Source organism: Falco punctatus (genome assembly GCF_963210335.1).
Source record: "Falco punctatus genome assembly, chromosome: 15".
NCBI classification, from domain to species: domain Eukaryota; kingdom Metazoa; phylum Chordata; class Aves; order Falconiformes; family Falconidae; genus Falco; species Falco punctatus.
Window position 1 is genome coordinate 4,434,250 of NC_137595.1, and position 144,179 is coordinate 4,578,428.

Sequence of the window (144,179 nt, forward strand, 5' to 3'; positions counted from 1 at the left end):
TATTGTCCAAGACAGAAGCTGTTCCTTTTTGCACTGCCTGTGGCAGGTTACACGCCCAGCCAGTCTCAGAGCATCTCCACTGCATGTACCATGGCACCTTCCACTGTATGCAGGGAAGCAGCCTTGCATCTCCTGTGCCAGAGACCTACTTTAACAGCCCACCAGCAAGAGCTGTCTATGCAGACTTCACTCACCAACAGCTCAGGAGAAGGTTGTGACAAGGGTATTACAGTATGTAAAACCATGGCCTTTCTTCCACTCAATCTCCTTGTTTAAAAAGCAAAACACCACTTCTTATTAAAGGTTAAGGATAACTGCTGAAAACAAAAGAGTAGAAAGAAAAGTTAAAATCATATTTGTGACCAGACTTCAGAACCTCAGTGAAAATCAGTGAATAATTGAGGTACACTCGTATCATTCGTATGTAAACTTTTATACCCCAAGGAGCAACAGAGATATTTTCTTGATCCTAACAAGTTGATTCACTGTAGCAGACTGCTTTCCACACTGCATTTGTGTAGTCTATCTACCTCAAGCACTGCAAAGAAGTTTGTTTTTTGTGTGTGATTTCTTTGTGTGTTTGTATCTTTTTGTGTTGTGGGTTTTTCTTTTTTCTTTTTAATAAAAAGTTTAGTTTTATAACGGTAGGAAGCAGCAGTTCTTACCTCCACAGCCTGGATGTTTCATAGTACTAATTCCTCCCCCTCTTGCAAGATCCCTGCACAAGCAGCAGAGCCTGGGAGCAGCGCTCCCCTGCCACACTGTTTCGGGAAGCACCTGGTAGCGCAGACTGATCAGCAGCTCCCGTCCGCCTTCTGTGAATTCCTTCACTCAGGGGCAGCTCACCAGCAGTCGAGTTACAGCTTATATCGAAATGGAATTGTAAATATACCCTGCTTGGACATATGACCTCCAAACGTATGTCCTCCATGCTTGTTTTTGAAAATCCTACTCCTACAATCTATTTAGCAAAAGATCTATTATTTATGATTTCACAAAGTGACATAATTCTCCAGTTCCTCTATGGTCTATTTAATTCACCTGCATGAATATATCCTATAGAACATGAATGAGCAGTGATTTACTGTACTTACTAGAAATTACCTAAAAAAGCCTAAAGACATTCATTTTGTTATTTTCTTTTCAATTTCTCTATTTCATCATTTCATCACCAATGTTCCTAAAGCAGCCATAAAAAAAAGCATAAAATAGACAAAGTAATAAACCAAATAGAAGTACATTACTAATGCCTGACCCTAATTATCAACAATTTCATCCGTTTATCAGCAAAAACTACCTTGATGCAAAAAGAAAAAAAAAAGTGCCTTAGAATACTCATACTGCTAAATAATTCTCCCAGGTAACAAGCGACAGGACAAGAGGAAACAGCCTCAAGTTACACCAGGAGAGGGTTAGATTGGGGATTAGGAAAAATCCCTTCATGGAAAGGGTCGTCAGGCACTGGGACAAGCTGCCCAGGGTGGTAGTGGAGTCACCATCCCTGAAGGTGTTTAAAAAGCACTTAGATGCAGTGCTTAGGGACATGGTTTAGTGACAGACTTTGCAGTGCTGGGCTGATGGTTGGACTTGATCTCAAAGCTTTTTTCCAACCTAAATGATTCTATGAATCTATGATTATACTCCCATAAAGTAAACCACAATATTCTTCTGCTATAAAGCCCTAACTTCTGAAGCTTTAAAAACAAAGTTTTAAAACACAAAAAAGTTGTGTTGGAAAATTCCGGCAAACTTCTTACAAGGAAAATACATCTTCCCCCCATCCCAGACATCAAATAGACAATTTTGCTACTTTAATAAAAGAAGTAAACCTATGCATTAAAGTTTTAAATTTTCAGTAATATGACCTTTTTGAATTCTGTCTCATTTTAACATGGTTTGTACCTTTCTGTAAAACAATACAATGTTTCTCTTCAGGTGAATTAAGTTTCTAAACTGTTAAAATTTTAATGGCTTCCTGTCTTCAGAGAAACAAAAGTTGCTGTGTTTAGGTTTTTTCTGATAATAAAAGAACTATACAGATGAAAGCAAAATATAAAACCATTTAAACTCAGTTTTCAAATTAAATTGAGAAACAATATCTTTTAACAGCTTCATGAAAGAAGGACATAGGTTGCACTTAAACATACATAGAAGTACAGCAGCTAATGCAGGATTTTAATATAGGGCAGAATAATGTGCAACTTTACTATTAAAAATAGTTTTAAACCAGAATTTATAAATCTATTTCAATATAAGTTGTACTTAATTGTAGAAGATTTATCCTGATATGGACCATACAAAGAAAACCTAAGGTTTTCATCTCAATTATCTTTCCATTACATATTTTGTTTTAAAAAGGAGTTTTGCTATAAGCAGATAAATCTTCATATGTACAACATCATGCAGAATATTAGAAACATAATTCACCTATACATTGGGAGTGGGTAGACATTGCTTATTTCTATATATTGATACAGAATATGCCTGCAAACAGAAGCACCCTTGTGAAGAAGGTAGATACATTAAAGCTGTAAAATCATGACCTTGCTGGTGATCACGCCTGTAAAATTCCCAAACTGGGCTATACAGAGGTGTTTAGTTCTACAGATCTTTGCCTCTCTCATGCAGGCAATAATTCCTGTATGTGTCTTGTCCTTGCTCCCTTCTTAAACTCATATAAAGCAAACCTTCTGAATCTCCATTTCTTGTGCACCTTAATGGAAAATAGTCTTCCTCACCATTGTCCATATATCAAAAAAAACAGATTCACATGTAAAGGAATTTTTAAACTGAGTGTGTATTTTTTTGATAGCTAATCTTGTTATTTTATATGATTTATCACATTAATAGAAATAGCCTATCACTTACCAATATTTGGGAGTAGTATATATTAATTCCTTCCTGTTTTCCCAGGGAAGGAAAGACACACAAAATTATTACTACTTTTAGATTGCTAGACAGCTATTCCTTGACACTGTGCTCCTGGAAGCAGAAAGATGTGCGTTTACTAGAAATCCAGACCTTTATGCTTGCCCTTGGACAGATAAATGAATGCCAGCAGTACACTTTGTACGTGATTAAATAATCCTTGTTATAGCAGCAGTCTCCCCATCTTAAGTTTAGCCTGAAATGTTAAACTTGAGCTGGTTTGTATGCCAGCATTGTGATTTTAAATTCTTTTTGAATCAAGCCTATAACTAACTATCAATCAAATACAGCATAAAAGGAGACTGCCCAAAAGTAGATGCTATGACAGCCCAGATGTATAATTACTAATGTATTTAGCAACACCCTGCAAATCTGTAATAAAGATCAATGGCTTACAGAATAATTTGGCATCTAAAGCACAGAACTCTGATTGTATTGTGTTTGTAAACATGTTTTAAGCTGTTGATAAGATAAGGTCTGTCAAGCAGAGGAAATTAAAGTCACTGTGGCAAAGATCCCCGAGATAGTTAGCATCAGAAGAGAAAATGATATGCCAACTTCTCAGAGCATTCCTGCCATTTGTGACATATGCAGCTGTACAAAACTGGCTTATGGGAGATCCCTGAACTAGTCAGGGTAGACGGTGCCATTCAAAACAAAAATCCCAGAGGTGAGGTTGCTGGTAGCAGCAAAATAATTCTAGATGTAGGAAAAATACATATTTCTAAAAGCAATAGTTATTACCTTGTCACAAGGCCACTGCAATAGTAAATTAGACATTTAGTTTACAGCTATGACCACAAGTCATTAAATTCAATTTACTAAGTAGCTTATTACATAGTACTGAAGACCTGTAGAAAACCTCATGTGAACCACATTTGAATGTACTAGTCAGTGTGGATTCTTCTGCTGCTATCTCCTCTTGATGGCAAGTTACCAATATTGGAAATATTTGGAAATCTTTCAGCAATGAGGAACATGTTCATCTGGGCCCCAAGTCACAGCTATAGAGAGCATTGTGACTGATCAATCCTAGGTAACAGCTACAGAAAGTTACCATCATTTACAGACAGCTTTTCCATGGAAAAATTTTCTAGAAAACCCAGAAGATGCTGGATATTTCTCCTAGCAAAATGAATATAGCAAAACAAAGTAGTAGCATTGCAAAGCTAACTTCAAATGGTCCAGTTTCCACCTAGTTTATGTTTCATTTGGTAAGTACAACAGAAATTGTTACTTTCCTAAGACTACCATTCCAATTCATGAGCAAATTTATGAATAGATATCTAGATAAACAGAAAATAAAGTTTACAGAACAACGTCATAACAAAGGGAAAATAGCGGAATGTTTGAAAGCTGAGAAAATCCTCATTCTTCTGAGGAATGCTAGTTATAAGTAAATTAATTATTTCCATGAATGGTTTACAGTGGGAATCACAGATACTATGCATTTCTCCTGCAAATCTATTGAATAAACTAACCACGTTTTCTCTGACCAGGTTATCATTAGATTTGTATATGCTGCAGGTTTGAACCATATGAACACACGAACAAAATAGTAACACTTTAATGGAAACAATGGTGCTCCTAGCTGAGTCACAGGGATTTAGAGAATAAAGAATTTTTTTGTGTGTGTGATAAGAGCATATTTAATTACACTACTTATGATATAGAAAATTCAAGGAGCAAATAGCCAGTCAGCATTGGAGCCTGGAAGAGACGTGTCTACATTCACAGTGTTATTAATTCTCCATGTTCAAAACTTTAATAACATTAATCAACAATTATAGTTTTCTTTGTCTCTGTCATAACATTTTTTTTTAAAAAGCTATTTTTAAAAATTAAGGAAACCAAACACATGCTCCTTTTAAGGATGGAATTTTGACACAATCCTGGGGTCATGCTGACAAAAAAACTCAAACATTCTTTACCCAGATGTTGTCAGAAAATATGATCCTTATTTAGCCAAAAAAAAGAAAAAAAAGAAAAAAATTCTGCAAGCCTTCAACAAATTATCGTTTCTCTCACAGCATTAAGCAAGGAAAGGAAATACAGTCAAATACGGCGTGCTTTCCTACGTTGTGGGAGAGTCCAGAGAGCCCTACAGATCAAGGTTATTTTGGTTGTAGAGATGATTCCCTGACAAAACCATATTTTGCTACCAGTGCAGGTCTGTCAGTAATACAAGCCTGGCAGCAAGACAAGTTAACCCTGCATTCCTGTACAGCAGTAGCTATAAGGTCCCCCAAGACGTCTTAGCAACTTCGATGAGGTTATTTCTTACAGTAGCAGGAGTAAGTAGACAAACAACAGCTGGTGCTGAGAACTCCAGACTTTTTGGGAAGCCATGATAAATTAAATGTAACGTTGCTTGCGCTAGTTCACCTGGCCTAGGGACAACCCAGCCACGGGGCAGAGTTGCTGAGACAGAATCTTTCTGTAAGGAGCGTGTAGGTTAGCTACAAGTCCTATCCATTTAATTATGTGTTTCTATAGCCTTCACCTCAATACTATTTGAACACCTATGAAGTCTGCCAGTGGTAGAACATGCCTCTGGTGGAACTGTCAGGATCAGAAAAGAATGCTAAATTAGCTAGGTTTTAAAACTGATAGGAGGAGAAAGGCACCTGAAGGTCTGTTGCTTTTCACTAATTCCTCTAGATCTTAAGAAACTCATTCTTTGGCATAATTCTCATTCTGTTTGACAGTAACTGGCCCAGCAGCTATTCCACCTTTTGAATTCATCAATCAGATTCCTTTGCTTCTCAATGGTTGCTAATCCTGTCTCATACTTCAGTTCCTGTACTGTCCACACCCCACCGAATTTTAAAGCTTACAGCTAGGTCGCAAACCATCAGGTTCAGTAGGAGGAGGCTTCATTCTTTGCATGTTAAAAGCTTTCAGCCAGCACGGGGAAGTGATCCTCTTTCAAATGTAAGGAAAGAAATAGGGCGAAAAAAACAGCTAAGAAAACAATTCTTAAGAGTGCAAAGTGAAATACCTGCTAACAACTGTCCAGCATAGACACATCAGATTCTGGGTTCTATGGCTAGAAGAGACAAATTTGCCACGTAACCACTGATCCACATTTTTAAACAATAGTATTTTAATAAAACATAACACTACTGTATTAGACTTCTACAACTCTTATCAGCTTTGATTAACAGCTGCTTCTGTTTTGCAGGCAGTTTTGTTTTGTTCTTGACAGGCCCTGAACATTTAACTTGCAAGAGACTACAAAATAGCCTATACATCTTGTAACAAGTTAGAGGCTACCAGAATACAAGCCTGGTAGATCAAATTCAACTCTAAACAACATGACTTCATACAAATGGATGTAGAAAATGAAAACTACATTTCTGTTCTCTTGTTGACACTTCCATGGTGCAGATAACTGGTCTGAATACTAGGGAGAGCAGACAAGGATAAATGTATGTTTCTACATCATAATCCAATGGCCATGAATGCTGGAAGGCAGGAGAGATATGGACCACAAGGAGTAGGCAGGCTCAGGTCCTCTCCCCTAAATAGCATCTCATTCTGCCACTGTTAAGAGCAGCACACTGATATACACAAACCATTAATCTCATCAAGTAGAGCAGTTCTTGCATTTTCCAATAAGTAATTGGTACAATTACTTATACCCCTGTCCTATCATGAAACAGTAAACATTGCACAAAAACAGTCACTAAAGCTAAACATTTTATTATGAAAAAGTTGCCTTAAAATGACAAATTACTTTGTACAGAACAATTTAAGAACTAGTGCAACTTGTCAATTCCTTAACTAGAAAAGCCTTTCAAAAGCATTTTCTACTTTTGCATCTTCAGTTTCATGATCCTTCCTAAATGACAGGGCTAAACATCAGGGTTCTGAGATTAGTTTGTATCTATAAATACTTTTCTATTTATCAATATTGTCATCTGTGATACCGAAGGTTAGATCTCCTGTGTTCAAATAAAAACAAATATGTTCACAGAGAATAAAGCCATTCATCAAAATACAAGCCAGTTTTTCTCACCAACAAGTAATTTATGTTCTTCTATTGAGTCGTCATAACATTCTGCAGCTCTTCGTCTCTGGTTATAGCCAAAGAAATAGACATGTCTGACAATGCAAAGCTTCTTTACAGTCTGTGCTGTAAGTTTTACCTCTCCCTTTGGTAACATGGAAGACTCCACTTTCCTTAAATGTTTTCCCTAAGCTCTTTATATTTGATTGTTTCTTTCCACTCTTTTAAATTCCCAGTCTGATCTTAATTGACAACACTGTTTATGGCAGCGGGAGAAGAGAGAAACATACAATTATATTAAGAAAGGAAAGAAGAACATAACGCAGAGAATTAACAGATATACTTTCTTGTTAATCCTGGCCAAATGGAGCTACCTTAGGAGAAGTAAACACAACTGTAGTACAGAATTACATCCATGATATCACTTCTAAAATATCAAATAAAGCAAATGACCTGGGATTCAGATTAACACATCTATGTAATATATCTGACTACTCTATTTAAGCATACAGATAATTTATCCCTTTTTAGCATGCTGAAAATGAAGATTTGAATAAATAGAGGAGTTTTACCATTAAAATTTTCTTTTTCTTTTTCTAGTATTAAACTGATTAGTCAATTGGCAATCAAGATTTTAGAATGTTTTAAGAAGATGCACTTGATTAGCACTTTCCAGAAATTCTGCTGTCATTTCCCCTAAAAAACCTTTCCTTTACACCATCAGTAATTTACTTCTGTTGTTGTTACTGATGATGTGTAGGAAATCGCATTACGACAATATGCCTTTATATTAGAAATCATCATATTCCAAAGAAGACTAAAGTAATACATCATCTTGAAAGAAATACTATCATCATTACAGGTTTTCATTGAATATGACCACAAAAGACACTAGTATTATCACCTCATAAGGCAAATTAAGAAATAAAGGGGGGCGGGGGGGGGGGGGGGGAGGGGGGAGAGATTCTGCAGCCACACCTACATCAGCAAATAGTGCAGTCTGATAGGAGTTCTGTAGAACAAAACAGTGTTGAGGACATTTTCCCCCCAGACAAATCCAAATGATATAGGCAAGTTTTGAACTTCAAAATTTGATTAATAAAATCTCTTTCATGGATCGAATGTCCTTTTGTAGTTGGAATGCATTAAGTAAATTCCTGGATCATATATTTTGTTTTAGTTACATCCAAAAAACCCACGTGCACTCAGACTGCTTTGCAACTTGAGTAGCCCAGTTAAGTGGGCAGAATCAGGAGAATCATTTCAAAAGGACACTCTCAATCCCACTGGCAAGCTAACTTAGATGGAGCTACTTAAAGTCCATGAGACCAGACTAGATTTAACAGAAAATACAGAAAAATTCAGCTGTCGTTTCCACAACACTGTCACTCCTGGGATCGAATCCTCCCACACAGCATCCCAAGGTACACGGGCTGCTGGATGTGAATATTCTCTAATAAGTGAACTTTATTTTTTGTAGTTGTTGCAAAAAAACAGCATCAGTTAGCATCTCAGTCAAAGTACTAGTAGCTTCAGTAGTACACAGTGAAAGGGAACTATTGATTTTCTGAACGAATGTGCTTTTTATTTAAGCACAGATTTGCACATTGCAAGTGTTATTTTAACGCTAACTGTGCTACAGATTTCTCACGAATTCTCTCTTTACATCTCAGCTTCCCTATACACCAGGGTGCTAGAAAAGATTATTCTGGTCAAGAGCTCTGAGGTCATGTAAGGCATTATTTTTATTGTAAATGATAAATGCTGAATCCATATTTTGAATCTTAGCACATGAAGACTAGGGGAAGAATATAAAAATGCAGAGGAGTATCTAGTAGCATGCCAAAAGTGCAGTTTCACAGGCAAACTACTGTCTTTCAGAGAACTGTCAGATAGACATATAATAAACCACAATTGTGTTCAAAGCTAATGCTAATATGGCTCAGTGGGAGACTAGTTATAAATGTCATATTTTAAAGCCCTTCTCTAAATTATCTTTCCTAGAGAATACTTCAAGGGAACTGGCATTACAATGAATTCCTTCGGCCTGATTTTCAGAGCTGTTAAGTGCACCTATGATTGCAAGTGCAATAGGAGATACAGACAGATATTCAGGCTTATCCTACCTAGATAGACAGGTTGTATAAATACTCTATTTAAAGTATTCCCACCCAAGTGGAAAGGAAGTAAGACAAATAAGTTTGAATTAGGGTGAAGATGGCTGGATGATAACTCAACTCATTATCTACCTGAAGAAAGCTAGTTCAAAATTACACCAAAAAATCTGCTTATTCTTAAGACATGTACACCTTTACATACAATCACTATAAACACATATTAGCAACAGATAATAAGAAAAACAAATAATGAGGTTTGGTTATAATGAAAGGACAAACTATACAATTTACATTGTATATATATAGAATTGCACATACTTTTGAAATGTTCTGATGTTTGGTGGAACATAAGTTCTCTAATGGAACTCAGAAAACTTGTCTACTGCTGTACTAGAACAAACAGGTACTTTAGAATAATGTACTTGGTTTTGGCATATCCATCCTCGTATTGTCCCGACAACACGCACACAAATTTAAAATCTTATTGGCATAAAAAAACCCCTTCACCTGTATCTCTGACTATAATATATTATTTTGTTTTCTTTTGCAGGTTACTCCTCCTTTCTCTCCCATTGGCTGTTTGGTAGCTGCAACAGAGGAAAGACTTACACACAGAAAAATACCTGGCATTTTGCATTGGCTAAGATGACAGTGCATAAAACTGAGATGGAAGAAGGGGGAGTTTCATAGCAGAGGAGCAGTAACTGAGAGCCCCCAGCCCCAAGTGCTCTGATTTTCCTTTAAGTAGAGCTTGATGAAACAGAAATCCTGCTCAGAGCTGTTCATCACAGCTGGAGTAAACAATTGAACATGAGCCTCCTAGATGTTTAGTCAACAGGGAGCTGTCTGCCTAACATGTGCTTTAGCTGAAAAACATGAGATCTCAGAGACCTAAATACACAACTATTCAGGATGTGGGACATCAGGACAATTCGACATTTGATGAAGACAGAGTCTGTAAAAAACATTATTTAAATGAAGACCTGTAAGTGTAAAGGCAATAATTATCATATTTGGGGGCGCAAATGTTTTCTAAATATGAAAGATACAGGTGTCCTGCCTGGTGCCTCCCTGGAATTTCTGCTAAAGAAAACCAGGAAGAGCTAAAGAACACTAAAGAAGCGGGAGACAGTGACAACTGGCCTCCTAATTAAAGAATAAGAATAAGCAAAAGGATAGACTGCAAAGCAAGTTATTCAAAGTAAGATATTCCCAGTTGTTCCTCAGTATAAATAAGACTGTTTTCTCCTCAAATGTCACAGCATATTAAGTGCCAGAAGAGAATTATTTCAGCATATGATGAACAAAACAACACAACCCCAAGGAACTAAGTCACTATGTAACAAAGCTGTCCATGAAGTGAATTGCAGTTCAAATTGCAATCCAGGACTCCTACAGCATGAATAGCACTGCAGAGGCAAAAAACCCATGACATTTAATACCTTTCTCTCTCTCTCTCTTTTTTTTTTTTTTTTTTTTTTTTTTTTTTTCCAATACACTCGAACTATTGGGAAATGAAGGTCACTAACTTTTTGAAGTTTCCCAAGAAACGTAAAAAACCAGGCATCTCCAAACCTTCTCCCATCCATGTTTGTGGTATAGTTTTCCTTCTAAGTACAGCCTCATAAGTATAGGCAAAAGGAAAGCCAACGCTGCTAGTACTGCCTGTCCTTGTCTCTCTCTTTTCAGAATACTATCATGAAATAAAACTTTTCCCATGTCTTACTCTGACAATTCTGCAGCCTAATCTCCATAGTCTTCCACCTTATTGGTGCTGTGCTTCAATACACAATGTCCACGTCAACAAGTGCCAGACCTCACTACTGAAAAGCTTTGCTGAACTGTACACATGCCAGGATTTCATAGGCTACAGCCTATCAACTTATCCACAAGTTTTGCAGAGAGGGATGGCATAAAGTTAATTCCTGAATGGCTTGAAAAGGTCTTTAATTTTATAATGTTCAATCTTAATACTATTGTCGCATGGAACCTTATGAAAACTATCAGTTACAATATTTAACTTCTCTGTAAGAAGAATTTGAAATTACTTTTTGGAGGCATTAAAAGGCCACAAAACTACTAAACATTTAACCATCATCCTGTCTATAAGCTTATTGACCTAGAAACAACAAATTAAAATTCACTTGACATGCTGTGCTTAGAGAACTGTTGCGTCATGTTATTAAAAAAAATATATTTCCAGAACGTTATTTTCAGACTTACTAATCTCTTCCTTGAACATGATTAATTATGAGATGGCTGAGCCCTCAAGTAGTAGTCCAAGCAACAAAGTATACTTTTGATGACAAATTATGAATAACTGTCCTCTCAGTAATGTACCAAAATAGACCACAAGCACAGTTGATTCTCTCACTGATCACTAATTCAGACCAAATTTAAGTATGAATGCTAATTAAAAATCTGTTGTTCTTCACTGCTTTATGACAAAAAAAACCCAGAGCCAATGGCTGCACTGAACTAATTTTACTGACAAATGCTTGGCATCACAGTCTGCTGAAACTTCAGATGTAGTGAAAACCTAACAGTATTTTGATCAATTCTGAAATATGCCCAAACACTTAATTTTGCAAAGCATCTGTTACACGCTGACTCTTCAAATGCTAAATATTTCAATGCATGTACTTCTGTTGAGAAAGTTCAACATATAATATTCAAAATCTTGCATGACATCCTGAGAAATATGGAAGACAGAAGCAAAATTTTTCTGCTAGATTATCTTTAAAGCTAAGCTTCTCTTGAAAAATAAAATGTTTAATTATAATTTGCTATAGTTTTACTTACTTGTGGTAAGAAAGCGGAAATATATTGGATATTCCAATATTTATATTGGAATTCCAAATATTTATAATTATTTATATACTAACAGGAAGTTATGAAGTTAATCGCATACTCATGTTGCTGTTTCAGATCTCCGCTGTCAACACCCAAGCCGAATTCTTAAGAAGCCTGTATTATGGTATGTGCACAGAAAAGTAACAGCTATGTTTTTGCCTGCAGGCCTATGTAAAGATGAAGGCGTTCATAGATCGCAACTGGCAAGCACAAAGGCTAGTGGAAGTGGACGTAATTCTCGTAGTTTAAGCAAGTACAAAGGCTAGTGGAAGTGGACGTGATTCTTGTAGTTTAAGCGTACTATTACAGCATGAGTTTGCACAGACACTGTAGCAAATTTCATTGGTACACAGAAGAATTCTTAACAGAAGGCTAAGCTTTTACTTATAAGTGAAGCTACAGCAACTTTTGAAGTTCTAAGGACAGCACCAATCCATGCCTTTCATATCACTTTAAACATGCTTTGTTGAAGATAACAGAAGAAAACCTCCTGAGACTATGTAGTCTTATGTGTGATTATTATTCAGCAGCATCAACTTGCCTAGATCCTAGAGTGCAATGTATTATAAATCAGTATTAGTATTCTGCTATCTGACACCTCCTGAAAACTGTGACTGGATCTTAGGGGACAGTCTTTGCTGTAAATGATTTATTCAGAGTTACACTGCTTGCTTTTCTGTTCTCAGAAAGAGCTAGAATGGCTAGACCCTTGTGGCATGTTGCTCAATTGGACTTAGGTTATTTCAGTCTCTTTGCTTTATACCTCTTACCTTTGTCAATACTCAAAATAGGTCCTTTAAAAAAGGAGATAAATGCTTAAATTAAGTTTAAAAAAGTATTTTCCTTACATATTAATACCTGTGTAAAACTACCTTTCTATATGCCAAAGTTCCACCCAACAAGAATACACGTTTTAAAGATAGTAAAGAAAAAGTTAACTAATTAGAATTAGTTTTTTAAAGAAAAGAATAACTAATTTTGTAATTGTTTTTCCATTCCTGGTTATACTGATTCTATCCCCTCGTATTGCTGTCTGTGATTAACTTAGCAGTAATAAATGTTTAGTTCTGAGCTTACTAATCTTATAAACAACGATACATCTCTGGACCAACCCTTATAACATTTCTTTTTGTATTTGTTGGCTTGACTTCTAGTTTTCTGTTGTTTTTTTTTTTGTTGTTGTGTTTTTGTTTTGTTTTTACTTAAGTTTGAGAGACACTGAGAACACATGATAGAAACAGTTAAGTGGAGAACTGAGGTCACCACTGAGCCTTTGACTCAATCTCACTGTCATGTCAGCATGGTTCTCAGCTTGGTGTTTGATCCTAACCTCCCTGGCAGTCACTCTACCTACAACATGGCTCAGTATCCCTGGAAGAAGCAGAGAAAATTCCCAAAAAGGAATCCTTTGGACTTAGTCCCCTATTTTCTGCTGCTTTTAGCCAACTATGGATTGGAGGGGTGAAGAAATTGTGGTCGCATTGCCAGGCATCAGTCTGCACTTGGGAAAGACAACTACCATCACCGCTGCCTACCAGCTGGAGGCAGAAGCACCACTCTTCCAACCCATTTCACTACAGGATTACTAACTCCTTCTGCTTTCTGCTGGACAGGTGGAAGAGAAGAGATGTTTAAATGCAAAGTTTAATACCTTTGTTTCCAAGTTAGTTTGCTTGTTGCTAGGAAAGAGCAGACAGTAAGGCACTCTCAGCTGACAGCTGAGTTAGGGAGTGCATTTGGTGCCTGCTCTTTAACAGGACTAATTGTGTCCCGGACTGAATAAGCAGGTCTGTACGCTTAAGTGAAATTCAGTTCAGTCTGGGGTCATGCCAGGACCTGAGCTGCATTTGCATTGTAGGACAGGGTCTTAGAGCTTGCCACCTATCAGCACTACTCCACCAATGGTTGCCACCAACATACTGAAGTTCCATGAGTTCAAGCCATATATGCAATAGAGATACAGTCGTTACATTTAATATCATTAAACTTCTGTCATGCTAGAAGAAAAATAAAAAATAACTGCCTCTACAACAGGCATTTTAAAAACCTAGCACAGCAGTCCATAAACATGTTTCATATTAGTAAAACAAATTCATTTTTTGCAGCCAAACGTGGCATTGCATATTGTTGCAAGATGGCCTTTACAAAGACAATAATAAATCACAAATACCCTTAATAGGATAATACTACCATGAATGTGAAAAGAAATAAGCATCTGTAACCCACAGATTAAAAGAGGCAGCATATTTAATATGAAACAATGTAATGTAATGCCAACATGAGCCGAGAAGATTACAAATTTCTTCAATTAGTCATACAGCCAAACCATGAATACAAATATTGAGTATCAGCACTCTGATATATAAAGCATATCAGGAAATAGGTCAAAATAAAGCGTATCAGGACTGCTCAAAGAAATGACAGTAATGTGAAGATAGTGTTGTTTGTTTTTTTTTTTTTTTTTAATGTACTATCAAGATGTTGAATTCTGGTTGTATTTACCAAATAACTTCACTATTTTTTTGCATTCCCTTTATTATTACACTGTATGTGATATGAAACTACTTCTTCCAAAACATCTAGAAGGCTACACCTCATTCCTCTTTTCATTTGTGGGTGGGGAAAGAATGGAATACATCTTATTTTCTTGGCAGAAAAGGACCCGGGGGTGCTGGCTGACAGCTGATTGAACATGAGCCAGCAGTGTGCCCAGGTGGCCAAGGAGGCCAACAGCATCCTGGCTTGTAACCAGGACTGTGGCCAGCAGGACAAGGGCAGCCATCGTCCCCCTGTGCTTGGCACTGGTGAGGCCACACCTTGAATACTGTGTTCAGTTTGGGGTCCCTCACTTCAAGAGGCATGTAGAGGTGCCAGAGCATGCCCAGAGACAGGCCATGGAGCTGCAGAAGGGGCTGGAGCACAAGTCTTATGAGGAGCAGCTGAGGGAACTGGGGTTCTTCAGTCCGGAAAAGAGGAGACCTGTGGGGGAACTTATCACTCTCTACAACTGCCTGACAGGGGCTGTGGGCAGGGGAGGTCAGTCTCTTCTCTGAGGTAACAAGTGACAGAACAAGAGGAAACGGCCTCAAGTTGCACCAGGGGAGGTTTAGATTGGAAAGTAGGAAAAATTCATTCACTGAAAAGGTGGTCAAGCATTGGAACCGGCTGTCCAGGGAGGTGGTGGAATCACCATCCCTGAAGGTATTTAAAAAGCACATGGGTGTGACACTTAGCGATATGGTTTAGTGGTGGACTTGGTAATGCTGGGTTCATGACTGGACTTGATGATCTCAAAGATCTTTTCCCACCTAAATGATTCTATGCTTCTATAAACCAGCTAGTATTGCAAGATAGAAATTACTTTGGGAGACTAATATTTTCCTTTAATTATTAAACTCTGATTGGCTTGCACTAAAATGATAGCACAACCTGGGCCTCATCTTGTATAAGAAAACACTCTTTTTACACATTATAATCCACATCAAGTCCTTGGTTTCTCCTGTGGCCATTATTGTACAATGGCCAAGCGAAGCAACTCCCAAGGGTAAATATGCTTTATTTAGCAAACAGATTGGTTGCATCCAGCTTTGTTGTCATCTGATTGACTTTCAATGGTGTGTCATGGCCATACACCTTACTTGTAGGGATCACAGATTTCCTGTACTTAATGATGCATACAGAAGTACAATGCGAATCAAAAATTCTCAATAATTCTTCACAAAATTGTCCACTTGCATAAACAAGGCCAAAAAACCCCACAAAGTCCACAGCATTAAAGTCTGAAGTACCATACCATGAAATCAAACTCAATGAGTTTCAGTCACTTAATGTATCAAAAACTACCCTTCCATTTGTCCTACTCTTGTATCTAGGAGCTCAGAACCAATATTTTAAATGCAAAGTGCATTCAAGTAAGTGATTCTAACAGTAAAGAATACCATTTGAAAATAAACTTCAGCCCATGATGACTAATCTTTCTTAAACTTCAAATCATCAACAATTTTGAAAAATATTCTGTCACCAGCAGCTTGAACTGCAGCTGGTACTTATACCGACAATTTATTAAAAACTTTTGCCTTTCAATCTTAATGATTTGAAGGTCCTTCTTGTACCAACAGAGCCAGCACCTGTCTGCTCACTCAGTACCAGTACTGGGACTCATGAAACAAAGGATTCTGTAATTTTTCACCCTCGTTCTTCTCAACAGTTGCTGTTAATGAAAATTATAATCAAGAAACCTATGTTAAGGTACAGTGGGGAGACAACAATAAAATTTCAATATTTAAGCTGTATAAAATATTTTTTGTTTAATTAGCAAAAAAACCCCAAACCAACAAAACCTCTATAGCGTAACATTCATGGTATCTGAAAAGATTCAGCAGTATCTTCTAAGTACAGAACTGGGGACTTCACATTTAAGGTTGTTAAATTTTATCCCAATGCTACTTACATATATTCTGTCTGTTGTATATGCTTCACAACTTCATATTTGACCCAACCAAAGATAATAAAGAAAACTTCACATATACAACAGGTCTTAAAAAACCACAATAACTTGCTTTCAGTCCAAGACACTGCCTTTTAATGCAAGTCATTGTTGTCTACCATATAGTTAATCCTAACCTATTAGTTTTGTCCTCTTCAGTTTAAAAATAATTTTCCACCCAAACCTGAGATGTATTTCTGAAGATCAAAGATATTAGATCTATTCCACTGTATTTGCTTAAAAATATACTTTCCTTATCAAAGAAAAATAACTTTCTATAAACCTGTCAATTTTCCTGTTTCTCATTTATACATTTGTATTATGTAATTCCATCTTCCAGTTCTTTGTACGCAAATTTGAAATAGGATTAGTTATTTCACAGATCAAATCTCTTTGGATTTGGGAGCTGTTTAGAATTTTGGGAGATAAGTTTTCCAAGTCTCCTAACTTCAGCATACGAGCAATGCTTCCAATTACAGGTATTAGTATCTGTTTCTGTCATACCAACTAGCCATTTAGTCTGTCTTAGTTCACCAAGTTCACTATCCTTACTTAAAATTGAAGTTTTTCCTGTTTAATCTTTTGATGTGTATGACTGTTTTCTCCGAGTATCTCTAATACAGCTTGATAATTAACATACATCAAATGCATTGCTGGCTATTAACAAAAATAGAGCTCCTTTCAAAATGCTGAAGGCAATAGCTGCAGACAGAAATTAAGTAGCTGTTTAAATGCTTGTGATATCTTTCATATTTCAAGAGTTACACCATAGTGGAGTTTTTAGTTGCCCTTTTCCAATCTTTTTTTCCCCTGATTCCTATTTATGCCTGATTATAGGAGATGTTTCACACTTACTGCTGATCAAAAGTCTTTGAAAGAAGCTTTTTAATCCAGCCTGGTTTTCTTCTAACTGGTTTGAAATATCATAACACATGACTTAGCAATGTCTGGGAAGAGAAACTACTTATAGATGTTATTCTTAATAACACTCTGAAGTGTTGCTTTTCACCTTTAATTCTTGTAGTTCTCCAGCTGTGAAACAAATCCCTTTTTCTAAAATATTATAGAGCCTCAGAACTATAAGTACAGAATAAAAGGCAGGTGCTACTCAATTCCCAGGCATCTTGCCCTAAAATGCTATAGTTACAAGATTCACACATAACATGATTCAGTATGTGTGTGTTCCAGGAAGAAAATGGAAGCGACTTGAGGTAGATCAGAATTACTGATTCTCTACAGGATTTTCTCTACTCTCTCCTTTGAGAAAAGGTTTATTTTAGTAAACACTGAAGCCCACTTGCAAGAATAAGAGCAGCTTTTTCCTTTAAATGAACTCATCTCCCAGCTAAACAGTAATACAAATTCATCCTGACTGCTATGAATTGCTTCTCAGCATTGATTCACTGGCTGCTGACCATTTTGTAAATTGGTCAGGTTAAATTCTGTAGACAAAGTTGTGAGGGAAAGTATTCTTAACTGAAGATTAATACTGACATCTATTTCTGCTATAATAAGAAAAACAGAGGAACATGCTTAGTTCGTTATAAATTATCTCTAGATTATTCAAATTTGTATCTTCCGATATTTCGTCGGAAAATTTTGTACAATGGACTCAGTGTTTCTGAAGAACAGTATTTGTTCTTTTATTGAAATGTTGCCATCAGAAAACATAGTTTGTTCCCATCCATAATTCACAGTTCCCTTCAGAAAAGGCAGAAGCTGACTGTTCAAATATATTGAAACTATCATAGCCTGCAGCACCTGCTGCAATGCATTATTGATATTCAGTAGTGGCACTGACACATTTCTATGAGGATATGCTTCCCTCTATATTGGAGAACTCTAAATGGGAAGACATTTCCTGTGGTCTTTCTTTTTCTGACACTTTCCCAAAATGGATACTAGGAAAGAATGACCTCTGGACTATTGTACATTGAGGTTAGAGTATCTTGAGGAAGCCTCTGCATTTTTTTTATTGTTATTATTCCATATTTTTTAAATTTATTTTTTCACAACACATCTTCTTTGCTCCACAAGGGAAGGGAGCCGGGTCAGCGGGAGTCAGCAAGGGTAGCAGAGCTGTGCCCTCAGCTGGTGCCCTCAGAGCCCCAGCAAAGCTCCTGTAATTCCACACTTATTAGGGACTTATGGGATAGTTTCTATAAACCCTATCCGGCCTCTGAAGTCTGGCCTAGCATCTCACATTTTTGATGTGCTTAGTCAATTAAGTGTTTTCTTTTGGGAGTAAAAGGAATTTTCCTTCTTGCTAAATTAGAAGGAGGCAGTTTTTTTCTCTCAAGATAAAGCTCAGTTCATTGCTGATTGAGAACTAGCCTGCTCAAAAAGCAGTTCAGGTTCCTGGCCACATATGAAGTGCTCTGTAGCAACTGGGGTTGGGTCTCATTAAGACTTTGTTCAAAGAATGCCTGCTGGCAACACTCAGTCCCTTAGATTACATCACTCGTGACATCAACATTACAACAGCAAAAGGCATAAGTAGAGCTGGAGAGGAATCAATCTATATTATGTAATTTATTGCTGCAATTTTTAGTTCCCAAGCGAGTTAATTTTAAAAAGCTGCTGGGTAATTATTGTGTGTGCATGGTTGTTTTTTTTTTTCTTTTCTTTTTGACTGGAACAATGTATCATTAAATAAGTGAGAGCTTGAAGACACCATGCTGAGGAGAATTGTCTAGCATCAGTAAGCAGAGAGAAATCTGATTCTGATAGCAGCCTCATCAGTTACTACATAATTTAAGTGGAAGTTGGATAAACCTAAAGGGTTTTAGAATCTCATCTAAACAGCACCATTACTCATTCTCAAAACATTTTATTGCAATTGAAGACCGCTTTTATGTTCTCAGATAAATTTAACAGGATCTCTGTAATTCTATTTTTATGTAAATATGTATGCCCCATATATAATAAAATGGTTCAATGCTAAGCATTTAAAGAGTATAGACTTCTACAGTTCTTTTTGTACAGAACATGAACCCTCAAATCCTAGACCAATGGACTACTTTTAATTTGAACCAGATCCTTTCCTCTCTTTCCTGCTTCATTATCAATCTGTAATTACCATTTGCAAAATTCATACTGAGAGTTTAAAAAGCACTTAAAAACATTTTAAGCAGCTGCTGTTTTAAAATTCTATACTGGGATGTAATGAAATTTCTAAAGTATGACCCTTGTCTTCCTAACCCTGTGCCCACATCTTCTGTACCCACTGTTTGTTCTCGCTAGGCTTCCTCTTCACTGAAACCCTAATGACTAATTTCATGCTTGAAGTGAAAAGCAAACTCCCTGGGTGAATGGCAGCAGCACATCAGCTATGAAAAGGTTACAGTACTCACTTCAAAACCCAAGGAAACAGCTATTGTGGGTGAAGCAATAAGTTATACATTATTGCCAAAACAAAGCTAGTGCCAGGTTAAGCACATGGTCATTTATTCAGAAAACCAGAATTTTAATAATTCAATTGGAAAATGTTCTGATTTAGCCTTGATTGTCACAGAATTCAAGACAGTAATACCAAAGCCAATTAAAATGCTTGTACATTCACAACCTAATGCAGTTAGGCATCTCATGACATCTGTTTGCATGCTTAGCACATAAAAAAGAAATGGTAAAGACAATTTCTTAAAAATATTTTAAATCCACCAAAAATGGACACAGAATAGGGAATGATTGTGAAGCACAAAACTCTAATAGATAAAAATATGCAGGGCTATAAAGTTTGAAAGCCCGATCAAGGTCACTCTCCAACACTGTTATCAGCTTTGTGAATGGAAAGAGGTACTTTTTTACTACTTGAGAAGGATGACAGCCTTGAGCTGAATTTAGTTTATAGCAGATGCATTCAGTCTTTCAAGAAATACATGCATCCACTTTTTTTTCACTTTGTGAAAAAATTCTGTTTTGAAGTCATCACTATTCTTGATTTATAGAGACTTGCAAGAGAAGAGAAATATAGTACAGTGATATATATTTTTTACTGTTGCACCTTTTGCAGAAAATAAGTGACAGGTGATATTTGTACGAGGCAGATCAGATGCAACTAGTCTAGTACTAAGTATTTTAATGCTGTTACTACTTACTCTGCCATGTCATAACCACAAAAAAACTTACAGTATGTTCATGGCTGGAAAATTTCCCCACAGCTGTGTGCAAAAATCTCATGTGTGGTCTGTATAAGAATCTTTCTGACCAAAAGATGGTCAGAAGCATTACCTCATGGAAACATATTTTGATACAACGCCCAAATTAAAAGCTACAATTAAAATGTGTATTACACAAAAAACCACCTAGGTAAGTACTGTTAAACATGAGGTCAGATTTTCTGCCCTCCACACCTCAAAAAAAAAAACACCCAAAACCAAACCTGAACCAAATGGAAGTACATTTGTAGATTATCCAAGATCTCAGGAAAATCCTAAGCAACAGCTGAAGTTAAGAACTGATAACATGTTTTTGAAGACTATGTCTTGTAGTGGAGGATTATGAAACTGACCTGCTACAAAGACCTCCATAGTAATTTGAGGTAGCTGAACCACAAATGCATCACTATCATAAAACAATTTTCAAAATGACAGTCTGTTCAGTTGTTGCATTTATAAGAAGGTTTCTTAGTCAGGAAACATGAAGTACTGGAACAAATACCAGCATGGCTAATGCCATCATCCGTAGGGTGGGTGTTCGTTTGTGCAACTACATCAGCCTGCTGAGATACAGTGGTTTGAGTAGAAGAGGCTTCATGGGCTGTAGTCTCTCCTCTCGCTGGTGCAATCTTCCTACCAATGGCTACATTCACAAATCTAGAAGCATGCACAAGCACCAGGAAAAACTCATGAAACCTCTCAAATTTAGGACTTTTTTTTTTTTTCTTTTACATAAAAAGTTCTGTTCCAACAAGGAGATCTTATGATTCAAGATGTTGCCAAGTTTTTGATCAAATGAGCCTGAACACTTGTCTTAAACCCATTCAAGATCTGCTAGTTTAAGGATAAAGAGATTCAGTTCTTATAACTGTTTCTTCCCTCATTCCCCTGAAGTCTCATTTGTTTACATGTGAGAGGTTACAACGAGTAAGAACTCAGCAATATCTGTGAAGACTTAACAGATTAACTAAAGAAATTTCTAGTTAGAAGTTTTCCAGTAAACATCAAAATTACTCATTTTAATTTATAGCTGTAAACGGTGTATTTTTTCAACACCTCGGCTTTAACATGCTAAAAGCCCATCACTTACAAAGCTTTACCTAGCAGCATAGTTTTATTCAATGATTTTGCCATAGATGACCGTATCCAAAACTAAAGCACAAAAATGTGAGTCTGTTTTCATAAGCAGGCAAAGTTAATGTTTAGTTTCACTTCAGGCATGAATTTGAAATCATGAGATTAAATACATAGTCCTTCCTGGTGATTCAAAATACTTTTCTTAAATGCTTTAGTTTGAAGTGCTAAACAGAGCTGTAACAAATTGGTTGTAATGGTTTCCAAAGGGAGGTTCATGGTTCAGCCATATACAAGAAGTTGCTGATTCCGAATTCAGAGGTTTTTTTTGGCCATGTAACTCAGGCATAGATTACAGGATGAAGGAAGGACATAGACACTCGGTCTAGTAACACTGGCTAGCACAGGGAATGATCCCTGCTGCTTTTCACCACCTCCTGGGAAGACTCAGATATAAATTCAAAGGAAAAAAAAAATTAAAGGAAGTTTAGTGTTGTTCTAAGCCCCTCAGCACTTGAGACACTCTCCTTGGAGCTATGATATTAAATACAAGTTTAGGATGAAACTAAATATAGGATGTCTTCTGAAATCAGGGCTATATCTACCCCTGAGCACTCATATATAGAATATACACTATGCACTATAAAGAAGTGGCAAGAAATGCATAACTCAACATGAAACTACCACTTACTCATCACTTATTACAACAAAAATTACTGCAGTCAATCCACAATTCGCTGAAGTACGTGTTTTTTCTCTTTAGATGTGGTGCATTAAAGCAAAGGTTCAGAAATGGTATGCCTGCTTGTGGACAGATCTCCTTCTCTGCTTCCATTACCAATATCTCTTACTTCCTTCTGCCTTGGCAAAGTTAGATTGATTGTGGGACTATTAACAGCATGCTAAAACACAAACCTGTTCATAGTTTTGGGCTGTGAGCTTTCTCATAATGAAGAAGGAATATGTTCATCTCTTGTGAGCAGTCTATATAAAATGTCACAACTATTATTCTAGTTCCTCAGATTTGAGAGAAATGAGTTATAGTTTTGAGTAAATGGAATTACAGGTGACTGTAGTGATTATAGGTTTATTACTATTTGACCTATCAGCTTTCTGGTTAGGATTCACCAGATCGTTAGACTAAGAAATCCAATTATATATCTTTCTGAGTACTCCCTTTTTACAGAAAAGCCTGATGTCTCAACCAGATGAAACTGAATACATGCAAAAAGGATTCTGCCTGGCAGAGTTCTGTTTCATTTTTCATTATGTAGCACAAAAATAATTTGCAATAAGCAGTTATTGTACAGTGTTATGTGACATTAAGATGTTGGTGGCATACAGTGAAAATCCAACAGTTACTAAGGGAAGTTCAGGGTAGAGATGTGTTGAAGGTAACATGATAAGTAAGCATTCTAAACAAAGGTGAAGAGAGTCGTATACCAGTTTCTGACATAATCAGGAAATCCTCAAATGGTCACTTAATCCATTTAGTTCCTGCCATCACAGTGATGCCAAGCAAACTTCTTAGTGCCGGCAATCTGGTCAATGACTACAAACCAGATGCTTAGAAGAAATCAGCAAAACAAAACATCTGTATAAAGCAGTCCTTGGAGAAACAGGTTAAGACAAAATCAATTTTATTTTGTAACATTTCTCCATTTATATTATCTAGATCCTTTCTTGTTCAGAAATATTTACAGGACCACCTTCAGATCTACTTATTATTATTATGTATGCATTTCCTGCTTAATTCCATAAAACTGCTCATTATTTTTCATTAATAAATAGAACTGGAAACAAAGCACATTTAAAGCAAAAAGTTCATTTGACTTATGAGAGTTGGCAATATAAAATAAAGCAGCCTGTATACGTTAATCATTTAGCACAGGGCATTATGACACATTTTAGGAAAATACGCTTAATATGGCGGTGATTTAGCTACTGTGAGCATACCTCAATCTACAGCAGAATAATTAGCAAAAAAGATTAGGTACTCATATTACCATTTCTCCCCTTCATGAGTCCACCTCCCTTCCCATTTTTTTAAAAAGAATAGTTAGAATTCTGTATGGGGTATATTTTTGATTTGGTACTCAGATGTACTTATAAAGTGTCTGATTTTATTAATCTGTTTTTGAGCTTTAAGTAATTACTTCAGCAGCCTATTCACTTTTAGTTTTTTACTCAAACACCAGCTTTTGTAAGACTCAGAATTCTAACTGGAAAAAGAAAAGTCACAATTTATAACTGATCTTCAATGGACAGAAAGAGAATATGGATATTTCTATCACAGGAGCAGAAGAGTATATTAATGTGCCTTTTGCAACAACAGTTTTGAATGAGTAAGCTTCATTCAACTGCCTACTCAAACTCCCCAGCCGTTTTTGCTGACTCCCTGTAACCCACTGTGTATAACATTTGGAATACCAGAATGGCAAATGCAGAATCTCGCAAGGATAAAAAAACCAACCACAATTTGAGAGATAAAGGTATTTTTCATCCAGATCCTCCCATGAAATAGAGGGAATCAGTACAGAAATACATGCATTTGAGGATTATGCAACAGAATTAAAGCAGCTGGAACTTTGTTTGAAAGGTAAGAGTTTAAAAGTAATGTTGACACACTCATATATAAAACCATTTATGAAATATGTTATTTCATCAACTGCTGAAGTACTATTAACAAGACTGAAGGTTAAAGTATGGTTGGAGAAGCATGCTTTCTTAAGCATAAAATAAGTACAACTTGTAAATCAAATTCTTACTCTCCACCTGTATGTCCTTTTACACTTACAGAAATACCAGACAGAAAAAGAATGTTCTGATACCTAAGAAAAAAAAAACCCAAACACAACACCCATATAGTCCACTACTAGTTTTGTCTGTTTATAAAAATAAAAAGAAAATAAAAGCAGACTGGGACTACGAAGCTGCCAGTTTTTCACTGCAGGATGCAGATTCCTGTTAATAACATCACTGATGTTAAAGAAATAAAAGGAGTGAGACTAGTTGCTTCTAAGAGTTACTAACCATATCCTGCCTTTCACCAGGGCTTAAAAAGCCAAAGTTGCATGAAAACTGAACTCCGAAATAGAAAGAACACAAAAACTCTGAAAGTAGAAATGGTACTCTGAATACCAAAAGAGCTTAGAGCAGCTAAAAGAATAGTAGTAACTTGTCCAATGCTGTCAGTGAAAAAAACTTAAAAGTAGTAATCGTTAACTCTTCCCTGAATGGTTGCAAAGGTAAATTAATATTTTCAGTTGTCCCTGTTACTGACCATCCTCTGGTCATCAGTAAGGAGCTCATCAACCTACTACCCAAATGAACACAGACTGAATATATTTCAGTCATTTTTATTACATATTTATACATATTACTATCATCTGTAGCATTATTTTTAACCTTTTTTGCAGGATTATTTTAAAATTCACAGGTTCAGTGGCCAGATTCCAGTGCTGTAAGTTCCAGATGACAAAGAATGAACTGTGAAAACTTTGAGAAGGAAAAGGGGTATACAAGGGCCTTTTTAACTGGCAGTGGATCCAAGAAAGAAAAAAAAAATATTAAAAAAATAGTATTCTAGCACTGAACTGAAATTCTGCAATGTCTGACATGATCAGGAGTTATTTTGGGGTTTGTCATTGATGGCTTTCTAAACTGTACCTATCATAGAAGTCATGTACACTTGGTTATCAGTGACTTAATAGAATACAGATTATTTAATCTGAAATTGATATAAAATCTGCTTTTGATTACAGTCCCTCCAGTCTCTCATTCCTCTAGTTTAAACTAATTGTTGTTTCCTCAGCTCTTTTTCGAAGTTGTTTAGCAGATGTATTGGCTATGGTGTGAGGACCTATACTACACTACAAAATGAAGCATGTATTTGGAAAAGTTTCTATGCAAGTTCAAAAAAACTAGAAAAAATGTATTTAATTTCTGTGATAAAGACATTTCTGTCAGAGCAATCTGCACATACAAACTGAGCACTGCCCTGCAGACCTCTACAGCCTCTGCTATCTCCATTCTCCAAAAGCAATGCTAACAACATGGAAGAGCAATATCTGTGTTTTGTTTCAGATTCCTGCTTCAACAGCAGTCTACATAGTCAACAGGCAGTCCCCAGGTTTCTATTTGTGTTTTTCTTAAAAATGAACAACCATTAATAATTCATTCATAAATCGTATTTGGATGTCGTCATGAATGATGTAACCTTCAGAAGCAAAACCAGTGAGTGACTTCCATTACATATTTGGTAAGCCCTCATTCTGTCTCGTTTTACACTTATCACAAGCTATCAAACCTAATTTCCTCCAGCTCCTCGTCAGAGCTCCGCTTCTGTCAGTGTCACACAACGCTCCCGAAGCTCACACAGCTGCCTTTCCTTCCCTGAGACAGCGCTCCCTCCGCCTTCTGGAGGGTGCAAGAAAAAGGGTGGGTTTGTGGGTTTGCATCAAACCAAGGAAGCTAATCCACCAGCTCATTTACAAACAGTTTGTTTAAAAAACAATCCCAAATTATTAAGTACTAAATAAATAAGTAAATACGCATACAGCAGAAATTTTTGCTCTTTCTGTCCTTGAACTACTTTCCTCAAACTTGGTAATCAGTAGCAGCTTTGTTCTGATTATAAGTTATTGAATGTGATCATTTTGCATATAAATACATCTCCACTTTTAAATTTAAATTTACTTTAAATGGTATATTCAGTGAAGCAGACTCAAACATTTGCCACCAGTACTGCTGATAAAAAATGTCTTTAAGAATAACAATCTCCAACATAGTTTTCTAGAAAGTGAAAATACTTTATAAAAAGTATATTTTTCCATGAAGCATATCAAGTCCCTTATAATATTCCAACTAATTCTAACCTCTCTTAAGCATGACCAAGATATACCACAAAAAAAATCCCAGCAGCACTATCATATTAAAGATGTCCAAGCATAGATATTAGTATTACAAACAAAAATACCCTCTACCTATAAAATACTATTTTCAGTCCTATAACATCCTTGTAAGGTGCACACGCAGAGATCTGTCTACAGAAGGGAAGCTCCCATACCAAAATGGGATATGCACAATTCATGTATGTTCTGCAAAGCACTATATCCACTGTTTTCAAAAACCAATTACCTCTGCCAGTCTTTACAGGTTAGATTTCTTTTGTTCCAACTTCCAGGATATAATTTGTTACTGTTTTATCTCTGCATTTACTTAAGCTTTGCACGGCAATAAGGTTTTTATTTACTTGAACCCAGTTATGCAAAATAAAAATAATTCAAGTGTGGCCATCACAGTATGCCTTCATTTTCACTTCACGGCCACTTCTCCTTCATGTTTTATCTTTCCTCAAATCTGCCTATTATCTGTATTCTTATGCTCTTCACTAACATCAAATCTACATTCTTTTGAAGTATTTTTATGATAAAAGGCATTTATAAGAATCTAAGAAAAAAGACCTATTTCAAGTAAAAGAAATCACTAAACCAGACTATTTTGTGCACTCCCCATTAACGCTACTTTTAATGAAGAGTGAGATTAGCTCTAGAAGTTGGATTAAATTAATTCTAAGTGTATTTAGTGATTTTTAAAAATCAAAATAACGAACCAGTTCCTACTACCGTTGATTTATAAAACTGCAAATAAAAAGCTTTCAAATTCACAGAATTAATTGAAAACAGACACCAGCTTCACAGGTGAATGAATATATCTTCAGAAAGGTTCTTAGGAATGGAATAAGAGTAGAGGCATAGCTCCCCAAGATTTACTGCTGTTCTTAAATTCACAGTTATAAAAGCTTTAGATGTAGTAGATTTAATCACTTTGGCTTGCTCTGATCCATGGACCTACTGGTAACCAAAGAAAGACAGTATACTCCCATATAATTGTAGCAACCCCAAGGTCATACTATACTTCAATCTACAGCAGCTCGTAAGTTTGTGAAGAGCCATCCCAATACTGGCAAGAAAGCGAGAACAATTATTTGGAACAATGAACCGAGAACAATGTGAGCACACATCCTCCAGCGATGTGCAGTAGGAAAACCCTTTAGGGCTACAAATAGGCTGTGATAGGAACTTTGTTCTGTCCCCAAGACTCTAGTTCTCCTTTTATTTGCATCTACATAAAAAAGGAGCAACTTTGATGACTACAAGAAAAGTGATGAGAGGGTAAGACTGTTTTAAATAAGGAGGGGAGCAATTGTGTGCTCAGTGTTGGGACAAAGTCAGTCCTGACCCTAAGGCTGCTCTGGGCAGGGCTGATCCCTCAAGACAGGGTAGAATAGCCACTGATTTAATAAATAAATAAATTAAAAAAAAGTGCAACAAGAAGGAAAAAAGTAGGAATCAATGAATTTAGCTGAGCATCTTTCTCTATGCTGCTGGTCGGAACAAAGGAGGCATTGTAAGAAACTTCATTCACAGAAGACCTCTTTATAACATATCACAGCAATGAAACTGCCCAAATATCTTGACGGTTACTGTTCTATAACAGATTTGACAGCATAGAGTAGACCTGCAACTTTACTTCCAATAAACCTACACCAATTCCCACTGGCTAAGAATCTAGCCCATTTTTATATGAGTTTCAATTAATCACTTCTATTACAGTGCAGATGCAACACAGGTATCTCTGCAGAATTTCAGACAAGACTCTGGGTATAGAGAATTAGTTATGTCTCATAATGACATTATTTCCAGATGTCTGAAAGAGAGCAGAAGAAAACTAACATTTGGTGAGGGACTAAAAATACCGGATACATTTAAATATGCAGCAAGAAATACATCAATTTCAGAAAAGAGAACATTTTCTAGGAAAGCTATGGTAATAAAATACACAAGATTTTCAAGAGAATATTTCTATAGCATCAGATTGTTCTACACATTCCCCCATTTGAGAGGTGAGTGTATAGTTTCCTCCTTCGCAAATTAGCTTATAGAATGATGTCACATATGGATTAAAATCCTGACAAAGAACCAGGAATTCCCTATTTATAAAACACACAGAGAAACTGGTACCAAATCATCATTTACAACTCACCAATGCTTTACTCATTAATCTGAACAGAGATAAATTATTAAAAATTGCTATCTACTTTCCAAAAGCACTCATTTAGCATGCCAGTGTTATGTTTCTCCCCACCGCTTGCAAGACAGTGATCTCACTATTGCAGTCCTGATTCTCACAGTTTCAGTTCTGAATCAGAAATGCACTAGTTTTGTTCTGCAGCTGCCACTCACAGAAGGCACATCTCATAAGGTCTTCAGTTATATCCTAGCCTTGCTTAATGTTACAGGCCCTGGGCTCCCAAACAAAGTTATTTTCATTTCAAAGAAACTGATACAACTGCCAATGAAGATGATTTTGACATAAATCCTGAAAGTTCTGTGATACATCCTTTTTTGTACACTGCCACTGGCATTTTATAATACAAAAGAAACATGCACCTATGTAAGATCACTTCCTGAAACATATGGAATAAAACTAGAATACAAAAGGTTTGGGACAGAAAAAAGACCTTACACTTCAATGAGATGAAATTACAGGCAAAACCAAGACAACTACCTCCTGATCCAAATAAACAAGTAACATAATAGAATCTTGTGCTTTTCCATTATTGCACTGCTAGGACCATGTTCAGGTAGTTGATCATCCTGCTTGCCTGAGACAACTGACATTCAAAATATGTTTTGAAACTGAATAGGAAAACAAAAAAAAACCCAAAAAAAACAGAGGAGTTTAATTAGAAGGTAACAAGTACAATTATCTTGGAATTCATTTGTGGATAGAGCCGAAGTACTGAAAGATAAGCTAAGGCAGGTTTTCCCACAGAATAGAATCCTATTAAATTAATAATTAAGGAGTCTCTGATTCTTCCATGCCTACATTGTGCTAATAAGAATTGGTTCCATGTACTAACTCCAAAGGGAGCCACATGCTGACAAGAGCTAAAAGTTTCATAAATACCAGTTGTAACACTTCCCAGTTGCAACACTTCCCAGTTGCATTGTTTGATCTGAAACTGCTTAGAAGTGCTGCAAAACTGTGATGGACACACACTTGGAAAGACTACGGATAAGAATAGACAGAACTTTTACACTGAGTAGCACTAACCAAGAGTCAAAGTAAACACCATATGCAGCTTCTATGTGGTGGATAGCTTTATTGCTAGTTACTTAAAATCTAAGCAAGCTTTGTCCTTTTATTAATCCTATTTCTAGATGATGCCCCAAGTTTCTTGCATATGGCTTTTGCTGGAGAGATCTTGAGGTTTGAAAAGTTCTTCTAGGTTCTCCAAATATGAGTTTTAAGCAAATAACCAGCTGACACATTTTAAGAGGTGACCTAATTTAAGATCCCTTGTGAACCATTAATTAATTCATCATGTTGATTTATTCCATCCATTGCCTGCTTTGTCTATTCCCATCACTTCCTAAGAAAATTAAAAATTCTTTTAATTATTAAAGACTAAAGATGACTTACGAAGTCTTTAATTTATTAAACTATTTTTCATGGATTACAAATGCATCATACACAAGTGACTTCTCTATATTAGTTCATACAGTAAGATAATTCATGCTCCCAGTGTTCCAGTATAATCTACTCAAAGACTGACTGAGCATCTCTTCTATTACTAATTCACACTACTGTTCATGAGATGTCAGCTGTGCCTTGTTCCTTTGACTACAATTGAGAAAAGCAAGCTTATTCAATGGACCTGTGATGTTTTAAACAAGGTTCAGCATGTTATAGAACAAAATGTATATTTCTGACTGTCCCCTAATAATGATATATTACTGACACTTCAAGGAAACAACTTTATAAGCAAGTTATATTTTTAGAACACAACTAATATCTGTTGCTTATGTTTCAAAATTCAACATGTTCAAAATTTCATTCATTTGGGCAGCAAGTACAGTTTGAAGGGTCTCTCAATGGAAATTTAAGTAGGTCTAGTATTTCTCTGAGGTGCTCAGGAAAAGCTCCCATAAGTGAAAAATTTAATTCTTATGTTAGCTGCTTCCCTAAAGGCAAGGGAAAAATAGAGAACCAGAGCTGAAATTACAGAAGTCTTTTCTTACAACCACCACTCTGTATTATAGATACTATTCCATCTGTATGACAGAGGGATGCTATGGATAACATAGTATTTACATTAAGTGGTAAAGAAGCATATTAATTATGTGAATTAATTGCAATTCTCATTTTATGCTTTCCTTTGAACTGTTCAATGTGCCTCAGCCCCTGCTCTCGCCTAATATCTAGCTCTTACTGCTGCTGAGAAATGTTTAATTTGGGAAATGACTGTATTCTAATGGCTCAAAATCAGAGAGGAAAACTGAAAGAAAATACTGTTTCCTGTTTTCAAGTCCCATTCTTTGTGTCACATATTTTTTCCTTGTGGCTTAACTTAATGATTTTGCAAAGATTATATTTAATAGGAATAGTTACAGAGCGTGGCAATGTAGAGCATGAGAGCAGAAACGAAAGAGATCTGATATACCCTGCATAATTCCATGAAGCTGAGGAGTTTCTCAAAACTTTTGCTTCACAGAGGCTGTAAAATACCTCAACATATATACTTTCATGAAGTGGAGAAATTTAAATTTAGAAACTTCTGTGTAGAAAGGACAGTGAGAAAAATTAAGTAATTAAATATATGCTACGATATTAATGTATATTAAAGCCGTTGGCAAATCCCCCCATTAAACAGCCTCAATATGCTAACAAGTTTGGCCTCTAAATGACCCAGGTTACATTCTCCCCTGTACTGCCCTGAGTGGCGGTATCCACAGTAAACTAATTCAGTTCACTATATTTTTCCAAATGTCTCTATGAAGCTAAGCAATGCAAAAAAACACATAGGCTGATTTTTTTCAATTTATTTCTGTACCCAGTTATGAGAGTTCAAATATCAAGATCCATGAGATTTAACCTTGATTTAGTATTTAGATATTGTACACAAAAATTTTTCATGAAATTAGTTTCTTGTTTGTCTAACATCATTTCTTGCCATATGGCATATGGAACAACAGCTGAGATAAATTTCAAAATGAGCAATAAATCATACCTTAAAAAAAGATAAATCAAAAAATGCGCAACACACAAAATGTTCAATAGTTTATAGAATGGTCAGCATTCACTACTCAATTTGGCTTTCCTCTGGGCTTCAAATTTGGGTTCAGATACTTTTTAATAACAAAAGCCATAGCAGACCAAAAATTGAGGAAAAAACAGAAAGCTGAGATTATAATGAAATTAGGCAGCTTCTAGCAAACTGGTTTGGGTTTTCAGAAGAAACTGTGCTATTAGGTACTGTTTATCAAAGAATTTATTTTAATACAAAACAAAGTTCACCTAAGTGAATTAAATCTGGTGAATCTACCAAAAATTTATTCCAAGTTCAAGTGTTCTCCCTAGGAACCTTTTTTTAAGCAAACCAGCCAAACCACAACATTGTTTTTTGTTCCTAGAGGTCTTGGGGCACTAAAGTGCTGAAAGTTTGTGAAACATTTGTGGACTTAAAATGTATAGTGAGTAGTGGATTTAGCTAAAGAGTGCTAGATACTATCTGCAGTTTTTGATGGTTTACAGTTCCTTAAGGATGAAGGAAAAAATAAAGTATTTTAAAGGAGTGAGCACAGCTCACTGAGCATGTAAATCCAATAAGATTTTGATTAGAACACTCCCTGGAAACGTTGGGGCGGGGATGGAGAGAGTGTGTGTGTTGTTCTGTTGGGGTGGTTGTGAATTTATTCCTTTGGTGGTTTGGTTTTTTGCATTTTCACCTCCGTTGCCTAAAATGACAAACACAAACTCTTCTTTTTTTATTTATATAATACCCTGACATCTCTATCATCTTTTATATATCTATTTCTGCTTTGAGACCACAGGGTCTAGCGTAGGCTTAAAAAATCCAGAATCAGCACTGCTGAAGCGGCAATATGCCACAGCCAAAAAAGTCCTTGCCCACTATTATGTGCAGTTGGAGCCAATGAGAAAGACATCAGAGACACAAAGGATACTGTCTTTCACGTTTCAGCTTTCCACACCAACATACAGCTTAAACATCAATGAAAGATGTAGCTTGTGCAGGTTTCTGAAAAGGAGATCCAAGCCTGCTGTTTGCCATTTAAAATTAGAGACAAGAAACATAAAAGGACACTTCACTTGCAGTTTCATTCTAGTATTTCTTTAAAACTGATAATTCAGTTCAGTTTTATACTTCACTACTTGCCAGGTGCTGGGTTGGAGGGAAAGCAAAGTCCTAAAGGTATCCAGTGCCATTTCCAGACTACATATTTGAGAACACTCATGTCTGATTTCTGAAGAAATATAAATGCAGAGTTTCTGTGCATTAATCTCTTTTTTACTCCATAAACAGACTCAAAAAATCCAACCTTTCAACAGCTTTCAACAAGTTTTAAGGTTGTGTGTGTATATTTGTGCACAATTTTTTTTCCCTACAATTAACATGAGATGAATCTCTCTGGTTTGAAAATAAATCTAGATTTCAAAATAACATTCATTTCTACATATAACCTCCATAATTTTAAAAACCAAAGTGTTGCTTAGTATCGATATGTTGAACTATTTTCCCACTTTCTGCAAAAACTAACAGTTGATAACAACAAATAAAGTATTTTCACAACATACAGAATCAGGCAGATTGCTTATCTACAGCTGACTTTGGTTTTGGTTTCAGATAGTTCTTGGCCATCTCCTGGATTTCTGGTAGTATTTTGCAAGGGACGTATGGTAGAATAAACACTTATGTGACCCAGAGCTGATCTAAGTTTCTAGATTATTGATTTGCCACCATGTTCACTTTAGAACAAATCTAATGATTTGCAATGCTACAGATGTGTTTTTTCATTATCGTACACTGATACTCATTTTAATAACTTCAAAATTATACCCTTGTTTCTGAGGGAAAAGCAATAATGCTCCCTAGCCTTATTCAGTTATTGTTTAAATTAGAGCTGAAGTAAATCTTTGTAGCATGTAAAAGTATCTCTGTATTTTTACTTTATTATGCATGTTAAAAATGAAAATATCATAGTCTCTTCCAAGATTTTATCTGGAACATCTTCAACATTCTGTTCTTTGGTGGAATTAGTCCTAAAGCTTTGCAATGACTAAGTTTGTTTTTCCCCTGCGTGCCATGTTGGCATGCTGCCGTCCTTTTCAGTGTGATTTTTTTCAGCTTTGCTTTTTCTAGCAAAATGGAGAGACGTGAATGTGAAAAAGCAAACAAACCATTCTTATCCAAAACTGTATTCTGAAGCATCCAAAAGATTTTAAAAAATCATATCCTAAACATAAATCAGTAACCACAGCAATATGTATTAGTAGAGCTTAGCTTCATTGGCTTCAACAATCATTCTTCAAGTAGTTGCAGGCTGCCACTTATCATCCTTGGTCTTTTCTGTGCCATACTGACAGAAGTCAACATCTCCACAGAGACCATGTGCCCATTAGTAAGACCTATATGGCCCTCCACAAGATCCACTCCAATTTCTCAACATTTCCCTTGAACAGTATTCTGAGGGCCTCACCAGCACTCATTTTTCTTTATCATTATTTTGCGTATATTTGCTTTGCCACTCATGATACAAGCTATACTAAACCCAAGCAAGTACAGGAGTTCTTCACAGACTATCTTCATGGACAATCTTCTAGCCATAAGTATTTGTAACAACTATAAGTACCCAATGACACAGAAAAGTGGCAACATTTCAGTCCCAGGAGTGAATATTTTCCAGTTCAGCCGAAGTCTGGCAGTAGGTGAGGGACAAAAAGATGTGTTTAGACAAAGTAACTTAATATGTACTTCTACAGCATAAACAAAAAGAATTAAAAGCCATTTCTTCTGTTTTGCACAGCACTATGTAGTATGACATTATCTGATTAACACAGAAAAGCTGCATCTGTAAATGTGAAAACCAGAAGACAATACAAATATAAAGCTATATTGAATGTACTTAAGCTCTTTGAATGTGTAGAGATCTCATGTTGAATTTTATTATGTCCAAGCTTCCAGGGAAACGCTTAGCCATAGGCTGAAAAAAGCCTGAGACAGATTATATTTGTGCATAAGATCCAATAACAATGTCTTTCATGCTTCCTCCTGTCACTTTCTAAACTGTAAAAGCAAACTAAATGCATACAGTATATTTTCATGAGATATTTGAAAATGCCATTTACTTCTAAACTATTTCTGCTTATTTTTTTATTTTTTTAAATCACAGGAAGTATGATTTTTCATACAACTATAAACATAGCTGTTGAGCTCTTAAATGTTATAACAAAGTGTATCTGGCAAGATACTGGAGCTCCATTGTTCTGTGTAAAACTTTAGGAACATGCTAACAGCTAAAGTATATTGAAATCAACTGTGCCTTCAAAGCACTTTTTTTTGCTTTACTACCACCTTTAAACTGCTTCCCTGATTTACTTAAGTTTTATTTATTTATTTAAGAAAGCACTAGAATGAGATAAATCAACAGACAAGTACAGCAGGTGATTACAAACAAAAGCTTTAGCTATTGCAGTTCATACACAAATATCTGTTATTCATTACATCTTTCTCAAAATTAAACTCTAGATGACTTTTTGTTGATAATCATCGCTGTAATTCCTCTCAGAATTCAGAGTCATGCTGACATGGAACCGCTCCCATGGTAAGGATCCTATCTGGGTGTGGACAATGGTGCTTTGAGGTGGGGAGAGTCCCCTTATTTTAGGGCTGTCCCCAGCACTGCTTTTATTTTGCAAAAGCAGCTCTTTCTTTTCAATAATTTCTATGCCTCCCCCAAACATGCTGTTAAGTTCATGCAAAGATTTGGGGACTGTTTCTATGATCACAGGAGGAAGTATCTAGTTCCTTCCTGGACGTGAAAATATTTGCTCAAATACTTTCCTGTTCAAATACTTTTCCTTTCACAGGGATAATTTTGAACAGTCTGGCAGCATGAAATATCCACTGTCACAGTTGGAAGCTGAATACGTCACCAACAATACATCGATTTTCACATCTTAATTTTTATTGAGATTCTGCATTTATTTGTAAACTCCTCAAAGTCTAGACCAATTGACTGTTGGAAAATAGGACTGATCTGAAAAGTTTCTTGAAATCTAGGCACATCAGTAGCTTTTTACAGGTTGAAATCATGTTAAGATCTTTGTAAAAGTTCCCATTGCACCTTTTCTTTTTCATCAAATCTTCAAAATCAGAGCAACGTTGTCATTTTGTTGGAAGTTGTTTGCTTTTTTTTTTAAAGCATTCTTAGCAGATAAATACATATATTCAATACTAATATTAATTTTTTTCATAGGTGAGTCATAATTTTGCAAAATTTATGCAAAATTTTTGAATGCCTAATGCCATCTACTTTTTGAGTAAAAAACCAACTCCAAGTGCAATAATGGAATAAAAATCTCAGCCTTTCACAGTGTCTGTGAGAAAGACTAATTCTTTGCAATTTGTTCAAAATACCTGATACTGCTGAAAAATTACTAATATGATTATGGAAAAAGCATTATTTGCAAGCTTAGAACTGAGCTTTTCACTGACTGAAAACTATTGACTTTTATTTATTCGAAAACCAACCTCCCACTAGCATCAATGAATGCACCCCAATTCTAGTATTTAGTTCCATGCCCACCTTACATAAATCAGTCCTGAATTTTTCAGTTTGCCCTTGGAAAGCAGCTGCTGCATCTCTCTAATTGTTTTAATTGCTTTCATCCGTACCTTTTTCTAACTACATAATAGATTCTTGACATGCAACAAATGGAACCACCCAGTGCCAAGATTTTATACAGTGGACAGGCTTGAAAAGACATATGACTTGTTATGGGGGATTACACTATGGATCAGCACAAAAAGGAAGGGGAGTAAATAGAGTTTTATTCATTAAAGTTATTCCACTATAAACATGTATTTGATGCCATTTTGCAAATAATTGCCATATCACAAGTACTGTGCAAAAAAAATAATTTAAATTTTAGCAGTGGCTACTAAATAATGAGATGTTAGAACATAAATACTCGAAAACAGAAGGATAAAGACGCTGTATTGCTATAGTCAAAATCATAACTGCTCTGAAAGTCAGCATTTAGGATGGACCAACACAGTGACAGCTGACAAACTATTGCGAGATGTTCAGAAGCTGAACAACATCTTTTAGAGAACCCAGGCAAAACTAAAAAGAGTCACCTCTAACTCCTGCCTTCTTACAGAGACCAGACAGGAAAGAAACCTTGTCAAAATCCATCAAGAATTCTTACTCATCCTTTAAGGCTGCAGCACATTTTATATGAATGTTTCCTTCAGGCAGCACCTACAAAATCTTAGACCTTGCTACTTCAGACCCTTTGGTCCCATGCAGCTTCAAACACTACATTAACCTTCCTGCGTGTTCAACAAGGAGCGCCTCTCCAGAAAGCAGACAAACAATACGTGGACAGCAGCAAAGTCATGCAACTAATTTATAAGATGGAAGTATGATTATGTAATTTGTCCTCAGGGTATTAAAAAGAGGAGCAAGATGCACAGAAACCTTCAGGGTTGGCTTTTGCTCCATACCTCTGCAAGTTACACACGTACCTTTTAAGATTGTGCTCATAAATTATGATTGACTGTAGCAGAAGTAAACATTTCTATGAAGAAATCAGTTATTTGGGTAATATTTTATTTCATTTTAAGAAGTAGTAACTAAGGAACTGTCTCTCAGTCACTACTGATTTTTAAGTATAGGGATATGCTTTTGGTAAACAAAAGGCAAGATGTTGGTAGGCACTCTGACTGGAAGACTGATGTGTGGGAAAAATAAATCTATATTATTCACATCGCAAAGCAGGGCTGGGGGATAGTGTGTACGGATGGGGGTTTTAAACTTGCTTTGCTTCCCGTGTATCCTTTCACAGCTAATTGCAATGGATACTGCTGCACATGACACACAGAACCGTAATCTGAGACTGCCAGCACACAGAACTCCAAAGAAACCAAGGAAGAACTGAAAAGGTTCTGCATCGCTAAGGTTTTTAGCCTTCTACCTCATTATGGGAGAATGTTGCTGACTCTTTGAAGAACTAGCTGCAATTTAACAAGTAATTTTACAGTATAATAATGTAACACTGGTGCTGTATCATAATGAAAAATCTCTATCCAACTTGCTGCTCCAAACAATTCAAAGATCTAAAGCAGCATTTCCTTTGTCTGGATGTCATTGGTGTCAAGGCCAAAACTCCTTTTACTCAGTGGGCTCTGAATGACTAAAATAAGAGATATTCCTTTTTATTTTCTGCTTTATCATTAGGAAGTTAAGCAAAGTGTTTCAGAAGATATTGCACAAACTTTTATAGGAATCCCACATAAATTTCAGTAGTTTCAGCTGTACATTCTGTACACAACTTCATTGGTAGAATAAGGTTGAATTGTTTGACGTGCCTTGTGATAAGAATATTCCTGTAAATAGCAGGAATATTTCTCTTCATCTCTCTTTAGGCTTATGAATTTGTGTACAAGCACAAGCTTCCGCCTGACTGCAGTTATGCTTTTGAAGAGCAGAAGAGAAGCTCAACTTACACCAATCAGAAGTAATTAGCAGAGCAACTGTGGGCCTCAACCTGAAGACTAAACCAGGTAATTTTAAAAATTAGGGTACATCTTGACTTTTGCTGAAATAATACTCACATGCATAAGCGCATGCAAGAGATTCCTCAGGTAGATTAGTATCACGCCAACTTGTCTTCATCAATATGAACTGGAATCTGTTGTAACAGAGAACCTTCCACTTCTCTTGATTTCTATTCAAACTAAAGTATCAGCACCTCTAAGAGCAATAATTTCCTTTTTCCCAGCAGATGTCATTAGATTTACAGTTTTTCAAGAATAAAAGCATATAACTTTATTTCATCTTTCAATATACTGTGACTGTAATGTAAAAGACAAGCAAGTTGAGACTACCTTGCAGAATCACTGTGAGCTGTATTCTTCTGTTAAGCAAATATTTATGAAATCTGAAGACTCAAAGTTTATGGTCAGCTCTGCAGAGCTGGTAACTTATACAAGTTCAGCTACACTGCAATGACAGAAATAATAAAATATAAAATATTTGTTCATCATAGAAATTTTAGATTTTAATATTTTTCCAGCACAGCAATTCATTTTGCTGATATAAAAAAAATAATCTTATTGGTCTGGCAAAAGTTAAATAAAATACAGGATTAAGTATTTAAAATAAGAGTTCCTAAGACCTTAATTTGTATTAATGCCTCCTTTAAGTTTTTGACAGAATTCCATTCATAATGAAATGTTCAGAGGTAATTATTTCTCTTTCTTCTGTGTGAATTATGAGAATTATTTATATACTCAATCTTAATATCATAGCTTCATTGCCTAATAGGAAAAATCCACAGGATATGAATCATTCTGAGAAAGAATTAAAATCTTTTCTTCTGTTTTAAATAAAAAAAGAAAGATGAGAAGATTTCTAATGACATAAAAATTCACACTGCTGCAGGCTCTGCTTGCAAATCAGAGCTCTTGCTACGTAACTCAAAGCTACTGGTTCGTACTTCTAGTCTCCTTGCCTGTAAAGCTATAAACTGCAATGCTATAATGATTAGTTAATGAAATAGTGGAGTGATAATGAGGCTATAAGAAATGTAAGTTAAATTATTAATTAAAAAAGGTAAAGAATAAGTAACAAAAGCAGCGAGTTACATGGCCCTTTTTGTAGAAGTATGGTCAAAAGACATAAACCTAGCAGCAGTTTAGCACCTAGCCTTCAGCCTGCGGTCATGTTGTAATGAAACTCCTGACATTACAAATACATTAATTTGACAGTTGTTCTCAGTCATAAAATAATGGGCCATGCACAAAGCTTATTACAAATTGCAGATAAGCTCTAAAAGCCATAAAAATTTCTACTGAAATTTATTGCCAATGAGTAGCTTGAGGATGTTGATACATGTTGATAACAGTCTGCTTTGTGACATTTTGAAAGTTTACTCCTAATTCATTTGCAGAATATGTAAAGATATTTTTCTATCATACCTTCAAGTCATTAAGTCATTGCAACATCCACCTGTATTTTTAATGATTTTTTTACCTATTTTGTAGATATTCTTCTATATGTATTATATATATGTTTATCTGCCCAAAGACAGGTTTCCTAACAATACAAAAGGTAGGTTCTCATGAACATTCAAGTTAATTATAACTGCAACAAGAATTTGTTGCCTGACAGCTTCACATGGAAGCAATTCTGTCTGCACTACCCTCAGTTTTATTTATTGTTTGGAGGCACCAAAGAAAGGCTGCATTTCATATGAGTGAATTCAGTAAAGACCAGATCCCATTCCCCAAGAAGTAAGAGATACTTTTAGTATTGCCCTTCTCAGCATAAGAGAACTCAATGCTAATCTCCTAGTACATGTATGCTTCAGCTGTGCTGAAGGTAGAGACTAAACCATCCTCCTGTTCTGTTGAACCAGAGCTTGTAGCTTTTTTTTTTTTTTTAATATTTAGATCATTAAAGGATTGTAACATTTTTAATTACTGCAGCTGAGACTCCACAGTGCTCCACTTTGCCCGATTCTACTGCTCAGGGTATTCTCACTTAAGTTTATTTTTCTGAATTTGGGAATACCTAAAATCTCTGGACACTGCACTTCTGTTATTCTCCAAGCCTTGTAAAATTTTAGGTACAAATCTTGTTTTAATGCCTCTGCAGAAAACATTGAAAAACTGGGCCTATTGACCACAGAAATCACCCACATAAACATCTGTGATTTTTTTTTTTTTTAAAACCATATCATTTTAAGTTCTGAACACACTTGACAAAGCACTATGGCTAGAAATGTGCCTTATTGTTTCTGATCTTTGAAACAAGTGGACTGAGCAAAAGTGTGTTTCTTTTAAAAAGCATTTAAAAATACAGAGTGCAAGATTCTATCTGTCACACATGAAAATGCTACATTTACAATGGGTCTCATTGTACTAATCCAGTCATTTGTTCATTATTTACAATTGCTTTAGGAAATATCACAAATCCACAGGATGTCCTTCAGGTTTAAGTTTTGCATTTGGATCTTTGTTTTAACAGATAAAAGACATAAACCTACATTTACCCAGACAAGCAACTGTACCTTTGTGAAATCCCAGAAATAAGTTACTCTAGTCATCATATTGTATAAATTATGAGCAATAATTTTGATTTCTAAGGGTTGTTTTTTTTTTTTAGGCATAGAGACAAAAATATTAGGTCTCAAAAATATTCACTGTGCTTCCATACTTCTTCATTTCAGAATCCTACAACACAGGCTTGAAATACATGTCATCTGTTTATTTGTATTCACAAACTTAATGCCCCCAAAGTGCATCTTTTGAGCAGCAAGTTCAGCAGTAGAGCTCTATAAGATGCAGACACTGGCTAAAGAGCAAATATATATTTAAAACAAATACCCCTGAGTTAATAATGGTATGAAATTAGAGACAATGAAAAAGAATGTATTTATAATTTTTTTTGTAACAGCTGTTTATTAAAATAGTGATTTCCTATCTGTTATTTACATGCCATGTAATACTGGCACATGAGAAAAACTGAAGAAGAGTTTGGTCCCATAAAGCTAGAAAGGCAAAATAGCTAGCCCCATTACTTGCATCCCAGCCTTTTCGGAAAATCAATTGTGTACAACAGGTCAAACTTGACCAAATCTATTTTTTACAATGTACCTTCTTGCAATAAGCATATTAACAACACTATAAAAAACTTCCTCTGGGATGAAGGACAGCTAAAAGCTGAATACTGACTAGTTTCAAAGGGAAGATATCCTTTCTGCACACAAGTCACTCAGCTCCATCAAATGTGCATTAATTAGGACCTTTTAGTACTTAGCTCTACTGGGACCTATCAAAAGCATTTGCTACTTACAATCCAAGAGAAAAATCCAGTAAAATGGAGCATAGGTATAAAGAAATGGAAATGAAAACAGAGCAGTCTGCCCCAAAAGAATTAGCCCTAGATTCAGAAAACCAAGTTGCAATTTAGGATAACACTGAGAAGAAAATCATTGCTTTGAACTCTAAATCTCCATTTCTAATAGCTATAACAGGTCTTAGGAATTGTAAATAGGCCAGAACAAAATAACTTAGAAAGTTAAATATAGGTAAGAATTAGGTATTTGTTTTACTTTTGATTTCAATGTTTCAATAGAAATCCTGACACTGAATATCGCCCGGCAATGCCTTTCCTTTGTGATAAAGGCAGCCTGGAATTGGGGACTAGGACAAACAGGTTAAACAACAAGAATAAACCCCCGTGATGTATTGTTCCAATAGAAAAAGCAGAACAAAAGAGAGCAAGAAATACAAATTGCTGTGATAGAGGTAAACATTTGTTGCAGTAAATTGCCAGAGTTTTGAAAGCAGCAATTTTAAGTGTATGGAAGGACATCATCATGTTCTTTCAGATACAGGTGTGGGAGAAAAAGGTCTTCTAGAGCAGAAAAATGCTTTATTTGAGAGGCAGAGGAGTCTTCCCCACACCTTAGCCACAACCTAATGCTGCTCTGGGGACATCGTTTACTCTTAATGTAATCGTACACTCACAGCTAGAGCCATTCCTGTTCCTTAATTAGTTGCTTTCTCATCTTCCAAGCACAGAAAAGGGAATCACTGAGAATCAAGTCAGAAAAAGTAATCACATGTGGAAGATGCAACTGAAAACAAAGAATTATTTCGAAGAAAACTTTGCCCACAGTTTGGAATTTCTTTTCAAAATATTACATCTTTTTAGGTTTTCTCCCCTTTCTATCAATAACCAATTCTACTTTATTTACACAAGAAAAAAAAAAAACAAAAAAACAAACCTCTGATACAAATACCACTGTAGATATTTGAATATTATGAGAAGATACCCTCCCAATCCCCAGTTTAGCAAAGCATTTAATCATTCCTTAGGTTTTACACCTAGCTATGCTAGTTTCTTCATTCAAACATTAGATGAACACTGAAATGATGCATTCTGTTAACCTTTTTTGTGTGCATTACAATGGATGATCAGGGACATATGCTGAGATCTGGATCTAGATCCCATTGCCCAGATACTATCCTCAGCCATTCTTAGCTCTGATATCTTAGGCTTTATAAGCTTTATGCTTTTTTCTCCAGAAGTAAAAAAAAAAAAGGAGACACCAGATCTCTGGATCCACTGAGCCTTCCATTCTCAGAGGGAAGTAACATCATCATTATTTCAAGCAATTGCGTACAGATTAAAGAACTTAATTTAATCCAAAGTGCCCTGTAAAATTTTTACTACTTCATTTTTAAGATACAAAATCTCCTACATATGCATAACTCCTACAAATAAGGATGAAGTACATTTAAGATTAATGTCATGGCAAGCTATACCATGGAAAGTTTCAAAGTAACAGCTTATTGTCAATTAAGTCACAGCCTTAGATAATTAGTTATATAATATTTCATCATACTTTTTTGTCCTAATAATTTTAAAGGGACCTCAGGATAATTGCAAACATTTTTATTAAGAGACAAGAATTTTGTCTTATTCCAGCACATGTTGTTCCATACGCAACAATTCTGCAACACTCCACATTTTATGTTAGAATAGACCTTCAGTTGTTTTGTGGAGAAGATATATCTAAAAAGTATTTCAAGCACAAAACTCATTAGTTTTCTATATCAACACCAGCTTTACTTCCAAGATAGAGTGTTTTGGGGGACATTTATGGCTCAATATTCTTCCTGCGTTCTTCATTGCTCACTTGCCCCATGGGAGCTAGCTGAAGGTGTCATCTTAAGAGATTGGCTTAGAGCTGCTGTTGGAGCTCATCAGCCAGGCGAGTTCCACCAAGGATGTGTTAACCAGTCACTATCAGAATCAGTTTCTTGTTTTGCAGCTGAGTTCCCAGTTCTGTCCCAAGAAGCTCAATTTGACTATCTGGATCTAGTAGTGAGTTTGTTTACCATTGATTTATAGCAGTGGCAAGGTTTTCCCTTTCATTTGATAACGAAGGTACTGACACCACCAAAAAGAGAAAAAGACTGAGAAAGAGAATTCTGACAGCCATAGTTTTACTCAAAACTTCACCCACTGTAGGAAATATTGATATCTCTCTTCACCTAGCTGTCGAACATTTGAATTTCACTAACTTAATAGTGAGACTCATTAAACCAAAGATAGCCTGAAGCAGATCACATATCTATGCCTCCCACTTCTTTGCACAATTATGTTTCTCATTCTCACTCCTCTTCTTACATTCATACAAATTACGGCAAATCAATGTTTTGTTTTAAACCAAGAGATACCCAAGATTAAGTAAATGCACACAGGAAATTTTTGCATCATATTTTACATAATTTCTTTTACGCTATTTTTTTTTTTAAATATGCAGTGAAGAGATACTTTACATAATATCAATAAAAATCTGTTTTAAGCTAGTAAGTTTAATAAAACTACTTGCTAATCTGAAATATCAAACTTATAATATTGCAGGTCTTTCAGAGCTCTTGGATCAGAGAAAACAGACTGTCAAACACTTTCTTAAAGATTTTTTTTTAAGACTTACAGAGCATACTTCCTTATTGTGTAGTTTCTGACACCTTGAAATTACTATCCTATTTCAAGTAACTACACAACACAGTTTTATCTTATTGGGGTGAATTTTTGAAGGTTCCTGCTGTCACAAGGAAAAAAAAAACCCAAACAAAACATTCTTTCCAAATAGGAACCTATGCAGTATCCTATATAATAGCCTACAATTTTTTCAATTTGAAGTTTGGAAGGATTAGAAGTAGTTGATTCTTTGCTCCAGCATGCTCTTGGGATGCTTCTGCACAGTTTGCCAAAGCCATATAAAATTGTCTGTGGCAATTTTATACTATTTACTACTGCTACTAAAGAGTAAGCTGATCCACCCTAAGTAATTTTATTTATGAGTACAGAATCAATTTAAAAGTGGAAGACCAGTGCTAATTCTTTGGTTATGGAATTGTCGTTTCAGAAACTTTTCAGTCTAAGGTCATTTGAAAACAAGTGTACCACAGACTACAAAACCCGCCCCAACCCATAACAGACAAAAGAAGACAGGACAAAACTGCCAATATTTGCAAACAGCCATAGACAGTACTGGCAGTCATACTGTCTTGCTGTTAGGCCTCATAAATTAAGCAGTGCTTTGCGTGGCAAGTAGCTGGATGGTAGTCCTCCAAGGAACACAGTTTTTATAGGCAGCAGTAATGGAGATTAAGTAGCTCTTCCCTTTTCACTGACTCACTACTGAATCAATGCCCCAGCACAGGTAACAAGGTAACTGGGGGACACTATACTGATCATCAACGGCTAGAACAGAAGAGATAGGATCTAAATATGTAAAATAATTAAACACACTTTGGTTTGGATTTTGCTTGGTTTTCTTTTTTCTTTACAATATAATCATTACAATCTAGAAGTAAAAAGTGCCACACAAACGTGGAATTTGGTAACTGCTTGTTAAACATCTGATTCCTTGTGCTGGTTCCAGTGGCCAGCTACCACCCTGCAAACCACTGTAGGATTTGGAGTACCCTGTAGTTCTTCCTCTCAAGACCACTTTATCATGTTCCCCATACACTCTACTGATTAAGAGTCCAAAACCGTCTGCTCATACACTCAACATATAGTTAGGAATTCTGTCTTAGTAATTGAAATAATTAGTTGGAAAACCTTGTCTACAATAGTTATCTCAGTTGACAAATGCTGAGCTCCTTGTTTCCTTCGTTTTCATTTTAGATTTACTTAAAAGACATGAAACGATGTTTCAATTACAGAAAGCTTTAAGTAGATTGTGGAAGATTCATTGGTCACACTGTAGCATTAGTTAAAAAATTACATTGCTTAGTGTAAAGTCCATCACAAGACAGAAGTGGATTGAAAATAAAAAAATCAAGGAAGTTTAGACCACCTTGTAGTGAAAATGTATAGCGAGATCCTTATCCTATCACTTAAGTGAGTAGCAAGTGCAGTGAAAACACAGGCCAAGCACTCACTCTTCTTTAGTTCAAACTATCAGTAGAGAAATATAGCCATTTTCAATGGCTCTGGCTCAATTTTGAGTCATAGCCACCCTTTTTTCACTTCACATTTATTATGAAATGTTGAGCTGACATATCTGCCTTTTCTCTTTTGAGAATCATGTATTATTCTGCTACAGTTTTTTTCACATTAACTCTGATTTTTAACCATATTATAAGCCTCTTGTTTCTATTTATACTGCTACAAAGACTGCAAAACCAGACGAATTATGTAACTTTGCTAATGAGAATTGGTTTTCCTTAGCAGTACATCACTTCGTTGCAAATAACCTTTAACTTTTAAAGTGGTATCAGTATATTTTGACTCAATCAGAGCTTAAAACAAGTCGAACAACAACAAAAAAGCAGTTCAAATTTAAAGAAAAATCATATCTGAACACAATATAGTCATCAACAAATTTGTAAAAATCTGTATTTTTGCCTGTGGTCTAGCAAAACTATAAAAAAAAATAGTGTAACTTCTGTTTGTTCTTCCTGGTCTAATGTGATATATAATTTTCCAAATTATTTTTGTTTTCAGTTGACAGCTGAAAAGACGAGAAGAACATTCCTGGGCAAGTACCAGTGCACTACCAGGTTCGGTGTATGTGTAGGGTGTGGTGGTGGGTGTTTGCTTTTTAAAATAAATTCAGAATCCACAAATTGCAGTGGTTCTGTGTACTTTGTAAAGCTATTTTACTTAAAGTGCAGAAATCTTAAAATACCTTTATCAGGTGAATTTAAAGGAAATACAAAGTCAGAAGAAGTAGTAAAATAGTGCTGCTACTTAAGAAGTGTAGCAGTGAACACCACTTTGTGAATGTTTAGTCTTATCTTTATTCTGTGCAGAATATACAAAAGGTCAAAATAAATTGCCTAGAGGCTTATCAGTAGCACAAATTATATGCCTCCTGTTGCCTAGGCATCACTGTGGTTTCTAACTTAGTCTACTTAAGAACTGAACACCATCCCTGACTTAAAAAAAAAAAAAACAACAAAAAAACCACACCCAAACAACGGGATTATTGTCCCAACAGTCAGAGGATAACACTGAATTACAGCTCTTCCTTCCACATTAACAGCTCTTTAACGGTGATCATGAGGACTTGTAAACTCTCCAAGGATGCAATCCAGTTCAATGCAAAAAGTTCACAGATGTTTTTCTGAGTTGTTTAGTGCTCTATACAAGATATATGTTACAACAGAACTGCTATATCTAACGTTATTAGATTAATAGAACAGAGACAGGCTATTTTTAAAGCACTGTTGCATTCATTATTTGGAATTAAATTTTTTTAGAGAGGATATTGACCAGAGGAAATTAGAATGGCTGGTTATAGACCTACCACACAATATTCTAACATCTCATCCTCATTGAAGAAAAGATGTAGTCATGTGGAATTAATGTACAGCATTAATAACAATGCGGATTTGTAAAAGGAAAGATGCAGTGGAAAGGATCTCCATTAATTTCCTTTTATAATGTCTTCAGTTTGGAAGTGTGGTATTTTTTTATTTCAGTGATAAATCTAGAAACACTTAAGCCATTACAAAGAATTGCATCCTTTTGATGAAATGCTGCAGAGCTATTCTGTTGCAGTCTAATGGGAAAAAGGCACAGTGAATAATAAGAAAACATACAAACATCTTAATTAGCTAGATTCTACTATAATTCTATTCTAAGTTTTGTAGCACTATTACAAACTATTTCATTTAACATAGGACTTCAAAATAGAGTCATCCAGTAAATATCTTTTACAATATTTTACCATGTAGAAGCCTAATCTTATTCCCGCTAAATTCTCAGTGATTACAGAAAGAAACACAGTATGCAAAGTCAGCTATAATTCCAAAATTATTCTTTTTACATTTTCTTCTGGAAGGCAATGAGTATCTGGGAATCTGCCACATATAACTAAAGTTAACTAGCATTCACCTCATTTCCCTACTTCATTTTGCCTCATCCCTCCTCAACAATCATCAATAAAAACAAAAAAAAACCCAAAAAACTATCGAAGATGCTAATGTTTTAAGCACTAAATTCTTGAGATTTTTGGACCTGTTCTTACAGGACCTATTGGTTGAGATGCTGACTGCTCCAATGCTACTTTTATGGACTTGTTTTCATACCTGGATTTTGCAAAAATCTCCAGTATACAGAAATGTCCATAATATTGAGCAGTTGGAAAGGGGGAAATAAATAGTTCCTGTTATGTAAAGGAATTATAAAGGACATGGAATATGTAAATATATATATAAATATATATATATAAAAGAAATAATAAACAGTAAGTTGTCCCCAACTTAAAGACAATGAGTGTGGCACTTTATCCATTTTCTATACTTTTTTCAATTACAGGCAAACAAATCAGCTTGGTATGAAAATTGTGAAATATTTTTTTTGTGAAGGATCTTCAGGATTCTTCTATATTTCTTTATAGCAAGACTTGATTTTTAATCCTTTGCTTTCTTTTATTATCACTACAGTAGTCCACATTTTATTATACTTCCTTAGAGCTATCCATATCATTTGAATTTGGTTTCAGTTTCCTTGATCAAATCCATAAAAAAGTTCCAGGGGACTTCAAATATGTACGTCTGATTTATTACTTGCTTGTTAAGCATCAAATATAAATTTTCCTGTCTTGGAAGTGTTCCCTATACTGAAGTTCAAGTTTCAGTTCTTTTTCCTTCTAGCAGGTCTAACACATCTAAGACACAGTATCCTACACAAGCATCTCTTAACTTGATTTTAATTCAAAGCTCAAAAGAATTTAGGGACATAAATAAGCTTTAAAGGTCTTATATAAACAATTGTGACATTCAAGCCTCTGAAGTGCCCCAAAGTTCTGAATAACTTCATTCTGAATAGATGACTTTGTTGAATAGCTTGCAGTGCTAAATCTCAAGGTGCCTAGAATTCCGCAGTGGAGCATACTCAGAAGTAACTTTAGTTTTTATAAGAACTAAACTCTCCCCTCCTTTTATTTTTTTTAAGCAAGTCTAGATGTAATTGCACTTTTTCATTTTGTCAGAATCCACACGTTCACAGATAAGCCTTACTGTGATTCATCTAGATAGAAATTTCTCATTCCCTGCCATCAGGGCCACCATTCATGTTCTCAAAGCCCACATATCACACGTGTAACAAAAAATACTCTTCAGAAAAATGCAATGTCCTTCAACGGATGACTGACAAGGTGGGGGTTGTTGGTGAGGCTTTTTTGTTGGTTTTTTTGGTTCCTTTTCTTTTTACTTAAAGCTTCAGTATTAACTGTCTTCCAGAGTAAAGCTACTTACCTATTTACTATGCTGAAGGGGAACTATGTTTTCCTCACTTTTAAGGACTGACCAACAAGGCAAAGCCTGTTTACATATATTGCATTGATTATGATTAGGACTGGATTCCTTTCTCCATGCTCTTACAACTCTGTTATGGGTACCAGATACTGAATGGTCAGGAATCATTGCACTGTCCCTTTTCAGCTCCAAAACTACATTAAACATTTGTTTTTAACTTTATCCTTCTATCACCTGTACACTTGCATCTCAGTTGCATTCCTTCAAGCCTTATTTTGTACTTCATTTGCCTCTATACTCTTTCTACACTGAATGCCCTCTGTCAAAACAAATCAGCTGGCAGAAATACTACCTGACATTTGTCTTTTTTTTTTTTTTAACCTTACTTCCTATATCATACAAGCAACAGAAAGAACAATCTCCACGTAAGACTGTATTTTACAGCTAAGTCACCTCGATAGTTTGTTGATAAATCTTTAACATAAGCTGACTGATCTGTTAAGGAAAAGGCTGAAGAGTAAAGTTACCAATGAGTCTGTCTCTCCTTTTTTGTCACCCTAAATTGTGCTAATCTACACATTATTTCAATTAAAATATGTGCAGGTATCTGAAATCTAATTTAAATGCACTGACAATTTTTTAATTCATGCTAAGCTAGAGAAAAAGACTTCTGCTCTTGGATCTGATGCTATCACCTGCGATTCCTAAGTGGACCAGAGACTGTTTCTAAACCCAAGATGTTCGATTTCACTTTTTGTGCATACATGTGCCCCTCAAGACTTCTTTGATCCCTTCGAAATACTAATTTTTAATTTTAATTTTGGAAATCAAGGCCCTGTCAGAATAAAGTTAAAGGAAAACAGTATTTCTTTTCAACTTCAGCACTTCAGTGCTTCAAGCTTTATGGGTTTGATTCCCCACAGCCTTTCACCATGTAGTCATTTCCATGGGTGCAGGCTGAACACAAAATACTGAAGTCCAACAGAGCACCCAGACCACTCAGGGTTATGAATGTTAATGTTAACCCCTTTCCTACAGTCATGCAGAACTCTGTCTCTAATTAAAGAAGAAATGGCGTATCTTAAGTCTTACTATTTATACTTTCAATATTAACACATTAAACATTACAATAATCATCTGGTTTTTACTTACTAGCAGATACTTCCCAAATAATATCGACCATTTCCTTCAATAGCCTAAGTTTAGAGAGATATTTTAATTTCAGAAATAAAAGCTACTATTTGTAGCCCGTGATCAAGCAAAAAGGGTGTATGCATGTGAGAGAAAAAACTAAATGTTCTTTTCATACCTGTCCCCTATACCAGCTACTAGGTTTGCTCTTCTGAAGCATACGCTGCAGAAATCCTTATTTGCTCAGGATCAAGTTGCAGAGGGGCTGATTTTAAATATTGATCTCAATTAACTAAGGAAATTAACTTTACCAACAGTCTGTGGTGGAGGCAGACAAGAAAGTGTAAGCGTACTTTTGTTATGTTGTTCTTTGACAGATTGAAGTAGTCCTATAATATGTAAATACTACTACATTTTAGACAAAATGAAGATTTGAAGGGTCATTTCTGTATAAGGAGAATTGAGAGCTAATAAATGGTTGTGCTAGACTTCTCTTCAGAAGAAAATGTCTTATTATGCTCTGAAGTATTGCGATTCTAAGTAGCACCGGTAATAGTGGGTTTCATATGTACACATGAAAAAAAAATACAGCATGAGGTAGACAAAGTCCCTTTCATTGGCATCCTGACTCACTTCAAAACCTCCAGTGAGAGGCTACGTATCCCTGAAAGCATTTAGTGAATTTTGAGACTATACTTCTGTTGTGGTTTAACCTCTTAGTTCTTTAAGAACTATTTGGATACCAAGTTGCCACTAAACCGTGTATCTAGTTTTTGGTTTAGCCAAACATTTCCGTTAAAGGACAGGTGATAACTGCTTCATTATTTCCTACAACACTATAAAAAAAAAAAAAAAAAAAAAAAAAAAAAGCACGCCCTGAACTTAAAACTAGAGGGGATTTTGGCAAAAGAGTTAATTAAATACTTTTCATGAGTTCAGTCACTGCTACAATGGACACAAAAACCCTAACAGTCTGACCAGAGCCTGTGACCATCATTCATATTGCAAACACATGCAGATACCAAGGTACTGGCAGCACTGGCTTGTTTGCATCTTTTCACTTTGTTTCTTTTCTTCTGAATTTTAAAATACAGAAAGGAATTCTAATATTCAACAAAATATTTTAGTATCTCACATTTCCTCCAGTTCTTGGATCAGCATTAAATTTAGCTACAGTTGAATTTGTACCAAAGCAATACTGAATAAAGAGTAGGTCTTCTGAAAAGGTGATTTACTCTTTGAGCAAACCAGACATGCACAGCCATAGCAAGCGGTCTGGCAACAGTACAAGGGAATTCTGACTGAAGAAAGATGCATGGGAAGTAAAATTGTTCTGTCCTTGTGTCACCCCTCATGAAGTGCTTGGAAGGCCACAATACCAGCTATACGATGTTTTTAAGATGTACTGTATTCTTGTTGTAATCTCCACCATAGAAACTATAATATTTAATGATGTTTGGCTTTAGTAATATATTAATTCTCACTAAATGTATCACATGCATCTATATAACTTTGCAGTTGCATTTTGGAGCCGTGGCCCAGCAGCAGGGAAGCTATCCATTTGCATACACAATCTGTGGCCCAGTACCTACTGCTGGCTAGCATATCAAAACTGCAGACCTAAATTACAGTGAAAAATTTCTTTTGGACTAAGACAAGGAAGGAGTCTGTAAGAAGAGTACTGCTGAGGGTGCCACTTACAGATTCATGCTGCATCAGTTGTGTGAATATTTAATAGATTCAGCACCTAGGGATTTGGTAAAGAATTCTGTTACTCGTGTATAGAGAAAATTACCCTTGCCGCTATTTGGTTAAAAACAGTTCATACAACTATTAGTTACATGTGCTACGGTGATAATTCAATCAAAGTTGAATTATTCACTTTATAGTACTGGTCAGTATAGAAAACATTCACATCTGTCAGAGGAGAGCTTTCAGTAAATCCTGTGATCTTTAAACGACCTCAAGCAAGAATGAAAAAAGATGGAAGAAATCAGAATTAACCTGCAACATCATGGCACTGATGAAGTCAGCTTTGATCTCTTACAACTGCAGGTCTGTCACCAAATTTTCAGCTATGAAGGCAATCATGTGTCAACATGTATTCTGACAGAAATACGTACAGAGCAGGGATGTCTGAAGGAACACATTTCTATAAAAACTTTAACAGCTTAATGCCTGAATGGCAATGAATTCTAGAAAAAAATATATCTAGAGAAGCAAAGCATATATTAAGAATGAGACACAGAAGACAAAACGCTACTTTAGATGGAAAGGGTAAAATTGTAAAACAGAAAAGCTAAGAAACAAAAAAAAAGCTGATAAGACGTACCTAAACAGAATTCACTACTAGAATAAAGACTGGATTAGAAAGAAGGAAGAGTAAGCACCTAGTATTGACAGTATCTATTTACATTATCTCAAAATATTAAAAAAACTGATTGAAAATAGTCCGTCGTCCCCCCCCCCCCCCCCCGATTAACACAAAAATAAAATCAGAAATGTATGCATTTCAGCAATTTCATTTTTGGCTACCAAATAACTCAGGGAAACAGCAAAAGGTCCAAAAGATAGTAGTAAAATTGACTTGTGGTCTGTTTTAATTGTGTGGTTTCTTTTAGGTAAACAGGATCACCTGCTGTTAAAAAGATTTTGGGTTGTTAGACTGGGGCATTTTTTGGCTAACCAGTGACAAAGTGAAATACGAGACACTATAGAAAACAATTTTCCTAGTTCTATTTATTTTCAATATGGAATACTGAATATGCTGGAAAACCCAAAACACAGTTCAAACTAGATTTCAACCTTTCTTTTCAATGACAATTTTTTCTTGTTGCTTTGTTTTGGGGGTGGGTGGGAGGGAAAGGAGCAATTTTAACATTTGTGGAGACATCAAATACTGTTTTGATACTTTTGTTAGGGTTGTTTTATCTTATAACATTATTATCCAGGCAGTGATGTACAGAAATCAATAACACAAAGTGGAGGTGTTAAACAGGAAATTGCTAGATCAAACAGAATATTTCATTACCTTTCCCAGATGCATGTTTTTGTTTTGTTTTTAATCTGCTCCACTAATGACCAAAAATATCAGAATCAGAGTCTGTGGCTTGAAACTTAACATACAATTATCAAAGAGTGCTTTCTTGAATATCATTATTTTTCTGTACTTTGTAGGATTTTGCAGCCTGTCACATCTGCTCATTAAAGTATTTCACTTAATTCACTCAAGGTGAATCAGAGAAATACTATTAAGGTAAAAAAAAAAACAACACCCAGAATTTTCTTTTTCTTTAAGAGGACTTTGACATCCTCCATCTATTTCTACAGTAGTCTTTCTGCCTTCAGAAGTCATGAGAAACTAGACTCAAAAACCTTTTAAAATTTATCTGTAAACATGCCCAATGATAGAAGTAAGTATCTATGATTTCTGTGCCCCAAAAATGAAAGTGCAAAGCACAGTAAAACATCACCTCTGGAAGCATAAGGTGGTAAGAAGGCAATGGAAGCCAAAACACCAGTGACAACAGTTTAAAATCACAACCCCATTTAAACCACAGCTATAGTTTTGTGAACTGATATATTTTCACATCTAGAAATACACTGTAATACACATACAATGAAGGAGAGATGCATTCAGAGACTTCGCCTATAGTCAGTTTTTGCCATGTTAAACACAAATACTAAAGAAAGAGCTGTCTCAGGCAAAATTTGTGGGTCAGAAAAAAAAAACAAAAAGGCACTGGGCCTTCTAGGATCTTTTTATTCTCTACTTAACTGGAAGTCAGTCTCAATGAAGCTTTCTCTCTTAGAAAGTACCAACTACAATACAGAAACTACAGTTACTTTCACATCACAGCAGTGTAGTACTCTTGGCTCCTGCATATTAACATTTCTTAGAAATTCTATTGCATGCTTTAACTTTTCAGGGAGTTTAAATGTCTAAGTTAGATTATATGAATAATGTAAGATTGCTAAATTGTCCTCTTCTCTATACTGACTGGAAAGGAAATTTAAATGAATTACACATCAGTGATTTATCTAGAGACCATGGTCTGAATATCCAACCATTTATCTGTTTAAGTTCTATGTTGGTTCATAAAGATATGAGAATGTCTGTCTTAGTTTGTTAGGCCACATAGAATTACATCCAAAGGGATCCCTGCCTTTACTTTTCACAACAAAAGCTGACTGAAAACTCAAAGTGGGTACGTATAACACTGACCTTATTGACTGCTGCAGTTCTCAAATATTTACTTAAAAAGCAGAATATCCACATATCCTCAAGTTAGTAGGAAACAAAGAAAACAACTGGGCATAAATTAAACATAGAGGTCATTATATACATTGTCTTTTTGAAAGTAAGTAAAAAGGAGAGCAATCCAGAACTACCTAGAGTCATCAGTACTCTAAGGGTGATAGAAAGTAAAGCAATGTCATTGGGATGCTTGCTATGCAGTTGGCATATGACTATGCTATTCATCATTGAGGCAGTTATGATGTCCAACAGCATGTTATTTCAAAGAAGCATCAGAGTGCCAGGTAGAGCGACAGAGCGGGAGCTGACAGATCTCTGCAACACAGGCCTGTAGTTCAAGATACCAGCAGATGCAGTTGTGATGTGTCATCAGATTCTCTTTTGCATTTACTTATTGTAGATCAAAGCATTGACACAGGGGATGAAAAATTGCTGGCTCTGTTCTATCACAAGGATTCTTTGATCAGAGGCTACATAAAAAAAAAAAAAAAAAAAAAAATCAATTTCTTTATTATGCCTCAGTGCACTTATTGGATCCAAAAATCTCTAGGTGCATGCTTTGTCAACTCCTGTAAGCAGTGTTGAATCCTTATTTGCACCTTGATTGGATTTTCTCTGGACATTGTCATGGACTCACTGACTATGAAAATGATTTTGTTGTCATAACCTAAATTTGCAAAGGTGGTAAATCTAGTGTCTGCAAAATTAAAATATAATATCACAAGATAAGAATTCCTCAACATGCTTGAGTAGATCTGTGTGAATTCAAGAGTTAATGTTCTTCTTACCTTCTACCCTCAAATAGTCAAAGCTAGAATTTTAGCAGAATATATTGCAAGGCAAATCTTCCAGTGCCCGACACAGCTGATACCTAAAACTGTGCTAGGCATTCTCCTAGAAATTCCAAGTTATTAGAAGTTTCTTTTATGTTAACAGATATGGCTTATAGTAACCAAGGAAGGTCAACAGGTGGAAATGCTGCCTGCCCTTTAAGAGACACTACATCCTGCCTTGTGCTTCCACCAAGCTGGTACAACATTAGTGGTAAAACACTGATAATGGCCAGCCACCTCTTACATGAATTCAGTGAAGATTGTGCAGCTGTCCAGATGTCTGTAAGTTTTCAAACAGAAACACACATCTTCATAATTCTCTCTCCTTCAACACATCAAAACTTGACTGGACATGACCCCAATGCAGTCTGTATTGGCTGTTTTATGAGCAGAGGACTGGACCAGACATCATCCAGAAGTCCCTTCCACCACTGGCCTGTGAGCCTATACCTCAGAGTTCCTGTTGATTCATCCTTGAATTTATACTGTTTATTGTTGTAGTATTTGTAATGAAACCAAAGAAAATTTAAATTTAAATCCAAAGAAAATTAAATAATTCTGTTCCAAAACCTACTTATTTGTAAATCAGCAAAAAATAGGATACAACATTTCAATTTTTCTTTTTAATTTGTATCACTATTAAAAGCTTCCCCCTCCCACTCCCCTAGTCATAGCATTGGGATGTAGTGAGAGATGTAATATTATTGGGGAAGTTTGATTTATTTTTTTTTTAACTTATTTGAGCAAAACACAATCTGTGATTCTTGATACGCTCCTTACATTGGTTTTATTTTCAGTAACAATGCCACCTGCTGTGCTAAATAAGAAGTGTTTGAACGGTGCCGCACATAGTCTCCTCGATATTAACATTTGAGCAAAGATGCTGAGCACAATTTTCCTCCACAATATGCAAGAATCTCAAACTAAGGCAATATCCTCCTAGTTTCTCTTTCAAATTCAAACTTATCACAACTTTTCTATTGTAGCTACAATTGATTGAGAGTGCTATACTGGTTTTAAAAGGCAAGATGTCTGCTAGGGCACCAAGAAGCAGCCATGGCCTGTAGGCAAGCTGGGGAATAAAAGCCTACAATCAACAGCACTCTGGACTCAAACAGCAAAATTTCAGCATTCATCTGCTGCAAAAGAGAACACTTACTACAAGCAAAGAGAATCATGACTGAAACAGTTACAGCAGCATAGGTCAGAAAAGCGGCTTCTGGCTAGCTATATTCACACTGCTACAAAAGGCTGCTGGCACGTGGGCACAAACTAAGTAGTTTAGCTTCCCTTTCAAGTGCTAAGCATATACATGAAGCTGTGTAAAGAAATTTTTATCAGTCCCCCACCCACCACCCACATAGATATCCAAAGGATCCATTCTCCCAGATTATCAGTTTAGTTCCTGCATAAGTACCAAGCTCACAAATTATTTTAAGATTAGAGATATGTACATGGGATCAAGGAAAGAGTTCAGAGAGACATATGAGAATTTTTGTATTTCATTTTTTAAATCATTGTACTAACATTATGTCCAAAGCCCAGTACAGAAGAAAGTAGAAAGTCAGCATTCTTCCTTAAACAACAGGCCACTCTTCCCCACCCCCCCACCCCCACCCCCCCTTAATTTTTCCTTCCCCTCAAACACACTGAATCACCTTGGTAGCATTGGTCCCTCATCCTTTTAATATTTTTCCCCACATCTCTGACTCAGGAGACTCATTTCATTAAATAGCTCTTAGATGTAGGTGGCTTAGTGCTTAACAAGTAAAGAAATTCATGATGGTAGTGTGATATGTATGAGTGATCAATAAAAGAACAAGCAAATCTTTATTAATAAACCCTAGTGTATCTCTGAAAGTACTGCAAAACAGGATCAAACTATATCATATTAATAATACCAGCACTATCCCACTGTGTCAGAAATTTAACTGAATTCAAAAGAGAAGTGACTTCAATGTCACTGATTCCATCAAGATTACAGCTTTAATATCCTAATTTTGAGTGACTTCAAACTTCCAATGCATTGTTATTGCATAGGAAAGATTAATATACATAAATGCCAGAATAGTTTTAAGTATATTATACTAATGTTAAAACTATTCAATATTTGAAACTGAGTACTAGCAGACACTTAAAGGGAAGTTTCTTCCTGCTTCTTACTCTCTTCCCATCTTAAGAAGAATTTCATCACCGTTACTGTGCTTTTGTGCCACGCTAACAAAATCTGAAGCCTTTTTGGCTTGAAGTGTATACAACACTACTTGTTCAAGTGAAATATTCACAACTTCCCTCCCTTTGGCTTCTATACTCCTAGTGCCCTCCAACTCTTCTTTATGGTCATGATCATGATGGTAGCGTCTAAGACACAAGAAAGACAGACATCCTACTGTATTCAACTCCACATCACAGAGAAACAATCCTTGACCTGGCAAGCTTGTAGTATAAAAGCAACAAACTAGATACAGGGTATAAAAAGCATGTCATACAGGCAGAGGTGACGAGTAAACGTAGCCAGTACATTATCATTTATAAAATACTGGTTTAGAACCCCGATTCTTTTTGAAGGACAGGGGAAAATAAAATTCAGGAATTTCATCAGTATCTATATCTCTGGTTCTAGAGCTCCTAAAAAAACAGAGAGAGATCCTAGAAAGCAGGGGGGAGTTCCTAGAATGAAAAAGAGGAATTCATGGAAAGCATTAGAGGAATATATTTAGGGGGAATACCTAAAAAGAGGTATGAAATTTCCGAATGCATGTTAAGATGTCCCTAAAAAGAAGAGAGAAAAGTTATAGGAAGGGCTTGGGGAATTTCTAGAAAGCATCAGGAAATAGCCTTAGAAACCATGTGGCATACATAGAACACAGTCAAGAAAACGTTTATAGAAAGTTCTTCAAAAATTCATACAATGCACGTGGAAAATCCTGTATGAGGCAACCCCAGAACATACCGAAGGAGGTTTCACAAAAACCTCAGACTTCCCAAAAAAGAAGGAAAAAGTCTTTTCCAAGATTTGTTTGTCACCGTGTTTCTATTCTCAGATCAAGAAGGCATGTTTTCAAGAGGCAAGAAACTTCTTTATCGCTTATAAGCATTTCTCCTATTGTCCTCATTACGTATTAGTCAATAAACAAATATCTTCTGCTGACTCGCTGGAAAGAGGAACATGACAAACCTTTTGGCTCCTGAAGACAGAGAATTCATAAGGCTTTTTCTACCAAACAGACTGTGTGATACTCCATGCAATCATTAATATTAATAAGTTAAAATTAAGAAATATTAAACTCAAGGAAATATTAAGCTTTTACATCACATATTGAAAAAAGCTCATTTCAAAGAAGAGACCAATGGAAACCGACATCTTCAGGTGAAAAGTGTCCCCTTTTCCTCACTACTGACTGCAGTCTAAATTCTAAAGTGACATACATTTACAATGTCAGCAGACGAAAGGCCAAATGCCCACTCCACTTGCAACAGGCAAATAAAGTCAATGAGATTGTCTGAATGTAAGTGCAACATTTAACAGAAATGATAGCATTACTAGGCCTTGGAATAATATGTTTAGAAAATGTAAGACGATTTGAGACTACACCCAAATATTTAATATAAATTTTAATCCAGATGGTAAACAGCACAGAAAATGATAAAAATAAACTTAAACTGATGCTAAGGGTACAGGCACCCTTAGATGAGTGCCAGCTGTTCAGTTATTGCAGTTTTATGCTTCTTGGAAACACTGTTGCCTGTGAAGCATGTGGACCACATGCTTTTTATTGCTGACTAGGTGCTGCAAAATTCTATGAAGATGTTTAATGTGTCATAATTTAAGAAAATACAGCCATAAATACTTAGAACACATGCATTTCAAGTCCAAGAGCAATGAAGTGACAAATACCATTACTGATTTCGTTCATTATGTTTTCTGTGCTTTTCTGTTGCTAGTTCCATGTATATTAAACCCAGCTGTGTATCAGACCTGTGTATGTTAGCAACACACAAGTTTAAACTTCCTAAATACCTAAGCAGTCTCCTATTGTCAGGGCTAGAAAAAGTATTAAATCATTTATGAGAAACAAAGCAGTTCTAACAGGGGAAACCATTAGGATGAATCACTGTTCATCCTAAAATAAGTAATAATTAAGTGTTTGTGAAACCCACCTGAGAAATACCCAAGTTCAAGTCCCTAACCTAAATTACAGAAATCAGAGACACATGAGATACTCAAGTGAAATGCATGAATAGTCACCACAAATAGCAATAAATTAAAGATACCTCTCTTCCTTTGTCCAACTACTGTTCAAAAATTATTTATCTTTGCCATTATAAGTGATTTTCAAAAGCAAACACTGTATTACTAGATTTAGCAAAAAAAGATGCAACTCAGTTTATGCAATATAAATTAGACTGGTAATGAAAGGATTCTTCTCTCAATTATTTATATGATACCGTTGTTGAGGCTTGCACAGAGCACCAGAAAAAGTCTCCTTTATTTTTATTGAACTGTGTCTGGGCTCCCCAGTTGAGGAGAGCCAGGGAGCTGCTGGGAGGGGCCAGCGCAGGGCTGGGAAGATGATGAGGGGCTGGAGCATCTCCCCGGTGAGGGAGGGCTGGGAGAGCTGGGCCTGTCCAGCCGGGAGAGGAGGCGGCTGAGGGGGGTCTGACCAACAGGTACCAGGGGCCTTCAGGGCAGGTGCCAGGGGGACGGGGCCAGGCTCCTGTCAGTGGTGCCCAGCGACAGGACAAGGGGCACCGGGCACAAGCTGCCACACGGGAAGTTCCTTCTGGACATGAGGAAGAGCTTTGTTCCGCTGAGGGTGGCAGAGCCCCGGCACAGGCTGCCCGGAGAGGCCATACAGTGGTGGCAATGCTGCGTGGTGCTCTGGGAGAGTCAGGGGCTGGTCTTTTTTTTTTTTTTTTTTTAGCAAGACTGGAAATATTCTAGTAAAATGGAAAACTAAATTAAGGAAAAGGTAGAACACAAAATAAAGCAAATCTGGCAAGAATCTAAACTGTTCTACTTGTAACACTTTCATCAACATTATGTATGCATATGACTTCACTTTGGTTTTAGATTAGAAATACTATCGTCATCACAAGAGCATGTACAGAAACAAACAACATTATTCTGTCCTGTAATGTATGTATTACACACTTTGAAACACAGAATATGAAGTATGCAGGAGATATACCAATATCTATTCTAACAGAGATAATGGAAAGGTGATGAACCTTAATATTTCAGTATATATAAAACAATGAAAATCTCTAAAGGTAGATCTTAGCCTTATGAAGTTGCTATCTTGTTTTTTTTTTTGACCATTTGGTTCGTAGGTAAACATTTCTGTTACAGAGGAAAAGATTTCTTATGTGCTGCACTGAGGAGTGGGAAAGGACAGGCAGCTTTCAGCAGCCTAATTCACTGCAGCACGCCATTGCTGGTATGGAGAGAGGTAAAACATCCTGTTCCTGTTCTTCAAGGGACATGTACCTAAAGTGATCATTTTTGTGTTACAAATGTTACAAAGTAGGAAATGTATTTGCATTAGAAAGGAGTTAATGGGTATGTATTTGCAAAATCATCACTAACAAGAAAAGTTAAAAGACTGTTGTAATAATGAGGTTTAGTAAACATTCCAAGTTGAAGTATTCCAGGATAACTTCAGTTAAATTCTGGCAACTCCAATGGGAATTGTATGTGCATGCACAGCTGGTTACAGTTTCCATATGTCTGGAAAATCTTACGAACAGAAACCACAGCTTCCCCTCACTACTTGGCTTTTCAAGCTTGTCATCACTTAAAATTATTATTTCTGAGACACTGGGGAAGTTTAGCTTTAGTATAGCATTGTAAGCAGATTCATAACATTAATTTAGATTCTGAAAAATTCTACAGTCCCTTTTAATTTCAAAATGGTTCTGCACAGGCTGGCCATACCTGTCATAACGCAGTGAGTTATAGAGCAGCACTGTGGTTCTTACACATAAAAATCTCAGTTAAGATTTTCTGCTGTGCATGAATTTGATTTTATGACCTAGAAAGTCTTTCTAGATACAAAATTCATATTACAAATAATATTTATTTTTAATACTATTTATATTACAACTCCCACCTATTGTATTCTGTTTTTTTCTTCTCCCCCACTTCCAACTCACCTATAAACTAAGATTTTTTCCCCACATAAAATTCTAAGATTCTCTCTCTGGGATGCCTGTTCCTGCCAGCCATCATTTTAATGATATATAATAGTAACCTGTCTTGAGAGAAGGGTCTCTAATGATATATAGCAGTATAATAGGTTCTCACAGCACACTGATGACATGTTGCAACTATACATCATCAGAGCAGCAGTCAGCAAGACGAGGAGTTCAGAGGATACACATGACCAGAGTAGAACCGTAAAGAAAAATGAAATAGAACCACAAAGCCAATTCTGGTGATTCTGTCTGTCACCAGCTGAAGGTATCCCCAGAGCCAGGGGTTTAAACATCACAAGAGTTCTGGTACAGGCCTAAGTTACAGACTTGGTGACAAGGTCCCAACAACCAAATTATTTCCTTGTAAACACCACCAATAATTTAATTATTTTCTGCTCTTATTATGGAAACAAATATGTGCATGTACTAGTCAATGGAAGTGCAAAAACTCTGATGACAGAGTGCTTGTTATGTGCAAGAATGTAAACAGAGAGCTATTAGTCATTCTATCTTAAAAGATAAACCAAAGCAAGCAGCAAAACAAACACATTGCAGATTGAAAACAAAAAATAGACTTCTTACATCCACACATGAGAAGCCATAGACTGCTGTAGAGGTCCAGGATATATTGCTTGTAGAAGGAATGAAATTAATTCTAGAGAATATGAAATAAAGGTTTTAACTGATTGTTCTAAGTTTCATTCTTAGTAAGCATATGAAAATTTCTGCACTACCATAGCAAAGATGTAAAATGATAAATATTTCTGGAAGAAGAAAGAATTGACAGGTAATGCTATTTATATATAAATGTGTATTTATATACATATAAACCTGTACATGTTATATATATGCATATGTAAATATGCAGAGAATGATAAAACGTGATGGACATTCTTTTATTTGAAGTGACACAGTCTTGCTATAAACCCCAATTTTTAACACCAGTTTGTTTTAATCAATAGGAAATATTCCTATTAATAGTATCTGACTTCAACCGTTATGCAACTCTACATTTCAAAACAGAAAGGCAAATGCCTTAATTATACATTCAAACACAGCTCATCATTTCACTGAAGTAAAAAACCGTTATTTAGACACTCTTGGAAAAGATTATAATTTGTTTTGCTTTTTGATTGAGATACTAGTTTTTAAATATTATACAATTCTGCACAGCAAAGGACACTGTGGTTACAACTTCATGTAGTGTGAGATTCCTTTTACCAAAGGAACATGTCAAATTATTTACCAGTTTAAGCCTGTCTACCTTAAACATTGACAACATGAACTTTGCAGCGAGTCAAATGTAAATGATTTGTGAATAATCACATACTGCTTCCAGACCGACATTCAATGTACAGAGCTAATTAAATCTTCAGGTTATGTTGTCCATCTTAACAATTTCTTCAGCCCTACAGTTCTTGGAGATTGTCCTTTTTACAATTAAAACACAAAACAGACTATTCAGCATTTTTTATATTTTTGTATGTATATATATCTGCACACACAGATATATAAGTTGTTTCCTTACAATAGCAAACATTTATTCAACTTAAGTTCACATTTTCTTTTCCCATGAAAAGTTATTTGAAGCTGTTCATTTTTAAGCATCTTAATATCTGATGAAAGTCCCTTGACAAATATTGCCGAAATGGTATCAACTACTCCAGGTTTGAGATTCCGCGAGTGCATACAACCAAAACCACACTGTTTGGAAATGTTTGTCAGTGAATTCACATGAGTAAGAGAACCCACATTTACAGATGATAATCCAGTACATTAGCGCAAAGGTTAGAGTCACAAACCTGAATCAAGGTTTTTTTCCCCTGCCCACCCCACATACAGGCAAGAGTCCTAAATACTCCAAAACAATGGGTCATTTACTATTTGCTTAAGCTGTTTAGGCATGTAAGTGTGTCATAGCTTAGCTATATTAATGTAACTTGCTAACATACTTGAAAAATCAAATTATGAACCCAATTAAATTATGGCTGAAACATTTTCCAAGTTGCTTTTACAGGTTTATATCTTCTCTCTGCTGTCTTCCGAATGACTAATACCCTTTGCTTTATTATTTCTGCATCATGACAGAACAGGAAATTAATTATGGAAAATGAGGTTGCAGCATGAAATTCTGCAGTGTAACCAGTTGCTTTGTCTTGTCCTCCTGTCTTTTGCTTGGCTAACATGAATGAGATGAAGGTGATGGCATTTTTTGGAAAGAATATTTTCCCTACAAATACATTTTGAACTCATTATTAAGCTTTTCTGGCATTATCACATTACTCACATTAATGTTTTAATCTAGCAATCCATATAAACATTAAAACAAAAATCTGACATATGATATAAAAATAGTTAATAACTATTTCCAACAAGAAGTAAAGAGCATTTTCTCCTTTTGGGGACCAGAAGCAGTGGAGGGAATCAACAAATCCACAAGACAGTTCAAATTGACCCAATTCTGTGATTGTCAGAGCAAGATATTTGCCAAGCCATTCTTACTACTAATGATAATGGTCCTTTAATGTAATTTTATGCCCTAGTTGCATAATGAAATTTGGTATTGCTATGACTCCACTTACATAGATCCGATTTCAGAAAAAATTCAAGGATTTAAGTGGTCTTTTTCAAAGAAAATCATCAATCATCATTCTCTCTGAAGCTAAAGACCTGCAAGTTACTTAGCCAGATATTTAGATACCTTTCTTCAGTAAAAAGTAATAATTTAGCTTTATCACATCAATACTTTCAACTATCTTCATAAGCTTGCACTAGATAAATCACTATGATGAAAATTTGAGATATCCCCTAAAATTCAAAGCTAATTATCAGTGAAGATCAACATCTAGCTACTGGAATATTTCATTTTTTACTCATTCCTTGAACACAATTGATTTTGGTACAGTAAAAGTACAGCATATTTTCTTTTATGTAGATTTTCTTCCTTCCAGTTATTTTTTCCTCTGCATCTTTTTATTATTGTTATATTTAATGGATAACTCTGCTCATAAACTGGTTTATTCTCACTTCTGTAATTTAAGACATATATACTTTACAGTAAATAAGCTAATCTGAGTACTTCTGTTCTTTAAAGATAAGGCTAACAAGTGAAAATGCACTATTTCAAACGTGGTCTTAATCATGTCATCTTGTAACTTTGGTATAGATTTGTTTCATCATTCAGATCTAGCTACTGAAGATAGCGGTATTTTAAAAATAAAATTTAAGGAGTACTGCTAGGACAGATTCCATGTAGGGTATCCATGACACACTGAACTCAGTTTCACTCTCCTGTGGTGTACATGACCAGAACTAATGTACAGTTATGCAATTTAAGATTTGCATAGCTGATTAATGCAATCCACATTGCATGTCACAGAAATATGGGTAACACATTCACTTTTAATCCTTTCATTGATCTGAAGATACAAAACTCTCTCCAAATTCAAAAGGTCTGTAAGATGTACCTAATTGACTTTTGCAGGTATTAAGTTGACAACTTTGTGAAATGCAGTTCATCAGACTGCTTCTTGACTATGAGAAGACATTCTTCTTTATGTCTTTATTTCATAGATGTGCATATGCTCACAAGAGGGTTCTAACACTTTTTGAAGGTTTCAGGTGGGTATTTATGCAGCAATGACTAAGGGTTATGTCTTCATACATCCAAGTTAACTTGTTTCTCCTCTAAGGTTATCACAGCCAGTTTAAATACACCTCCTCCCCCAGCTGCATTCCCAAATTATTGGCAGAAGGAGCAAGAAATTCTGATTCAACAGGGGTTTTTTGTGTTGTTTTTTTTTTTTTTTAATTCTTTCTTTATCTAAATAACATGATCTTTGACTTACACTAAAGGTGGGTGCAGACTATTTGATAACCAATTTATCGATATATTATTATACCATCACTGAGCAACAGCATTTTCCTTAAGTTTGCTCCATTCACAATCTAGATTCAGATGTCATCAGTACTTGAAAGAAAGTTATGTTATCAAACTAGATCTCTCAAAAAATTAATGTATTTGAAGTTAAAATAAATTCCACTGATTGACAAATTTTAATCTTTAATTCAATTGAAGTCCCCACCACCGTTGCTAACTTAACAAAAATATGAATATGTCTGTTTATGTGTAAATATTTTTCCTGTTCTCTCTCCTCCACATAGTGATACTTTATTCCTGTATAGCCATGTTTCTAATTTCTCAAACAGTTATCTGAAACATAATTTTTGAGGTCCAAAAGGAAGAATTCTGTGAAATGACCTCAAGTTTCTAAATATGTACAAGTAAATTTCTTTTCCAAAGTTATCTTAGGAGCCCTACTTGAATACCGATGTACATCATAATGTATTCTAATAAATGTAAATTGAAATGTAACAAATACAAGTTAAGCATAAGTCCAGAAACAAGTCTTTTTAATTCAGCAAGTTATGTTTTCACCGATTATTTTCTTTCCACATATACCCTTCATACCTTATATTTCTAACTCAACACACCATAATATAGCATCAGACTCCATAAGCAGGAAACTGAACTTGACACTGCCAGAAGACATACAGCTTTGCTACTCCTAATAATGGGAAAAATCAAAGTCTGCCTTTGAACCATAGTGAGAGAGAAATTATGTGCATAGAATCAAAATCTAATATCTCCATCCATCCATCTTGGACTGAACCTGCTGAGAAAACCCATTGTTCTGACAGTACCAAGCACTAAAACTAGTCTATTTGAATGCAAGTCAAATATCTTTAAAGCACTATTATAATTCTTTTTTCAAAGAAAGACGCATACATAAAGATTCCAGGAAAACATTCCTTTCAGAAAAAAAAAAAAAAAAAAAAAAAGAAAAAGAAAAAAGAAGCATCATTTGTAAAAGGTAATACTAAAATGAAACAAATAAATCCTCTTAAATCCTAAATAGAAATTTGACAGCCCGATGAAGATGCTGTTATGTCTACAGTACTTCATTTATACCTTGTATGGTACTACTTCTTAAGAAGTCCACTGTCAAAGACAATTCAAGCTCTTTGTATCCCAGAATAGGCTGACAGATAAATTAACACAGACGCATCTACCTTACCTGAACCAAGAGGCGGGGTACAGTAGCTTCAGCTTATAGTCACAGTTATTCTGCCACATGGCTTTTGAACAAGAACTGGCTTCCATCCAGCTGGCTTGCAGCAAAGACAACTGTCTGCACCGTTGTAGACAAACCCTAAGGATTAGAGGAAGAGGGGGAAAAAACAGGCTGTTAAGGCTATCCAGCAGTCTTTGATCTAAGATGCTGTGATTCTGACAAAAAAAAAAAAAAAAAAAAAAGTCCAAATTTCAGATAGAATACAACATGGAGAGATATAGTTTTTATAGAATTCCTTAAAATACTAAAGCAAGCTTAGAGGCCACCCTGTAAACACAGATCTGCTGATAATAAAAAATACTGCAACGTGTTCCATTAGAAAATTCAACTGAAAGTGGTACCTAATTAAACCAAAGAATCTGCAGAACTGAACTTCACAGAAGTATTTCAATGAACAGAAGAAATCAGTTAATTTAAAGAAGTGGAAGTATCAGAAGAGCCTTAGAGCCAATACAAAAGAAAAGAATAGAGAAAGTAGTAAGCAGCAGCAAAGCTGAAAAGGAAAAAGCAAACTCATAAAGGTAGGTATAAATAATGTGATTGTTGTGCAAAAGCAAGACCCTGATTTAAAACTAGAGGTTGAAGGAATCAAAGGTCCAAATAGATTTGTAAAGCTCTTTTAAAGGAGTTGTATGCACCATCTATTCATACTTTAGAAGATGCCAAAATTAGACTAGGACAGTTATAAAGCGGCTTCTTGTATAAGCCTTTTCTATTTTCCCAATAGAACTATTCACAGACTTCCTTGAGGAGATTTTTACATAAAGAGCAGAACGAGTGCTAATTTTATTCAGACACATTATGAACTAAGGAAAGGAAAAAAAGAAAAACTCAGAAAAACACTCAAACAATAAAGGAGGTCATAGCACTTTAAAGATGTGATTATAGGATGAACCTGGAATTTCAGCAGACCAAGCAGGATTAAAGGCTTTCTATATTGTTTTGAAAACAAGCACTACCCCTCGTACCACACTAACAGAACTCGTTAACTCTTTATGAATCACTCTGCATTCCAGAAACTTCATGGGAACTTTAAGCTCTTAAAAAATCTTGAAGAAACTTGCCAAAAAAAAGCCAGTATAAATTGGCCAAATGATCACAGAATAGAATTTAAGACTCATAGGATCATTTAGCTTGGAAAAGACCTTTAAGATCATCCAGTCCAACCGTTAACCCAGGACTGCCAAGTCTGCTGGCTCATATTTAGCCAGCTGCCAACCAGCACCCCCAGGTCCTGTCCTTTTCCACTGGGCAGCTTTCCAGCCACTCTGCCCCAAGCCTATAGCATTGCATGGGGTTGTTGTGCCCCAGGTGCAGGACCCGGCACTGAGCCTTGTTGAACCTCATACAATTGGCCTCAGCTGGACAGGTCCAGCCTGCCCAGCCCTCCCTGCAGAACCTTCCTACCCTCCAGCAGATCAACACTCCCTCCCCCAACATGGTGTCACCTGCAAACTCACTAAGGGTGTGCTCGATCCCCTCCTCTAGATCATTAATAAAGATGTTAAACAGGACTGGCCCCAGTACTGAGCCCTGTGGAGCACTACTTGTGACTGGCCACCAGCTGGATGTAACTAAATGATCTTTCAGATTAGTAAAAAAAAATATAGTTCTTCCACTTTTTCCTTGTTTTCAGGTCCCTGGCAGTTTCTGAAATCTACTTTTCCTGAAATTTTCAGCTCTGAAAGTAACTATTTATTTACTGTGCTTTCCAGAGGATTTGGCCATTGGTGAATTGAATTTTTCTAATTAACATATTGATTTTTTTCTGATTATTACCTGTTTTATGACTGCTGTGTAACAGTAATAAACCAACAGCAACACTGACAATGATTCTTTCCTATGGAGAAACTTCTTTGTACCATGTGGTAAGCATATTTCCCCCCATTGTTGAATTACTGACACAAAAAGAGAGTTTCAGTCAGGCAAAGCAATACAAGCAGAGCAGTACTTTAAGTTTTGTACATACGATATTGCAGCTTAGCTGATGTAGATTTAGCAATAGAAAATTAGCAAAGATTTTATGTATTTCTGGAACTGAGTAAGAAGAATAATCTTCTGTATCATACACACTACATCACAACTATCTTTGCTACTGGAGAAGCAGAGCTATTGCTTATCACTTCCTATGCACGTGAAATTATAAGCCCTATTTCTGATGAGAGACTGTTCCTTATCAGCCAAATATTATTCTTTTATTGATGAATAAAATATTTTGCCTTACAAAAGTAAAATCAAATCACATTTTATTAAACATATCTTATTTAAAAGTCATTTCAGAAACACAAAAAAACCAGATTTATTTTAAAACCAATTAAAAGAAAAGACATTTTGTTAAAATAATTTTTGTTTACAGAAGTTCTTCAAAAAGATGTGTAAACATTTAGATGGGGAATCAAGATGAACTGTATATATTTGAAAACAATTGCTCAGCTGACTGGTTTTCTGACTGTGAATCTGATTTTAGTTGACTTATTAACTACAGTTTGATAAAACCTGATGCAAGCTAACCTCACACCAAGAAGAGCCTTTACTCATGAAAGGCTCTATTTTATGGACCATTGCTGCACATCTTGCACCACAAACCAGGCAGAATCACAAAAATAAGTAAATGAAAAATCTCATTGTAATCTTGCTTGCCTAATTTGTTCCTCTACTAGTATGAAAGGAAAATGACCATTCTTATCTAACACCTATGTTATCTGCAATTTTAACTACAAACTAAATTCTGAGATGGTGCAGCTGTGCCCAAGAACATAGAAACAAACTGAAAACTTAAAAATCACATCATGAAAATATAGTTCCTGATTTCCCTAAAAGCTGATAGAGCTTTGTTATAAAGAACAAAGTTTATTTTCCTAAACAGAAAAATAGACATTTAACACCACACTTATTCCCATAATCTTTGGAATGCCTAAAGTGACAATTGAGCTGACTATTCACAGCACACCAGTGTTAAATTAAAAATATACTCTGCAGTTACAAAAAAAAAAAAAACAAAACCAAACCAAAAACAACAAAAAAGCAAACATTCATGGTCTACCAGGTTACCTTTGATTTATACCACTGTGTCCACATTCCAGCCCTAACAAATCACTTCCACCTACAAACAACACCAAGCATATTTTCCCACAGGAGACAAGACTAAATTTAGAGTTAAACACTCAACCTCTAAAGTTGACAGATAGTATTTACACAACACCTTGTTATCCTACAAGAAAAAGCATAGGGCTCTTTGCTCTTTTTTCTACTGTCTGTTTAAAGAAAACTAAAATATATAAAAATACCTGCTTTTTGCAAGCAAGGTTCCTGTTGCAGCTGTCCCTCCAGTTCAACCAGTATCAAGGTTAGCAGTTACTCCTTGCACAGGTATTGCCAATTAAGACAGAAAAAGGCAGAATTAGTGCCTGGTGCTATGGCTATAAGCCTTCCCCTCACTGGGGTGAAGCCAATCAGAGGCAGCTTTGGAAACAAAGCTGGATTCAAACTGATATATATGTGGTCATCATGAAAAATGTGGTAGCTACTTGCAAATGTATCTGAGAAGGACTTGTTTGGGTATAACTATTTTCTGATACTTAAAAACTATAAATTAACTTTCATTGTATTTATTCATTTTTCTAGTATCATAAAAAAATATTGCTAGCAAAATAAGGATAATATGTCCTCCATGTTTCCAGTGTTAAACACAGGGGCAAACTTTCTGCTGATCTGAATGGGTATTATTTGCAGAAAGCTGACATCCCAGAGCTGTACAGCCTCCCATCCACTGTGGATCTAGTGCTCTGCTGCCTAGGTTTTGTGGTCATGTTTAGCATGACAAAAGCACTTGCTTTTAAACTGAAACATAAACGTGCAGGTAATAATTTGACTCTGGGATGGAGAAAAGACAGTTTCAAGGTGGGAGGCTACTAAAACCTGTCTTATTCTATATAGTTGAAGATAAAAAAACAGCTAATGAACTATAACGATATGCTTATGATAGCATAGAGTTTCAAATGTCCTTTTCCAATGGAAGGAGGCATCAGGAACTTTAATCCCTGAATGTCATGTACAATTCCTGTTTAAGAAACATAAACCAGTTCTTATTACACCAAGAAAAAAAGATGTTGGAATAAAACCAGTTCTATCAGTACTGCCTTTTTGAGAGATTATCCACAGGGTAAAGGGTGTGAATATTTCTCTCTATATATGTGTATGTACAAAATAAAGTTGGTGAAGATAAAGAGTAAAGGAATAATGTAAATTTGGAATGGTGGTGAAGCCTGTAATGAATTCATTCATACATGTGCTGGGCCATCTTGTCTAGATTGTGCTTTTGCCAAGAAAGGTTGGACCATATGATCCTTAAGGTCCTTCCAACTGGTATTCTATGATTCTATATGTTTTGAACGTTATGACTGAAGTGCAGCCTTACAATATGTTATCCTTGATGTAGTTTTAGAGTACTTACTTGGTGTTTTTAAGGCACTCGGACCTGCTTCTCTCCTTTGACAGTTAACAGGAAAGAAGAAAGTGGGAAGTGATGAAACTCAGTATTAAGTCACAGTCAACATGATGGTTTGAGTTTACTAGCACAGTGCACTACTGGCATAAAAGTATGGCCCTTTCACAAGCACCTGTGTGATGTGAAAGGCATCTGTGAATACCCTGCTTTGTGTACAGAAGTCTGACTTCCCACCTGTTCTGTACTGTATGTGTTAAGTTTTATCGATGGTTCATTGTATAATGAATTAAAAAGTTCTTTGAGCAAAGAGGCCTACCACACACCGGAGCAGAAAGGTCCTGGGGTCCCATAGTATAATATAAACTTAAATCTTCCCAGCCAGCCCGATTTTCAAAACACACCTGAAGGCTTCATATCCTTCCAACTCACCTTCAGCCACAAAAGCCTTTTCTTGCCATGAATCTCTGGAGTAGCCCTTTTGCTTGTATTGATTTTTACGGAGCAATGGCACAAAAGGGACAATATTCAAGACTATCTAAAAGAACCAAACTTCTCCCCTCTGAGAAGTTATCCTTTTGCTAACAGGATAATTTTTTTCCCCACAGAAATAAAGACATTGTCAAAGACTTGGCCCAGAAAAACTGTGCACATGAAGATGGCCTCTGTGAGGAGAGGCCAGGGCTGCCCGGCGCCAGCCCCAGCCGGTTCCAAGCGGCCCCTCAGCACCAGGCCACAGGCGGGCCCATCAGCAAAGCTGGTGGCGTCTCTGTGAAAACTTTTCTGGGGAAGGGCAGAAGGCTGTGCGGCATGAGGAGCGAGGGAAGAAGCGCGAGCAATGGCCCTGGGAAGAGCGTGGCCAGGGAAGAAGGAGAGGGAGGAGATGTGCTCTCGCTGTACAGTGGGCACAGTGGCTCCAGCAGCTCTGGGACACCCGCAACGCTGGCAGGAGCCGCCTGCCTCTGCCCTCAGCCCCGCAGCCCGTGGAGACAGGAGAGCCTGAGGAACTCCAGCCCTCCTGGTGTGCCAGCAACTCTGTTATTCCAGGGGTGGGGGTTGCTTTTATTGTTTTTCTTTTTTTCTTTAAGACCAGCCAAAAAATTGACAAAATAGAATGAAAATGAAGGAATTTTGCAATTAGATGAAGTTAAAATTCAGAGCTTTACATATTTGCAGAGAAATATTACATAGTTTAGGTATGACTCACTCAAATTTCATGCACTTTATTTCTAAGGCACTATTCTTACTCTGGCTTAGAATTCAACCCGAATATTCCACAGGAAAATGTGGTCCTGGAGAACAGTATGATTACCTCAGTAATAGTCCTGCCATATTTCCATTTCCTGTGGTTCACAAACGGAGGATATGACAGCCTGAGAGATGGAAAAAAGAACGTTTTGCAACCTGAGAAAATCTTTGGTTTATACTCAAATTTTGATGGAAGGTTCAATTCATTTTCTTGGACATGGTTTGTTTGATAAGAATATCCCTTAGCCATAGAAAAAGACCAAGTCATAGAAGAAAATAGTTTCTTTCATCCTCCCTAGCTTATCTCTTGATCCTCTTCCCAGAGTATGGCAAGGTATGTTTGCTTTATGGCTGGGATACTCAATGAACTATAATGACATCAAATTCGTATAACAGCAAATGTCTGTCAGAAATTAGCTTACGTATATTCTTAATAGCTGAGCTAATGTTTTCTGTGAGATTATGGGAAAGTTGTTGAGCCAATTGAATCTGTCAGTCTGCTTCTAATCTTTCCTGACACTACACTTAGAAATGTAATGAGACAATACCCAATTTAACAAATGACAGCTCTGTTGCTTGCTCTCTCTTGTTGCAAAGAGAGTTGTATTTTTCTGAATCGCTTTTCCTTAAAATGTCATGTGTTTAAGTGGCTGTGACCAGCCATTTTTTCTCCACTAAGTGCTGGGGAAGGTACCAGAGTGCACTCAGTACACCACACACTGAATTTAAAAAGTTAACTAAATAGGGCTGTGGGGTAGAGAAACAAAAAAAATATCTCACTGCAGGGGGTTGGGGGGAGGGGGGAAGGTGGGGCAGGAATGTGTGTTTATCTTCATTAAAAACACCTTCATAACACTGGCTTAAGAGGAAAAAAAAAAAAGCCTCAGAGTGAACTGGAAGTCTCCAGTGTATTTTTCCCTGTGTTTTGGAGTGCTGGAGTTTATGACAGAGCAGTACAGACTGTTAGCGGTGCTTGTTTTAAAGCAGCTCTAGATTTTACTGGCTTACGGTAATGTCGCTGCAGACAGCTTGCTGCTCTGCTCTCTCAGCTGTCCCCTGGCCATACTAGAGTTCTAAGATCCACAATAAAAATATCTTTTTATTTTCATCTAAAAGGCTTTTATCCAACTACATTAAGCAGCCACTTATTTGATGAACACAGAAATAATAGAAACAGAATTTATGACTTCCCTGGCAAACTTTCCTGGTTTTTTTGTAGGTAGTTCATTAAATCTCAGGAAGCTGTTTGCTCCAGCATGAATTCATACTTGATTTCACGTACAGCTCCACAGGTAGCTTGACTTAATCAAGTGTTCACTTGAAAAGCATTCACTATTTCTCTTTTATGGGTGGTTTATTTTTTGCCCTTTTGTTTTGTTTTGGGTTGGGTTAGGTTTTTAGTATCAGATTTAACTAGAATTTCTGTTCCATTTTCTTCTGCAGAAGTTTGTGGCTAGCAAGGAGATAGTGAGACCCCACTAAACAAGAACTGTGGTGGGTTCAGCTTACTTCCATGCAGTAGGCACGCTCTGCCCTTGGCTGCCAGCACAACCTCCTGCTCCATAGCTCCTCTGCAAACCCCAGTGGCAGCACAGCACTACAGACCTAGGAGACAGAGGTTTGCGGAAAATATACCCAGAGTGAGTACAAGCCTTCTCTTTCCTCGGCTTTCACAATTCAGATATTTGCAATAAAAATTCTTTAAAACATTACAAGACCTGTGCTATAAAATGTTGATGTGTAACCTGTCAGAGCTTGTCCATTAGTGTTGACCCCCACCCCTTATTCTCCAGCAGTTATCCACAGCATTCATCAGGCCCTGCTCAGGGGAAAGTCCATCTGTTGTGTTCAGGGGTGGTCTGCTTCTCAGTTTCAGTACATCAGGTAAGAAAATCTTTACCAGAAACAAGATATAGTACTTGAGAGCAGAAATTGGAAAACTCATCCCTATGAGCACGTTATCTCTTTATTTAAACCTAATTGATGCATCAGAATCATGGAAGCATATTGTTACTAAAAATATTGTTTTCTCATATCTAAATAAAAGACATTTAAATATCAATAGACTGAGAAATAAAAAGATTCTGGTTTTTATGTGTGCAGGTCTTTCATGAGAGCTTGAATGAAATAATCCCAGGAAGGAATTAAAAACTGATGTAGTTGTACCAATTTATCAGTCTCATAAAAATGAGAAATAAGCATCTATACAATTTCTAACTGCTGGGAAATCTCTCATGCATACACACATATGTCAGAATATATTCTCTTCAAGATTTCAACTTATATGTTTCTCTGTTAATTATGTTAAAAGTTATGTAAATGACCATTAATATTTTTCAGCTATTTAAAATCTTCTGTCTAAATCTCAAATCTTTATGGACAATAGGAAACATGAAAAAAAAATAATCAAACAGATGTCTAATAAAAGCTATGCCTACAGATATACTGAATAGTTAAATGAAAATACAGATTTCTGCAAATACACTCGATTTCCATATACTAGTGCACAGGGGGACTGTTAAATGTATTAGATCTTCAGTCTGCAAAGCACTTAGCCGCATGTAAAACCATATACATACTAGTTTTCTAGTTTAAGTAGTTTCACTGAAATACCTCCCATGACAGCTGTGGTACAGCACAGAGATATCAAAACTACCATAAATGAATTCATTTGGTAACTGGAAACAAACCAGCAGTGACAGCACAGAGCTCAACACAGGTTAATTTTCTTTTCTGAGAGACTGCAGTCATTTAAAGATCACTCATATCCCTCTATGGAGTAATGGGTTCTGCAGAATGGAGGCACCAGCTGTCTTGAACTTCCAAGTAAGTGCAACTCAACTATACGTGTATCCAGTCTAGATTATTAGTGATAATTCACAGTGACTGCAAGAAGTTGAATGCTAAATTTTAACCAAAGGTGTCAGAGCTTCTGAACATACTCAGTGTTTACAGAACAATCTCTCTGAAGCACTGAGAAAAACAGTTTCAACTTTGGAAAGCAATGCAGTAATATTAGTAATACCAGGAAACACAGCGGGTAGTATATAATTTCTCAGAAATAAATGCTCCACAGTTAGAATAAAAAAGTGTTAGAAATAATTATTCCTGTCAGCAAAATAGGAAAAGAGATGACAAAATAAATGTTGGTGCGGGGAAGGAATCCCTCTTGCAGATAATGGAATTGCAAGCAGCTTCACAGCAATGTATGAAAGTTTCCTCTTTCACCTGAGCTTCAGTTGCAAGCTGGAGCAGATGCACAGACGAGTGCAGTACCGTTATCATCACGGTTACATACATGACAACTGGATAGGTTAATATTAGCACATAAGGTGGCCCAGAAAGACACAACTGAAGCCCTGCATCCAAAGGTTTACTGGGAGACAGCTATGTGGTTTTGAGCAGTATGGGCTGTCTTTGTTCTGACACTGATAAAATAAGGGAAGCAAGCCTCAAACTAGAGTGATTTGAATTTCATTCCAAAATATAACAAATTGATAGGTATTTCGTTTGACTTTGCATTTTAAATTGAAAGCAGCAATGATGTTCCTTACTCTTTCTTGTAAAATAGATTCCATAATTCTTAATATATTCCTTGGTCTGCAATAACACTGCGAGTCATTCACCTTTCAGCAGTTAATCATGATCCTTTCTCAGTGATTTCCTCAGAAAAATTCCCATTTCCAAAGACTGTGCCTACAAGGGAGCAGTGGGAAGGTCACCCCATGAGAACAGGGATCCAGGGGCCAAGAAGGCTGGCAGGATCATGGCCTTGCCAAGGCAACAAATCCACTGCCCCCAGTGAGCCGAGCCCAGCCCAGCCTGCAAGCCCTGGGCCCGAGTACAGCTCACGCACAAAGCAAGGGGACCACCAATGAGGGTCCTCAACTTTAGGAAACAAATGATGCAATTTAACCATAATTCTCTACAGGTCTGTCTCAATAGAGAAAGTCAACTGTGCACTCTGCACTGTAGATGACAGTTTTCTGTGAGTTGATTTTTTTTTGCTAAATACAAGCACTTATCTTCCTTAATTATTATTTTTGCATAGATAACTTTATTTGTGGCTTGTCTAGTAAACTCTAAGGAGCTGGACCATCTGGAGACCAAAGTTAAAATTGTATTCCAGAGTTAAAATGCTCCGGGAGTTTGCTCCAGATGGGTTGCATAAATTCAAAGTGCTGTAGGAAACACTGCCAGAAAACAGGTCACTCGACACACACAACCTTTGCAATAAATGTTTATATAAATTATAATTTTCAATATTGCATTTTAATTACATAAAAAGCTTTGTGTGAAACATAACAATGGGTTTAGTCTTCTGCTATCAGAAAGCCAAAAGGCAGAGAAAGGAGTTAGTGAGAAGAGGACCAGCTTGCTTTACTTTTCCTGTTGTATCCTTTCTGAAAGGGACCTGAATGAAGATATTTTTGACTTCTCATTTCTCTTTATTACGTATTGGTTTAAAATATTTGTGAATTTATATTTACAGAAACAGACTTGAGCAAGCTGAAGTAAATAATTAGAGCGGTAGCAAAGTATGTCTGGTGATTTCCTCTGTTGTTATGCTAAGTTATATAAAAGCCAAATGATGTACTGTTTCATAGTCTTAACTCAATTTCATCTTTTTTAAGACATGTTCTTTTACGGAACCAAGAGAAGTACTCTGAAAATAAACATAGCATACCATTATAGCATATGCATGGGAAGTGCAAAAAGTACCAGTCTGAAGACTACAGTGTTCCCAAGGACATGAAGAGTAAGGTTTTGTCCCCCATTTAGCCTCTGAGGAGTTGACCTAATAGTCAAATACAATGCTGAACATTTGCAGCTCCTGTGGGAAAGTGGTGCTAGTTTACTTTGATGAAGCTGGTAAAAGATGATCTCAGAAAGTGGCCCAGGAGGTGTCTTAAAAGATCCATAATTTAAAGCTTTTTGTATTAATAATTTCCACAGTAATAATTTGAATTAGGAAAAAAAAAAAAACAAAATAACTTGTCAAAATCAGGAAAAGCAGCTCTAACTCAATGTTTGTCATTGTCGGACACATTTTAGTTTCTTCACAAGGTTTCAATAGTTGTGGACATTTAATTAAAAAACTAAGAAAAAGGATTTATTGCCTTTATTTAGTCATTATATCTGCCAGTGGGGAGGTAGATGATCAATCTCTGTAGGTTGCTAGGTAACTTCTTATTTGTCTTCTAGCTGACATGAGAATTAAAGACATTGAATACTATATAGGCACAATGAGGAAATCGCATAATAAAAAGGATGCCTTATTAGGAGCTTAGGTTTGTGATGTTAACATGTAAAATATGTACAATGAAAGCTTCTCAGTTACCAATGTCCTCATTAAGGACCTAGATATGTAGTTGTCCTGATTTCAGCTGGGGTAGAGTTAATTTTCTTTTTGGTGGCTAGTGCAGTGCTGCATGTTGGGTTTGGTGTGGGAACAGTGTGGTTGGGGACTTTCTGGTTTCTCAGGTCTCGCCCGCAGGAGGGCTGGAAGTGTGCAGGGAATGGGGAAGGGACCCAGCCAGATCAGCTGGCCTGAACTAGCCAGAGAGATATTCCGTACCATGGGATTTCATGCTTGGTATATAAACCAGGAGGGGGTTGGCCGGGGCTGGGAATCATTGCTCGGGAACTGGCTGGGCATCAGTCAGTGAGTGGTGAGCAGCTGTACTGTGCATCACTAGTTTTCTTTTCTCCCATCCCGCTGGATTTCATTCCTGCCCCCTTCTCCCTCCTTTTCATTGTAACTGTTACTGTTATTATTGTTCTTTTGGTTTTATTTCATTTCAATTATTAAATTGTTTTTATCTCAACCCTCGAGTTTTACATTCCTTGCTGATTCTCCTTCCCACCCCCCGGGTGAGGGGGGAGTGAATGAGTGGCTGCGTGGCACTTAATTACCAACTGGGGTTAAACCATGACAGTAGCATGGATCTCTGGGGAAGGTTTGCTTTGATTATAATAATAATATTAGATCATGCAAGCAGAGCTTGGTATAGAAGGTAAATATCTATTTAAATAATAGAAAATAAAACTGGGAATGCCGTTCTGAAAATTAATGGGAATTCTAAAGTGCACCTGTCGAGAAACTGAGAATTCTGTTTTCTTCAGCCACTGATTTCCCCTTTGTGAATTCCCCTTTGTTCTTGTGGGGGACTTCAACCTACCGATGCCCACTGGAAATACAACACAGCAGAGACAAAACAGCCCAGGAGGCTCCTGGAGTGTGTGCAAGACCTTCCTGACACAGCTGGTCAGTGAGCCAGCCAGGGGAGATGCCCTGCTGGGCCTGCTGCTTACGAACAGGGAAGGGCTGGTGGGTGACCTGGTGGTCAGAGGCACAGTGATCATGAGGTGATAAGAGGTTTTGGTTCTATTCAGCAGAACTGCTACCTTGGGCTTCCTTCCAGAAGGCCAACTTTGGCCTGTTAAGGAGCCTGTTTAACAGAGTCCCTTGGGAGTTCTGAAGGGCCAAGGGGTCCAGGAAGCCTGGACATTCTTCAGGAAGGAGGTCTTAAAGGTGCAGGAGCAGGCCATCCCCATGTGCTGAAAGAATTTATGAAAGACATTTCATAAGTCAGACAAACATGCAGCAAGTAGTTCCAAGCTGGTATTAATGGGCTACTGTGAAGTCAGAAATCATAATCAACAACTTAATAAAACCTTAAAATCTGTGCTTGAAGACTGAGTCAATAGAAAAGTTTGGCCAGCTTTTTCTTCATAGCTTTCATAGAAAAGTGGAGATGCCTACAGTATCTGCAAAGCATAATTTCCATTATATTTTCAGGGGGAGTTATTTTCCTTTCCTTTTTTTTTTTTTTTAATTTTGTTTTTATTTGTATGACCTATTACAATAAATATTGTATAAAATAGACATTTTCTAAATGTCTGAAATGAAACTTTTCAGAGAGAACATAGATATTCCCGAGGAAATATCTACTTAATATCTAATACATTTAGCCTACTTCAATTTACAGCGGGCGTTTAAGCATATCTATGATAAAAACATTCAGAGAACCTGTTAGTTCAGTGCTCGTTCAATTTAAATTGAACTCGAAAGAAGTGCGAAGTACATACTCCTCAATTCTCGAGTCTACATTCTGACTGAAGTAGAAAAGTCACAGTTCCTCCACAGCCGTCTCTTGTTAAAGTTCCTAATTGTCAAAATAAAGTAAAAGTAGATGTAAAATGACTAATTATACACTCACTGTAATGTAACCATACAACTGACAATGTCTTCATTGGTGCTAGGTTGCTACACTGACAGCACCTGCTTCCAACAAGAAATTGTGCCATATGTCAAGGGAAGATAATGACTTACAGAACAGTTTGGTATAACTCTTCTTTCCTGCCTTCACAAGCTATAATCCACATGAAAGAGTCAGAGAAGTAAGACTCATCTGCAAGACTTCATTATAAATAACTCCTTTATAACATATGCTTTGCTGAAGCACACAAATCCCCTGACTTTCGTGAGCAGCTCAGTGAATGGGTGAGCTGTATATGACTTTCAGAAGCAATTTCTATGATTGCTAGCCTGTATCATAATCATACACCAGAACCACTGGGGCCTGAAACAATTTCCCATCTATTACCTCTGCATTGTAGCTATCCTGCATCACAGGGTGTCATAGTAATATACAGGATGCATGGGGTGAGGATGAGAATATGCTTAATCAACCTATTTTCATTTCCTGCACAAAACATTTAGTTTCAAATAATCAAGCCAGATCTAAAAGGCTGGTTTGCTAAAATCATCTAAGAAGGTAAATAATTTTTAAATCCACTCTTGTCTACTGCATGGCCCTTTTCTATCATACTTTCTCTGGTGAAGCTTTTTTTTTCCTTTTACCATTGGAGGAAACAACATCTTCTAGTTCTACTTGAACATATTTATGCTCTTAATAGGTGTTATTTTTATAGGATCATTTGTCTTGCAATTCTTTGTATGTAAGAAGAGCATTTTGTTTTCGTTGCATTTGCTTTTTCCCCTTAAAATTGATGGATTCATTAAAAAAATCTTTGGCATAATCCCAAAGAAAGATAATGCAAAATGATTAGTAAAACCAAACAGTAAATTATAAAAGCAGAAACAAATGATCCCCAAATATACCACTAAGGGCCATGAATGATTTTAAGATCAGTACTTGTCATCATTCTAAACAACATTTGTATTTATGCCAAAAACATACAGTCAGCTCAAAATATCTCTGAAAATCTCCTGGAAGTCAGTGTCCTTAAAGACAGTAAGACAGTAAATTTTTAATTTTCACTTTTAAGCTTATATTAAATTTGCATTAAAACAATAATAGTCTAATTTTATAATTTATCATCAAGATATTAGGACAATTTTCTCCTGTTGCATAACACCTTGTATTTATCACATACTTGGTTACACCCACTGGTGAAGAGTCAAGATATGTTTCTTCTGATATTCCGCGTTTCTCCTATTGCAAAATAGGTACTGGAGTTACCAGACAACAACGTCCATAAGTTATAAACATAAACATGTAATAGGAGCAACCTCCAGTGCTCTTAATTTTCTTTCTTTCTTTCCTACTTTCTTTTGTTCTTTTTCTTTGTTTCTCTTTCTGAATGTGTAATGTGGAGTATGTGTATGTTTGATCACTTTTGTTCTCCAGCTTCGTAACAGCATGGACACCGTATATGAGCATTTAAATATTCCATTTTAGTAGTTGGGTCTAAATCTGAATACATATCTACGGCTTGGACTCCTGCTGCTTAAAGCTATTTGCACTCAGATGAAATTGTGACCCTCAGAAATGGAAGTATTTATGTTGAAAGAGGACTGAATAAAATATTTATAGGGCTATTGTTATAAAATAGAAAAAATTATGATATAAATAAGATTACACTGTATAAATCAGCTAAAATCTACACAATCTGTGTTTCTTTAAAGAAATCCAACATTATTTTTTTCTGAAGCACACATTAAAAGAATTTCAATAACATCGTATTTTCAGACTTTATTGTTGAGGGATACAAGGCAAGTTTTTCCCTGGTTATATTATCTTTACAACAGCATTGTTTCAGACAAAGTAAAATTAGCTTATTTAAAGCCCCCACGAGGGACAGATGCATTTTGAACAGTATTTTGAATGTTTTTGATTACCTAGAGGAATGATATCCCAGTTTTTGAGATCCCAGTATGGCTTTATTTTCTGGACAACTCGGTTACTCTTTTGTGCACTGACCTTATCATGATACTGTTTTTCCCTTCTCTTCACTACACTGTTCTGTGACAAAGCTCTATATGAATATGATAGAAATCTAGTTCACATAAAATATCTGCAACTTAGTCAACTTCACAAGGTATAAAAATAACAATTTCTTTTCTGTTATACTCAGTTCTTATTTTTCTACAATATTATCCATGTGTTATGAATTACTCTATAGTGTACTTAAAAAAAAAACAACCAACAACAAAACCCAAACCAAATTAAAATCCATTATATCCACATCAACTATAGGATAATTTTTTTGTTTCCTAGGTCAGCTTGTGATTTTTCTTATAATGTATCAATTTAAATACAGATGGCCAAGGAGAAAGAATATTAATCCCCTTACATCATACACATCCACAGTGATGGTGAGATGATACAGACACTGTTAAGCGTGCCTCTCTTTTGGGCAGAAAGCTTTGGGTAGTTTCAGATAGATGATCTGTTCCTTTTCATAACTTTTTCATTTTAAAATGAGTGGAAGGATTTTGTAAGTCTGAAAGAATTATAGGTGATAATATGTCTGCAAGTAGATAGCTGCTAAGTTTAAAGACATCCAGGGCATGAATTGGTTAGAATTGAATATACTACTATTATTGTATCAGGGAAAGAAATTAGTCTAATGGGCTGCCTTAATTTAGATTACAAGGAAGTCAAATTGTTATGACACCTCTTCCTTATTTGCCTATTAGAATATTTGTACAGCATGTGATGATTTGGGAAAACACTAAATTAATACTGTTCAAAATAAGGAGGAATTAAAATATAGAATATGACTGAGGTATGTGCCAGAGCTACCATGCATCTGAAGCTGGTGCTGAATTCTTCCAGTCTATCAGTTATTGCTGGCAGCTGTATCTATAGTCTTCTAGGCCAACATTTTCTCTGGCAAAATTCCGTATTTTTTTCCCATTATACTTTCTGAAGTTGAAGTTACTTACAATTCACCGTACAGATTATTGCTACTATGGAGATAACTCAACATTCATTATGCTTAATTTCAGATCTTCATAAATCATACAAAATTACTCAGATTTTGGTGTGGGTTTTTTGTTTTGTTTTAACTTTTTCATATAATGGTTGTATGCCATATATGTGCCTGTAAAAATATGTATTATATATTTACATGTATGCATGGGAATAATTATATGGATTCAATAATATGTCAGAATGTGAGATGCATCTTTAGCATATTCACAATTACTGAGGTTTTTTATGTTTAATATGTAGAATTATTTTCTGTTTTTAAAGGAATGCTTTTTACAGGTAAACCTTTATAGCAATATTTTAATCGAGAAGCAATCTCCTTGGAATGGGAAGAAAATCCCAAGAATGCCTGTGGATCAACTCTCACTTGGCAGTTGAAAAAGTGGGACTGTCTATTCAGTGCTTTTGTTTGTTCTCTATTTTCTGCAGTGAACCTGGCAGACAAGTTATCCCCTGAAGTCCTGAAAGGGCAGTGAGATATATTAGATCCTATTCAATCTTCCCCCCCGCAAACTTCAGAAAGTCATATAGGAATATTAAAGGCATAATATCTAGCAGAATGTAACTAGCTGTACTTCACCAAGGACACAATTTGTCCATTCCACCCTTCTCCATGTCCATATCATAACCACAGCCTGACTGCATGCAGATGTTGTTCAAGAACGTACAGAAATCCTGCTCCTCTTTGCAGTGGAATTGAGAAACAAGTGGACAGGTTGGTCCCTAGTTCAGTAGTTGCACTAGCACGCCTTTCAGTACTGGTGACCAGAGCCATAATTGAAGCTTTACTCTGGGGCTAAGCACTAATTTAGCGAGCATCAGATACCTTCCTATGTTTAAGTATTGTTTTGCACTGGAAGGTGCTGGTTTGTTGTGAACCCAGGAAGAAAGGCACCCAGACTTTGTAATGCTATTTATTAGAGCTAACACTGTCAGAAGAGAATAACATAGATAATCTTATGCCTCTTTAGATGCTGGTAGCCCTGGGCAGCGTGGCATCAAAGAGCACTGACCCACATGCAGTGTGCCATGCAGACCTCGTCCACAGCAGAGACCCTCTCTTTTCAGTGTTTCAAGCTATTATAGGACTCTCTGACAAGGAAACAACTCTATTACTTCTACAGGCAAACATATACGATGTTCTTACGAAAACTTCTTGCTACAGGCAAGGCCACACGTGTGGTGTAAGGGCCAGCACTGAGCAGGCACCGCTGGCAGGTCCCCCGGTTGCAGCGCTGGCTGAGCTCGCCTGCACCCACGGGGTCTGTGCCACACAGCATGTGCCCAACGGCCGCTCTGGATGCACAGAGCAGGATGGGCCTGGTCTGGGTAGGTTAGCGCTTACCTGGATCACTAACTGCCCAATGCACACTAGTCTTCTAGCCAGGAGTACTGCAAGTATCCACATTTTCTGAACCACCTTACAATGCAGCTCTCTCTTGCTATATAGATACCATAAATGGTTTTCTTATGTATTATAGACTTCTCGCAGAAAAACAAGATTCTAGCAAATAGCACCTTGTATATGATTAGTATCCTGTTGCTGTGCATTTACTTAAAATGTAAGTGTGCTACCATTGCTCAGCCTGGACAGTGCGTTTCTCTGCAGGCATTTAATTAATTCCATTTCTCTTTCTGGCAGCATGCAGTGCAACCTCCCAAGGTCTTTGCCAGGACTTCTGAGTCTGCAGCCCTTGCTCACTCCTTGGGTGCAATTGATTGTGCACGGTATGATGAACAGAGTGGGCTGAATATGCTAAGAACAGAGAGGAGAGAGATACAGATTTCTCCAGAAATCCACAAGCTAGGTATATTTTTTTAGTGATCCCAGTCACAGCTGTAAGCAATACTTATTACAGGACTGTGGTATTCTACAGCTAAGAGGTCAACACTTGAAGAATTTCAAGACAGTCTCAATGAGATAGCCTTCTCCATAACTTTATCTTGGTGGTTTTACCACTAGAAGAGGGAACTTACCCTTCACAAAGACTTGACAAGTAAGATGCAGCAGGGCTGAATACAAGTGACAGTATTCGATCTATTGTGAAATCATTAGTATTTTCTGCAGGTCCCTCATATGTCAGGAGGAAGATGACAACTATCTCAAGGCACTGACAATCTAAATTAGACAGACAATGCAGCTGAAAAATTTGATGTCTTGGGTAAACCAAGGGAGGTCAAAACTCAGCACGGTGAGGATAAGTTATCTTACTTGGCTGGTAGACTTCATGGAAGAAATAAGTTTATGTATGGGCTGCCTCCTCTAATTCTGCATTCTTAGAGCTTATGAATGATTGTTTATCTGCTAACAGCCTGCGGAGATTTGGTAAAATAGCTACAGCATAAAACTGAAAAATAATTGAAATAAAGTACTACCTGGCACTATCCTTGTTTATTCTATGCATCTGATATTAACATTTTGATGTCTTATGCTCATAATACATAGTAAGAAATGAAAATGTCATAAAATCAATACCTTCTAACAGCAGAGGGAAATGTCACAAATTATCCCATTCTCATTATAGTTTTCAGACAGTAATTTCACAAGCCTCTGCGGGATTAGGAAAGCTGAGTATATTTTTGCTCTTCCCTCAGATGTCAGTTTTATTGTACACGATCTAGACAGTGAAGGTTCTCTGCTCAGGAAGAAGTTAGAAATCAATTGTTTTGCCAATGAGATTCTTTTGCAAGGCTGTTAGCTGCCTTTGTAAGTGTGAAACTACCAAATTCCGTGACCCTGCTTAAATTACTCTGAAATACAAAAATTACACTCTAACCCTTTACATGGTACAGGAGCATGCTGTATGCACACATAGAGCTGTGTTGCTAATGAATAAAATGTGTGTGCTTTAAAGAAATTATATGGATTACCTATATAGAGAGGATATCATCACTCTTTAATATTTTCCTAAAAGCTCTAGATTTTATTCTTTTTTTTTTTTTTTTTAAACTAGGGACTAGAGTCTGATTGACCTTGCCTAGATAAGAATAAGCCTGGAAGAACCAGCCTTCATAATCCCAATGACAACATTTGCAAATCTAGTACCACTGCTGTGGTAGCGGATGTTCCAGCTAGATTAGAATGAAGCTCAGATCTGTGGTGTCATCTGTGCACATATTTTATCAAATTGATTCACTTGATGTTTTACTACTGATCCTAATCCTCTGATCAATCATGCTGCATACATGTTATCTTGTATTCATACTGCTTTGGAGACCACCAGGCACAAAATACAATGAATTCCAGGGTCTGCTGTCACGGACAATGTGGAAGGCCAAGCCCACCTGCATCACTTGGCTTGACAACAAGGACTTACTTCTTGTAGTACATAATAAAACCAGATGCAGCCATTCATTTCACATGAGCCAGAACCCCAGGATATTTTATCTCACATTAAGAAATCTTAGAAAAGACATTCTGCGGGAGTCAAATAGATGCTATGGGACACTATGCACACCAATGATTCTTTCACCCAGCAAAGTGAATCATACCAATTAAAAAAACAAACAGAACAACAAAACCCACACAAACCCCCATCATCAATAATAATAAAAAAAACCACCAGGCTTCGGGGATAGCTCTAATCATGGCTATACATAAGGTATAAACTGTCATTGCAGTGGTTTGGAAAAGGGTAATACCTTTTGATTAAAACCCAAGAAATAAGAATGAGTGAAATGCAAGTCTTCCGTTGTGAAATGTCTCCAGTTTTGATACAGAGTGCAAAGCAGGTATTTTTGTCAAACACAAATATTATCCCAGACTTTCTCATCAAAATATAAGCTATTTTGAAATAGCTAGAGTGAAAAGAATACAATTCATACAAATATGAAAAGGCTGTGACTTTTAATGGCAACTCTTACCCAACAAAATTTTATCCAGGGAATTCTGTACTTATTAGATTGTAGGACTCTGGAAGTTTAGATGGTTGTATAATTAAAGTAATTTGAATGTGAACAAAGATTCTCTGTAAGGGAAAGGCTCAGTGGTTTATGACAGATAATTCACAGTTTATCAGAGACTTCTAAATAGCTCTGAAGCTCAATAAAGCATATTATTTCTTTGAAAAGCTCAGTTTCCAAATAAAAGATATATTAATAACAGATAAATTAGATTACATATTTTTTGAGAATAGTATTGAAGTACATTGGAAGCTGGAGCCAAAGTCAATACGAGGTCCTTACTGTACATTGTATTATCACTCTCCATTTGTTACAAGGATGGTGTCTAAATTGTTAGGACAGGAAGCATGCCTCGCACCCCAGGGCTAGCTCTGCATGTCAGGCATGCTCCTTCTGGGGATAAAACTCCAAGTGTACTATTCCTCTGCCCTATCAGCTGCCTACGGGGAAGAAGAAACACTATGTATAATAAATACAAATATAAAAAATAAAAGTGAATAATCAGAGTATACGTGGACATACCTCTGCTCAGAAGTTTAAGTCTAGAAAGGAGAACTAATAAAAATGTTTCACTGTATTTAATGTGCTCTTTTGTTAGCAAGAATATTGAAAAACGAAATTCTAAACTCAGCCCACCCACTCTGAGGCACTTTTAGATGAAAAAGGTAAACAGTCAATATCCTGGACTGAAGGGTTAAGGCCCTGAAACCAAAGAAGATGTCCTAAGTACCTTAGATACTTAGTTGAACAAAAAGGGCTCAAGCAAGGGGCGGGTGTAAAATAAGGGGACATCTGGATAATCTCATGGTAGACAGCTCAATCTTGAGAACGGATACACAGGGCCACAATAAGAAAGTTAAAAGAATGGCCTCCAAGAATATAGTCTACTCATCCCAGAACTGACTTTGTGCAGAAGTAAAGGTCCATCAGCAGATGCAGTGAAGAATACTACAAGTCTTCATCCTAAGACACTGACGACCACCAGGAAAGATGACCGTGCATGCGGACCAGACATTTGCATATGTTAACGAATTCCAGGAAATCTCACGCATATGTGAACAAGTTCTCAGAAATCTTATGAATATGTATAACTTCATGGTATATAGTGTCTAAAAGTTTGCCAGATACTTGGAGCACTTATGGTGGAGTTAGCCCCAGTGCTACCCCAGTGCTGCAATAAAGAATATATTTATTAATAACAGTCTGTCGTTATTGAGTTTTATTATATCGGACTCCTTACCCAGCCACACCTAGCCTTCCACTTCGGTTAGAACGGAAAGGGGTTTGGATGCTGCCAATCTTTGTATCAGGACCTTGCCTGTAAAAATAAAGACTAAACCCTCTTGGTGTGCTGAAAGAGCTGACACTCACCTTCCTGTTCCCTCCACAATAAGAAATAGATTCTTTTCATTAACAAATCTGAAAAATATATTCATCTATCATTTTGACATTATGTTTGTAGAATGCATGAATAAGAAACATTAACTAAGCATAGTTAACTGTAGTAGTAAGCAGAATGGCTCACAAGATAAAGTCAAGTGAAAATGACCGCTGTTATCAATAAATTCAGTATTTATGTTTTTCTGGTTTAAAAATAACATCTTATTTACAAAAAAAAGTAACTTACTAGCTAAGGAAAAAACCCCCACCAACATTGGTTTTATTTATTTTAGAGGAAACATTGTAGGAAAACCTTCTTTCCTTTCAAGTTTACATTTTTCTTTTTTTTTTTTTATTGGTTCCAGATCATACTTTTGTTTATATTTCCACATGAATTCTCTTAAGGCATGTGTGCTTGCAAGGATTTATGTACCACTATATACAAAAAAAAGGTCAGAAATTGCACTCTAATAGAGGAAACCGGTGTTTTTTCCTGTGGAAGACAATTTCATAAGTTACTGAAATCAGTCCAGGAGGGCACCCCCCTTTCGGTTCTGTCCAAGACTTTTTGTGGACATACCTCCTAGTATATATTTCACCTGTTGGAATTTTTATGAGTAATGGAAGGCCATTTTGAACAAAGGAGAAAAGGATACGAACAACTTTCTCATTATGGATATCTTACATGCAGGTGAGTGAAATCTAGGCCATAATACAATTTTGCCATTGGCTTTAATTTCACATGGTGTGCTTGCCCACCACTTCTGCTGCTTGAGAAGCCAGTCTTGTTGATGAGATTAGAAGGATACGGCACATAACAGACCTGGCCTGCTTCACAACGACATTTATGCAACATAAATTCCTTCTGAGTGTGGCAGAGCTACCTCAGGGCAACTGTGCTGCATCCTGCAAGACTGCTGGATTTTTTAAAAATTGTTCTTATTTTTTTTCCTTTAATCTCAGCTTTGGGTTGGTCGGCATTTTTTTTTTTCTCAAGCACTTGGCAGTACATCAACTCCAGTAATTGTACCATTTCTGTGACCTTTAGAATCTAAACTAAGTAAAGTTTGGATTTCCTGGTTTCCTTGTTTCTCTGTATTAGTTTCTTTCCCTTCTGATTGTATTAGGGCTATTAGAGTTTTCCTTTTACAATATAACCCCTGGATTTATCAAATTAAATGCTATTCGGAGGGTTTGGTATTTCAGTTCTGAATCTTGTTACGGATGTCCAGAAAGTTTTCCAGCTGAATGCTGAGTTATTAGTCCTTAGTAATCAGTTAAGTCTTAACGTTGTCAAGCAGTTAATGAACAAAAAGGTACAGCACCATACTTGAATAGATGCACACAGTAATAGTAAGGTAAATGTGATTTCCTCAAAGTAGAAAGACTTAATGGCTCAGTTACACCCCAAAAGTGACTTCAATATGACTTCTGCTTGCTTTTGAACACTACTTCTACACATTAAAAATATGTAATTAGCGTGTTTATTTTCAACATGACCGACACCTGTAGAACATGGACTGAGTGGCTGTGCAATTACATCAGTGCTGTGCATTGACCTTGAATTTTGAGAGGGCCAGCTGCCAGAAAAAGAAATCTTTAATTTCATTGACTCATTAAATTAAACTCATTTTTTAACAAAAATAATCATGGGTGAATCACCATATGTTCTTGATTTTTAGGAGACTGAGGAGATTTTTAAATAACCAGAGAGTTCAGAGACGTTCTTTTGAACTAGAATGTTTCCAACATTTCCATTTAAGTCACATTTACAATCCAGTTGAACATAAAATTGTGAAACAGCAGGGAAAACTGGGTAAAGATATGAATGATGCTAGAGGTTGCATACTGTCTAATAATTTTAGTAATTTAATTCTGAAGTAATTTAGAAGCCATTAGATGAAGAAAATATTGAAATGACTAAGGTGAATCCATATGAAAAACTTAGGAGGCTGCAGAAATAATTATGGTATTTGATTTTTTTTTTTTTTGTCTTTTACTTTTATGCTGACCAAGTTTCCATATTCTGTCCTGAATTAAATGTAATGTAGGTTTTAAAGTTGTTGAATATGATTCAGTGATTCAAGACGGGAAGGAGATAAGCAACAGAATCTGCTGCATGAGATAGTCTTGGTAGGAAGAAAATCCAGATGAACACCATCTGTTCTGTTGCAGTTGTTCTTACATTCATCACTAAACAAATCATGGCTACTAAGGTACGGAGGCACGGATCACATCATAAGAACATGCAGAAATGGGTGACCTTTGATCCAAACCAGGATGGTTCTCTCTGCCCAATCCCTTCTTTTTCTACTCTACATATCCTCCTACGAATCTTCTAGAAACACATAAATAGGCCCATCATATTTAAGGTTTAAACATGATTTATGAATTCCTATCAAACAAAGTAAATTTAAGTAATGGTGGTAAAACTCTGGCTACAGTTTAATGGGATTATAAACTTTTGCTGGAACTTAGATAGCTAAAGAGTTATATAAACAGACATTCATAAACTTCAGCATTGTCTTTTGCCTTTACTATCTACCTAAACTATCCTCTCTTTTGCATTAACTCATATCATAAGCAACTATATCGTACCAGCTCCTAGGATCACATCCATGTTAAGGACTGAGTGCCCCCTCAGTGAGTTTGCAGCTGACATGGAGTCGGGGCAGTGCTGAGCTGGGGGGCCGGCAGGCTCTGCGCGGGGGCTGGCCGGGCCCAGGCGGGTTGTGTGGAGCTCAGCCAGGCCCAGCACCCGCCCTGCCCTGGGCACAGCAGCCCCACGCAATGCTACGGGCTTGGGGAAAACTGGCTGGAAAGCTGCCTGGCATGAAAGGCCCTGGGGGTGTGCCCAGGTGGCCACGGGGGCCAGCAGCGCCCTGGCTCGTGTCTGAAGCAGCGTGGCCAGCAGGGCCAGGGCAGCGCCCGTCCCCCCGTGCCCGGCACTGGTGCGGCCGCCCCTGGAACGCTGGGCTCAGCTCTGGGCCCCTCACTCCCAGACAGACCCTGAGGGGCTGGAGCGTGTCCAGGGACGGGCACGGAGCTGGGGAAGGGGCTGCGGCACAAGGCTGGGGGGGGCGGCTGGGGGAGCTGGGGGGTTCAGCCTGGAGAAGAGGGGGCTCAGGGGGGGACCTTATTGCTTTATACGGCCACCTGAAAGGAGGTTGCAGTCAGGTGGAGTTCATCTCTTCTCTCAGGTATCAAGTGGCAGGACAAGAGGAAACTGACTCGAATTGTGCCAGGGGAGGGTTGGATTGGGGATTAGGAAAAATCATTTCCCTGAAAGGGTGCTCAAGCACTGGGACAGGCTGCCCAGGGCAGGGGTGGAATCACCATCCCTACATTTATTAAAAAAAACCCCAACACATAGATGCAGTGCCTAGCGACACTGTTTAGTGATGGACTTGGCAGTGCTGCGTTAACGGTTGGACTTGATGATCTTAAAGGTCTTTTCCAACCTAAATGATTCTATGATTCCAAGGCATTCAATCCTTTTGGGACTGTGAGAGGTCCCTATTATGAGTTCTATCTTTGAATCTTCCTTTTTTCAATCCAAAGATGACTTAATTAGTGATCTATGGTCAACAAAGTTTCCTGAAAGCCAGCCATAGTGCTCTTTTAAAAGGAATACCAATTAGGTAATTTCTTAGATGTTAAATTTTGTATTACTATTAATGTTTTAATGAAAACTAAATTCAGAACCTACATGCACCCCTAATCAGAATGATTTCCGATCATAATCTCCCTCTGAACTTTATTTTCTGGAACTGTTTCTGCTCTTATTCTAAGACAGTTCATTGTATACCTCATGAGAAAAAACAATGAGATCTATATGTCACTTCCCAAAGAAAAACCTCTTGAAGACCTTTTTGTAAGGCAGTGCCTTACTAACACAGACATCTGTGCTAATCAGTGCTGAACTTTAGAAGAACTGATTTGTTTTGTTTAATACAAATCCCTGTGGTTTGGGAAGACTCAGCTTTTACAGACTTAGTTTGCACACCCTTTGTTTCTTTGAAGAAATCTGTAAGAATGCCCATTGATCTCTTGCTTTTTGTTATGATCACTAGAAGTTTTCAGAGTGCATGGCAAGTCATATTGCTGACTGATTTCTGCATAAAACAAAACTGCAGTGAGCTTGACTGCGAAAAAGAGAATAGGTGATAAAGAGAATATTATGTTGCATTAGATAGTAAGAAGATATGTCAGCTTCAAAGATTAAACCAAGATCATTATGTGAGCTTCTTTTGTTAAATAAATTATGTTTAGAAGAACAGAAATGAGAAGCAGAATTTAAAAGTAGGTACTATAAAAATACAGTAATTTGTTAAAAAAAAAAAATATTATACCAATCTGTACATTATTTATTTCTTTAAAAACTCAAACTGGGTAAGCGTGATATTTTGGAAAAATAAATTGCGCCTTCTAGATTTAAGTGCTATGTGCAGATTAATGGTCTTAGCCACAGCTTCTTTCATCTACATTCATCCTTGGCCAGCAACATCTTTGCCTTTTTTCCCCTCAGAAGCTATATACTTCAGCTAAAGCAACTGTCTATACTGTTGTATGGATTATAATTTTTTTCCTTTAAAGGAAAAATTGCTTATGCAGTTTGCAAAATGGCATAGTTTGAAGCTGATTTATTGGTGCTTGCCTCTCCTTCACTGTGTTGGAATAATTCTGGCAGAGTGAGTAACTAAAGAAAGAAAAATAAAATTATTTAAATGTAGACCTGGAGAGGACAGGTGACAGCCACCATCACAGAGAACAACTGATGAGATACAATATCTGAAGCACGCAACAAACAAGTATTTCTGTAAATGAACTGGAAGCATTGGATGAGGTTCATGGAGTTGGAAAACATTTGTATTGCTCTATTTTACATTTTAGAAGACTTTTAAAAGCGTAGCCTTACTATTCAGCCTATTCCCATTCTGTCTTTTCATGAAAAGTGACTCTCTTACACCAATGGTAAGAATAGTTGCTATTATTCCCTAATTTTATTTTTGCTGTGGCAGCACTTAGAGGGAGAAAGAGAATATGCTGAATTCCAATTTTGCCTTTGCATCAACAGCATATACTAATTTTCACATATGAAGCAAGCCACAAGTAAGAGTGGAAGGAATGATAAGCAGGGATGCAAGCATATCAGATAGCAGTCATCACTTAAAAAAAAATAATAAAAGAAACACAAAAGAACACTACCACTCTCACACTGTGATTTATTCTTGTTAAAATTAGTGTAAGGAAGGCCTGCCTTGTGCAGCGACAGTCATCTGCAAATTTCAGATTTAAATCAAAGTTAGGGTCAGTGAGATAATAACTATAAATGCTTCTGGTTTAAGTGAGAATCTCACAGTAAAATACCAAGAAGCAGTCAGTAAGGACTATAGGTGTTCTGTTGAAACTTCACGTAGACACACTTTGAAACAGGAGAGAGCATATCCTTTGCTACATATGTTCAGTTAGTAAAATACTGCACTGGCTATTAAGAACTACACCTCACTATTATGTCTGTGTATAACCCACAACTGTTTTAATAATTGCATAGTGCAAGTCTGGTGCACTCTGTGCTACACCTTGGAGCAAGCAATGGCACTCATCTTCAGCTCCATGGCTGCCTGATTAATCGATTAACCAAAATTGATTATTGCTATAAATCTCTCATGTACATATACACATACATATATGTATAAAAATTACAATAAACCTGTACAACTCAGTTTAGATATGCTGGAGGATTTGCAGGGGTGGCTTTTGCTTTCGTTTGTTTGGTTTGGTTTGTCTGTCTGTCTTAAGGGCATACCTTGCACCTTTTGTTCTAACAAAGATAAAACAAATGCCTGGATGCTAAACAGGTTAAATGGTTGAGACAGCATGTCTCATGATGATCTAGTCTGTTTTCTGAAGGCAATATATCCAAATGTCTAATATACTCAAATTTGTTCTTTCAGTTTAATCCAAATCTGCTCTAATGGAGATGGCAACTGGGTCCTTATCACCTACCAGTTTTCCCACAGGCTAAGCTGTCTTCTTTTTTTCCTTTTATTGTGAAATGTCCCAGGTATCCATAGTATGTCCTTTTTCTGGCAATGACTGGCTAAGGACATGATTTTTGGGAAGCCTCTGAAGATGATGATTATTTTACTACATGTTTTGATACATTTCTTCCATTTGGAATTAAATCAAAACATTGCTTGCAGTCAAGGAACACTTATTAGGCATTCACTTTACAAAGTATACTATTACCACTTATTTGGTCTTCATGGTAGCTAGAAAGACAGAACAAACAGAAGTGAACTGTCTGTAAGGCCTATAGTACACAAAGTCACTACTTTAAGTTCATTTTGAACACTGTTGGTTTTCCTATTGATTAATTCTTAAACAAATCAGGACAATCCCATGACAGCAGCAAGCTTGGAACTGGTGTGGATGATAGATGAGAAGAAAAAAAAAGAAAAGCAGAATCCCTTTCTTACCCATCAAGACAAGCTCTGACTGTGCTGATAGCACTTGTCAGGACACAATGCTTCTTCACTCGCATTCATTAATGTGGACACAGACTGATGAGGTTTTTCTGTTCTAGAGCTAATACAGTCAGTGGCAGCTTTGGGATTCCTGTACTTAACACAGAACTAATAAATAACAGTTTTGACCGCTACGGAGACACTGAATTTTTTCTGAACTGGAACAAAGCAGCTGCCAGAAAACATGAGAGTAGCTCAAAACAGAAATAAGAGAAAAAAAATAATAATTCTGTGATTGTAGACAGAGAATCCTAAATGCTACTCAACATGTCAGAAAGAAAGGAAAAAAATCAGAAATAATAAGATTTATTCATTGCTGATGCAACTTATTAATTATAGTTCCAAGCTGATAGTGCTACCTGGGGAATTATTATTCTTTAGAACTGACATCAGGGAAAGGCAAACAAAAGATCTTGGGAATTTGTAGGAAAGTAGCTTGTTTTAAAAGAATATTCCCATCTTTCATCTCTTTTTATATTGTACCCAGTGACTTCAGATAAAAATATATTTATAAACAGTACAATAATATTCTTCAAAAGTCCAAGTTCAGATCAAAGACTGAACATACGGAAGGTCAGCATATCCACACAGTTCTTTTAACAAAGCTTATCAACCAGTAGCAAGCCTAAATGAACAAGTATGTATATAGTTTATGCACATTACTGTACATAGAAACATACAGGTAAAAAAGTAGAAATATTAATTAATAGATGAAAACAGCACCTGGACACTGACATTTTTTAATCTCCATTTAGGTTAAGAGAAAGCTTGTTGTATGCATCAATTTCTAAAAGTAAATATAAAATTGGGGTCTAAAATTCCAACAGTAATCGGGACTCTGGTGTACTAAAGGTACAGCTGTGTAAACTACAGCATGGGGAAAGGGAAGGTAGGAAGATAATTCACCTAACTGTACTGACAAAAACAACAGGTTGTTTTTTTTTTCTGCTGAGCCTTGTGTAAGCTAGAAGGATGACACTCTCCCCAATTAATTTTGTCCTTCCATTACTTTTCTTTCCCTGACAGAAGGTCCCAAGCTATCATTCCAGCTGATCGACTGCTTGATGTTCTGCATCAGAACTTGTAGCAGCCATTAGCATTATGGAGGCCCTCAAATAACTTTGCCCAATCAATGTAAAACATGACCAAATATTAATTACTGCATTTAGCCTGCCTAAAATGTACAAAGCTCTGAAAAAAACTCTGTATTTTAGTAGTATTATTGATGTGCTGTTTCAGAGTTTTTAAGGGCTAATGCAGCCCTTTTTTTTAAAAAAAGTTGAATTCTTGTACACAATACCACATAATTTTAAATGTCCCAGATTTATCTTCTTGGAAAATGGATTCACCCAAACTATAGACCCCAAAATATGCCCTCAATCACTCGAAAAATAATTTTAAAAGCACCTTAAAAAGGAGGCTATAACATACCAGATTTCATATGAGAACAAAAAAAAACTAAGCCCCAGAAGTACAACAAAAAATCAAAACAGAAGTACACAATCCTGTAGACAGATAAGGTTCAGTAGAGCAAAGCTTAATCTAAAGAAGTATATGTTTACCCTGACAGTCTCTTTCTTCCCTTGCTATTTTTCCTTCTTTCTTCTATTTTTCTATTATTTTAGAAACTATCTTCCCAGCCTTGTCAGAAAAATCACCCAAATTTCAAAGCTATATTTCTGTGCCAGTATATTGTTGTCCAGTTATATTTGGTACCTATGCATATGGCAGCTTGTGTCTCATCATTATTAAAAATGTAATAAAACTTGTAAATAAATTTTTAATTAGGAGAGTGGATCATTGCTAAAAATACGTATTACATTTCATTGTATTTGATAGTCAAATAGCTCTAAAATGCACTGAGGTTGGCAACTGGAAAAAGAGGGTCACCTTTTCTCACCTTTGTGCTAATTATCTTCTGTTTAACGCCATCTAATCTCTGGGAAGATTTTTAATTGTTGCCAGTTTTATTGGGAGACAGGTATGGGCAATTAGTAGTGTAATTTTAGTCTGACTGCTTTTCCGTATTTGCTAAATTTCCAGGGAAAACACACGCCAAAAAATGTGTTATTTAAAAACAAGCAAGTTTGTTACGTAGTGATATCCTGAGTAAGTGTCTCAAATGATTCAGGACTTGGTATGTGCTGGACATGGCTAAATCTAACTAAAGGTTAAGGAGACAGACTTAACGTAAACCACTGATAAAATGCAACAGACTATGGCAGAAGGTGTTTGGTTTTTTTTTTTTTTTTTCTGATGCAAGATATGTAAGGGTAAGTTGTGTGAATTTTTCTTTAATTGAGGAAATCTGTGGAAGGTGAAGCAGCTGGAGTGATTCTCTACGCTGGCATACTCCTAAACCACCCACTGCATCAAGACAGATTCACTCTGGCTTGCTACCCTTGAATGGTACATATAAAGACTGTAATATTGGAAAATCCACAATATGTAACAAAGGCAACAGAACTAAATTTGAAATATATATCTATGTGTGCCAGGGATTAACAAAGTTGAAACAGACTGATAGTTCGTAAAGACTCTTTCTGTTTGTGAAATATTCACAGAAATTATGACAATTTTAAAATAATACATCCTCATAGAAGATTATTCAACAAAAAAGGTATTAGGCTTATTCTGTTTTGTGGGCTTAACTGAGTAGATAACATAGGTTTTAAAAGAACCAAGCTGAATTCCTTGCTCCTCCCCAAACTCCCCATGTCTGTAAGCCATAGAGGAGCTTAAAGCTATTAAAGTGTGACTTAGTTTGCTTTTAGATATTTTAATTTTAGTCCTTAAAATCACGCTCAGCAGCATATTAGCTCTCTAGATACCTCAAGTTTATAAGTCATTTTCCTAGGAAACTACAGTTCTGCTCCCACAGATACCTAAAAATATCTCAGGCTGGTAAGCATGTAGCTTCTCGGTTTATGCCAAATCCTCTCAAGACAGAGGCAGCTTGCATTGCTGTCCCTAACCCAGCAAAGGGCCAAATGGCAGCACATGGACTACTGCTACATTTTTGGGGTCTGACTTTGCTGAAAACAGCAACTGTCTTCCAGTTGAGCTGGAGTTTGAACTGAATGTCAATTCTCACCTCTGCCTGGGAGAAGTCAAACTTGCATCTTTCAATAAAAAAATGAAAGTGTGAAAGGTTTGCTCATTATACCTGCTTTCACATACATGCTTTCCTCCCGAGCTGAAAAATACTTTTGCATCCAAAGAAAAGCAAGCAGAATACTGTTGCCACAAATAATGCGTGTAGCATTCACAGAGATGATAAAGGTAGCTGATGAGTGTTCTTATCTCAGGCTGAAGAGGGAAGAAGAAAGGGAATAGACTGTGCTAAGATGCCTTCTAAGATGCTCTGTTCCACACGTAACTTTGAAAATATTGAAAAAGCTCAAGTACAAATTCACAGTATCCTGCACACATTTAAAGAAAAGGATAAGGGGATAAATTTGGTGTGCAGGTAGAGATTAGAAACACACCCTTATGAGCAACGCATGAGACTAGTGAAATACAGAATTCCATTAACTGTGGTAGACTGTTAAGTCCTGCCCTTGAAAATTCATAGCACACTTGCATAAGGAGTCATTAGTTTATAAAAAAATCAGCCCATAGTCCAGCAGCAAAGAAAAAAATCTTAGAGTTTCTATGCTTCTCAAAAGTCAAAGAAAATAAAATAACTTTTCATAAACAATTCAGCAAGAACAGAATATTTTCCTGTTGCCTCAAGTTACCAACTGACCAAACCCACACTCTATGACTTTTTTTTCAAACAGCTCTCAGTTCTGGTGTTTGCCTTAAGAAAACAAGAGATAAGATGCATGTATATTTTTCAGAAGCTGAATCCTGTTACCATTTTTATAAGGTCACAAACTGAACACAGGAAATTGAAAAACTGTGGAGGAAAAGTATTGTTGCAAATGTGCCGATACCTATGTAGGTTTTGGGTGGTTTTTTTCATTTCTGAATTGATTTGACTTTCTCCTGATACTTTGTTCTTGAAAAATATAACCTTTTTCTTTAGACTTCTTACTGTTTAAATTGCTTGGTATTTTATAAACCATAGCTAGATTTGTTTCATCTGATGTTCAAATTCAAATGCAGAAAACAAAAGGCTCTGAGCCATCTGATAACACCTCTGATACAAAATATCTTCATTCCTAAAATTAGCTGACATTTAGGGTTATAATTTTCTCCAAAGTTCATTGAAAGCCAAGGATTAATTTGGTCTTTTTTTTTTTTTTTTTTTTTTAATACTTAACCTCATTGTTTTACTGCTTTTTTTATTTTCACTACTTCAAAAATTACTCTTTGCTGTGATAGGACTTCAGCTTTCTGCAAAATGGGTTTACTAGATATATTCTGCAAAACATTTTACATTTATCAAATCTACTCACTGATTATAAATGAGTCTCTTTCACTTATAATCAAGAACCACAAAAATCAAGATTTTCCCAAAATAGTAATGGCTGTTTGGATATTTTGTTAGTCATATTTCAGTCATATTTTTTCAACTAACAAAGCTAAACTCTTGTCCCTGCTGTATTTGCATGTGTATTAGTAACCAAAGACATAAGAACACACAGTTTGTAAAGCAAAACAAATTAGACAAATAAACATCAATAATTTAACATCTCTAACTTCCAATGGAGTGCTTACTTTTCCTTTTACTTCTATAAAGTAATGTCTCTATAGAATGGGATACAGTTTTTACATCTTGGGAACAGACCTAAAGAGTGATGATCTGATAACCTTTTCCAACACCTAAAGGAAACTGAGCACATCCTATATCCCTTTCCAACAATAAAAAAATTACTAAACCTAATTAAATGTCCATTTCTTGCCCCTCTCCATAGTTCTGTACAAGGAGTTTTAACAAAGAAAAAGGTTTTTTATTATTGATGATATCAAGTTTTGATCAATACTCATGTAAAATTTAGCATCTGATTTAAAACAGTTTGATACAGTGCAAAAAAGGTGAATAATACATGAAGTTCTTTCTCCATAAGTGCTGCTTCACACCACTTAGGATGTGAAAGGTGTTCATTTAAAACATAACCCACAACTATTGCAAAAAATATTTTAGCCTTAAGGAGTTCACGTAAAGTTAGAAACCAGCTAGCCCAGAAGCACAATTAAAAGAAATAATTAGAATCTCACACCATACTGCCTTCCGGAAGGAAAACTGTTTATGGTCTCCAATGATAAACCTTTGACAGGAGCGGTTTTAAATATATAGCATGGGAACGGGCAGTACTAAGCACACTAAACATCTCATCCTGCAGATTCTGAAATTATTAATGAGCTGCAGGACTCAGTCTTTTATTGAATTAATTAATTAAATTTGCCCGACTCCAGCGAAGGCAACCAATAGCTGGATGGACACAGTTTATCGCTTCGAGGTGATGTTTATTGGATTTGCTAATCCTTTAGGACGTTTACCTTACCCAGTCTCAGTCAACTAACCATTAGATGTTCATTTTTAGGTATCTGTAGGTCTTACGTAGTTACTGAAGAAGCACAGTCATCTCTAGAAGCTAGTTTTTCTCTCTGCATTAGATTTTTAAGGGTTCCTTTTGGAAAGCTTATCCTGTGGATGTTCTTTGTATGTCTGCATTAGATATGGAGAGGGAGACTAGAGAACTGTCTCAAACTGCAGTTCAGGTGGTTTGATTTGGTGAGGTACTACAGCCTCTGCAGAGTGTTGGAGAACTGCTGAGGAACAAACTGGATTTGTAGAGGCATTTTAGACACACACTTCTGTAACACTTGAATTTTAAAAATAAACTGCATTCCGTATAAATCCCACCATATTCATAATATTTTAATTGTATAACTCCAACCATTTGTCCCTCCACTTTTCGTAGTCCTTTATTAGTTATTTGAAACACATAGAAAGTAAAAAATTAAAATAATGAGACAATTAATAACGGACCTAGTCTTAAGTTAGACACTGCATTTGGGATAGCTGCTCAAGCAGTCACAGAGACTGTGTGTCAGAAAATATATCTTGTCAGAGGTTTTCAGGTTAGACAGAATAAGTCCATTTTATCCTTTCAATATAATGCTATTTCTTCCAATAATGATAGCTGTGGCAATTTTTACCTTCCATTCTGTTATTGAAGGAGGATTAAGATATTTCTAATGTCATAAAAGTACTCTTTGGGAAAGAGTGATGGTTATTAAAAAAGTGCTCTAAAATTAGATGATTCAAAGGTGTCAGGATTCATGCCTAACAGACAAGTTTAGCAGGTAATGACTGGGGGACCCAGAGCTACTACTGGTCTAGAAGTCTCTTCAAATGGAAGCAATTTTCTTTGAGACAGGAAAAAATAAAATCATGGAACAAAAATACCAATGAGTATTGACCTTGAGCTCACTGTCAGGTTTGGTTGATTGGATGAATATAGTCTAGTCAAGGTTTAACAATATCTTACAGTCCATCTTATTTATAATGGGGAAGACAGTGAAAAGGAGAGTGGTTACTTCACCGTTTTACCAAATGTTATTGTAATCAAAGACAGTTGTTTACTTTTTTTTTTATAGAAATGAAGTGGGTTATGTTGGAGGACTATTGATTACAATACTGCTTTACAAAGAGGCAGCTACCAGATTTCAAATAATATTGTATAGGAAGAAAATACTGAAGGCTCTCCTCCACAGGTATTCTGGGCCAAAGACAGAGTAAAAGCAACTTAGAGACATGTTAATTCAATTACTTTCCAGAGCACCAGTTCAATTCTAGAGCTTTGAAACACAGTATATGAGGTCTTACTCTTTTCTACATAACAAAATAAAGACATATGCCACCTTAGCAAGATAGAACAAGGGGAAGTTGGAAGTTGTAATTTGACAAACTGAGAAGCTGTTTGGTGAACAAGCGTGAACGTGCACCATTCTCTCTCCTAGAATAAATGCCATGCAAAAAGAAGAAAAAAAAAGTATTAGAATGAGTAACCAGTTTGTGATACATAAGGACAATTTTCCATAAATTCTTAGCTAGCCTTTGCTTTCAGAAAACAACCTTGTTTCATGTACCCATGGTTTCTACCTGTGCTTTATTCTTTCATTTTGTCCTGAATGAGTGCCAGTTAATACCAGGGATCAGAGAATCACTCCCTCTCCCATGCTCCTCTTCTTTCCCAGTTCACACTTCCTCAGACCTTTTCTGTATTTTATCATTGTTCTGCGCATTCAGGAGAGCTGCCAATCCACTTGCCAATGAACCTCGAAAATTTAAGTACATGCTCAAGCAAGGAGTTACACATCAGTGGTCTTTCAGATCTTCAAGATATTTCATCTCATTTCCTTGAAAGCATTTTGAGGTTGTTGGAATCTCTGCCCCTTTGCTACTCAAACACTGTTTTTTCTTCACTTTTCCTTTGATAATTGTTGGAATTACTCCTCATAATAGTTTTTAAAACATCAAATTTGTTTACCTGAAGACTGGTATAACACCACTGGAACATGTGGTTCTACATCACCACTGTCCTGTTACCACCAACAAAGAGAACTAGAGTCTGCAAGGTATTTATTGTGCTGGCACTTCTGATGCGTGAACTGGGAAGATTTTTTTTTTATTATTATTATCTTCTAGGAGGCTGAAATCCTTTCCTGTAGCATTTTATTCATTATAATGGGTTCCAGTTCTACAAGTTAGGTGCTTATTTGTGGTTTGTGTATGTTTTTTGGGGTTATTTTTTTGTTTGTTTTGTGTGTGTGTTGTTTGATTTATTTTAAACAGTTTTTTTTTTCTAATTCTCATCTACAGTTCTAGAATACAGGGTGTGGGGCATTTGCATTTGCAGTTCTGATTCACTCTTTGTGTGCAAGCGTGTGTATGTGTGTAAAGTGCTTCCTATTTCCATGTTTGCATTTCGTTCCTTACAGGTTTAGTGTGCTAAAATGAAAGCTGCTCAGTCTTCCTGAAATCGAATACCATTACTATCACCTAAAAACTAAGTTGCTTGGTTATTTCAAACACTAAATAAGTGGCATCTGTATAGCTGCAGTGAATGCTGAGGTAGCTCTGACAGGGCCACCATTCAGTTTTCATTAACATAAATAAATTCTTGAAGAAATATGAGAACTTTAATTGTCTTCTGGAACCTGGGAGGTGCATCTTGTAAAGATGAGAATGACAAGGCTTTGTCAACACATGCTGAAAACATGTTTTGAAGAAAGTACTGTAGCTAAGTGCAGAATGTAAAGCTATTGCCTTTTCCAAGGTTCAAAATCTAAATAAGGAAGATAGAGGCATTCTTTTCATGTCTCCTTCCTAAGCTGAAAGTCAATAGCAGGCAGACAGATGTGTGTGAAGAGCTTAGTTTGGCGTGCTAAATGAAGAATCCTATGGCCATTATCAGATGCTAGTTTGCTTTTCATAAGCTCAACTTGATTGTATTAACACATGAAGGGAGAGTGCCATGCTGTCTCAAGGACAGTGTTTGTGATACATGTTAAACTGCTTTTGTTCGAGCCTTGATCTCACAGCCTTGACCAAGGACTCACTACTGGACTCTTCAGTAATATTGATATTAGCTATTTTATCTGGAGCTTCTTTCTATCCTGCCTCAAAATAGCATCAGTGTCATTAAAAAGACAGCTGGTCATACACAAGTGGTTAATCACAGAAGAACTTCCAAAAATTCATAGAACTTTCTGCTTCATGAGTACAGAATAATAGAATATCAACAGTCACAGTATAAATATGTGCATAAAGATGTTTTAGCTTTTGTATACAGGATGTTTCACACATTATACTTCCACAAACTTTTTTGAATGATACAGTCTCTGACTAAAGCATTTTTCTAGCAACATTGCAGCATATTTGCATGCGGAAGTGTGTGTGTGTGTATGTTCCAGGAGGAAAATCTCTTAGCCTTTTTCCAATGCAGCTTTCTAATAAGATGTCTAATAACAGAGGGGCTATAGGATTTTGATGCAATAAATGGGAATTTTTACACAAAGCTTCTGGGTATGCACAGGCCTTACAGAGTCTGGCTCTGCTTCTTACCAAGAACCAGCCATTTCTTAGTTTTTTTTTAATTATCAGCTGCAGGATCTGACTGAAATATAGTCCAGTACAGCAAACTTGAAGTGACGTAACCTCCATCGCATCAACCGTCAGTATAAACTAATGCACAGCTTACCAAAGTGCTAGTCAGACAACCACTCATACACATTTGAAAACACAAGCAGCGCAAATACATTGAAAGACTGCAGAGCTCTGCAGGTGCACTTCACTTTGTCTAGGTTCAGAGACCAAAACGTTAGCTTCACTCCCCAAAGGAATACTGCGGTCTGCAGTACAGCACCGATTCACCTCAATTCACTAGAAAGAGCTCAGTCAGGTTTAATAAACACTTAGGTACCAAAGCACTAGGTTCAGTGTAAGTTTATGCAGCTGCAGCCTGAAATATTTATAGGTTAAATTCAAAATTTCCTCAATATTTATATATCTGCTATTTGAAAAGTTGTTTGTATTTACAAAGAGAACAACATTACCTGTGTTGAAGACATATTCAACACATAAAACAATAAATTTCCCAAGCTGCTGCTAGAAATATGACTGATAGAAGAAAAAGTACATTCTGGAAATCCGAAGAGGCAAAGTTTAATACAACTATTCAAGAAAAGAAAATGAGTGACTAGAACTATACTTTTACAGAGGTAATCTTTAAAAACTTTTCTTAGATCCAAATGAAATACTAGGATACCAAGACAAATAGTGGTATGTATGATTAGATCATGTATCATTTGTTTCTTTAAAAACACAGACATGTTTTTAAGTAGTAGACATGCCACATATACTGAAAACTATGAATTCCTGCTAACACTTTCTCACTTGTAAAATTTTAGATATTATACATTGAACTTTGCAATGCTAATTGGACTTTCAAAACAGCAAAGTTATGGCTCAGTAGGAATTTTTGCTCAGAAAAACAGGCGGCCAAGATTTCCCCTCTCTCATCCTTCCTTTGGCAAAAATTTGCTCTGTAAACACTTTCTGGTAGTGATGGAATCAACACAAGATTGGAATAATAACCAAAATATGATTATATAAACATATCTTAAAGAAAAAAAGAAAAAAATGTTCAAGACCTATTAGCAGTAACCCATCAATATCTTTTGTTTTACCTAGTAAACTGATCCAAACCAGCTAAACAGATGGATGGGAGAGTCTGAGGGCAATCAAGCACAGAATAATGTTGACAGTTTCACAACTTCAGAACCACCTGTGCCGATTACTGCAATCCACTGTGAATATTCACCGACTGCCAGGGACCACTCCATAGTCCTCAGGGGCTCTCATTTCCACTTGTGGTGTCCTAAGGCTTTTTTGTACACTAGTATGTTAATTATGGAAGAAAAAGTTATATGCAGTGGTGATAAGGAAGCAAACAAGGAGAAGAGGAGGACTTTCTGTTTTCATTTAGAAAACAGATTGAGAAAGGAAGGGATTTAGCCTCTGTTTTTTCTTTAGACTAAGCTGTTATGAAAGGTACTTGGGAAGACCTCACTGCAGAGGGGGAACCCAAAGAAACCCCTAAACCAACCAATCAAACAAAAATCTCCCCAAAACAGTGGTGTGAAACCTTGTTTGAAAAGGAAGATTATGTGGTTAAAACAAGCTTTTGAGGCCAACTTGGCCTTTTCTTCCTGCAAACAGAAAATAACAAACGTATCACAACTGTACACACAGATAGAGGAGACATTCAACCCCAGATACACTAATTGTGATGGAGCAAAATACTTAGAAAAAATGAAATCTGCAGTAGCATCCAAGCTTTTCTCTGGTTTACCATACTCGAAAGTTCTCCCATTTCTGAACAAAGTTCCTTCCCATGCAAAAAATACAGGTAGTGTTGACAACAGCTCTGTATTTTCACAGATATAAAGCCCTGCCTTGGCTTTCTCCACACTAGCTTCTCTCCTTAGTATTCATTTCATTTCCTCATGTGTTTTGTTAATCATAGCTCTCCATTACACATTGCTTCCTTTTATCCTTCCAGCCAGACTAAGTCAGCAGATGTCCTCAATATTTTGTTCTACCCAATTGTCCCTGCAATGTGATCATATGCAGTCTCACAAGGCATTGATCCCACATGTTTAATGCTAGCCAATAAATTAGGTCTGATCATTCCCTTTTACTCCTCCTCCACTCAAATCAATCTACATTACTCCAGAGCTCCTCTGTTTCTCTCACAAATAGAGTTTTGCCCAATTCTTTTTCTAGCTAAATTGGCATTTACTACTTGTTTCCTGTTTTTTAAAGAACCACATGAAATGTGAAATTGGATAATAAATAGTATTTGAGCTTATTCCAAAGAGGGAAGGAATACCTTGTATAAATAGTTATTTTCTGCAGTTATTTGATAAGTTTGATTCGAAGTATGTTGTCACAATGCAGTAATGAGAATTCCTGAAAATCAAACATTTTGCATAAAAAAAGACAGCTGTAAAAGCGGGCTTGATGATTTTGTCACATCTCCATGTATAGTGTACAATAAGCTGTACTCTTTACATTTAATACAGACTTTAAAGGCGTTCTAGAACGTCTGCTGAATTGTAGCTTCTTATTCAACACAGTAAATTCATTCATAAATCCCCTTTCACTAAGCAGTATTTATTAATCAGTACAAATTAACATGGCAGCATCATATGTTAAATCCTCTAAAAAAAGTGTTTTCAAAGCAATAGTTGATTTAGCAAGAGGGAGGGGCTTAACAAATTGGTCAGGACATCTACTGTGTAATCAGAATTCCAAGCAAAAGGAAGCAGGAAATAAAATTTAAAAGACGTGGTGAAAGAAAGCTTCCATAGAGGAAAGTGTAATAAGATGTGAACATCACCTACTTCAGCCTGACAAAGTATGTCTCATACAGGCATTTCCTTGGGGTTAGGGCTATGCCACATGTTCCCCCAGAAGTGCTTCTACAACTATTGCTCTTGTGAGTTAAACTTCTATTATGCCGTTACTGATGTAAGAGCCTGGAAAACAACTGGAGCTTTAATGCAATGTAAGAAATCCAAAGAGTGATAGTAAGTATAGACAACATGCCCTCTGAATGTTACCAGTACAAGAAACAGCTCCTCCATCAGGGTCTTTCAAGTTATTTACTTGCGTACAACAGTCTGCTGTCATCGATACCTTACCCCCACTCAGGTGGAGCTAGCCAGTCACCGACAGCTGGTGCAGATCATGCACTACTCACAGAATCAGCTATTATTGCATGAGAGAGGCCTGATTTGGATGTCTCAGAAACAGTAGCAAACGAAGAATAAGTAAATGCCTGTCAACTCAGCAGGAAGCTCAGTGCAACTCTCTGTAGAAGGTAAAAGAGTATTCAGTGCCTCAGCAATGAAATTTCCTTCACAGCAGGCCAGAGCAAACTTCCACGGGCAAATCAGCACATCAGCAAAAGGCCTTTCAAGGACTGCTTGTGCTGTGGGACCATTTATAATCTTTCCTTTCTCCACTCTTCTCTTGCAGGGAAGAGTTCTGGCTGGAGGACAAGTCGAATGAAAGCAAGAGGCTTCAGAGCGCTCTGTTCCCTCCAAAATCTGTTCTGCTCTGCATTTTCTTTGTTCTTTCATTCATCCTGCTCCCTTTCTCCCCTCAAGGGAGAAGCAACAAGTTGCAAGAACAGATGTTTCTAATTTCATTAGACACTTCATACTGATACACAGAGCTTTACTTCCTACTTAAGCAATGATAAGACTTGCTGTATCTCATAGGAGTAGCATGATTCTCAAGAGGGACTAGTACATATATATATACACTTAGCAGTCCAAAATTGAATTTGTCTATAGTAAGACATAAATAACATTTTTATGCACTTAGCAAAATCAGTGCCAAAGATTTCTTAGTAAGAATATGTAGCTAAGTAACACATTTAAGCATTCTCTTATAATAAAGTAAAATCTAAACTTAGTGTATGAAATGTACATGCAAAACCCTCATATGGTTTCAAAATATCTTTCTCCAAACAAATGACTAGAATTGTGGCATTTTTTAAAGAATGGATTTTCTAAAGTGTCAAGTATAAAATAAGTTCAATTAATAGAGCCTGTTCCCCCCCCCCCCCCCATTTATCTTTCTTCACTTGCTTCTTTATCCCTCTTGATCCCAATTAGTGAAATTTTCCAAAACTTAACCCAGAAAAAGACAAACCAAAACATACATCCTTACTAAGGGCACCCAGCTGGAAAATTTCTGGTTTAAAAGTCAAAACAAATCCAGAAATTAATTTTCTGTTTTCCTCCAGGACTTAGTCTGTCCTATGCTGTGACAGGATTGCACAAACACAGCATGACTCCTACCCTGCTTATTCAGCCCTGACAAAGAACAGTCACCCAGATTTCAGAAGTCCTTTTAAACAAACATGTCTTGATGAAATCACAGTCTTAAAAACTGAGGAAATGCTCATTTTCTTATAAATCAGGCTTTCCTCATCATGCTTTTGTTAATCGTAAATGGGAAAAAAACCTCATTAGCCAGATCACAATAAGTACCTGAAAAAGCAACAGCAAAAACTTTCTTGCCTGTATTGTAGCCGGAAGATGCATTCCCCGCTCATGCTCCTTCCATAGGGGTTGTTCAGATTTGGGCAGGTGTTTGTAGTTGGGTTGGAGGAACTCAGCTGATGTGAGTTTTGTAGTAGTCTTTTTTTTTTTTTTTTTTAGTCTAAACTTGTCTAGCTCTAAGAATGAATTCAGAGGATAAAATGTATTTTTTACTTCTTTGACAATATATCCAAATGAAATAGATGAATATCCTAAAAATAAAATAAATAAAACAATGTAACATCTTTGCCAACCACCTATGAATTGCTATAAATAGGTATCTCAGAAGCTGCATTGAGCTTTCTACTCTGACTAGGAAGATTTAGTTTTAGGGTTGGTATTGTCAAGCATCAAAAAGGGTAAAATCTCTTATGAAGGAAATAATCCAGATCCTTACTGACAAAGAACAAGCAGCACAGAGACAGAACACGGTATCAACTGTCCCAAAGCCAGTCTTATTCACTGTATATTTATTTATTTTATTTAATTCAATTCTAGCCAAAATTGCAGTTTTCAAATAATTTCTTTGAACAGACAAGTTAATAAAAAGCACTGTAAAAAAAAAAATAATATAACAAAGCCTTTTGAAAAATCACAACCCCCCCCTATAATTTTATCTTGTATTTACTACTTTTCATATGTCAGAGCAAAGCAATAGAGTATGTTCTGTGGAAAAAAAAATAGCATGAGTAAAATATCTTGAATATAAGAAAAGGCCATCCAGCCTAAAGAGGACTGGCCTTCACAATACATATGTTCCCCTAGGATGGTACCTAATTGCTGCCTGAATGACTGCAATGTTTGTTCCAACATCTTTATCCACTACGCCATTCAAACTGTGCATTATAGCCAGAGTGAACAAGGCATGTTTTATATGTTCTGAAATTGTCTTGCTTTAATATCAATTCATAGCCTCATCACTATATATTATATACTATGCTGCTTTTTGTGGCATAATTTACTTTCTTCTGTAAGAGCCCATACTTACCCAGCTTCTTTCTTACTTTATCATAACTAATTTGTAATCTAAGTCTAAAATGGTTATAACATTACACATACACATAAGGGAGATACATAAAATGACTTTCCCCTACCTGCTTCAGTCAGGAATTTCATGCCAATCTACTGCTAGCCAATATCCTTCCACAGACTGCATTTGTAGTAAAGTGAATCCTGTGTTTCCACAGCTGCAATAAATTAGTTTTGTCCAAACCATTTCCTATATCTTCAAACTGTCCCTAAACATCCCAAACAACTACATCCTTGGTTTTCCTTTAAAATGGAGAAATAAATAAATAAAGCTGAGTAACATTTTCAACTAAAAAAGTATTGCATTTTAATCTAAACAGGTGTTTTTTGAATTATAAAACTGTGAAGAAAAACTTAGCAATGTAATTAAATCCAAATTATCCAATTTCATGCCTATTAATACTATGAAGTTGAATTGTTTCTTAATCTACTTTGAAGGGTTGTTTTGATATTCAAATTACCACTACAGAAAAAATGTGGGTGTTTAGTAAGATATCAAGTGGACTTCTGCTGAGCTACCAGAATTCACAGTCTTCTAGTTATTGTGCATGTAGAGCCTTATAATGCACAGCATTTTGTAAAGAGCTTAGTTTTCTGAAAATATTTCTCAGCTGGTGAGATGAGATTTTTATGAAAAAAATAAACAAACGTTTAGAACATACATATAGGAAGAATTTGTAAAAATATAACCAGTTATTAAAGGCAAGATATATACACTTACTTGACAATGGAAAACCTCATACTATCTGTACAGCTTTTGGAAGTCAGACACATTTATAACAGCAACACTCATTGGAATAAGTTATAAATAGCGGTGGGTAAATAGTCAGACTGCAGAAGTCCTGAATGCCAGTTTGGTCACATTTTTAAATGTAAATTTTAGATTAAAAAAAATGGCTTGAAAGAAAGGTAAGTAGATAAAATTTCCTACCAGTGATTTAGTGAAGGTCAGGAAGAAGACTTTATGACCTTTGGTCATAATACATTAAACAGTCTGATATTAAATATAATGCAATCACACACTCCATCTGTGCAATCACAAGCATCTAAGATACTAAAGGGCAGCCTGAAGTAAGCAGGAGCTCAGACCCTCTTTTATTGTTAAATTATTAAATTGCTCACTTTCAAACATCTTGAAAAGTCTGTGTAATAAATTGCTTTATACTCACAGTGCAGAATAGTGGTAACTGATCTGGAGATAGCTTTCCATAAGTATCTCAATATAAGTACACATTTTCTCTATGCAGGAAATTCTAGATGTGTAACAAAACCCTGGCATACCAATTTTAATTGCTGAAAGCTGATTTTTTTTCTAAAGGAGAACCCATATTTTCAGTGATAAAATTGTCAAGCTACAAATAAAGATGCTGCAAGAGTAAGACTCAACATCTTGGTAAACAAAGCATCACATGTGACCAAAATTAACTTCTGAGTTCATTTAAGAAATGTAAGAAGATTTGCAGATTGAGATAAGCACAGTGTCCCTTATCTGAAGATGATGTCTAATACTTTTATTAAAGAATCTAGTCAGCTCAGCAGATCCTAAAAGGTAAGTCAAAATCTACATTCTCAACTGGCATATTTATTAGGAAAGCAAACATTTTTGCCTGAATAATTTGACTTTGTGTTCTTCATTTTTCAGATCCAGAAGGTTATTCAAATTCTATTTGTCCTAATAATCTCCACCTAGATAAGTAAAATATAAATATTTAATTTCTTCTGTCGTCACTTCAAAATGTTACCAAACTTGTTAGTACTGGAGAACCACAAGCCTGGAGCAGATGAGTAGGTAGGAAAAACAAAGATCTATTGCTTTTTAACAAAAGTTAAGTGTTAAGGGGTTAAAAAGAGGATAATGAAACCTAAAAAGAGAAGCACAGTGAGGAAAAAATCCAGTTGCACAGTTAAGTTTATAAAATACTCTGACAGTGATACTGCCACTTTTCATAGTTCATTCCTGAATTTATATGTTGTACATTTATACTTAACCTGGAATAATCATTTGCAATTCACTATGGATCCACTTCTGCCATTCATGCTCACACAAAGGGCACCTTTTGACCACCCTGAGATGTGTGATGGAGTGTAGAAGGCAGACGCATAATGTCATGCCATACCTTTGCTCCTTCCCAGCTCTGTGACCAGCATCTACAACAATTTTATGTATAGAGGAAAATCAGAGCACATAATCCTGATGCTGCTTCTAACAACAGTTTCTCTGACATGTAAACTTTCAGAGAACAACCTACCTACTTCTGATTTTTAAATCTGTATGGATTTGCTTCTGATTTACACCTATATTGAAATTAATCATAATCCATATTTAGAAACTATTTTGCTTGATAGCCAGAAAAAAACCACCCTGATAACAGCCACTCAATAGCACAAGTGCTGCCACAGGAGAAACCCATCAGGGATAGGAAAGGAAATAGAGAGCGACAGAAGGATGTACCACTGCTGTCAGGGTAGACTTCATATCTCCATAATTGTTACTCCATTCTACTGGCAAAGAAAGCCACCGTCATTGGTACAATTTATAGCATTTGGACTGTTTAAGTCCTCCTATGAGTTATAGAGACAGCTCGGAAACATTGCACATAAAACTAGACTAAGGTTTACCTCTGTATTCTCATTCTGATTCTTGACTACAACAAAAGGTATAAAACACTGTCTCTCCGATTCAAAGATGCTTAGTAGGTTCTGGAAATCACCCAGGTGCCATTGAATTAAATGGAAGCTAGGCACTTGCACACATTTCCACAGAGGCGTAAGAAAGCTCTATGAAATACGTTTTGAATGGAAACAAGATGCCCAAATGCCTTGTATAGCTCACTTGCAGGCATCTTTCATTTTTGTAGGTTCCCAACTACATCAAAGCAATCTGTCAAAATTTACTGGTTCATGAACAATACTCACACCTTAAATGACGTCTATTGTTTCAAATGTCATATCTCTGTAAAGTGGGCTGGGAGGGGGAGGACCTTCATGTAACCTTGACTGAATACAGTGTTTGTACATTATATGCAAACCCCAGCTGGAGAGGTGAGGGGGAAGGCTACTGAACGCGGAATCTTTCCAGTGAATCATGACAGAAGCACCTCTCCTGATTCATTCTGAGCGTGGTGTGCAGCATTCTCTGCATTTCATCTTTCTTACCTGTATGGGAAGGTTTAATGGTTTTACATGACCTATGTTTCAACAAAAAAGCAGCTTCTGAGAAATAAACAAGTGAAGATCTACAGCATATTGTCTTGTACAAGATAAATTTCATCGAGCTTAGCAGAATTACAGCACTGCAGAGACCAAGGGAATATATTCAAATGTACTGCAGGTTATGTTATAAAAGCTGGATTTAAAATCCTTCAGTGATGAAACTGTTCCTACTTAGTGAATAGCAGCTGCCCTAAATTAATCTATATTGATTACATTTCCTCTTGCTTCACAAAAAATAGCTTTTAATTTAGAACATCACTATAATGTCTTACTTGAAACAATTGTGAGATGAAAGCAACCGCATGATGTCATCAAATATTATCACCTCCCTAAATCACACTGAAATTAGTCTTCCAGAAATCAAAAGGTTATCTCTCCATCACTTCCTCCGGTGGCTCTTGCAATTCTCTGATCTATGTTTCCAAAGCAAAGTCTATTTTCAGTTTTGTCATCCCAGCGATACACAGCCCGCCTCATCCACTTTTTACTTTTTTCATTTTCAACACCGTCTTCTTCTTGGATTAGCTTTTTTTAAGGTTCAAAAGAACGCACAAGATGAGTTGTGCCCGTCATAAATAATGAAAAGAATTATCTAGGATACAATCATAAAGCACACTACAGGTAAATGATGGATGTTTCTGCACACCCTCTGAGCTGGGAATAGGTCTAACATGCTACAGACCCTGAGCAAAGGCTTCTGAATTTGAGCTAATACATTCAGACACTCACTGTGCAGGGACTGTCTGCATCTCTGGTCTAAACTGTTGCCTAAAACACGTGGGAGAATGATCCTCACAGTAGAAACAGTTTATTTTTAGAAGTTGTTTTAGTAACAACTTCAACAAAATGAGAAAGTGCATCAGAAGCAGGAATTATTTTGATTGTATGAGAATGAAAAGCTAACAGGTAGTTGCCTATATATTCAAGTGTAGCTTCTACTTTTGACAAGTATACTTATACTGCTTTAAAAAGATATTTTGGACTAATTATATCTGTCTTGCTGAAATAGGACTGCTCACCTGAGTACAACAGACAGGATTTGGCTACTTGTTTCTCAGGCCCTCAGCACGATTTTGCAGCAAGATGGGTCTCCACTGCACAAAGCTGAGATATTTTCATGAAAAACTGCATTATCCTGCTTTAAGTCACATTCATACGCTTTTGTTTACACATAATATAGCACTTAAAAATTAAAAATGTTGATTATTCCTTTTTTGCATTCAGATGTTCCTAATGTTTTATTTTGCAGTATCTTGGGTGAGTTGATGCATATATTCTGTGTGCCTTCTATCTTGTATAAAATGAAATAAATAATAAGAATTGCAGCATTTTCTTTTTATTGTTTTGTGCTTTTATTTGTTGGCATTTTGTTATGTATAATTCTGTATAACTGACACCAAACTGTACTTGATGGCTCTTTGAAGCTTTAATTGTCAGCTTTTTTCCTCTCTAGTTCTTCTATACTTTTAAGAGTTCATTTTTCCTAAAACAGTAACTCCCACTTGCTGAATTTAACATTGTTTTCTAGAAACATAAAATCATGTCCCAGTTACCCTTTTTCAACAATATACAGTGTTATTTTCCTATCATCTGCAATCAAACAGTGAGAGATAGCACATAAATAACTATATTAACACTAAACATGCTCATTAAGCGCCTCATTTTGAAAATGTGTTACAGCTGGCCACTTATCCTTGGCTGGAAATCAAATAATACAGGACAAGCAGAAAATAAATAGCTGACTCTGATATGATACTCAGATAAATAATCCCAGGCTAACCTATGGACTACTCACATGAATAAGTGAGACAAATTCCTCACTCACTAAACTCAAACCCAGTGGAACAAAAGCCTCATTCCTGGAGCGTAAGTTGGGTACACAGTGCAGAGTATTAAAAATGTTATGGAAAATGGTGTGATCGGTACAGCTCTGGGTGGCAAAAACATGGGAATAGCAGCATTTTTAGTATGTACCATGGTAGATGGCAGATCTGCATTATATAATGCTGGGTATCACTTTGCTTCTAGCTGAATTTTCTACCTAAACTCAAGTGCTGGCAAAAATTCATTCATTTAGTCCTCCACTGTCACTCAGGCTTTTGGAGAAGCAGTGAAAATAACTCCACACTCCATACTGTGGGAATTTGTAACTTATTTACACAAGACTTCACAGCTCAGTGTACCATTTTTGTTTTAAAACTAAGACATCTTTGTAATGATTTTCCAGTTTGAGAGACCTGTCGTAGAATAAGAGCGCTTAAAGAAGAGGATACATTCCAGAGATAGATGGAGAAAAATCATCCAAGGCTACCAAGCCTGTGACTGTAATATTTAGTTTGCTAATTTCTGACTTTCTTTGCAGGTATAATACAGTCCATACCCAGTTCTGCCAATGCAATTCTTACATTGCTATTGTAATGTAATAGCTCTTTTTCTAAGCGCAGCCTATGTTTTTCCTAATCATGCAGTGAAACAAGTTCTGTGTTGTTACTTCTCTTTTTCAGGTTAGAGTGTTGTAGTTCCTTCTTGGCCTAGTTATTAGTCAATTTGAATAATTTATTAATTACTTGGGGTTATCTTCAGAAGGTGGTATAGGTCCAATATAGGAGTGGAGCTTAAACTCTGAACCTAAAGCATTAGATCCTGGATATTTCTTACAGTTTGGCCTTTATGCACTATATGCTTTCATCTAATTGATGTTTCCATGAGTCTAGATTTATTTATAGCTTTCATGTGTTGTGTAATTAGTAAGTCAGGGCCTCATTTTTATTCATCTTATTCTAATTTATTATGATTGACTTCATTGTCCTCAATGGTGTTACTTCCTCACGTATCAATATTAGACCCTGTATTATTAATACATCTATAAATATTGCAAGGATTATGTAAAGTATCCAGGACTTATTTCAGATATGTTCTTCTCATTTGCATGAGAGAAAAATCACTCCCAAAGTGTTTTCAGCATCTCTGTTATTTTTTATTGCTTTAAGGTGAAATGTCTTTGTTCTGTTTGCGAGTTTCTCTCATTAACATGATCAGTTGGTATTAAAAAAACCCCACAACTCAAAATTGTATTTCTTAATGGGATAAGTTCACATAAGCAGAAACAATTTGTTTCATTAGGAATACCTGTTATTAGATCACTGGAGATATCAAAGCATCTAAATCAATTTCATAAGCAATTCCACATCACATCTTCTTTCAAATGTTAGTACTCTATTAAATTAACAATCTGAAAGCGCAAAGCTGAGGGGTAGATTCAAAAAACATACAAATGCTTCTGTAGCATGTTGCACTATGAATTTTTGTCTCCAGGGCTATGGCATTTTGTTTTCTGATTAGATCTATTTACCGTATCTTTTTAGATACATTATCAGATAACTGCAGGTCAGATCTCCTGCTTACAACAGATAGCTTTATCTATGTTTTGTATAGAAATTCTACTCTAAAAATAACAGCATTTAAATATACTTTTAATCTCTGCTGTAATGTTTGTACAAACTTATCTTTCTTTCATACTGCTAATTAGTTTTGGTTATCTTATATTCAGTAAATAGACGAGTAATAATTATAACAGTTCATAGCCTGATTTTAATCTTATATTTGTCAGCTTTACACCAGGTTACATCCCTGACTTTCTCAGCATTAATTCAGAAGGGTAAAATCAGAATCTTATTGCTTAACCTACATACTAGCTCCCACTTTCCAAATTTACAGATATTTCTTTGAACTAGACAGATGTGAAATCATCTTCTCCGTTTTAGAATATCTGCATCGTTCAGTTTGTTGTTCAACATCAGTTATGCTGAACATAATTAATGAGCTTTCAATGTGTTCAGATCCCCCCCTGGGATGTCCGTTCCAGTAAATTATCCAGTGGCAGGAAATGCTGGTCAGCCTTCTGGTCAAATGGCACGGCCTGTTTGTAAAAGTCTTTCCCCCTACCACTCCTCTATGTGTGACCATAATCAATCTGCCTTTTGGGAACGACCTCTGGCCTATACTAATCCCCCAGATTCTACACTGGATTTTTTTTGGAGTGCCCCAGTTGGTACAGGTCACCACAGAGCATGTGATTAGTTCGATAGTAAGCTGAATCTATCATGGCACGGGGTAGTTTATCAACACAGGTATAAGCTTCAAACCAAAAATTTAGATGCAAAAGCTCAATGGGACTGGAGTCACAGAAAGGTGTCAGAAGTAGTCCCTAGTCCACATAAATGAAATTACGCTAGGTTCATTCTAATCCAGCCTTAGGGATGATATAATTGTATTTTCCAGAAAATTAAGGACTTTGTTTTCTGTTTCTTCCTTGTCACCCCCACACTTGTCCCTGAACTGATGACTGTGCAGCTCATCTGTCTTTGGCCTCTTCTGGGTAACCTTGTATGAAGTAACAGTCAAACCCAGATTCAAAGTCGCTTCTTTCCCCACCGGGAAACTTGTGCATTAAGACCCACGTTGGATATCAAACAGGCCCTTGGTTTGCAAAGGTCCCGTGTCTTTTCCTATTAATTTGGGGCTGTGCACAGACACCTCATGGCCAATGTCACATCGTTTGCGGTGGGAGGCAGCAAAGGAAGATGACGAGCAGGTCACACAGCTCTGTTTCTGAGCTCTGTGTTTATACTTGTCAGATTTCATCCTGGGAGTGAGCCTTTTAACTCTGTGGTTTTGGTCTGTACTCTGTACTCTTTTTGACACCACTTTGTCTTCTGTCTGCCACATTCAAGCCTCCTATTTGGCTTAAAAAAAAAAAGAAAAAAAAATTAGATTCCCATTCCCCCCTCACCAGCACTGATTTAGCATGTCATGAGGCTTATTTTTTCTCACCTTTGGAGGAGGAAGGCTGAATGACCAGAGATGAAGAAAAAGTCATTAATTCTTAAAGGCCAATCACCCTCTGGAAATTTCATCATTTACTGCTCTTCCTTATTTCTCTCTGCCCTCCCTTTTGCGCTGCTTTCTCTCTTGCTTTTCCACCTCCCTTCCTGTTCATTGGTGGTTTTGTTTTTTTTTAAAAAAACCCACAAACCAAACTCCACCACTCATACAAAAGCTTTCTGCCTTCTGTAAAGCACAAATCTCTATTTTATGCAGAATAAAAATCATAGAAATTATATGATGTAACAGAGCTCTTTTGGTACCTACAGGAAACTGGACTTTGTAGCAAGCTCTGTCCCACACCACCCCAACAATAATTACTCTAGTGTAATAGTGTCATTGATTAGCTTAAGATTCCCATTTATGCTAAACCAGATGGATGTTCTTGTGCTTTTGCTGCTTTTCTTAGCCTGTCGCTGTTGACATCAACCTGGGCTTGCCATCCTTTGGTGTTAGATAAATTGGGGAAGCCTCTTTTACTGACTTTCTTCGTCCTTCCCTCCACACTGAAGATTACAGGATCCAAAGCTTGTATTCCTCTAAAACTTGATCCCAAGAACAGCTGAATTGTCACAGGGCAACAGGCAGGATAGAACCTGTGGTTTCAGGTGGGTGTTCATGTACAGTTTTATCAATATTTTGCAGGGCTCCACAAGGTCATTCATTCTGGGATTAAGTGGTTACAACACATTTAATCTTTTTTGAAATGTCATTTTCAACTTTGTTTAGTCCCTTCACAGTCAACACAAATTCATATGCTCCTGGCTTTGCAGGGTTTTTCCATGGATGGATGTTCGTCAGCTTCCAAGGGGTTTGTGTCCCAGATTTGTGTTATGATCCAATGGTACCACCTACTGTAGGAACCGGATATGCTCTTCACTGAGATGGCAGAGGAATTGGTTTTTGCGTGTTCTGAGCAAATATTGCCTATTGATCAGACAAAAATCCTGTTCTGTTTGCTCTGTGGACCACTATGACAACTCACATACCTGGGAGCAAGTCACAGCCATTTCTAGGTTAATTATATAGTTTATACTTTCTGAAAAGGAAAAATGCTCCAAATCTCTTCCTGCTGTAACGAAGTACACACAACCAGGCAATTACAACACTTGGTTAAACCATCCACAAAAAGCACGTTTTATTTTTAAGCAAGTCTTAATTATGGAAGCATATACTAAAGGAGATGAGATATTTTCTTTAACAGAATTTCATTTAACAATTTCCACTGGTCATTTAATATCAGACACTTCAAGTGTGCTAACTAAATCGATATATATTTTTATTTTAAGATCTCCTAATGATTAATGCTCAGTGATGTACACTGCATTGTAATTTTAAAAACTTTTAATTAATATTAACTTTCTATCCATAAAGTTTTAATCAATCACTCTTACCTCACATTGAGCACTGTAAACACTTTCCAAAACTTTTTAGATGTTAAATACGTTTCTGCAATATAAAAAATTTTTAGTAGCAAAATATGTAGTGGTTTTAACTCCCACTGTTACCCATTAATCATCACAAGTTTAACAATTCAGACTTTCTAATAGCTACAATATTCAACTCATGCTACATTTTCATAATAAGGCATTCATTCTCTATCAGCTGACAGACAATGTACATGTAAATCTATTATAACTGAGAAATACATCATTTGTTCAACATGCCAAGTGAACAAGAAGAGTTATAAAACCATTATCTAATTGTTATTGTTTAATCTATTGAAACTGCTGCATCAAGGCACTTCTTTTTTCCTCAACAATAAGATACACTGAAATATTGATACCTAGGTTTCTTATCAGCGTATTGGCTTTCAGTAAAACACTTGGCATTTCTTCAGTTATGAAATAGTAAATTCTGAAACAGGAGGGACTATTAATTATGCATTCATTTTATTTCAGAATATGCATTTAACAATTTTTTTTTTTATGGAAAAGCAAAAACTGTCAGACAAATAACTCATAAATGACACTAATGAGCACTGGGAGATGGAGTGGAAAGGCTTTAAATGTGTCCCATTATTTAGCAGAATAATTAAGAGCACAGTTCTACCATGGCATTTTATTACAGAAATAGATAAGATCCCATCTTATTGCAAGCAGGTGTTGTAATGAAGCAAAGCGAGATCATTTTTATGAGGTTCTTCTGGTCCAAAAAAGATTGCACGTTTATTTTATGCTATCTTAATTTAAAAAGTAAGCACGCAGATCTTGGGAAACAAAGGGGACAGCAAAATATGATGTATAAAGTCACTTCCACTGCTGGTGATTCAGGTTGTCCCCAGAGAAAAAAGAAAAGAACGTTTGCCTCTCCTACCTTAGAAATACAGATTGGTTTCTCACAAATAATGTTTGGTTTAAGCAACTCTTATCAAATGGAATTCACTGCACACAAATGGCATCACAGTTTAATATAAACTAAACTTCATACCAGATTATTTACAGCAGAAACAGGGTTTCTGCTATTTTCATTCATTATGAAGCTTTAATCCTCTACAAATATTGCCACTAAACTTTTGTAACATAATCTAATAATGATTTTATGCTTTTTTCATTAGCATTTTAAATCAAGTGCTGTAAAATACAGATAACCCCACATGGTAATCTACAAAAGATCTGGCATTAAACTGAGTGACATAATACTTACAATGGTGTAATTGCAAGAAGATTTTGGGCTAGTATTTGCTGATTATATACAGGACTCATGGAGAAGAAACCTATAATAATTGATTACCTGGGCCACAAGCTGTGACTCTTTTATAGATCATTGTACAAAACCATTATAGTGAAACTGAGAAGCTGGATTTTTGGAGGGCAGGTCTTTTTATTTTAAGATGAAGATAAGAAGGCACTTAAGGTTAAAATAGATGAATATAGATATGAAAAACTGTAACTTCTGTCTTTCAAATACAATAACTGGGAAAAAGTTATTCATGAAAATGAAAGCAAGTCTGTAAAATTTGGACAGAGACTATATCCTGTGGAAGTCTAATGGCTAGAGGTAGATAGTAAGATTTTTATGGTTTTTTTAGATGGGCACCCCCCCACCCCGATAAGATCACCACTTCAAAGGCAACAATAAATCTCATCAAAAATAGGAGTTATGCAGATGAAAAAACATGGATGGAAGACAGCATATGGGACATTCTCTCTAGGAAATAGATTACAGAGACTTTCCCTGGAGCACTGACCTGGTGGTGAATGTGTTGTACCCCAAGCCGGGGTGCCCTGATCCCTCAGTCCGGTGTGGCACAGCCTCAGCCCAGCCTCAGCCGGAGCGGAGCAGACTTGGGCTTCGAGGCTGTGGGACCGGTGATTCTCTGTGGCCGTAACAGCAGCGAGAGCATGCATTTCAGTTCGGAGAACACCTCCGGGATATCCTGTGTAAAGGTATCACCTACCTACTGGGAAGGCAGGAGTGCAACAGCATGCTTTTGAATGTCGGCTAAGTAATCTTCAACTTTGAACAAACATCTATATAACAATATTATAGGGCTTGCCTATTTGTACTCTTCATTAAAGCTAGATTTCAGATGTAAAATATAAAAAGCATTCACAGTCCAAGCAACTTAAATCCTCATGACTTCTCAGATTAAATCTACATGTGAAAACAAGAAAATTCTATTCAATCACACTATATTTTCACTGGAATCAGAGGACAAGTCTGCTGTGATACAAATTTTGCCTTTGTGTGCAGAAAAATCTCCAATTTTTTTTTTTTTTTTTTAAATATTTGTGTGTGTCGTACAGATGCCAGACATCTTTCCTAGGTAGGCAGAATCATCCCTTAGAAATACACTAAATTTTCAAGGTCATTCCTAGCAGCTTCACAAAAGTTAGCCTGTCTTAGCCAACAGACACTGAAAAATGCTCCCAAGATTTATACCACCAGTCCGGCCAGAAGTATACAGAAATACAACTGGTATAATCTAGTCTGTGGAGGGAAAGCACTTTGTACCCCGATGATGGGAATTTTACAGATGCTTTTGAGAAAGCAGTATCTGTACTCGTTATCATTTTATAGATTTTGTAGTTTTCACTTTCACCACATTATTCTCTAGGGTCAGTAGCTATTGATGGACAGTGGGAAAGTTTGCACAGGGTACAGGTATCAGCTAATAACTATAAAAATGGCTGTATATCATCAAACCCCAGAAAACTTTCTGAACCTGGGAAGCACAAATTCATAGGCTCCTGATACTTTCCTCTTTTTCTGTTTTCCTTTATTCACTGGAGTTTGAGATTCGTTACACTTAAAATCTGAGGAAGTTAGGTGGTGAGATGAAAAAAGGAGTGAGATACAGAACGAAAGAAGTGTGGAAATTGAAATTTAAAGCATAGCTAATGTCATTTGGCTGATTTTGCTGCAAACCTACCAGGGAAAGAAAAAAAAAAAAAGTAAATTTCTGCACTGTGTAAGAAAAAGCTTCGTGAGATGATCTTGATTTTCTACCACCCTGCATGGTGAATGCTATATATTTGAAAGAGCTTGAAATTAATCATTTTTATCCGGAGATTAAAGAGAAAGTGATGAAGCATGGTATCCTACAACTATTTATTTCTTCGTATAGTTAGAAGAATCTGTACCTGTACTATGAAGGATGCAGAGGGGGGGGGTAGCTCCAGTGGATCTACTAACATCAAACGCTCACCCTTTCATCTCGCATTTCAAACAAATATTACAGTGTCATATTTGCTCACTTCTTTCTCTTTCACTCACTATGAATTTTTGTTTCTGATATTCAGCTTTGTTTCTACTAACACTTTACAGGAAGAATTGCTAGTGGCTTGAACATTTCAGATTTGGAATGCACATTGCCCTGAATCGGGGTGAAAAAGTCTCAATGATCTCATTAGTTAAAAAAAAAAAAAAAAACACAAACAAAAAAAAAGTTTCAGTAATTTTGAAACTGTTTTACATTTTATGCCTCCCTACCTAACTTCTTGAAGTGATTTTAGCATAACAGATGTTGGTCTAGGAGGTATTTTAATAGAAGAATTTTAAATTTATTTCATTTTTTTCACAACCCTTTTGTACTGGATGTAGGTCTTTGGGCACTGGTGAAGGGGCAGCCAGGGCACAGTTACTGTTGTGAGCAGCAAGGCCAGGGAAGAAGCAGGGAGAGGAGATCCTCCAGGCCCAGAGCAGAGGTTCCCCTGCGGCCACGGAAAGTCCATGGAAGAGCAGGTATTTCCCTGCAGCCCCATGGAGTCTATCTGGCCTGTGATGGGAACTGGTAAGTAACCCACCCTTCTTTATCTGAGCTCATGAGCTTTTGATTTTCCATTTTCTCCCACTGTTCTGCTAAGGAGGGAGGCTGAGACAGCAGCTGGGAGGTGAGCATCTGTCAGCTGCCCAGGGCAATCCACCACACCTTTCTTTCCCTTTCCCTGACTGCCCTGGCAAACTGTTTCATCTTGTTAAATTCACCTTTTTGGTTTAAACCGTAACCTGATTTTCATTCAGTAGTTCCCAATAAGCCTTTGTTTTCAGCTGTTTAGCACTTTGCAGATCCTCACATCATAAGAAGAACTTTTACCTATTGAAGCTGGGAGAAAACCCAGGACCAAAGGTCTTAATTCTGCTTTGCAACTCACTACATAAAAAGAAATATCTCCTATTTAAATGTTATGATTTTTTTTTTAAACATATTGCTTCTGCTGCACAAACAGTTGCTGTGAGAATATACATTTCTGACAGCACTTAGTCTTTCGGTGAGCTTTGGAGACCCTTGCACACTTAACTGTTATTACAATACAAATTTAGGGTGCCGTGCCATTTAAAAACTTGAAACTATAACAACTGAGGAGAAATTCCTCTATTTATTTGCAGTTAATGTTTTGCTTCACACTTTATTGCACAGTCTTCTCTCTGTATCCATTAAACCTGTTGTGAGCCACAGAGAAAATAACAATTTTTGTCTGTGGGGTAAAAAATAGTCTAAAATTTTACATTTATTAGATTATTTCATATCCTGTGTGGCCATTCATTCTTAAAGTAGTAGTTAGCAATAATGACTTTATACTAATAAACATCTAATGATGGCCTGAATTAGAAAAAGTATTTAAATTGTACAGCTTTGGTAGGACAGTAAGTTTGCTGGAATGCATTAACAAATTAAAGCATCAACACCTGATACCGAACTGGCTGGTGGTTTCTGCAATCCCTCCTTTTTTATGCACACTCCGTGCAGTAGCCCAAGTGTACTGAATTTCTAACCTTTCTATGGGAAGCATATTAGGGATCTGAATTAGCCAGGTTTGTGTAAATTACTGAGGATGATTTGCTATATAAGTTGCATATAATTTGTTGAATTGCCAGTCTTTGACCCTTATTTTCTTATTGATAGTTAGCATTCTTCCAGTTCTTCTGTGATAATGTCAACATACACTGAAGCAGCAGCTGAAGCCTGGATGGGCGTGATTGAAAATCCTCAAACATTAAAGGGGTGTTGCAAATACAAAGGTGCACATCACACACAAGGATGAAAACAATCACGGTTCACTCATACTGCAGTATATATAACACGTAACTTTCTGAAAATAAAAAAATACATACCACAGGACCTTAAGGAAATCAAACAGCCAAAACTGACTCCCACTGAGTGCTCACAGGTACTTAATATTGAGGCCCCATCCATTAGCCAGTTTCTCTCATCTGTGGCTCATTTCAAACTTATTTTTCTCCACATCCTCCTTCCATATCAATGACATTATTCCAGCTGATTTATGCACTGAGGAGACACACTTCATCAGGTTAGATTAATTCGCTAACTCCTGGGTGCTATTAAAGGCAAATTCTGGCTCTGTGCATATCAGCTAGCCAGCTAAGGTTAGTATCTGACATGACAGAGATTAAATCTCAGTACTTTAGCATGCATTTTATTCGATGGTCAGAAGTAGAGAAAGGGCATATAGACTGAGTCATAAAACCTGAGGTCCTAAACTCACATAATCAAATTTTTTTGGGGGGGTTTATTCTAAGTTTAATGAGAATTAGAAGTTCTAGCCTTTGTGAATAGGGAAGAAGGGAATAAAGGGAGTAAAAATAATTTCTCATGTTACCTCTGAAATCTAACAGTACAATGAAGTAATTCAACCCTCAGGAGCCAGTGGGTTCATAAGGATGTGCTATTGCATTAACCAGATGTAGCAAACCAATAACCTGATATGATATTACAGTTTTATAAACCTTTTGCTCAAAAATACCAATAGCGCTTTTCCAGATTACATAGTTTTGTTAAAATAGAGCTATCTTTTTTTTACAGGATACCTGATTTCAATATTGAGTCCTAAATATGGTAATGAAAAACTTACAAGAGACTCATAAAGACATTAGCATCACTGTGTAATCACCATACCTCAGGGAAGTTTTTCTTTTAAATGACTTCTTTCTCTACAAGGTCTTTAAGTCCTCTTTCAAGCTTCTCAAATGAAAATGATACGATAGGAACAATCTACCACTAACACAAATACATGATTCAGTACCTTTACAGATTGTTTTATGGGTGGTATAACATATTTTGACCGATCTCCAAAGGCATTTCAGAAATCTTCCCCAACTATTGTAGTGGAAATATCATTTCAGCAGTCAAAAGACAGGGCACTCTTTATGATCAATATTAGCATGTTTATCCAATATTAGAAGACAACACATGATCAGTTTCTGCTTCTCAATGGAATTATGAAATCTTGCTCATTTATATGCTCAGGTTAATTTTTTTATCCTGATTTTGCACTAATTTTCTCTATAGCTGGCATAACTCTTGATGCACAAACATAGGAAATAGTATGTTCTGTAATACCCTATTTCAGCTGCTCCTAGTGATGTCTGTAGGATGTATATGAGTACTACCAATGGGTTAAAAAAAATGTTAGTGATGGAACCAGCAAGAACATGTTTTAAATCATTGAATTTAAATTTTTGGCTTCCTTGTCACTAGGGTGATTGTCTGGAAATGTTTTAGGCAAATTCATATATCATTAAAACACTAACAGAACCTGCTGACATAGTTCAGTATTTCTAACAGCTTTGACCTCTGTTCTTATATTTAGATTTCACTACATTAACATCTTTGAGGTTAATGGATTTCCAAAATAAAATGCTAAAACTGAAATTTGGTGTAATTCAGCCTGAGGTTATTAATTCTCCATTGAATTTCTCCATCTTTACAGATGTTCAAAAGCAACCCTGCTCTATACAGATAGGGCCCCCATCACACCAGGCTGCCATCCCAGGTGATTTGCATTTCAGGCACATCATGTTATGAAAGGCAGCTGGGAAGAAATACAGAGACCTGCCAAAACCTGGAGAAGCCACCTAACCTGCTGGAAAACCTAGTAGTATTTAATTTCCTCTTGGCAAATGAAAACTTTTTTAAAAAAATATTTCATAATTTTCATAATGTCTTGGGGTCCTTACACAGCTGTAGACCTCTCCTTTTTTCTTTCCAAATATCAGGGAATGAATCCAATGTAGGTATTATTCTCATTCTATATGATGCTAGCTGTTGTCATGTTTTGCCGGTCTTAGAGTCTCCTCCACATTTGTGGATTTTTTTACGGTACTATATGTTTTGTATCTGCTTTGTATCTTAAAGAATCAATTACTGGAAGGCTCCCCATTCTTACGAACACATCCTTTATGAAGATGATAGGAATGCCTCTGTATCTGTGCTGTGTCGGTATTTGCAGTGTATGCATACTCCATGAAACTAGTTAATGTGCAAAGGCTGAAGATGGGTTCCCTGCCTGTGTGTACCCCCTCAAATCTGTTTGTTTTTGTCTGTTTTGCACATTCTCAATACTAAATGGTGATGATAGACTAAGGCTTCATTCCATTAAAGCCTTTAGGAGACAAAAGCAGATCCTTCATTTGTAGATTTTCAGTGTATGTATTGCATATTCTGATACAAATTGTCCCAGTAGCATGTGCTATTTGGATGTTACTTCATCTGGGTTAGTTGCCTTGATCCCTGTGCCCATAGAAAGTACTTTGGATTTGCTCTGGGAACATACTCTGACACAGACACCACCACCACCCGCCCCCCCCCCCCCCCACACACACATTTTCTTGCATTCTTTGCAGTTTCAGCATAACTGTGTTTACTACAAATTTAATAAACTGCCTGATTCTTCTTCATTTTCCATAGATCTTTGACATTATCTTTTATCTGAAGAATTCCTCTGGAATACTCACAAGTCAACAGTTAAAAATCTATGCCAAATCTCCCTGCTTCTATTTCATTCTGTGCCATTCTCATGTGTGTAGAATTTATAGTTCCTTCTCCCACTTTGTCCCGATGATTCTCATTTTCGCCGTTTCACAGGGGGTTCCTTTCCCCTACTATCTTTAGGAAATCTATTAAGTATTATACAGCTAGATTCTTTGTGATTGCCATGATTGTGTGCATAGCTCATTTTCTAGTTTGTCCACGTTTCTTTAATGTACAGTACTGTTTGAGTCTTTTCCAGCAGATTCAGTTTTTCCCTGTACTGTCAGGAGTGGCAGGGGATTTGCTTGCAACTGCTATTTTTCTCTGTAGACCTCACAGCACTCCATGCCTTCTAACTCTTGATTAGCAAGGATGATTGCACTGTCGTTCCTTTCAATTAACCATTAAATACTGAATATGAGCAAGAAAATAGAAATCTTTGCAATAAATACTAGTCAGGCCAGAATCTGATACTCCGTGTTTCAGTTTTTTGGGGCTTTTTTTTTCCCCTTGCCCGTCATGCAGCACCTTAGAAAGAGTATGTATTTCGGTACAGATTTTAATGTATTTTCTAGAAACCAGGGCTTGAAAGAAAGCTAACAGGCATAATAGAATCACTCTAGATGATGAGGAACTGAGAAAGAACTAGCATAACTTGTGAATTTAGTCACAACTAAAAGCAGCTGAGAGATGCTTAAGAAGAAAATATGGTTAAATTATTTTTAAACACTGCATTTTTTTGTGATTTGAGTAAGACAGATTGTTCGGAAGATGGAGTTTTCTATGATCTCCTACTGGGAATAGTCTCATGCAAAGCTGCCTAGTGCTATGTGAAGTATATAAATAGGGTGACAAGTTACAGCTATATTTAAGAGAGAAAATGTCAACTTAAGCTTAATGCTTTAAATCTCGTTACTTACAAGATTCTTATGTGATACATCTACAGCTGAGATCAATGAAAATTGAAAGTTCCCTCATTATGGAAGAGAAATTGCTCTTGGTATATCATTTTTCATTAAAATCTCCCTAAACTGGAGCATGTATCCTTCCCAACTGTTTTGCCAGAAAATTTATGACACTCTGGTTGAGCTATGATTATTGTTATTTTTTTGCGCATGAGGACTTGTGTTGAGAATAAAAAAAGGGAAGCTAACCCTCTCCTGTGACTGTTTTTCCATAACTCTATTCAGTATTTAATAGAATGATATGAAAAAATAAGACAATTTGAGGGTATTGAAATTGCAGATGATTGAACGTGAAGTTTTACATGAAGACTGTCTGCATATCAGGGATGTACAATGTACAGGAAAGTTACATTATACATGGTTTTTTAATGGACAAGCCAATGAAAACAGAAATGCTGCAGCAGCCAAGTCTGAAGTGCTGATCACTTCTCCCATTTCTAACCGACTGGTAGATGTTGACACTGGGTCAGCTTATATTTTTATATGTGCTAAAGAAGAGGATTATAAGCATGCCTGGAGCACTGCATACAAACATTTTTATAAATTATAAGGTCTATAAGTATAAAGTGTTTAGCAGGTTTTACTGCTTGACAGCACAAGATTCTTTTTGGGATTTGCTAAATGAATTTTCTCACCTTCTCTGTTCCTAAAATAAAATGCTCTTTACACCTACTACACATTTTTCACTTTTCTTAAATAGTTTCACACACTGCCTGTGCTTGCTGTCTGCCTGCTAGCCTGCAAGGCAAGCCCTTTTCTCACGGTGCTCACTCGTTGGACTGCTGCATCATCTGATAAAACACTCCTCTTCATCATTGGTATTTCACCAAGTAGGATGCATCATCAACCTTTGTAGTTTTGTAATCCCCCATTTAATTGGCCTTGTTTCCAACATTTCTTGCCATTAGGACTCAGAACCTGCTTAATTCCCCTGCTCCTGTTCCCATAAATCCCTAACAGCTCTAACCTGCTTGCCTTGTAGTCTGTCAACATTAACTGCAGTCAGCAGCACACCCTGTGTACAACTGTACCCGCAGCAGCTCATTAATAGCACGGACCACAAGAACTCAGCCATAGAGAGATCACTCACAGCAAAGAGCAATAACGGCGTATTGCGCTCAATTAATATAGATCGTGTCACGATTTCGAAGTAATATTTACCCATAAAATTCTGATCCCTCAAGCTGCTTCGTGGCAACAATGTAGATCCTTACGGTGCCAGTTTGTCGAGATCCCTCTGCTTTGTGGGCTTGAGGATCGCAGACACAAGGTTTGATAATTGAAGAAACAGAACTGAGAGTTTACTGCACTGCAAGCTTAGAAACTGGGAATTATTATTACATGAAAAAAAAAAAAAAAACCAGAAAAAACTATTTTTCAATTAATCAACATTAGGACAAGGATTGAAATCAAATCCAACCGGTATTTTTTTTTTCTTAGTTACAGTTGGCTTACAGACAGCTGCTAGCTGTACTGGATCATTCCTACCTCCCACCTTTCTCTCACAGTACCCAGCTATTTTGATGTGGTACCAAGTGTGACTTTTAACCACCAAAGCAAAAAAAGTATTAGATATGTGTAATATCCTTCACTTGTGTGAAGTCTTAGTTAAAAAGTAAAAAAAAAAGGCTTAATATAATAATGATAGGTCAGGGAGCAGACACTAAAGTAGGAAAAGAGAACATAAGGAAGGGAAAACTCCTCTAAATTAGATTTTGGTGCCAAAGACAATGTAAAATGTAACTAGACTGGGATAGGATGGCACCTATGGCTCAACCCAGATTCTCGATCAGTGCTGTGAAGAGAAACATTTAAACCAGCCTACTGGAAATCTCTTTCTCATAAAATTTCCCACATAATTTATTCAAACAGTTCTAAAATTCTAAAAGTTCATCTAGAAAACAGAATTTTCACAATAGTTCATCATATTCTTTGCTCTATTCCTTTTTGTCATGAATAGGGCGAGGCTCAGAAAAGTGAATTGGTATATTTAAAGTTTTATGCAATTCCCGAAATGTTCTCCAAAACTTTTATCTCAATTTTTTTCTGCAGATCTCTGTGAAATGTCATGGTCAGCTCCATCCACGATGAACATGGACTATGAACACTTATCTTTAATCCCTTCTATCCCTTCATGTAAGATTTTCCTGAAACCCTGAGAGCTGCAAAATATGGTGCCATTCTTTGTATGGGAAGGGGGGGCGGGGGCAGGAATATTTGGGATTGCCCTTAATTACCAGTTCTCCTATGTTTTTCTGAGATTTTGGAGAAGACGGGCAAGAGTCCAAGAAATGAAACTGGGCAGAATATTAGTGGCATAATGATGATGATGATAATCCCTACCTTGTCATCTCTTTGATTTTAGTATTTGATTTTGGGGTGGTTTTTTTTGGTTGGGACATTTAGTGGGTATTTTCACAGATCTGTTATAATTAACTGGTGAATGATAAGTATAAAAATACTCTTTGTTGGATATGTAAAGTTGGAATAGCTTTTTCTCACTAGGCATTTATAAACATTAACTTTAATCTCTCATTTTCTTGATCAGTTGGTTTGTTTACATTCCTTGATTAAAAATTCCCATTCCGCCAATTGAAGATCTTAAACAGTACATGTCAATGACAGATTTAAATAAGCAGCAATCTTGCAAATTACTTCTAGATGCAACAAAACCCAAAAGCTTCATGTTAAAGAAAGCAAAAGAAATTTCTTCTTCCACTGCTTATGTGCTTCATGTCCACTGAATCTGAATTTTATATTCTGCAGCACAAAGGTAGCAGCACTTCACAGTTTGCCATTGCATTTACATTCATAGTATCATCAAAAAACTTTTGTCTTCTCACTGCAACACCTTTATTCCAAGTGACTTTTGGAATGTGGATCCAATATAGACTCTTTCTATGGAAACTTGTAGTCACTTCCTTCACAATAAATACTGAAAATTTACTTACAATTGAACTTCCAAGTTTGTTTTTTTTCCTTCCATGTGAAAAAATCCCCACTGTGCCACAGCAGCTTAACATCTTTAAGAACTTTTGCTCATGAAATAGCTTTTGGAAATCCCAGAAATTAAATCAATGGCATCTCCCCTTTCTGTATGCATCTTGACATCTGCAACAGCATAAAACCACTTTGCCTACTCTTTTTGGTTTAATTCGGCCAAAACTGGTCTCGGAATCCAGTGACAAACTTTTTAATTGCCTGTGGCCTAATAAATTAGCTAGGAAAAAAAAATCAAGTAAGCATTTTTCATTTCAGTTTTTTTTTGGCTGAAAATTTCATTTGACAGAAATATTCATAAAGTCCTAAACTGCTCTTGGTCATCTGTAGATACCTATATTTTATTTGTCCTCAGGGTTTTGACACTCTGTTCAGTACATTATAAAAACTACATGAGCAAAAAGAAAGGAGGTGAAAGGAGCTGTTTTTGTAAATTGTTTTTGCTTAAAGCTTTCTGATCTTATTGTCCTATAAATATCTGGTTTGAAATTTTTGTTCACTGCGACTTGTCTGTGCTAGTAAAATGTCTGTTAACACATTTCCTTCAACAGAACATATACAGAACTAGTTTGTTTTCTTCCAGTAGATAACAAATCAGTTGACATATTAGGCAATAAAGTAATCTAATGTGATTTTTCGAGGCCTTGTAGAGTACTATTCCGTTACGGTTTGCGATAACAATTGCCAAATCTGTTAGCAATTGTTATATGGTTACAGTGACATCATGCCCTTTAAAACTGAGTACTTAAGTCATAAACAGTAATGAAGTTGTAAATTACCTTTTCACTGCATCAGAATAACATGGTCTTGCTGGCAGAATTTAAAAAGTACATTAAACCTAGCAGCTTTATCTGGAAAAAAATCTGAAATTTTAAAATCAATTCTTAACTGAAAACTAAAGCCTACAAAAAAAGTTAAAGTATTTCATGTAAATGAAATAACAAGATGGAAATAGAAAATAAAGTATGCATACAGACATGTGGGTGGGTGCAGGCATCCACCCCCACTTTTTGTAAACAAGTCCTCAAAACCCTGACAACCACAGAGAACTGCTGGTGTTCTGCATATCAAATTCTACCGGAGACCAGAAGAATCTCACAGCTGTACACGTTCATGGTTTTGATTATGAGCTTTCTTTCTTTCTTTCTTTCTTTCTTCCTTTCTTTCTTTTTAAATCTGTGTTACTAATGAAAATTTAAATTCAATATATTAAATCTCAAAACCAAAATCTTAACAGAAAATTGTGCTGAGTTTAACACTGTTTCTTTCTTGGAACAGGCTAGCTAATTCCAAAAGTCAGGTTTACATCCTGGATGAACATATAACCACCTTTTAGGTATTCTGTGTAAATGTATCACCTGTGTGTTTCATTTATCTGCAGACACAACTTTGAAATTTCTTTTCTTTAAAAGACAGCAGAAACTAAAAAACTATCACACGAGTATCTTCGGGAAGAGTGCAACAAAGTGCTTCCAAAAGTAGACAAGCTTATTTTGTTCTGATTTTAAACAAAGCTGTAGATAGCTGAAGACTACTTGAACAAACAGGGCTTCAGACAGTCATACATAAGATCAGTATGAATTAATACTTCAAACATTCTTTGATGAGTAAAAATTACAAAATGTTTTATTTCTTATTTCTGCCTTTTGCAGTATCTACCATTATGCATAGAGAGGTTGAGGAAATAATTTCATCATCTTTACATTTCAGATGTTTTTATGAAACCAAATTTTAAACAAAGTATTTAAAACCATTTCAGAATGCAAAAGAAATTAATGTAAATACATTTCTTAAATTATCTTTGAACTTATATTTCAGTCTTAGTCATTTAAAGATATAAATACTGTTGGTGAAAATATTAGCTCGAATATCAAAGGGAAGAGTCTGCAAATCAGAACAACATAAAAGTTGTAAAGCAAACTATTTTTCAAACTATTTCTGAGTTTCAATACTCACCTTATTAAATCTCACGTTAAGAGTTCAATTTCAGTAAATCTATTTTTTTATAATTAAAAGCAGTAGCTTTAATGGAAACTAATTTGAATTTCTAAAAATAACTGTTTCCATGAAATGACTATCAATCAATCAATCCCTTTGAGATAAGAGCCCTACTTTGTCCTGATAGCATTACTGGTTTTATGGTATCCTCAGCTGATCGGGTTTTTTTTCCCTGAAAAAATGGACTTCCTTAAAGAACTGCTGACCAATTATGGAAAAACCTTTTAAAACTAATATGCACACTATACTGGCATGTTCAAAACATAACGTGTTCAAAGAGTCATTTTCATTTGCCCTGTGTATATTCATAAGGCTATATACATGAAGGCATCGACATGGTCCGTCCCAAATTAACACTACATTTGCATCTTCTGCTTTGAAAGATCACAAATAATTTAATGTCTAGAAAAATCTTAAAAGGGAACCTTCATAGACAAAGTTTTAATATCATATTCGAACACAAACTGGACTCTCTACCCGCTGGAACTGATGGTTTTATTTGCCTTTCCTGTGACATAGTCTTGTGGGAAGGAAGAACGTTGCCCTCCTCTTCTTCTTAGGCAGCAGTTATTAATCTCCGCAAGAGTACTGACAGGTCATGGCTGGCCAGCCTGACGGTGAGACACCGGCAGAGGTAGCAAAGCCACCCTCATAAGGAACTTCACCAGGCACAAAAGCCTTCCAGGATGCACTGTGAATTTTCCATCACTCCCTTTTCTTCAGAGAAGTAAAAAGGGCATTTGCCAGGGCTCCAGCTGTCCTGTTAGGATTGCAGGCCTGCTGTTTGTGGTATCTACTGCTGCCTATGGACTATAGCTTATTAATATTCATATCTGAAAATTTAATGGAAATTAAAGGGGGCAGGGGCACACACACACAGGGACACATGACCTTCCTTTCAGGTGTTTTTTGGACCTGGATATTAATTACCTGCTAGAGGTACGTGGTATTCACATTACCGCCTTCATTGTACTGTTTAAGTTTCAGCAGAGGGGAGAGTTTGACCCTGTCTGGGGCAAAAGGGATTAACCTCAATGAGCAATTTGATAATTTAGAGCACGATTTACACAGAGTGATGTCTAAGGCAAATCAAAATGGTGATTTCATATCCAAATGGACTCAGAAAAGCTTAGGAAAGGTCATAGACAAAGCTGTAAACCTCAGGATTTCACTTCACAGATGGGTACTGATGCAGGTGAATGTCCCACTGTGAGGATCCAGCCCAGGTGCCCATATTCAGGCAGCCAGGGGGACGGAGCAGCAGCAGCACTGAGAAAGGAGCTATACCCCAATTCGATTTCCAAATGGAGCTGCACAGTGACAATGATGATTTTCTGAAACTTTCTAAAACTTTTTTTCTGTTGAAAGGTTTCTCAAAATTACATTAAGGATCCTCACAGTTTAAGACTCTCCACTAGAAGACCTTAGATGTTCTTAACTGTATATATAACTGTCTATATAACTGCATATATAACTGCATATATAACTGTATATACAACTGTATATACAACTCAAATACATGCCTGTATCAGGGGCAATTCTGCAAAGTGATGGTGAAGAGCAGAGGACTGACCTGCCATCTGTACAGAGTGGATGAGAGAGGGTGGTTTTGCTCTGAGACTTTTACCTTCTTGAACTCAACTTCTGGCCATGGATTTTGATAATTCTAAATAAATTTTAGTTTAATTTCTCAGAAGTAAAAAAAAAAAAAGTGCACAGAATCACAATGGAGAATAATCAGATACAGATAGAAATTAAATGCTTTACATTAACACTGGAATCCCAACAGGTTCATTAAAGTTTCTTAGTACTGGAGTTAGTCCACTCCATACTTTTATAAGCGTATAGTAACTATGTGTTGGTAAAACCAAGAATATTATGTTTCAAATGCACAATGTTTGTTCTAATCAATGTCAGCAGCCACACATTATTAAATTGTTCTAAAGTTAAACTGAATTCATTTGCTTAAAGCATCTTTTCCAAACAAAATATGGTTAAAATGAGTATTTGGCTTTGAGCTTTGTATTTGGAAGACTGCCAGGGACGGTAAAAAGGATTGCAGAATTTTCCATTTCATTTCCTTACCTCTAAACAGTATTTAAGACCAGCTTCAAAATAAGGCATGAGATTTTGAGGGAAAGTAATTTACTCTTATTTTTTAATTATGTTAAATCAAGGGCATACCTATTATTTAGGGTTTTCAAATAGTCTTTAGGGTCATTAAATAGCTTAATTACAAAAGATTGCTGAGGACATACTTGACTAAAACCAGACATGTTTGGTGTGAGAAAAAGGCTGTGACTTTATGACATGTAATAGCTCAAACGGAATAAAAACCAGAACAACGCAGCCCAAATGAAAGCAGCTCTTGGAGCCTGACCACTGGCTAGCTAGGTGCCACAAAGATACGAAACCACAAGGGACATCTTCAAGATCTCACCACAAATGTCCTGATATGTCTGGAAGGACTGGCTGAGTCAGGCTCCAATGTACAGCACTTAGTTTTTGAACAGAAAGACTATCTCTTCTTGCTGAGAAATCTTCATCTGATTTGGACCAAATTGTTTCTTGTTACTTGGAGGTCAATTGCTTCATTATATTCCTAATTTCCCCCTCGATCCTGAAAAACTTAGCAATGTTCCTCCACACACACACACTGCTGCTCTGCAGCTCTTCTGTTTTCTGCATGTAGAGCAAACTAGATGCTGCAGAGATACTAGGCCAGAACAATTCACAAAATCTACACAGATTAAAACCCAAATGAAGGTCATAAATAATGCATGTAACACTAAGTGCTATGTATCCCATTCTTGGATGTATCTTGTAAGATCTGTTTCTGCACTTCACATAGAAATGTATATTAGCCAGTTGTACTGGACAAATTGGGATGTATTCCTGATGGCATCTCTAAGAGCATTATCAAACTCAAACTTGATATAATGAGATTCAGTTTGAGAAAAAGGAAAAGAACAAAAGACAAGTCTGGTTCCTTGCAATTGCATTTATTAGAATAATTTGTGTTTCTAACTCTGATGACTAAAGACTTCATGCAGTTACTTTTCATAATAATAGCAAGATTTTATTATTATTAACAATAATAATAATTTACTTGCATTAGGTAACGAATACTTTTTGTTCTATAATAATCAGGTAGTATCATATACTAGGTATTAAATCTAGGTAAATTGTATTGTAACAGTAATATTAGCTGTTACTGTCACGTGTAGAATTAACTTTGGTTCATTCTGACTCTCCTGCCAGTTAAAAGCTGTCAGCTTTTTGTTTTAGAGAAAAGTGCTTCAGAAATAATTTGATATCTCATGCTACAGACAACATTTGTGAAAGGACAAAGAATCCACAAGTTTTATTTATAAAACAAGCAAATTTACTCAAAGAGTAGAACAAAAAAATGACTTCTTGGTGGTGCTCACCTTAATTCTTATCTGTCAGGAGAACTATCTTCTTTTTCTCACTGTCTTTTCCTAAAGACACAATGAATGAAAAATGGCAGAGAAAGTGAAAGGAAATTTGTCTTCATTTTACGTGCACTGTATACTCATGTCTTGATGATATCCTAAAAGATATCACCAGCAGTCAACTTCCAACAGCCTCCAGAGGGCTTCACTTACTACCTTCTACTTGCTCCATTCTCACGCACGTGTGAAATACCTGGTGTACAGGGTAGCTCTTTTGGGTATTTTTGTCCAAATGGAAACAATAAAGGAAATATATTGATGCTGAAAACAAAAGATTAGTCTGGAAAGTAAAGAACTCATTCTTGATAAAGCTAGTTTACATGCTACCTGATGGGCTTCTGTTGGCTGAGGCCAAGGAAGGGTCAGTGTTAATTTAGCTTCTATGGGATCAATTTAGTTAACAGGAGTTGTAGTGATTTCAGAAAGGAGCAGAAAAATGGCAGGTTGCCTGCTTTAAACGCACAAGTTTAGGTAAGGGAAGGCAAAGAGCTGGAGGAAGGTAAGTCTAAGTAACTGACTTTCATAAGTCCATCTTTTCCTTCTCTGGATTTCCAACCTCTTTGTTTTTCTTTTCTTTTTTTTTTTTTTTTTTCTTTCTTGCCCCCCCCCCCCCCCGGTATTCAGAACCCAGTAGTCAGCCTCATATACAGAGCCAAATACTCATACTAAAAATCAGACAAAAGATCTCTCTCCTGATTTACAAGATACTACAAAGCACTGTTTTTTCCTCTGTAATATTAAATCATTCAGCCACAGGAAAAATTTCCTCATCTACTGAAAGCAGTTGACTGAAGAGCACTAGTAAATACGCATTCCTTACGGGCAAGATCTTGGATGTCTTTTCCCTGTCCTCTTACCAGTAAGAGCAAGAACTCCGTGTACTTCAACAAAGCTGAAATTAGACTATTTCAAGGAGATAATTAGCTGCCCTGTATTACTTCTGAGAGATCATTAGAGACCTTTAATATCCTCAAGAATAAAAATGCAATAGATTCTCTCTAAGGAAAACCCACATTGTTCCCAAATACAGTTTGTAGTGGTGGAATATATTATTCATTTTTTTGCAGCAATTAGAAGGTGGGTGCATACAATAAGGAGTTTCTAACTGCAAACTCGGTGTGTTTTCATGATCCAGCAGACTTGTGTGCCACTACCCATTATTCGATAAGTACAGCTTCCAGGTCATTTACCCACTTCAGATTTAAATAAAATGTGAGTTATAACCAAACAGCAGAGCATAAATTTAACTTACTGTGTAAAATATGAAAATTAAGAAGACCTTTTGGAGATGTAGCTCTTCTCAGTGAACATCTGCAAATGTATAGTTATAGAGTATTTTTTACTAGGTTCAGAGAATCTTTTACTGTAAGGTAAAAGGCTATATAAGAAATACAGATAGCTAGAAGATTTAGTAACTCACTGGACTCTCATCTTTCAGAGTTCAAAATTTCTTGGCAGAAACACCATTCTTCTTGCTTGCAGGGAAAAAACCATAAACCTTTCTTTCCCTCTTATTATATAAGGTAGCCAGAGAAACAGATGGGGAAAGAAAAGAAAAAAAAGCAAGCTATTAAATGGAGAAATTCTGCCCTCTATAAAGGTTGGAAGGAATCAATGGAATAAGAAGAAGAAACTGTCAAGGAAGAGGAAAGCCAAAGGGAAAGTTGTCCTGCAGGGATTCATGTCACACTGTAGTGAGAGCAGAATCATACAGAAGATCTGTTCTGTTCTTTGAGGCTGATACATACGTGATGGTAAATGCATGCTTCCATTTTCACCTGCTTCTGAAATAGCTTGTTTTATTTACATGAAACTTCAGTAGAGGAACATAAGGCTAGTAAATTTATTATGCAATAGTATATAATTGTTCTAAAAAAAATGGCTGTAGATTCTAAATTACCTTTTTTCTGCTTTATTTTCATTTAATGCATAAATGAAATCAAGACACTTGATTACAAAGGAAAATATTATTTTAGCACTCAAAATACCACTACTTGTCCATGCAGAAAATGTAGCTGGAGGTTAGTTTGGATGAAGTAGTCTAGCAAGTACAAAACTGTAGCAACTTTAGGGATTGAAAGTGGAAAAATGTGACATTATAATAAGCAATGTTGAATCCCACCTACAGGTTTCTTGAGTTTAATTTGCTTATGACCCAAGGATGAAAGTTTGTGATGTTCCTAACTTGCAATGAATGATCAAACAGGTTTGTATATGGTTGGGGGGGTTAAGGGAAAAGAAAGAGAGAGAGATTAAGGAGCTATTCGTTCCCACTCTTTTTTAGCTTCTGTAATAATTCAGTCTGACAGATTTAGGAAGAAGTATTATTTTTCTGAAAAATTCTCATAACTGTTGATGAAGCTGGAAGCCTGAATATCAACACTATCCATTAGGTCAGAGGAAAAGGGGGTGTTTGGTTTATTCTCATTGGTGCAGTTGCACATCACAATTTTAGCATTGATCTGTAATTCAAAGGGTGCCTATGTCTTGCTGTGCTAGGCAATGTTGAGTAATGCCAAACACAGGTGTGTGTAAACGTTAGATGTCTAGTTGAGAGAGAAATTCAGAACATTACTTTATATGCCACTGAAAAATAAAGGTAAGATTAAAGGTTTTGATGAAATCTTAGTGGCCTGCTACAACATAACTGTTTTGACAAAACCCTAGGTCTCTACTATAACATAACAATAATCTTAACATGATTATCTGATCCTAGGCATAATACAATACTACTAAGTGGATCCTAAACCCTGCACTCCTTCAAGCAATGAGATCCCTGTCCATATAGCAGTAAACAAAAAGTGTTGCAACAGAAGCAAATTGTTTGCAGCTTTACAGTGGGAGTTATGGCAAACGCACAGGACAAAGGTGGGCAGCAGCTCACCGGGGCAACACCCTGATGCTACTAGTGACAGCTACAGCAAATGAGCAGGGAGGAGGCCAGAAGGAAAAAAGAAGTCAGATTACTGAACCTGCCAGTATTTGCCAAGGGAAGAAATACGTTTAGGACCTTCTAAACAAGCAGTAAAAACTAGAAGTAGAATCAATACAGTACGAATACAGCGCAAATCCACCATAGCACAAAGCGCTGATACCCACTTCACCTGCCCAGTAGCTGGTTCAGAGCACCTATTAGTCTCCATTTATTTTTTAAAGATTACTTTAATGTTCTGACTGTTCAGCAGAAAGTGAGGACATTTGGAAGAAGGAAACCAAAATGATCAAGAATATAGTAGAAGAAAATCCTAAATCTGCTGCTGTGCTTCATTTCCTGCTGTTTCAGCAGTGCTGGTAGGGAGAGGGAATAGAAACAGCGGTACTGAGGGAAAGTGAGGTGCACTGTGGAAGTGGAAGGATCTGAAATGAAAGAGAGCTCGTTACTAATGGCCATTTTGCATGGGCAGAGGCTGAGGAATGAAGAGGTTATCAGAAATAAATTTTTGGAAAATGAGAGTGCAATAGGGATAATACTGAGTAAAGTAAGGGCAGAAATCAAAAGGGGATGTATTATGTTGGTAAGAGTTATGTGGTGTAAAAGGAAAAATAAGATGCAATTTTCAACATCAAGTAGTTAAGTGTTTCTAGCATCTGGGTCTCTCTCCAGTTCGTTCGTTCACTTTAGGAACAAACAGGTATTTGTTTACCTTCACCTTTCTCCTTCAAATTACTGAGTCACGGGAATCAATGCAACAAAAATTTATAAAGCAATGACAACCTATGAATTTAGAACAAAAATCTACCTTATAAGTGACAAAGAAGAAAATGTCCTTTTTGGAAAAAAGTCAGCAACCTTCTACTTAAGTATCTTCTACTGGGGAAAATACCATGCTTTCTCCTTATAATTCTTCACCACAGCAACTTCACTTCTAAAAGTAAAAAGTTTCATGTGTGAAACAGTGATAAACCACTGCATGGTAATGATTAGCAGGGATCAAAATAGATTTTCTGTCATCTATTGTTTTCTTACTTTTGCAACTCCATTGAATCCTCCAATATTTCTTTCAAGAATGAAAAGGTGCAAGAGCTCTGGGAAAAAGAAATTATACAGTCACAGAACATTAAATTTACTGTCATATTGCTGGTTACAGGAATTTTTAATATATATGATCATATATTGATATTTTCAAAGAAGTCCCTCCCACACAAACACTGGAATAATGCAAAATACACGTGTGTTACTTAAATCTCCCATTCCTAATTTGGAACTTCAATTTCTTCCTTTCAGTTCTCTCCAAATTTCTCTAAGTACCTTTTTCAGAAATACCTTCTTTCTAATGTCTACAATTAACAGCTTTCTAGAGCATGGTGTTTCCTCAGATTTATCATCACAGGTAATTTATAACACCTGACTCAGTCCTTACCAAGATTTTCCGTAACAAGAATCTTTGTACCGCTGACCTCAAAATGGTTATAGCTCTTTGGCTTCTGGCTCTAGGAAACAAAACAACTCACAAAAAAAACAAAAAAAAAAAAAACAAAAAAAAAAAACAACAAAAAAAAACCAAACCAAAACCCATACAACAAACCAAAAGAATAAACCATCATTTCTCTCCTTTCAATTTCCATAAGACATTCTTAACTCACATGCCAAGAGTCTCTCTCAAGCCCTCTTTTTGGACCTTAGTTGATTTGTCAACCCTGTTCCTTTACAGTGGCTTAGAGAAGTCATTAACTTGTTTCTTCCCAGATAATCTCAAACACTCGAGAAGGCACCATTTTCTCCTGATGCTAAATTACTAATAATGAATCAAGTACAACTAAACAGCTCTGTTTTAGTGGACATTGCAGGTCATGGTACGTAAGCCCTACCATTCAGCGGATTTCATTAAAAAGATTAAAGCTGACAGTCTTCACCGCCTTCCCTGCCCCTCCCCCCAGTGCTCGTTACCAATGCTGCCTGGAAATGTGCGGCTGGGTACGGCTTTGGTCACATCACTGACAATAAAGCCCTTTATAGTTGTGTTGGCATCATAAGATAATTATTGTAAATCATCAGAAAAGAAGCTTTGGGAAAATAATATGAATTATGAAGAAAAGAAAAAGATCAAAATAAGTATAAGATAAATTTTGATAACATTTCAGGGGCTGAGCTCCTGTGGTTGTGACAATAACAGAAGACTAAATTGTAAAACTGCAGAGGGCATTTCCAGTGCTATATTAATTTAGAATCAATAAGGGATGTAAGCCAATTTGTCTTATCTAGGCTGACTAACAACAAAGAAAATAATGTGATCAGCCTGAAATTGAACACAAAAAAAAGGTAAACTAAAACTGGCATTTTTATAATGATATACCACCAATGACTGTAATTGGAAAGAAGATACCAAAGTTTACCTTTAGAATTAAAAAAAAAAAGAGTCTTTAAGCATTGTTTTTTAAAGTAATTAAAGTTGTACTTCTCACTAACTATTTACCTGTTAGCCTTTGAAAGATGAGATTTTCATTTCTTTGGAAAGAATATTATCATGTCCAGAACTGCAGACCTAAAAGAACTTTTCACAGTTTTGATGATTTAAAACTCTATCTTATTTTACCAATTATCTGCAAAAAGGTTTTTTTTTTTATTTAATTAACATGTTGTTCATGATTATCTAGTGAATAATACTGATGTGTTATTTTGAATGGAAATTAAAGTTTTGACACTAGTCTGGGCAAAATCCCCACGAAAAGAATGCCTATATATTGGAAATGTGTCTTGTTTGGCTTCATGAAAACTGGTAGAAGAGAAGAGAGACATGCCTAGAAGTCAAAAGAAACACTATTAGTTATTATTTGAGCAATGCTAAGTTTTTCTAAATTACTTTTTATCTTAACAGTTGCTCTGTTGCCAGTTACTCATGAAGGTCGGTTTGTTTTTGTTGGGTTTTTTTCCCCATGGCCATGAAACATGACTAACACCACACTGTTTTAACTACCTCTGTGAAAACTGAGGACGTGGAAAGACTGTGAAACATGTTTTATTCTTCTTTTGGAGTACCTGCAGATTCAAAGCCTGTTTCCTCTCTCAGCTTCATAATCCTTGCAAGTAGCTTATGACTTCTAAGCACTGAAGATAATTCCCTGTCCCTAGAAATGGATCTGGTCCCTTAGATCCATTGCAGGAAGACTCCCACTGATCTACATGGCCTTCATTCATACAATCAAAGCCAATACATTACACCAGGAGTACTTTTTCTTAACCTGTCTATAAATCTGATGTGAAAACCACGGCGCTAAGGACAGTGCAGAACTGGTTCTCAGTGGAAAACTGTGTGAATCCCAAGGTCACTTCCCAGCTCTCCCACGTGTGAAAACACAGTGAACTTCCAGTACAGTAAATGGATTTGATCACTCTTTAGTTTTAAGAAATACTTTTATTAAGCTAGTGATATATTTCAGCTGTTTAAAACCTAATAAAAACATGCACATGTTATTTATTATCTGTCACGTCCATATATGTAATTCTCATTAAAAGTCAAATTTAAGATACTCTGCAAAAGAATTCTTTCAGACCTGACAGTATTATTATTTTACAATTTAAATGACACATTCAGAGACATTCAATGCTGAATACCTTGGATCAAAGGCAATAATGCCACAAAGTAAAATTCAGCGATTAAAAAAAACCCCAACAGAAAATCAAGTCCAGCTGTCAATACTTTTCAATAGAGATTTACATCAAGCCACTTTAAACTCCTCTCATAATTCTTCAAGCACTCTGTTATAAATCAGATCAAAATGTATTCCTAGTCAAGTCTCCTTTTTCTTATAACATTTGATGTGTGTCTGTTGGATGAATTTAAAAACTTACATAAAGTACTCTACTGGTGTGAGACTATGAAGTAGAAGAACAAGTAGAATACACTAAAACTACTAACTGCTAACTACTACCCAGGTGGGTCATCTCCTTAGCCATGAATTCATTTCCTTGGTAGAACAGGAAACATTCTGTTGGAAAGTAGTATTAGATGGGAATGAACTCAATCAATTGGCAGATCAATTCTCATGACCTTAACCAGACTATAAATTGGTTTTTATAAACTGATTTGGATTCTGGGCTGTTGAACAGAAAAAAAATAAAATTCTAATGCCAGACCACACTGCAGGGTTCATCTGATTTCCCAAACTGCTTTAGAAGGAAGGCTCTGATGGGAGATCGTGAGGGCTAAGAGAATGTTTTGTGGGTTTTGACTGAGCAGTCCCTCCAGCCAGACTTGCCAGAGTAGGCTGGCTTTGTGTGATGATTTTTAAATGGATCCTGGGACAATCTGCAGAAAACAAGTGAGAACTGTTTTGTTATTAAGTAAAAACATTCTCTGGGGGGAAAAACCCAGAATCCAAACCATAGTGAGCAGCATGATTTACTTCTCTAGACTGAGCTGGGTTGCGGGATGATGCCAGCTGACGCCTCTAGCACAACTCCAGATCTAAAGTGCATGTTACAGCAGATTTGCATCTGTCATATACCATAGAAACAGTGAATGAGGATATTGTGTATTTATCTGAGATATCTCTGTGGGACCATAAAGGTACAGTTTGAGAAGGAACATATTTTTAAATAATGAGAGAGTTAGTTTATTCTTGTGTGAAAAAGCATCTCTCATTCTATCTGTAACCTAGTAGTCACTGCAGTAAAAGTAAATCCTGAAATATTCCTTGCACCTCTGTAGACTTCTTTAAATAAGAGGATTCTTTAGCATGAGGCAATATATCCTTTGGAAATGAAGTCAACTTTAGATATTAGATAGTGGGGCCTGATGGGACAAGCTTCATCATTTCAGAGTATTATTTATTTCTCCTGAAAAATGATGCCACCAGGTACTGCACCTGCTCCTTGCATTTTGATAAACTGTTTAGCATTGCATGTGTAGGCAGAAATATTACTATGTCTGTTAGCAGGAAAACGGGAGGAGGCAAGCAAGATGTTCAGCTAACAGTGCCTTTTATGTGAAATCTCAGTATCTTCAAAATGCAGTGCGTTTGTGTATAAAAAATACATATTTGAGCAGGTGATCTTTCTGGGCTTCAATTCAAAAAGCTTCTTCAAATAAATTACTAGGTATTTCTGCTAATATAATTTCAGACAACAGAGACGTAAAGTTATCCCTACCGGAGCCTTGAAAACCATTTTCATTTCCGTTTTGGCAGAAGACCACTTCCTTCTGGTGGGAGATCAAGCTCGGGAAGGGGAGATAGCTTATTTTGCATGCACATCTGTGCAGAGAGGCAAGCAGTTCTTTGGTTCAGGTGGATAAATTGCCAGCTTTCACATATGACAGATAGTTTAATGGATAGTGAAAGAACTACTGTGGCTATTCATTGCTACTAAATGTGATAGCAAAACCTGCCTGTGACAGAAAAGCGGTAAAGAAATACACCATAGTGTGGGCAGATGTCCACAGTGCATTAAAAAGAAATCTGTGTCCTTTTAGGTTTAAGCAAACAACCATATTCATATGATTTACTGTAATTTATCTGATTCTTAGCAAGTTCGATCTTAATAATGCTCATATAATAAGAGATG

The 144,179-nt window shown here is 36.4% G+C and overlaps 1 long non-coding RNA gene across 1 annotated transcript; it reads left to right on the plus strand.

The window, feature by feature from the left end:
- The first annotated feature begins 36,448 nt into the window (after positions 1-36,448).
- Positions 36,449-89,743, plus strand: LOC308053676. Its single transcript, XR_013923758.1, has 3 exons — positions 36,449-46,297; positions 73,489-73,557; positions 73,709-89,743. It is a non-coding gene; the product is annotated as an uncharacterized lncRNA (long non-coding RNA).
- Positions 89,744-144,179: the final 54,436 nt, after the last annotated feature.